Genomic DNA, 144,179 nt, shown 5'->3' on the forward strand with positions numbered 1-144,179 from the left:
TAGAGAAGGCTTAGAACGGAGCATCCCAGACCTACGGGGCCATAGGTATTCTGTTTCTGCTGTCTAGCCATGGGGCAATAAGTGCAAGTAGCATTTTGCTATATCAATTTTTTTTCCAGATCTGGTAATTCTGCCCACATGTGCTATTTTGGGTATCCTTGAAGCTCCCCAATGCAATTTACCTCATCAAACCATATATTTTTGAAGACTAGACACCAAAGGGTATTTCAAATGGTAGTATTTTAATTCTTTCCATGCACTAATTCTACCATCAGTCTTTGTCAAACTTTATGGTAGTCATTTTTTGTGGGTGTTTTTCCCCACACACATTTTACTAACTGAGTACAGTGGTACCACCCATGCCTGGCTGTTTGTGGGCAAAAGGGCCACATTTGGGGCATGCACATTTTTCAATGTTGAACTTTGACATTTGGTGATCCTGTGTCCATCCTCTATTTGGTACATCTTTGAGCCTGGCCAAGTCAATGCGTCCAGTAAAATAATATATTTTTGAAAGCTAGACACTGCTGTTTTTTTTTTAACTCTTTCCATGCACACATTTTACCACCAGTCTTTGTCAAAATTTGCAGTAGAATTTTTTGGTATTTTTCCCACACATACTTTAGGTATGAATTTACAGCTCCTGGTATATGTCACTGTCACACAACACTGTATGTTGGTCAGCAACATCTCCTGATGTGGGTTAATTCAGGGGCAGTTATGGTTAATGGGGTCTTTCGGGTTAATTTCATGGGCCGTTATGGTTAATGGGATATTTAGGGTTAATTTTACGGGCAGTTATGGTTGATGGGGTGTTAAGGGTTAATTTGGGGGCAGTTATGGTTAATGGGGTGTTTAGGGTTAATTTCAGGGGCCGTTATGGTTAATGGGGTGTTTAGGGTTAATTTAGGGGCAGTTATGGTTGATGGGGTATTTAGGGTTAATATAGGGGCAGTTGTGGTTAATGAGGTGTTTAGGGTTAATTTAATTAATTTAATAAAGTTAACTGAAGGTGCAGTTAGAGGTAAAGGGGGGCAAACTAGGAGGAATCTAAATCCTGGGGACAGTGAAGATTATTAATGTATTTATTTATAAAAGTATGGTATCAGTTATATTCTCTGAATGATTCGAATCTCTGTAAGATCCGGATCCCTGTAAGATTCGAATCATTGAATCATATGAGGGGGCGTGGCTAGCCGCGGGACAAGATGGTCATGTAGTCTCTCTGCTCTCCCAACAAGCCCTAAATAAGCGTCTGTTTCAGCGACTTCACCTACCTACCTCTTCACCCATACTCGGAAAAGTGCCACAGTATGCCCGGGGGCACTCGCAAATCTTCCAAAAAGTCGTCGGTGCCGGACATTTTCAACTAAAAACCGCTACTACATGTCACGCACGCCGCGGTACCTACCTCTGACGCCAGGGCTGCCTCGCCTGGTCCCGACTCCTCCGGCGCTGCGGTCCCCACTGTACGCACACGGCAGTGTCGCGGTCCCGCCTCCTCCACCTCGGCTGGGACCGCGTCTACCTGCCGTGAACGCGCCGGTACGTCCCCCACGCGTATCGAGGGGGACGCGGTTATGACGCGGCGTAGGTCCGCATCGAGCGTACCGCTGCGTATACAGCGTACGCAGCGTACGCAATCTACACAGCGTACGCGGCGTACGCAATCTACGCAGCGTACGCAATCTACGCAGAATACTCAGCCTGTAGCGTACGCTGCACAGCTGTTTGCAATCACTCACCTATTTAAACGCCACTTTTCTATCCTATCTTCACCCGTTCAAAGTGTAATACTTTTTGGGTGTGCTGATTGTTATATATATTCTCGATTTTCTTGTGTACCGACCTTTGCCTGTTTTTGACTACGATTCTCGCTACCTGCCTACGACCTCGGATCTGTTTACCCGTTTTGCTCCTATTCTGCCTGCCTCGACCTCGGATACGTTTGACCTCGCTGCCTGCCTTTGCCCTTTTGATTACGGACTGTATACTGGACTTCTCTACCGTGCTTATCTGCATAGTAGGATCCTTCCTCTCTCCCTGATCCCGTGACAGTTTTGAACGGGTCCTAAACATGGATCTCGCGGATATGGCGCGGTTGCAAGCCCGCCAAGACCTACAGGACCAGCGTCTGGCGGCGCAGGCCACCCAGCTACAGTCCCTGGAACAGAAGGTGGATGCCATGACGGACTTGTTACGTTCTTTGACGTCTCTCCCAACTGTGGGAACACCCCATCACAGAGACGTTCATCACGAGGACACAGGTGCTGTTGCCAGGCTCCCTCTGCCAGACAAATATTCTGGAGATCCGAAGGAATGCCGTGGCTTCCTTAATCAATGCATGCTCCACTTCCGAAACCACCCCCAGGCGTTCCAGACATCCTCCAAGAGAGTCTCGTTCATCATTTCGCTGCTCAAAGGTGATGCCTTACTGTGGGCTTCTCCCCTCGTGGAGCAAGATTCATATCTCCTCGAGGACTGTCTCGCTTTCATGGAAGCCGTACGGACTGTTTTCGATGCGCCAGGTCGTAAAGAAACAGCGGAGTCTTCACTACTTGACATCCAGCAAGGCCGCAAAACCTTGGCTCAGTATACGGTGGAATTCCGCACCCTGGCCCATGAGACCAACTGGGAAGAGGGCGCTCTCAAAGCCGCCTTCCGACGAGGCCTCAATGAGAAAATCAAAGACGCCCTCGTCTTCCATGATACCCCTGCGGATCTTGAGGATCTCATAGCCCTATGTCTCAGAGTGGATAAACGTATCCAAGAAAGGGCGAACGAACACTCCCGTGGGAAAAGACCAGGACCGCTCACCTCCGGCTACACAAGGCCTCCGGCTGCCACATCTTCCTCCTTCGTGGTCGACGAACCCATGGAAATAGGGACAGTGCGCCACCTCACTGAGGCCGAAAAGAAACACAGACGGACACAGGGGCTCTGTCTATACTGCGGCCGAGCTGATCACCTGTTGTCCTCCTGTCCCAGCAAACCAGTAAAAGACAACGCTTAGGTTGCACCGGAGAAGGCAGCCTAAGCACACGTCCTTTTTCTTCTCCTCCCACTACACGCCTGACGGTGCCCGTCTCCATCCGTTGGGAGGAACACGTTGTAGCCACCCGCGCCTTCATAGATTCCGGGGCTGCGGGCATATTCATGGATCACCAGTGGGCGAAGGAGCAGCACATACCGCTTCGTACCAAGACAGCTCCCTCTCTGGTTGCTTCCGTTGATGGCTCACTTCTGGGATCAGGACTCGTGACACAGGAAACCGTACCTCTGACCTTACTGGTAGGGATAACCCACCAGGAACAGCTCACGTTTGAGATAATCAAGTCTCCTCATGCCCCTCTAATCTTGGGACATCCCTGGCTGCGACAGCACAACCCACACATCGATTGGGTAAAAGGAGACATACTAGCGTGGAGCAATTACTGTCAAGAGTCCTGTGTCATGCCTTGTCGACGACTCAATCTCGTCCTCGAGATCACACCCACAGATCCCAAAACCATAGTACCTAGACACTACTGGGATTATCTGGATGTATTCTCCAAAAAAGATGCAGAGAGGCTACCACCACACCGTTCCTACGATTGTGCTATCGATCTGTTGCCTGGAACCGATCCGCCACGGGGACGTACTTATCCCCTCTCCGAACCAGAGAACAAAGCTCTGGAACGATATATCCAAGAAAGCCTGGACAAAGGCTTCATCCGCCCATCCTCTTCTCCTGCTGGAGCTGGATTTTTCTTTGTGGCCAAGAAAGAGGGTTCACTACGGCCATGCATCGATTATAGGGGGCTAAACCGTATCACCATAAAGAACCGGTACCCCCTTCCTCTCATCACAGAGATCTACGACCTCCTGAAAGGAGCCAAATACTTCACAAAGCTAGACCTCAGGGGTGCTTACAATCTGATCCGTATCAAGTCCGGGGATGAATGGAAAACGGCCTTCAACACCCGCTTCGGGCACTATGAATATAAAGTCATGCCCTTCGGGTTATGCAATGCTCCTGCAGTATTCCAGTCCTTCATAAATGACGTCTTCAGGGACATGCTCTTATCTCATGTCATCGTGTATTTGGACGATATTCTCGTTTATTCTCCAACACTCGAAAAACATCGACACCACCTACGAGCTGTTCTACAAAGGCTAAGGGAGAACGGGTTGTATGCCAAGGCTGAAAAATGCATATTCGAGAAGACACGTCTACCCTTCCTTGGCTATATCGTCTCCTCCGAAGGGCTTCACATGGATCCTGCCAAACTCGAGGCCATCACAGCCTGGCCCCTCCCTAGAACACTCAAAGCCGTCCAAAGGTTCCTGGGCTTTGCTAATTATTACAGGCGATTCATCAGAAACTACGCTACCATAGCAGCCCCTATTACCGCCTTGACGAAAAAAGGAGCCGATCCGTCTCAGTGGTCCACACACGCCCGACAGGCGTTCGAACGGCTAAAACAAGCCTTTGTCTCAGCTCCCCTGTTACGTCGGCCGGATCCTACCAAACAGTTTCTCCTGGAAGTAGATGCATCCGAAACCGGAGCAGGGGCTGTCCTATCGCAACGCCATGATCAAACCACAAAATATCATCCATGTGCCTTCTTTTCTAAGGGTTTCTCCGCAGCCGAACGGAATTACGACGTCGGTAACCGTGAACTCCTAGCCATCAAAATGGCACTTGAGGAGTGGCGCCATCTTCTAGAGGGTACAGAACAACCCGTGATCATTCTAACAGACCACAAGAACCTGCTGTATATCGAGAACGCCAAGAGATTAAGCCCTCGACAAGCACGGTGGTCGCTATTTTTCAACCGGTTCAATTACTATATCACCTACCGACCAGGCTCCAAAAACATCAAAGCTGATGCCCTCTCTAGACAACACGATAACCACAGGGATCAGCACATCAACGAACCCATCATTCCATCCACACGTCTTGTTGCCAGTCTGTCCATACGCACGATGAGCAGGATCCGTATGTCCCAAAGGGCCAGCCCGCCTTCTGAACGTCCTCCTCCGGGACGTCTCTACGTTCCTCCCGGTCTTCGTACGGATGTTCTTCACTGGGGACATAAGTCCTTCCTCGCTGGTCATTCTGGGTTCCGGAAGACAGAATACCGCATCCGCAGGTCATTCTGGTGGCCATCACTCACCAGAGACGTCCGAACATATCTGGCCGCCTGTCACACCTGTGCATGCCAGAAGACCTCTCGGAGTCGACCTCAAGGTCTCCTGCATCCTCTTCCCGTTCCCACGGCTCCCTGGACACACGTGTCGATGGACTTCATCGTGGATCTCCCCAAATCACAGGGTAACACGGCTGTCTTGGTGGTCGTCGACCGTTTTTCTAAGCAAGCTCATTTCGTCGCCTTACCACGCCTGCCATCCTCTTCACAACTTGCCGATGTTTTTATCAATCACATCGTCCGTCTTCACGGTCTTCCGCTCCACATGGTGTCCGATCGCGGTACACAATTCATATCCCGCTATTGGAGACACCTCTGCCAGAGACTCGGAATACAACTCCACTTATCGACTGCTTATCATCCGCAGACCAATGGACAAACCGAAAAGACTAACCAAACACTCAAACAATACTTGCGAATGTTCAGCAACGATAGCCAGGACAATTGGTCGTCTCTCCTGCCGCTCACAGAGATGACATATAATGGCTCTCTGCATGAGTCCATTGGATGTACCCCATTTTTTGCTGCCCTGGGCTATCACCCTGTCATACTGCCTCCTCCGTCTTCTCGTTCCTCCTCCATGGTACCCGCGGTAGACAAACGTGTATCTGACATGGACGCTCACTGGAAGAAACTCCGGGAGGTTCTCCTGAAAGCCCAACTTCGCTATAAACGCTTTGCTGACGCCAAGAGGACTCCACCTCCGGACTATCAAGTGGGCGACCGTGTCTGGTTATCTACGCGACACATCCGTTTGCGGCAACCTTCCCGGACCCTGGGACCTCGTTTTATTGGTCCTTTCCGCGTTCGTGCCAAGCTCAACGACGTGACGGTGTCCCTTGCCTTGCCACCTACTATGCGGATTCCGCGGTCCTTCCATGTCTCCCTGCTGAAACCCTATGTATCCAATCAGTTTACCGTTCCATTCAAGCCTCCAGCCCCGCTTGCCGTCCATGGTCATGAGGAATACGTCGTCGACAGAATCCTTGATTCACGTAGGGTTCGTAACGGCCTTCAGTATCTCGTGGCTTGGAAGGGGTACGGTCCTGAGGAACGGACGTGGGTGCCTGCTCGCTTCGTTCATGCTCCCCTTCGTGTCGCTCGGTTTCACGCGCTCCACCCTCTTCGTCCGGCTCCGTCTCGCTCGGGACGCGCTCCTGGAGGGGGGGGTACTGTCACGCACGCCGCGGTACCTACCTCTGACGCCAGGGCTGCCTCGCCTGGTCCCGACTCCTCCGGCGCTGCGGTCCCCGCTGTACGCACACGGCAGTGTCGCGGTCCCGCCTCCTCCACCTCGGCTGGGACCGCGTCTACCTGCCGTGAACGCGCCGGTACGTCCCCCACGCGTATCGGGGGGGACGCGGTTATGACGCGGCGTAGGTCCGCATCGAGCGTACCGCTGCGTATACAGCGTACGCAGCGTACGCAATCTACACAGCGTACGCGGCGTACGCAATCTACGCAGCGTACGCAATCTACGCAGAATACTCAGCCTGTGCAGCGTACGTAGCGTACGCTGCACAGCTGTTTGCAATCACTCACCTATTTAAACGCCACTTTTCTATCCTATCTTCACCCGTTCAAAGTGTAATACTTTTTGGGTGTGCTGATTGTTATATATATTCTCGATTTTCTTGTGTACCGACCTTTGCCTGTTTTTGACTACGATTCTCGCTACCTGCCTACGACCTCGGATCTGTTTACCCGTTTTGCTCCTATTCTGCCTGCCTCGACCTCGGATACGTTTGACCTCGCTGCCTGCCTTTGCCCTTTTGATTACGGACTGTATACTGGACTTCTCTACCGTGCTTATCTGCATAGTAGGATCCTTCCTCTCTCCCTGATCCCGTGACACTACAGCACTTCCCACGCTCTCGCCATCTGCGCATTCAGGCCTACTTGAAGACATGGCTGCAAAGACAGCATGCTCCAAACAAGATATTGCCGACATTAAGAACTTAGTTCTCACGGTAAAACAAGATAATATAGACCAACTACGGAGTGAGCTGAAAGACCTGTGAAGGTGTCCGTATAGGACACCGAACGGACACTCTCGAACGCACACACACATCAATGCTACAAGAGCAACGCACGTTGAAGTCAGACATCACATCACTACAGCAGGAGTTACAACTTCTACACGACGCCCAAGAGGATCTCAAACATTGATGAAGTGCTGACTAGCCTGTTTCAACAGCTTCTTCCTGCAACACCGATGGAACAGATCTCGGTTAAGCGAGCTGATAGAGCTCTACGTCCTAAACTCACTAATCGAAATAGACCGAGGGACATTATTGTCAAGTTTCGGGACTACCCCATCAAGGAAGCGCTCATGAAAGAAGCACGATTGACAACTCCTAGCATTGGTAATGTGGAGGTGCAGTTCTTTTCAGACCTGTCTCCCAAAACTCTGCAACATCGCAGGGAATTCAAGCCACTCACCGACCACCTCCGATCCCGGGGAATTCCATACAGATGGAGGTTTTTATTTGCCCTCCAGGCCACTAATGATGGCAGAAGCATCACCATCAAGTCAATGTCTGCTGCCGACACACTACTACGGGAACTGGACCTGCCACCTCTGCTCCTCGGCCGTAAGAGACACAGACAAGAGGCAACTCCTGACACCCCGGAGGTTTGGACGGAGATCCCTGACCCACGCACCATGCGAGACACTCTCAACACGGTTACCGGGACTGGAGACATCATGGCCTGAATTGGATCGCTTCATCCGGACCCGAGCCACTTGACTACGACGTGGAACACTTAGAGACTGATTCTCTACAACTCCTAGTCCCCTCTGCTTCCTCTTCGCCGTAGAACACGGCAGCCACTATTCGGCGGGACTTTACCTGTTATTGGCGGTGACTGAAGCCCAGGACAGTTAAGTTCATCACTATGCTCTACACCTCCGTTAATTTCTGTTGACACGTTTTATTATTGTTTAAACCACGCTGCGTTTCATACAAGTGTTATGCTCCGAGTTGTGATCTACCACTACAATACATTGATACCGGGGGGGCACACCTTTCCACGCTATGATGCTAATTGCTAGTAAGGAAAGGTAGTAGTTTTTCTTTCTTAGCTTGGGCTGTTGAGAGGCCGTCGAGTTCCAGCGGATAGTTAATTCCCCCTATTGACCTGTGAGGTCATTCTATTACCCGACAGTTGCTCTTCCCGACATTCAGTTGGGGCTAGTCGACACCCATTGTCAGGTGGTAGCCAGGATATACAAATGCAGGTTTTTTTTTTGTATTTTGTTCTTCTCTTCTTTCCTCTCTCTTCCAAATTTCACTTCCTATTCTCCAACCCTCTCCCCTCCTTACCTCTTCTATTGGGTGATGCCGACAACACTTACTGTGGCCACCCCGCTCAGCTATTTTGGCTCCTCGCCGTCAGCGCCAATCCACCTTTCATGATGCTTTACTGCATTGCTACAGCTGATATTATATTACCAATCAACACATTTAAATAATTATGTCCAACATCAAGTCCTACAATACAGGCAAAGAGGGCAAACCGCATCAACAATGAGAGCTCCCCACTGCGCGAGCATGATTCCACCAAATCCCCACAAACGGTTAAACAAATTCTAAAGACCCTCAGCAATGGGATATATTGGTGCAGTTTTTGCATCTTTTTAATTTGTTTAACCAAAAGGTGTTTGGACTTCAGCTGCTTTTTAGTAATAGTGATTTTACTACACCTGTGCTGTGTGTTCTTCTGGTACAGCTGTAAATGCCCCATGCAACAAATGTAAGACACAGGGAAATAATACTCATTTTAAAATACCATTTCTTTTATTATGAAGAGAATACAGCAAAAGTTAGTTAATATTAGGAATTGACTGGCATGACAGAATTGTTACTTTGAAGCTAATACTGATAGTAACTGTCAAACCAGTCTGAAAAGAAAATAAGTTACACCAACACAAATACTGATGCTCATTGTGACCAGTTTAATTGGGTGGTCTTGTCACCCTGACCTGAGAATGCTGCACGTTTAGATTTTTCTGCACAGTCATCTACACACATTACATACAGCACATTGACTTCAGGTATAAAACTAATGCTAGATACCTGAGAGCAATTATATTACTTGCAGCTTGTAGGGGAGCACATGCACTTGGCTCCTGCATTGAGCAGTTAAAAAGTTAAACTTGAAGGGTGATAATATATGGCTTTTATCTCTCCAATGTTCAAGGGATGTATAATTAGGTAGTAGTACCGTAATTGTTTTTAGTAGGGGATTAGGAAGGAGCTAATGGATGTTTCTGACCAGTTTACCACTAAAAACATTAAATGATACTTCAAGGTAACTATTCTGAAAATACTTCCTTTTATATACTGGTAGATAATTATTTTCAGTAAAAAAAAGTTTAATGCCACTTCTAGGATATGGTTCCATCTAGACAAAACAGTTTAAACAAATGCACCTGACAAACATGATATTATTTCATTTTCGTAATAGTTTTAAATGCATAAGGGTACAATTTTTGTTTCTGCTGCTGCTGTAGCAACAAACCTCACCCTGCCAAATACCAATTGTATTATAGGACTACAGGTTGAATAAATCATGACAATATAATTAAATGCGGGTAGAGTCTCCTATGCTATATTTAGTTGTAAAAGTTATAGAGTTGACAAAACATAAAATAAAGTTTAGATGAAACCATTATATTTTACATTATATCCAAGAAAGAGATTAAAAACAAACCAATCTGGGCTTTTACGTGTTGTATGTATTTGAAAACATAACTAGATGATTTTGCAAAGTTGCAATGCTGTGTATATTAGGATAATACTGTAAGTGTTAAAGGCAAAATATGTGTGCATTTATCTGGTGCTGGTGTTACCATATCAAATATAATGAAAACATACATGTTTAGAAAACACTGAATGACTCTCATGGAACATGCTATCATCCACATCTACACTACCATTCAAAAGTTTAGGGTCACTTAGCTGTTTTCTTAGAAAACAAGGACATTTCTCGCCGTGCTAACATAAGTGCAAAAGTTTTTTTAGCGATCAATTAGCTTTTTAAACGTGCCATCAGAACACGAGTGATGGTTGCTGATGTCATTTAAAACATTAACAATGTCTACAGTGTATTTCTGATCCATTTAATGTAATTGTAATGGACAAAATTTGCTTTTCTTTTAAAAACAAATATAGTAACCCAAAACTTTTGAACAGTAGTGTATATGCAAACATCTATAGATAATGTGTAGAGTGAATGTGGAGCAATGAATTTCAGAGTTTTTTGCTTTGTTTTTGTCCGATTCGTGGGGGGTTTGGCATTGTTTTCGGGGCTTCATACGAATCGCCGTCTTCATCAAAACAATTTGCAATTCGTACAAATCCAAATGCACAAGTCTACTACATACCACTGGTCATCCAGCAGAAAAGATAGATGTCTACATATAGGAATGCTCCGATTAGTCTAGCCAGAAATGGATAGAAATAGTCAGTCACAGTGGCAGGTCCTGAATGTAAAATTATTCTCTCACTAGATTTGCTTACCTCTGGCTTATTTATCTTTTATTTCAAATACTGTGTCCCACCAAGCATGAGTTTCCAGTTTTTGCATCTAGCTCTTCTTTTCAGCAGCTTTCCATATGTGTAATTATCCCCAATGTGGTATTCAAGGCTCTCATGTTTCTCTCTCTCTCTCTCTCTATATATATATATATATATGTACTATATCTAGTACATGCTTCTTTCCTGAATTTTGTTATGTCAAAGTCCATATCTGGGGTCACTTGAGTGAGATATATTATCATGCTTGCAATTATCTTTCAGGACAGTGCCCTTTAAATATTTAAGATTTACTAAACTTGGATATTGGCCCTAAAATGCCATCTGGGGATCTACAGCACCAATAGTGTATAGCAATCTTTGCAAATTAATGTTGCTATTAGTGTTTGATAAATATGTATTTGTGATGTACATTGGATTAAATTGGTTAGTACATAAGCATAAATAGAGTATTGGTTAGTAGGAATGGGTCAGTGTGCAGTAGAGCTGCTGAACAGATTGGGAAGGATGGTCAAGTTATTGGCCAATTATTTCCCCCCTGGCCCCTTGCCAGCACTAACATCTTGCTTGGTTCTCTGGATGCGGTTAAATATTTCTTTGAATAGTGCCTTGTATTCTGGCTGACTCTGCTCAAGCCTACGGTCTGCAGCCTCCAACTGCATGGTCAGTGCTCGCTCAGGCTCTCCCTCCTCAGCAGGGAGATCTCGGCTAGAACTGTCTCGTGATACTGGACGGGAAGTCTGCACTCCCGCGTGGCACAAATTGTCCTCATGCCGTCTGCACTTGGTCAGAAGCTCCTCATAACGCTCCAACAGAGCATGATATTGCTCATCCACTTCCCGCAGTATAGACATGCCACGTCTTCTAGTGCTGTTAGCGTGGAGAGTATAATTGCCTTCATGTCGGCTTGCAGCATCCCTCCCTACAATAGCACTAAGGGCTGTGTCACTGCAGCTTTTCCTGACAGCTGAATTTGGGAGTGTATGACCTCTGTTCGCATCCCCTTCTTCCGAAGGCTCTGGGTCATCTGTCTCAGGAGTCTTGTTAAGAGGTTCTAACAATGTCTGAGAAAGGCTGTCACCCCTTCCCAGGAGGTAACGTTTTACCTGTAACAACAACCGAACAATAATTAATACATTTACCGCCAGGTGTAAGTAAACATGTAATAAACAGGTGTGTCAGAAATCTTATATTTCTCCTCCCAAATTACAAACAGTTTAAAATGATTCAGGAATCGTGGATTGCCTTGAACTGTTGTGAGCATTTTTTTCCTTTAAGCCCTTAAGGACCGGGCTTATTTTTCTTTTTGTACCATTTGGGAACGAGGCTGTTTTAACACTTTTGCAGTGCTCGTGTTTTAAATATAATTTTCTCCTCACCCATGTAGTGTACCCACACAAGTTATATGTTGTTTTTTTCAGGACACGATGGGCTTTCTTCAAGGTCCCTATACTAACAAGTTGTCGTGCAGCAAGGGTGCCATGACAACAGGGGCGCCTGCCTGGGACTTAAATTAAAACATCGTTTTTTTTTGTTTTGTTTTTAACTTCATTTAACATCCTCCATGTTAAATAAAGGTTTTTTTTACTTTATTTAACATGGAGGATGTTAAATAAAGTTAAAACAAACAAAAAACCCGATGTTTTCAGTTAAGTCCCGGGCAGGTGCGCCGAAGTTTTCAGCAACCGCTTGGCGCCCCTCACTCTCCGTGACTCCATCGCGGTGCCGGCGTTTCGTGCTGAGCGTGCAATGCAGGAAGACGGACGCCTCCCGGTCCCACCGCAGGACTCAACAAGGTAAGTAAGGATAATGAGAAGTAGGGAGAGGGGGTAGTTAGTGAGAAGGGGCAGAGGGGGAGGGGAAGGCAGTGAGAAGGGACAGAGGGGGGAAGCAGTGGGAAGGGGCAGAAGCGGTAGATAGTGAGAAGGGGCAGAGGTGGTACATAGTGATAAAGGGGGATAGATAGTGAGAAAGGGGAGTTTTGTTACAAGATTTTTTTCCTTTCTTTTTTTTTGGATGGGGGGGCGCCAGAGGAGTAGTCCGCACAGGGCGCCAGAACACCTAAGGCCGGCTCTTACCAGAACATTACCCTGTTGTGCAGCTTTTTCAATTTGTAGAGAAAGCTGATCTTCCATATCCTGGCCGCTGTTTGGAGGTTTGTAGCAAACTCCCAAAATTAATGAATTACCCCTTTTACTTCAAGTGGATATTTGGACCCACAATGCTTCCACATTGTCAGTAACCTGATTTACGGAATCCTTAATAGGAGGCTTTAACTCTGGATTAGCATAAAGGCACACACCTCCCACATTTCCAATTCCTCTGTCCCTCCTGAACAGTGTATAGCCTTTTAAATTAACTGCCCAGTCATGGGATTGCTCCCACCAAGTTTCCATAATGCCAGTTATGTCAAAATGTCCCTCATATGCAAGTATCTCTAGTTCTCCCATTTCGCTAGCCAGGCTTCTGTTTTAGTATATCAACATGGGCAGATTTGTTACATGAAAAGAGTAGGGTGAAATTAAAAGAAAGGTCTAGGGCTGCAACTAACTATTATCTTCATAATCAATTAGTTGGCCGATAATTTTTTAGAATTAATCGATTAATCGGAAAAAAAAATAAATGTACATTTTTCATTTATTTAAAATAATTTAATAAACAAACAGGATGTTAAAAACAAAAGGCAGAATAAAAAAACTTTGATAAAATGAATTTCTTGTTTTTATTTCCCAACCTGCCCCCCCCCAGTTATGCACATTTGAGCCCAGGCTTGCCAAACTGCATCCCAGATATGCCACATTAATCTTCACTGCCCCAGGGATTTTAGATTCCCCTTAGTTATGCCATATACTCCTATATGCCACTCTGCCTCCCTGATATGCCTTATTCCCCCACTATTTTCCAATCAGCCCCCATGTAAGCCTTATACCCCTCTATATGCCCCCCCCCGATTTACCAATGCATCCCCAGACTTGCCCCCCCGTGCTCCAGATTCCCTGGTGTCAAGTGGGGGCAGCCGGTGGACGTCTGCGTGTTGCGCACAGACAACCTCCGCTGCTTCCCGGTATTTCCGCCCAGGCTTCTATGACGGAGCACCAGCATGACGTGACCTTGCGGTTAACGTCTGCGCGATGCGCGTAGACAACCTCCCCTGCAGCAGCACTGGCGTGACATAACCTTCCGGTGCTCCACCATAGAAGCCCCGGCGGAAGTACCGGCCAGCTGCAGTGGAGGTTGTCTACGCGCTTCGCGCAGATGGTCTACTTGAGGTCTGATTATAAGACGAACTTGAATATAAGATGAGGGGTATTTTCTGAAAGAACCTCAAAACCTCGAGCAAATACGGTAATACACTTACACAGGGAGCATTTTCCAGTGATCTTACATACTCCAAATATGATGACAGGTATCATTTATTCATGTCATGTATCCATTTGGGGTTTATATAATATAATAAAAACTGAGCATGTAGCATGGTTATTCTGTCAACTAGTGTCTCCATATGTGTAAAACTGATCAGAATAAAAATACATGTTACTTGTTGAAGTAAAACTATCTACAGCGCTACGGAATTTGATGGCACTATATAAAACAATAAATAATAATAATAATAATTAAAATAATGTGACAGTAAAGAGCCATCTCTGTGGATTCTACCTTAACCCTTGAAGGTTTCTACTAACTTTTTCTATAGCAAAACGCGGTGTTTGTCCACAGTTGAACCCAGCAGCAAGGGAGAAATAAAAATACATGCAGAAGCTAGGAAGGGCCAGTATCAGACAAGGAATTAAATCCAGCCCTGGAAATAACTGAATACCAACCCCATAGTTCAGGATGCCATTTTTGGACACACTGTACATGTCTGGTTCTGGACCCAATATTTTTTGTTCAGAACATGTACAAAAACTGCATTTTAAAGTATTTTTTGAAAACACATTAGTCTTAAACAAGACACATATGAAAACACATAGTTCCTAATATCACTGTGGCCTGTGACATCATGGAATGGGTCGGGACCAACCGAGAGAGCACTGGTATAGTTTGTATAATGCAAAAAAGCATCTTAAGTATTTTCAGATTTATTTAACTAAAATAAATAACGTTTTAATTAAAACAGAGAAATTACTTTCACAGTAGGTAATAAGCAGTACAAATAAATGCGTAGCTTTCCTAAGAAATGTTTAGAGCTAAGCGATGGGGACATGTGTGAGCTGCATGGATTATCAGAGAATGTGTGTATGTAGATATGCGCAAGTCTATGGTTTAACCCAAACAGTTGAGTGCCACCTTTGCTCCCCAAACTACATGTCAGTGCCCCCAGATTCTCTGTGCAATCTTTACCAACAAACAACTTGTCAGTGCCTCCAAACAGCCCTTTGTGAACAAATTTGGACTGCCCAATGGAAGCAGGAACGCGGGTCATATCCTGTGCAGTATACATGCGTACACACCTTCCAATGCAGCTGTGGGGGCATAATCTATTTTGCTCCTGCAGCTTAACTGGCAGCCGTGGCCACATGTATTATTAGATTGGGGGCATCAAGGCTGGCCCCTGGGTAGGGCTGTTTGTCTCCAAGAGGAAGTAGCCAAATATATAACTCTCAGTGAAATGGTGCTGGGATTAATGGGCTGCATCTATTTTAATAAAAAAGAAACTGGTACTTAGGCTTCATTATAAAGCAGTCCTTATACATTCATTCAGATTCACATAAGATGAAACTGTAAACCTTACAGACATGGCAGCAATCGGGCAGGTATGCCTGACACTGGTTGCAGATAAACTTGAAAAATTAATTTGGTGAATAAACTCAAAATCATTACAATGTAGCAATGAATTTTGACTCACTTTTTCATGACATCACATTTTTTAAAGTAAAATTGTTAGTGACAGTGGAATCAAATTGCACTCAACTATAAACTGTCTGTTAGCACTTTGAGGCTATGTATGCATCTCAGCAACTTAACTATGAATTACTTATTTGTAAAGCAGGGGAAAGTCTTTTTACCATTTTTCTCATTGAAATTTCACGCAATTCTCTCTGCTTGCTGATCACACAGAAATCAGGCAGCAGTGCTGAGAAGCCCTGGTTTCCTGATCACATTCTATGTGATGAGCTGCAAGGCAATCATCAGAAACCTGTAGGGTCTATCACATGTTGAGGCATCCCTCTAGTATATTGTGGGGCCTATACAACTGAGTAAAAAAACTATTATCCCCTTATGAGAATAGCCTATTTCCTTCCATGCACAAACAAGACCTCCCACCTGCTTCATTTGCTGCAGTTCTTGTAGTTCTGTCTCTAACTCCTGCACACGTAATCTGCAGTTCTCTAGTTCACAGGCTCTCTGCTCCAGCTCAGAGTATTCCTGTACCACGGCTTGATATTCTCTTTCTGCCCTTTCCTTGCGTTGACGTTCTTCAGCCACCTGAGCTCGAAGGGCAATCACAGCACTGTGCAGGCACTCGTTTTCTCTCTGTATAGGCTTTTGGGACAGGTCTAGACAAGAACTGTGCATTTGGACTGTGTCTTCATACCTACATACAGGACAAGGGTATGAAATTTATGATGATACGTAAATTACATTTAATTTACTTTTATCTTAATATAATTGCATGTAGCATCATTACTTTTTTTAGAGTGGAGCTAAATATTTCAGTGTTAGTAGATAATAATCTAATGTGGTAGGCTCTTTTAGGTCTATTCACTAAGAAGTGGAGTGGTCAGTCGAGTTAAGGGTTGAAGATACCGACCAGACTCAACCCCAGTCTTGCATGCTAACACTCACTAAACAAATCATAGTTTCGCTAATATGTCACTTCTTTGAGAGGACATGCAAATTTAAATTATGAGAGTTACGGGTAAGGTCATTCAAGGTCAATGCGCACTAGCAGGTCCTTGTTTAAAACTGGCAAAATCACTACCTATTAAATGAAAATAATTCATCTAAAAGGGGTGACACTTTCCTTCTCTTTCCCTACCCTCTGTTTCGTGGAATGTACTTAAAGAATCTAGGAGAAAAAACCACCACCACCATTATCCCCTGGTAAGGGGAGATGGGGTCCATCCAGGAAGACTTTAGGGTGCCATCCAATGAAAGTTCTCACAATTTGCAAAGTCTGTAATCTCACATGCACCTTAACTCACATACATTCAGAACTCCTGCATGTGGAAGTATGCAAGTTGTTTTTAATTTTATGTAAGCTGCCTTTAGTCAATTTGTGAGTCAACTTGGACAAGTTTGCTGCTGCAAAATCGCATGCGCTCATCGTTTATCGAAAAGACCTGCATGTTTTCTGTTTTGCGCACTGCGGATTACGGCACTAACCTGGTACTGACACACAACTCCCGCATGCAGGGGAAGGTGTGAATAGTACGACGTCTTTCCCTTTTTTCTCTCCGGACCCGAACCTGCTCCAGACCACGTAGTTCTTCTACTTGTCTCTGCAGATCTTCAACCTGTCTCTGAAGACCATCTATAGTTCCTGTCAGACTGCAAGAGATTCGAATCTCAATTGGTTACCTACCTCAAGAACATCTGAGACCAACATGGCTGATATTTAACCAGAAGTAACTAATATTACTTGTTTTATAAGGGCTGAATCTAAACCTGCTGCCTCCCAAATTGATATCTGAGTAGTAGTTTCATGAAAACCTTTCTTCTTTACTAATTTTTTGGCAACCTTCAAACAATTTATAGAAAGTGTCAAATCAGGAACGCCAGGCATATACACTGTGTGCGCAATTATTAGGCAAGCGAGTTTTTTTGACCATATCATCACTTTTATGCATATTTTCCAACTCCAAGTTGTATAAACTTGAATGCTTATTGGATTAACGCATATCAGGTGATGTATATTTGTGTAATGAGGAGATGAACACCCTATGTCAAGGTGTGCATAATTATTAGCCAGCTTCATTTTCTCTGGCAAAATGGGCAGAAAAAGAGATTTAGTTGACTCTGAAAGGTCAAAAATTGTAAAAAGTCTTTAAGAGGGAAGCAGCACTTTTGAAATTGCTAAGATATTGGGGCGTGATCAAAGAGCCATCAAACGTTATTTTTGCAAATAGTCAACAGGGTTGCAAGAAACTTGTTGAGAATAAAAGACGCAAATCAACTGCCAGAGATTTGAGACAAATCAAACATGAAGCTACCAGGAAGTCATTATCCTCCAGTGCTGTCATATTCCAGAACTGCAACCTACCTGGAGTGTACAAGGTGTTCAGTGCTCAGACACATGGCCACGGTACGGAAGACTGAAAACCGACCACCACTGAACAGGACACATAAGTTGAAATGTCAAGACTGGGCCAAGAAATATATGAAGACAGATTTTTCAAAGGTTTTATGGACTTGTGAGACAGTCCAGATGGCCTGTGGCTGGATCAGTAACGGGCACAGAGCTCCACTTCAACTCAGATGCCAGGTGGAGGAGGGATACTGGTATGGGCTGGTATTATCAAAGATGAGCTAGTTGGACTTTTTTGCGTTGCAGATGGACTCAAACTTAACTCTCAAATGTACTGCCAGTTTTTAGAAGACACTTTCTTCAACCAGTCGTACAGGCAAAAGTCTGCATCTTTCAAGAAGACCATGATTTTTATGCAGGACAATGCTCCATCACATGCATCAAAGTACTCCATTGCATGGCTAGCCAGTAAAGGCCTTAAAGATGAAAACATAATGACATGGCCACCTTCCTCACCCGATCTAAACCCTATTGAGAACTTGCGGGCCCTTCTTAAATGGCAGATTTACGCTGAAGGAAGACAGCACAACTCTCTGAACGGTGTCTGGGAGGCTGTGGTTGCTGCTGCACAAAAAGTTGATTGTCAACAGATCAAGAAACTAACATAAATGGAACGCTTATGAAGGGTGACTATATTGGTCACTGATTTTTTTTTGGAAATGTCACAAATATTTATTTGTACATTTTGAGTTTGTTTAGTATTCTCACTTTAATAGATGAAAAAAAAAATTCTCCTAAGAAAGCCAAAACCTCACATTTACCTACTTAAATGATCAGGTTTAAGGTTTCTTTACATTTTTGGATTGACGGAGGACAATGTGGTTGTTCAATAATAAAATGAATCCTCGAAAATACAACTTGCCTAATAATTGTGCACACAGTGTATGCCCTTTGTCCCCTTAATACCTGCTGATCTCTTCTAGATGTAGCACTAAACCCAGAAGCACCTTTTTATGCTATCAGCATGAAATCCTGTTAACGTCTAGACGGTTTGCTTTAGGAAAGGGGAGGATATTAGGCCTTTGCATAATCTCTCAGACAGTAAAAATATGCTGGTAGAGGGAAGACAGCAATGAAAAAAGGAGACTGTGTATACATGTTCCTTTCTGCCCTTTTCTTGGCTCCTGATTCTGACCTTGTTATCTTTTGCTGGGCCACTTTGTTTTCCTGAATCAGCTTTAAGTTAGTCACTTCTAGTTCTCTTGCCACTGTGTCCAGCTGCTCATAGACCTTTGCATGCTGCTCATTCACCTGCCGCAGCATCTCCAGCTGTTTGCTCAGGTACTGGAAATACAGAATCAGACCAGACAACTAACATTAAGGCTGTTTAATATGTTACAAAGGTACATATTAGGTATAATGTGCTTTGATGGTATCATCAGATTGCATCTTGGTTGCAAACTACTATCCTAATTGACTAAAAAGCAATACTACAACGGTGCTACCCCAATGAACTTATTAGTATCAGTAAAAAAATAGTATGTCATTGATCTGCTAATCCTGTACCTCAATTTCCTGTACCTGATCTTCATTGCTCAAGTACATTTGCTGCAACGACACCTCCAGTTCCTTATTTCGCTCTAAGAGTGTCTTCCCCAGCTCTGCTGCTAGATGCAAATCTATAAAACAAAAAACAACAAACAAACAAACAAAAACAACACCACGTCAGTTGTACCGGATACACAGTGGCTGCTCCAACTCTACACATTCCCAATGTACTTACCCGAAACTAACTATGTTTGAAGAAATAACAAAATACTGGACAATGGGCAATTTCTATGTTAACCGTATGATGTCACTTGATGCCAAAGTGCACATACCACCACCAAATAAGAGAAAACTACAAATATAAACCCTAAAGGATTAAAATAATTAACAGAGAGGATTCTCTAGATGTAACTTATAAGGTAATTAAGCTGCTAGTATCTGGGCTGCAGTTATACCACACAAGGAATCAAATAAACGAAAAGAAATAGCGCTAAAATTACTCAATGCTATAATATATATAAAAATAGATTTTATTCAATAAATTAATAGCAAATAAATCAATATGATTAAATAATGTGGATACAATATATAATGCTACTTATAAATAGAAAATCAATGAAAAACACGAAAAGACAAACCTCTTTCTCTGGTGTTGTCCAACCGGTCAGGATATACGTACAAAATGAAGACGCTACATATAAATTCTTACAATATATATATATATATATATATATATATATATATATATATATATATATATATATTGTATCACTTTATCAGCCAAATACTGCTACCTATGCGCTAAGAACACTTAAGTAGCATTATATATTGTTTTTGCTTCCATTGTATTTAATGATATTGATTTATTTATATTGATATTTATCAAATACAATTATTTGTATATATATATTGTGGCATTGAGTAATTTTAGTGTTGTCTTTTTCATTGTGTATATATAATAAATAACCCTAGGTAACATTTCAGTATATTTTTTTAGAACTACTAAAGAGCTACTTACTTACATTAACCATATAGAGTTTTTATAATACTCACAATCATCCCTTAAACTACCCTGTAACAGGAGTTTGAAATGATTCAAAATAGTGATATATTGGACATTTCTCTTCAGCGTAATTGTTTCAAGAAATAGTTGGTATAGAATTAAGGGTAACATTAACATATGGCAGAGGAAATGTGTGGTAAAAAGTGCCCTGAAACTCCCACTTTGCTCCATCATCTTCACAAGGGCATCTTGAACCATCAAAGAGAGATAAAGTAACAGATATATTTTAGTGTTTATTATTAATACTTCTAGCCTTGTAAATAGTGGTTTAAACAGATGTTGTATTCACATGTATTTAACCATTACATATACTACTTTAAAATGTATTATTTGTGACATATGCACATCATTAATATACATTGATTACAAATTAAGCTATACCTTCATTAAACATACATAGAATCCATCTTACTCCATGTCCTGCTACACGTACAGATTTGTGCTCTGTTTCCAAACAGCACCTAATGAGTAGTGATCCCTGCTCCTCACCTTGCTCTAGATCATGCTGGTCATACCAGGGCTCCTCTTCCTCACTGTGAAACTCCTCCATCCTCCCTGCTCCCAGCATCTGGCTCAGTATCCAGGTGACACAATGTTTCTCTTGGAGGAATGATGATAGATATTTGTGTATATTGATACAATGGAAAATATATATGTACTGGTTGTAGATTATGGTTTTAGATTATCCAAGCAAGTGGCTGCAGGGGTAAGGTTTTCAATGTATGAGTTTTAGCCCTAAAGCTCACTGTCTACGGTTCGTCCTATCATTTTGCCCACCTTCTGACCTCCTGTCACCATCCTCTCAATCCACGTGTTTATTCCTGGTCCTGTTGTCCCCGAGGTTTTGGTTTTCTACTCTAATGAGATTTACGGTTCCCTTGCCATTGTGTTTCGATTACTAAAACGCCTATTACGTTGTCTATTTCAATGCGGTATACCAGGTTTGATGCAGTTCTAATGTCCTTTAGGCATCTCCATCATTATTCTTCACTTTGGCACCGGCATGCACATGCCTTGACTATATCTGCCTCGAAATACAGCATCCTCCTTCTCTTAACCTTCTATTATTGGTATTCGCACAACTGCACTAGGCCCCCTAGTAATGTTTACCTACTGTCCTTCTGGTACTTCAGTACAGCTGTTCGCGTCAGTGCCGCTGTTTTCGGGACACTGGCCTGTTCGTCAATATAACCAACACGTCTGGTTCAGACGTTTTAATTATAAGCGGTTCGTTTCTAAATGCACCGGAATATCGGATCTTCTAGCATCTGTAGCATTGCTGCCACAAATATTGTTGTAACCCTATTCCTTAATTCTTAGTCAGTATAGACATTTAACCCAAACCATCAGCCCCCTATATGCCCCCTTACTGTGTCTGCGTTCTAAATAAACCCCGGTTCTTATTGCACTGTATTAGCAGCATCCCGTTGCATCCACGGGACTGGACCGGTCGAGCCCCTCCTCTTCATCGAAACAGTATCCAGTGAGCTGCAAGCTGGTTGGTTGCCGCTCACACCACGTCCCCAAACATCATCATAGCGCTGGATATTTTAACCTATTATATGCCAGATTCATTTAGCCGCTATCATTGTTTTTGAGGATCGTGTATTATATTTACTGCTATGTAGAAATACATATACTGCATGTGTTTATAATTATTTGTGACTCCAGTTTAACTTACACATAGCGAATAGGAAAGGTGTTTATTGCCTTAGGCGAGGCCTAGCCACAATGAGACGAGTAGGCCTTAATGCACTGATGTCGGGGAGGTGGGACCTGAACTAGTTTGGCTGGATTGGTGACGCAAAGAGGCGTGGTCAAATTCGATGATTGACGGATCCGGTTTGCCAGCTGTTGTAGGCGGTTTTGATCCGGGTCGGAACGGGCAAAGAGGCCAAGGAAACGCAGGGAGATATTCTTTGGTTTATTCTGGGATGGGAAATACGGACACCAAATTAAACTTTAGGAAAGCAGTCATCCAACTGACAACCAAGACGCAGGTAACGTGAAACGGGGAGGGGTTGAACCGGAGCTCATACCTTTAGGTGATGGGGACAGAGACGCATGTCTGATTTTAACGGGTATACAAGCTTCATGTTATGGAGTGTTTTCTTCTTTGATTGGGTTTATAGGAATATAATACACGATACACTATTAGTGTAGCCTATTAGTGTACCCGAGCATGACGCACCTGTTCGTGAGTGGGCAGTATAAACGCATTACATTATTATACGAATTTGTTGTCGCAGCATGTGTTACATAACATTCGAATATTACTTACAGTAAAAAGCATGCCACTAAAATATTTTCTATTGGTGAAAATAGAAGTCAGCTTTCCCCTTATGATCGATGAACTTTTGGGCTACAGACGAGCTACGCTATGGCTACATGTACCTCTTGCTCTCCTATGATTTATAGACCCTTCCCTGAAATAGTGTGACATAAGACTGTGAACGAATTTTGAGTAATTTATTTTTCAAGACAGAAGCCTCCCCAAAATACATGGTTCCCTCTGTAGGCTTGTTTTATCTTTTAAGGGGATTTCTTCCTGTTACACCTGTAGTGTGACGTAGATGATACTAGGTCTCTCTTCACGCAACACCTGCTCTAGCGATCTGTTTTGTGAAGGGGCAGATTATGTCAAGACACTTGTGTATATAATCGGCTGATTACGTGCTGGGGTGTGTGTATAAACGTATATAACATATTATTTTAGTTAAACGTGTATATGATATTAAAACAAAATAATCGGGAAAAAACACGTGCTTCTAAAGTAGTTGAATTGACCCAGAAAACATTGTACATGTGTATATAATATATATATATATATATATATATATATATTATATAATGTCTGTATGTATACAATTGCCAATATAATTCTAGCAATTATTGGTCAGGTATTAAAATGTATGTGTTCCTGTTTGAAAGCCTTGCATTTTTTTAATAGTTAATATCCTTATTTAGTGAACAAAACTATGAATAAACCACAAAAGTATGTGTTTATCTTAAGCAGATAACCCAGGGTATTTCAGTAGGAGAATATGGACACTTGGCATTCATCAATTTGGCTGAAGTTGTTGTTATTACCCTAGCAGGGATAAAAAAAAACTTTTCCAGCATGCCAGCCGATCTAAATGGAGGTTAGGGGCAACATGCAGGTACAGTTTTTTTTTTTTTTTTTTTTTTAGTTTGTTTGTTTATAGGGGCGGGTACTATTTGCTAAAACATTGTGAAGCTGCTCATTGGCCACTGATCTACGGTCAAAGCCTTGTGTTTTAGTTTAAATGCAGCACTTTCATACTTAACCCCTTAACGACCAATGACCTGGCACGTCATGCTATTAAACAAGCTTAAAAAGCGATTTACAATTACTTTCTTACGCTTAAATGGTGTTGCTGTAATGCCTCAACGTCAAGGCATTCAGCAACACTGAGATCAGCACCATGTCTGGCCCCTATAGCAGCGGACACCTGTTTTAAACGACCGCTTCCTAGGCTTCAATGGTGTCGCTAAAATGCCTTGATACAGAGGCATTCAGCGACACGGAACACCCACCCCAGGACGCACTGTGACCGATCCCAAGAGTGGTCACAAGCGCCACTGCAAGAGATTTTGTCACTTGCAAGATGACAAGCCTCCTTTAAAAAAATAAATAAACAAGTTATATCAGGAGTGGTAAACGCATACCTGAAGTACAATGTGTGTGTGGGGAAAAGAACACACAAAAAATACCACCACAAATTTTGACAAAGGCTGGTGGTAAAAATAGTGCATGGAAAGGGTTAAAATACTGGCATTTGAAATACCCTGTGACATCTATATAAAATATATGATCTGATGGGGTAAATTGACTGGCTTCAAAGATGTCCTAAATCAGGGCTCGACAAATCCCAGGCGCCATGGCGACAGAGAATTTTGTCCTGGCGCCTAGGTGTTTGTCAGCCTCTTACATCTACAAAAAATTGCCCCCGTGTCACCACGCGGGGGCGCTGCTGCTGCTGTCTGCCCAGGAGTCTGGGGTGACAGCACAGCCACTCAGAGCCCGCCCCCGAGCCTGAGATCACTCCCACGTAGTGATCCTGTAGGCTGAAAACGCGGTTGCAGGAAAACCTGCAATCGCGTTTCCGGCTGCCACAGGCAGCTTCAGGGAAGGGGGTTGTGTGTTGATTGGGACCTGACACAACACCCCCCTGCTGCCTGATCGCTCCATGAGAGTGACAGTGCAGCGTTAACCCCTTCAATGCCACGATCGTGGCATTTAGGGGTTAATTCCCGTTTTGTAAGGGGCTCTGCTGCTGGTGGTCTGCCTGGAAGCCCTCCTGCTAAAAACTCAAAGCTTTAAACCACAATATATACATCGTAGTATATGTATATGTAAAAAAATAATTGAACATATAACATCAGTATAACCAAATGCAGACAAAATGTAATATCTTTTCATTATATAGCACCATCAATTTACACAGCATTTCTTACAGTACATACGTTCAACGGGTATGGCAAAACTAGAATTGTTGACAAACCAATACATTAGGTAAAAAGGGCTGCGCTGGCAAACTTTACAATCAAGAGTGGATTTTTTTCTTTCCAATCCTTTATAGTCATAGTGTATCCTTGATATGTGTACAGATTCAATCAACCCTCCCTCACTTATTTTTCCCCCTCCTTGTCCTTAATACTTTTGTTTGTGTGATGCCATTCTTACAGCCAGTGGAAGCTACTGATGATGCATTCTGGGATCAGTTTTGGTCAGATTCAGCCACTTCTGTGCAAGATGTCTTTGCTTTGATCCCAGCTGCGGAGATTCGTGCAGTTCGGGAAGAGTCTCCATCAAACTTGGCAACTCTGTGCTACAAGGTAAGGAGCCTGATGAAACATATTGAGACAAATAAGTGTTGACACTAATAGATGCAAATAAGAATACACATGTAGAAAAAACATGTTGCGCTAAATACTTTTTTTCTTCGTCATCCCTGGCAACAGTAACATTGAAAGCAAAGGACTTTGGCGCATGTGCGTATTTGCTGGGTTAGAATCCGTATGTGTGCTATGGCATGTGCGACAAGTGGTGCCAGATGTAAAAAAACATGCAAGGGTAAGGACACTCCATTACAGTACAGATGTTTAGAGTATTTTTCCCCTACGTATAGTGGCAGTACGTGTGGGCTTAATCTTTTCCCAGGACAAGAGCTATGAAAAGATAGTGAAAGGGTTAAAAAGCCCCCCCTTACCTATATAACGAGTGCCGTAAGGAGCTTAGTCAGTTCTTTCTTGTCCCTTGTGGGGACGAGTAGCTCTGGTGCAACACGGGTTGTTGTCCCCCACACCCCCCCCCGGTTGTTGTCAAGAGGCTCCCCGGGTAGGAGCAGAGTAGACGCACGCTTCGTACCTTAGTTACAGAGGTGAAGACTGGCGCGGTTTTGTGTTATGCGGAGGAGGAGCATGCACAGTACGGTGGAACGCACGCCCCGGGTGGCTATGCGTTCAACTCACGATCCGATCATGCTATTACACATGCGCAGAACGGATCATGGTTTTGGTGCCAAATTTGAAAAATGGGCTGCCTATTTAAGCTGTGCAAACCTGACTTACCACAAGAGTGTGTGTCAGATCAGGTTGCCGTGTCCCCTAACCCCAACACGGACTGGATGGGCCTACTGGTTCTTATCTGCCGTCACTTTCTATATTACTAATCTTTAGGGATTCTTTCGGCTCGGGCATAGTTCCATTAGATTGGCGCAAGGCAGATGTTGTGCCCATATTTAAAAAGGATTAAAATCTCAACCGGGCAATTACAGGCCAGTAAACTTAACATCCATAGTATGGAAATTATTTGAAGGGTTGCTAAAAGTATACATTCAAGATCATATCTTGATCCATAATCCAATCAGTAAAAGTCAACATTTGTGAAAGACCGGTCTTGTCAAACCAACCTATTGGCATTCTATGAAGAGGTTAGTAAAAATATAGACCTGGGGGTGGCTGTAGATGTGATTTATCTGGACTTTGCTAAGGCATTTGATACGGTCCCGCATAAAAGGCTACTCTATAAATTAACAGAAATAGGCTTAGGGGCAAATGTCTGTATGTGGATCAGAAATTGGCTAAAAGATAGAATGCAGAGGGTTGTTGTGAATGGATGTTTCTCAGCCTGTACGCAGGTATTATGTGGAGTGCCTCAGTGGTCTGTCCTCAGTCCTCTTCTTTTTAATTTATTTATAAATGATCTCCCAAGCTGCATTGAGAGCCATGATACAGTTTTTGCTGATGACACAAAATTAGGCCGGGTAATTCAGACTAATCTTGATGTTTCTTCTTTGCAGGAAGATTTAGACAGAGTTGGGGACTGGGCGTACAAGTGGCAGATGAGGTTCAATATAGAGAAATGCAAAGTTATGCATTATGGTAAAAATAGTAAAAATACGACCTATTCTTTAGATGGAATATCCTTGGGGGAAACCACCAGTGAGAAGGATTTAGGAATAACGATTGACAACAGACTTGACAACAGTGCGCAATGCCAGCAAGCAGCTGTGAGGGCCAACAAGGTTTTGGCATGCATAAAAAGAGGTATTGATTCAAGGGAGGAGGATATTATCTTGCCTCTTTACAGGTCATTGGTAAGACCTCACCTTGAATATGCGGTACAATTCTGGGCACCGGTCCTCAAAACGGACATTATGGAATTAGAAAAAGTGCAAAGGAGGGCTACGAAATTAATAAGGGGATTGAGTGATACTTATATACATACATATATAGATACATAGTTATGAAGAGAGACTAAAAAAGTTAAAATTATATACGCTAGAAAAACGGCATCTCAGAGGGGATATGATAACATTGTATAAATATATGCAGGGCCAATATAAAGAGCTCTTCAGTAACATAGTAACATAGTAACATAGTAACATAGTTCATAAGGATGAAAAAAGACCAAAGTCCATCAAGTTCAACCTATATACATATTGTGTCCCTACCGTGTTGATCCAGAGGAAGGCAAAAAACCCTTATGAAGCAGATGCCAATTGCCCCATACCAGGGGGAAAATTCCTTCCCGACTCCAAATATGGCAATCAGAATAAATCCCTGGATCAACGTTCTGTCCCTATTAATCTACTATCCATAACTTGTGATATTATTGCTTTCAAGAAACACGTCCAGGCTCCTTTTAAACTCTTTTATTGAGTTTACCATTACCACTTCCTCTGGCAGAGAGTTCCATAGTCTCACCGCTCTTACTGTAAAGAACCCCCGTCTGTGCTGGTGTAGAAACCTTCTTTCCTCCAGCCGTAGAGGATGTCCCCTTGTTATAGATACAGTCCTGGGTATAAATAGGTCCTGGGAGTGATCTGTACTGCCCCCTTATATATTTATACATAGTTATTAAGTCCCCCCTAAGCCGTCTTTTCTCCAAACTAAATAACCCTAATTCTGATAATCTTTCTGTGTACTGCAGTCCTTCCATTCCCCTTATTACTCTGGTTGCCCGTCTTTGAACCCTCTCCAGTTCCACTATATCTTTCTTGTACACTGGTGCCCAGTACTGTACACAGTATTCCTTGTGTGGTCTGACTAGTGACTTGTACAATGGTAGAATTATTTCCTTGTCATGGGCATCCATGCCCCTTTTGATGCACCCCATGATTTTATTTGCCTTAGCAGCAGCTGCCCGACACTGGTCGCTACAGGTAAATTTACTGTTAACCAAGACTCCTAAGTCCTTTTCCATGTCAGTCGTCCCCAGTGTTTTCCCATTTAATACATATTCCCAGCCTGGATTTTTCTTCCCCATGTGCATAACCTTACATTTATCCGTGTTGAACCTCATCTGCCACATCCCAGCCCAAGCCTCCAACCTATGCAGATCCATTTGTAATCGTGCACTGTCCTCTATTGTGTTAACCACGCTACAGAGCTTAGTATCGTCTGCAAAGATTGATACTTTACTATACAATCCCTCTACAAGGTCATTAATAAATATATTAAAAAGAATAGGACCCAAAACTGACCCCTGTGGTACCCCACTAGTAACAGTCACCCACTCAGAGTATGTACCATTAATAACCACCCTCTGTTTCCTATCACTGAGCCAGTTACTTACCCACATACACACATTCTCCCCCAGCCCAAGCATTCTCATTTTATGTACCAGCCTTTTATGTGGCACCGTATCAAATGCTTTGGAAAAATCAAGATATACGACATCCAGCGATTCTCCCCGATCCAGTCTTGAGCTCACCTCCTCATAAAAGCTGATCAGGTTAGTTTGACAGGACCGATCCCTTGTAAACCCATGCTGATATGGAGTCATACATTTATTTTCATTGAGATACTCCAAAATAGCATCTCTTAGGAAACCCTCAAACAGTTTACATACAACAGAAGTTAAACTAACAGGCCTATAATTCCCCGGGTCACTTTTTGTCCCCTTTTTGAATATTGGCACAACATTTGCAATGCGCCAGTCCTGGGGAACAGACCCGGTCACTATAGAGTCCTTGAATATTAGAAATAGGGGTCTGTCTATTACATTACTTAACTCCCTTAGAACGCGGGGGTGAATGCCATCTGGACCCGGTGATTTGTCTATTTTGATTTTTTTTAGGCGGCACTGCACTTCTTCCTGGGTTAGACAGGCGACATGTACTGGGGCATTTATCTCATCCTGCTGTATATTACCTGGCATTTCATTTTCCTCTGTGAATACAGCAGAGAAGAATATATTTAATAGATTCGCTTTTTCCTGATCCCCGTCTATAACGTCTCCCTCATTACTTTTTAAGGCGCCGACACTTTCATTTTTAACCTTTTTACTATTTATATAGTTAAAGAACATTTTGGGGTTTGTTTTACTCTCTTTGGCAATGAGTCTTTCTGTCTCCACTTTTGCTGCTTTTATCTGATTTTTACATATTTTATTTTTTTCCCAGATAGCTTCTTAGTGCTTCCTCACTACCTTCCTGTTTTAGTAGCTTAAATGCCTTTTTTTTGCCATTTATTGCCACCTTTACATTTTTATTTATCCACATTGGTTTTCTCTTGCTCCTGACACTTTTATTCCCATACGGTATGTACTTTTCACAGTGAGAATTTAAGATATTTTGGAAAATCTCCCATTTAGTATATGTGCTTTTGTTTTTGAGGACATTTTCCCAATTTACAGTGTTAAGGGCTTCTCTTAGTTGATCAAACTTTGCCTTCCTAAAGTTCATAGTTCTTGTGGCTCCTCTAAGAGTTCCCTTATTGAACGACAAGTTATAATGTATTATATTGTGATCACTATTTCCTAGGTGCCCTCTGACCTGCACATTAGTTACTCTGTCAGGTCTGTTGGTTAATATTAAGTCCAGTAGAGCGCCCCCTCTGGTTGGGTCCTGTACCATTTGGGACAGATAATTATCTTTACTTATAGTCAGAAAGCGGTTTCCTTTATGAGATTCACAGGTCTCGGTTTCCCAGTTTATGTCGGGATAGTTAAAGTCCCCCATAATAACCACCTCATTGTGATTTGCTGCCTTGTTTATTTGCTTTAATAATTGATCTTCTGCTGCTTCAATTATATTTGGTGGCTTATAGCAAACCCCGATCAGTATTTTATTATTTTTCTTTCCATATATTTCTACCCATAATGACTCCACATCATCATTTCCCTCACATATATTCTCCCGCAGTGTGGCCTTTAGGCTGGACTTTACATAAAGGCAAACTCCTCCCCCTTTTCGTTTTTTTCGATCCTTCCTGAATAGACTATAACCCTGTATATTAACCGCCCAGTCATAGCTATCATCCAACCATGTCTCTGTTATACCCACTATGTCATAATTTTCTGCAGACATTATTAACTCCAGTTCGCCAGTTTTATTGGTCAGACTTCTGGCATTAGTAAGCATACAATTTAGAGGTGTATGGTTTTTTTCTCCTATCAAGCCTATCCCTATTAACTATTCTAACCCCTCCCTCCGCTCCACCCCCAGGTACATTTATATGCCCCAGCTCTCTATCTATACTATCTTCCCCTTCTATATTGTAGTTTCCCCCCCCCCTTTCCCTAGTTTAAACACTCCTCCACCCTTCTGGCCATCTTCTCCCCGAGTACAGCTGCACCCTCCCCATTGAGGTGCAGCCCGTCCCTACCGTAGAGCCTGTATCCGACAGAGAAGTCGGCCCAGTTCTCCATGAACCCAAACCCCTCCTTCCTACACCAGCTTCTGAGCCACTTGTTTAGCTCCCTAATCTCCCGCTGCCTCTCTGGTGTGGCACGTGGTACAGGTGACCTGTTCATTAACAGAAATATACAAAGAACAAGAGGTCACCCTCTGAGACTGGAAGAGCGCAGGTTTCATAGACGACAAAGGAAGGGATTCTTTACAGTGAGGACAATAAAGGTATGGAATTCACTTCCAAGGGAGGTGGTGTTATCCAATACATTAGATACCTTCAAAAGGGGCCTCAATATTTTCTTAGAAAGGCATGACATACAGGGATATAAATAGAATAACATTAATATTTAAGAGCTTCTTGATCCAAGGAGAAATCCGATTGCCTCTTGGAGTCAAGAAGGAATTTTTCCCCCTGATGGCAGAATTCGAAGTAGCTTAATTAGGGTTTTGGATCAAGAATAGGAAGGTTAGGTAGAAGGGTTGAACTTGATGGACTTAGGTCTTTTTTCAACCTTACAAACTATGTATTATTCCAGCGGTAAGATGGGCATGAGCAAGAATGAGACCACTTCGGTGGGAGATTCTCTCCAACTGGTCTAAGACAGAAGAGGATCTGGACACAAGCATTCTAATTCCAATGGAGGTTTTGCAACAGTTGAATTGGTGGAAGATAAGAGCAAATCTTTCCATGGGGCTCTCTTTTCAGCCAGTAGATTGGACCATCATTACAACCGATGCGTCAGAAACAGGATGGGGAGCTCACCTCCAGTTCCGGATGGCCCAGGGGAAGTGGACACGACAGGAGTCGGTACAATCCTCCAAATGCAGGGAACTAAATGTGGTATTCCTGGCCCTATAAGCATTCAAGCCATGGATAGCAAACATGTCGGTAAGGATTCAGTCAGACAATGCCACCACAGTAGCCTGTCTCAACAGACAAGGGGGTACAAAGGTCTGGAAACTTCAGTATCTCTGTTCAAAAATTATGTCATGGGCACAACTGAATCTGAAAGCTCTCTCAGCATGCCACATCAGGGGTCTATACAATGCAGGTGACCTAAGCAGAAGAAGGTGTTCCCAGGCAGAACGGTCACTGGATCCCGGTATGTTCAATATTAGTCAAGAAGTTCGGTCTCCCGGACGTGAATTTAATGGCAACGAGAGTGAACCTCTCTGTTTGCCTCCCTGTATAAGATGGACCACCCTCGTTTTCTGGACGGGCTGGCTCTGAAGTTGACAGTTCAGAATGGCTTACGGTTTTCCCCCTGTGGCCCTAATTCCTTGTGTTCTTCAAAAAATCAAAGAGGACAGAGCATGAGTTTTAGCGATCCTTCCGTTCTGGCCAAACAGGGTTTGGTTTACAGATCTCCGTCAGCTAGCCTTGGCTCATTGGGAGCTTCCAGTGTCCACAACTCTGCTAGAAAACAACAATATTCATCCAGATGTTCCGATTGACGGTGTGGCTACTGCAAGGCTGATTTTAAAGGAAAAGGGTGTCCTCGGTGATATGGCCAGTCTCCCCTTAGGGTCAGTTAGAAACTCCACAGCCAGGATATACCTAAGAACTTGGCGAAAATTTCTTGAATGGTATCATTCTCAAGGATTCCAGAGTTCTACATCTATTCTGGTTATTTTACGATTTCAATGCTGGTCTCCAGGTGTCCACCCTTTAAAGGCCAAGTTTCTGCGCTTAGCCATTTTCTTCTTTCCGATTTTGGCTTCAGATCTCTTCATAAGACATTTGTTTCTGGTCAGCATCAACCAGCCAATAGTGTTACCCTCCTTTTATCCGAATCCTACATGACACACCTTGGATGTCAAACAAGCTCTAAGCATTTATTTACAACGTACAACTTATTTTCGCTCATCCGATCATCTTTTTCTTCTACTTCAGGGCAAATCGTCAGGGCAAGTGGTTTCTAAGTCTACCAGATGGCTTACAGAGGCTATACAATTGGCCTACGAAGCCTGTGAAACAGTTCTTCCGTCACCTGTTAAGGCCCATTCTACAAGGTCCGTTTCGGTTTCTTGGGTGGCAAAGGCTTCAGCATCTCCAGAGGACAATTGCAAGGCAACCACCTGATCCTCCTGGAATACATTCATTAAGCATTACAGGCTGGACATCACTTCCTCGGCAGAAGCCTCATTTGGGTGTTGGGTTCTGCATGCTGTTACTCCTGAGGCCCTCCCATGTAAGGGATCTTGTTATATCCCACACGTACTGCTACTATACGTAGGGAAAACAGAAATTTTTACTCACTGTAAATTCTCTTTTCCCCAGTATAGTGGCAGAACATACTTCCCTGCCTTCTTCTGGGTATATAGTATTTAGTTATTAATTTTAAACCCTTTAACTATCTTTTCAGAGCGCTTGTCCTGGGGAAAGAACAAGCCCACACGTACTGCCACTATAGACAGACAGAGTTGGGCACTGGGCGTGCAAGTGGCAGATGAGGTTCAATATAGAGAAATGCAAAGTTATGCATTATGGTAAAAATAATAAAAATGCAACCTATTCTTTAAATGGAATATCCTTGGGGGAAACTACCAATGAGAAGGATTTAGGAATAACGGTTGACAACAGACTCGACAACTGTGTGCAATGCCAGAAAGCAGCTGCAAGGGCCAATAAGGTTTTGGCATGCATAAAAAGGGGTATTGATTCAAGGGAGGAGGATAATATCTTATCTCTACAGGTCATTGGTAAGACCTCACCTTGACTACGCGGTAAAATTCTGGGCACCGGTCCTTAAAAAGGACATTATGAATTTAGAAGGAGGGCTACAAAATTAATAAGGGGATTGGGAGATTCTAGTTATGAAGAGACTAAAAAAGTTAAAATTATATACGCTAGAAAAACAGCACTCATAGATGACAAAGGAAGGGATTCTTTACAGTGAGGACAATAAAGGTATGGAATTCACTGCCAAGGGAGGTGGTGTTATCAAATACACTAGATTCCTTCAAAAGGGGTCTGGATATTTTTTTAGAAAAGCATGACATACAGAGCTATAAATAGAATAACATTAATAGTTTAGAGCTTCTTGATCCAAGGAGAAATCCGATTGCCTCTTGCAGTCAAGAAGGAATTTTTTTCCCCTGACGGCAGAATTCGAAGTAGCTTAATTAGGGTGTTTTTTTTGCCTTCTTTTGGATCAAGAATAGGAAGGTTAGGTAGAAGGGTTGAACTTGATGGACTTAGTTCTTTTTGTCAACCTTATTTACTATGTTACTATATATACCGGGGAAAAGAGAATGTACGGTTAGTAATAATTTCTGTTTCTTCAGTGTCTGATGTTGGTTTGCTTCCTAGGTCTATGTTTTGCCTTTCCTTTCTACAGGTGTGCAAGTAGGTCTGCTTTATTTATGCGGTCTCTTGATTTGCTTAATTCTTATTTTAGTTATTTTGTTAAGGCTATTTGCTCAGTAGAGGTTCTGCAGAGGGGAAATAGGAGTATATGAACTGGATGAAGTCTGAGATACAGGCAATATTCCTGCAGCGTCAATGTTTACTTCAATACTATAATGTTAATAGAGGGGAGCCGTTCTCTGCTTTTGTACATGATGTTCATCTTCAAAATTGACGGGGATTAAGACAGAAGACCCCCTTCCATAGTTATTCTAGGAAGATTAAAATCCATGCAACCTTAGCTTAGTGTCCAGAAAGAAGGCTAAGTATCTTCAAGAGGGCTCAAAGTGTATTTTCCATTTCATAAAGAAGATGCAGCTTCTCCCAAATGTAGATTGTGCTGCTGTAAAAGAGACAAATATTGCTTCAACTTTTAAGCCCTGCGGGAGACCTGAAGAAGACCATTTAATGTATCTTGAGCAAAGGCTCTTTTCCTTGAGGGGATGTTCATTGTGGGACAGACAGAGAAGTGGTAATAGGACCAATTTCTGATTCTGGATTAAGGTTGGGGATTAAGGTTGGGGACCATCTGTGTTCCTTCCTTATAGTTTGGGTATAGAGTTTTTCAGATCATAAGATACCACATAGAATTCCATGCAAGGCCTCTTCCTCCTTTTATAGTTTCCAATCTTACGATCTCCGGGGCCAGAATAAGATTTTATAGTAGTTTATGGTTGAGAAAAGATTTGCGTCCATCAAGCTCAACCCTTTTCCTATTCCTTGTTTAGCGCTGTTGAGTCAAGAGTTGGAAAACAAATCAGTTATCTTGGTGGTCCCTGGAGAACAGGTAGAAGGGATGTACTCTTTAGTCTTTGCAGAGTAAAGAGAAGTTACTGCTTATTTTAGAGCTGAAACAACGAATCGATAAAATCGATAATAATCGATAACGGAAATCATCGATAACGATTTCCGTTATCGATTAATCGAGTGATCAATTCGTTGTTGGAGCACTCGGCTCCTTTTACTTACCTCCGCGAGCGTTCCCCGCTTCTGCTACACGCTCTGCAGTCTCCGCCTTCTAGCTACGTGACGGATGTGACGCGTTCCGGAGGTAAGTATTCTTCGTGTCTATGTGCACGGATCGCACAGAGCCACTCGCACAGAGCGAATCGCTCTGTGCGAATGGAGCCACTCGCACAGAGCGGTTCGCTCTGTGCGAGTGGCTCCACTCGCACAGAGCGGTTCGCTCTGTGCGAGTGGCTCCATTCGCACAGAGCGGTTCGCTCTGTGCGAGTGGCTCCACTCGCACAGAGCGGTTCGCTCTGTGCGAGTGGCTCCATTCGCACAGAGCGGTTCGCTCTGTGCGAGTGGCTCCATTCGCACAGAGCGGTTCGCTCTGTGCGAGTGGCTCCATTCGCACAGAGCGGTTCGCTCTGTGCGAGTGGCTCCATTCGCACAGAGCGGTTCGCTCTGTGCGAGTGGCTCCATTCGCACAGAGCGGTTCGCTCTGTGCGAGTGGCTCCATTCGCACAGAGCGGTTCGCTCTGTGCGAGTGGCTCCATTCGCACAGAGCGGTTCGCTCTGTGCGAGTGGCTCCATTCGCACAGAGCGGTTCGCTCTGTGCGAGTGGCTCCATTCGCACAGAGCGGTTCGCTCTGTGCGAGTGGCTCCATTCGCACAGAGCGGTTCGTGAGTGTGGGTGCAGGGCAGAGTGGGGGTGGGGGTGCAGGGCAGAGTGGGGGTGGGGGTGCAGGGCAGAGTGGGGGTGGGGGGTGCAGGGCAAGAGACTGGGTGCAGGGCAGAGTGGGGGTGGGGATGCAGGGTGTGAGTGTGGGTGCAGAGCAGAGTGGGAGACTGGGTGCAGGGCAGAGTGGGGGTGGGGATGCAGGGCAGGGTGTGAGTGTGGGTGCAGGGCAGAGTGGGTGCAGGGCAGAGTGTGAGTGTGGGGGCAGGGCAGAATGTGGGGGCAGGGCTGGGTGCAGGGCAGAGTTAGAGACTGGGTGCAGGGGCACAGTGCAAAGTGCTGGGTGCAAAGTGCCAGTGCTGGGTGCAAAGTGCCAGGGCTGGGTGCAAAGTGCTGGGTGCAAAGTGCCAGGGCTGGGTGCAAAGTGCAAAGTGCTGGTGCAAAGTGCTGAATGCTGGGTGCAAAGTGCTGGATGCAAAGTGCCAGGGCTGGGGCAAAGTGCTGGGTGCAAAGTGCTGGGTGCAAAGTGCCAGGGCTGGGTGCAAAGTGCTGGGTGCAAAGTGCTGGGTGCAAAGTGCAAAGTGCTGGGGCAAAGTTTCTTGAACAGTAATAGTCCACCTCTTTTCAGAATGTTTGGGGTTATTTTGTTTCATAAATATTGTGTTTGGGTTCTTGTACTTTGAAAATATTGTTTTTTATTACATCATAACAAAATAAGAATGTTAATGTAAATTTTAAGTTGTTTTTTAACATCCAGTTCATTAAATTCTTTTAAATAAACGAAAAATTTGCATATTGTTTTTTTTATCCGATTAATCGATTAATCGAAAAAATAATCGGCCGATTAATCGATTATTAAAATAATCGTTAGTTGCAGCCCTAGCTTATTTATAATGTGTCTGTGTGTGCTCACTGTGCTTGCAATGGGCGCTTATGCACTTATGTAAAACACTTGCCCTGATGCAATCCACATAGTGAAATCCATAAAAAAAAATCTTAAAAAATCTTCTGTATGTGAACCTCTTATTAAAGTAAGTTTTTGTATATACAAGACTTGTGTGTGTCTACGTTTTTAAAGATATATACATGTCCTGTTTGCTCAGATAGCTAAACTAGATCTTTCAGATGCCTGCCAACATATTCTCATTTACCCAGAACATCAACATTTCCTGAGTGGCTATTCAAGGCCACAAGGAGGCGAAACAGTTCAGGGCCCTGCTGCTTAGACTAGCCTCAGTGCCTCTTCATGAAGGTGGTGACTGTAGCTGTGGCTTATGAGACATCTAGGGGTTGCAGTAGTGCCCTGCTGGGTAATTACCGTATTGGCTCGGATATAGGCCGCCCCCGTATATAGGCCGCACCCTAAAAGTTTGGTGCTTTTTTAAAGAAAACGTTTTTTTCTTTAAAAAAGCACCAAAAAAACATCCTGCCACTCTGTCCCCCCCCCGAGATATGCTGCCACTCTGTCCCTCCCCCCCCGAGATATGCTGCCACTCTGTCCTCCCCAACCTATGCTGCCACTCTGTACCCCCCCCGAGATATGCTGACACTCTGTACCCCCCCACTTACCAGAGCAGACTCCCGGGTGTCTTGCGGGGCCGGAGGGGGACATCTATGCACATCGTGCATACAACTCCTGGTGCCAGCACTCAGCGGAAGTGCCGGCACCGGAAGTTGTATACGCGTATTGCGTAGATGTCTTCCGCCGGCCCTGCAAGACACCCGGGAGTCTGCTCTGGTAAGTCAGGAGGGGGGATGTAAAATGCATCATGCGGACGTTCACCGGCAGCGGCGCATCGCTGCTGCCGGTAAACGTCCACGCGATGCGCTTAGACAACCTCCCGTGCCGGTACTCCCCCCGTGGAAAGTGCTGGCACGGGAGGCTGTCTGAGCGTATCAGACAGTAGGATGCAGGTCCCCTGCACCGCTGCGGGGGATCTGTATCCTGACCCCGCTGCCTGCCCGGCGCCCGGGACTGCATGTCCCGGGCGTCGGGCGCTAGACCCCCGAATATAGGCCGCACCCCCACTTTAAAGACTTAAAGTGGGGGAAAAAAGTGCGGCCTATATTCGGGCCAATACGGTAGTTGTTGGTGGCCTCATTAGCTCATCTCTTGGAAAGTCATGTGGCATTGGCACTGACAACATTAGGACATCTGGATTGACTTTTGGACTCTATGGAAGGTTTTCTTTTGTCTCCAGGAATTCAGCAGTCCTCGAAGGACAGTGTTGGCTTCCTTTTTTCTTTATGAAGATAAAAAGGTATAATTATGTCAGATAACTGTTCTGCTTCTGAGAATCATAAGATCGGAACAGATATGGAGGTTAAAGGAGAAGAATCTATCTATTTCCTTTCCTGGAGTATTTTAGTAGATTGGGCTTTCACCGCCAGTCTGACAAATGTATTTGTTCTTGCCCTAGAGGAGTCAATAGAATGAGTCTCTGTGTAACTACAGCTAGAAGTATAATTCTAACTTTCCATTTTATTATCTGATCTGCAGGCAGTAGAAAAGCTTGTGGCAGGTGCAGACAGCGGATGTCACTCGGAAACTGAGAAGCAGATGGTTTTGAATTGTGCTCGACTACTTACCCGTGTCCTGCCATATATCTTTGAGGACCCAGATTGGAGAGGTTTTTTCTGGTCTTCTGTACCTGGAGCTGGACGAGGCCAGGCAAGTGTGAAAAAAAAAATCAAACTACAAAAAATGTGTAGGAGAGAAAATATTTTCACGTGTAATGTAAATTACTGTTGGGTGCAATAAAGTGTAATTTCAGGAAAAATGAGAGAAGTTGATTAAAAATGCTTTGTTTAAGCAAGGCCTTATACATAAAGATGCATTTACGAATCACTTCATCTTCTAGAATTACAAATTAATTTAAATGGGCTAATCAAATCATATATGCTGGTGGATTAGGGCTGTCATTGATGATAAGTGGATACAACATTTAAAAGACTCATGGATAATGATGGTGGGTAGTTTGGATGATATCACAAAGGGATTTATTCACTAAAGTAAGAGTTACAGTGTTTGCACAAAAGTTATGTTTCAGCTGCATGCCATCATTATACATTATGAAGGTTGAACACCAGTGAGTTTCTGCTGCAGGAAGAGCTTTTTTTTTTTTTCCCTTCTAATTTGTAGTTAAATCAGTAAGATTTCTTTACTCTCCTAGCCCATTAAACTAAGCATTTTCTGGGGCCACCCCAGCGCTTCTTTGGATAAATCCCAAAATATGAATGTGCTAAAATCATAAGGGAAAAACAATACAAAAAAGGTATATGGGAATCCTCATAAAATATGAAGTGTGTGTGTGTGTGTGTGTGTGTGTGTGTGTATATATATATATATATATATTATATATAATTATACACACACGGCTGGTGTAAGGGTTTTTGCCATCCTTTTTATGCTGCCCCCTTTGTGCCCTGCCCTTGGGGTGGGGTCATGTGAGCAGATCATACACATGCTATGCCCCCCCCCGCATTGACAGCACCCTTTGTCCTTTCATTCACTGTGCTACACCTCTCCCCCCCCGACGTAGTTCAGGTATATATCAAATAAACCCCACATGGAAACACAGCGTTGCATGTATAGATCAACTGAAAATCACAAGCAAACTCGTCACGTATAGATCAAAAAATAATGCATAGAAACCCTAAACTGCAGGCATAGATAAAAAGAGTTGAATAAATGCAAAAGCCAGCTCACCTCCCTATATATTCGTCTACACGGATCTGCACGGACTCGATGCGTGGAATAAACACAAAGAAAAAGAAGGGGTCGATCCAGCACTTGAATGAAAAAACTTCCAGCTTTTATTTTACTTCAATATTAAAAAAACATAGTTCACACCTGAGTGATAGAGAGCGGGGTGCTGTTCGAAACGCGTCCAAATTTCCTGTGCACGTAGGTGCACGTAGGTGCACTCAGGTGTGAACTATGTCTTTTAATAAATAAAAATAAAAGCTGGAAGTTTTTTCATTCAAGTGCTGGATCGACCCCTTCTTTTTCTTTATAGATAACCAGAGGCCAGCTCTGGCACCCACATTGCACACATGGACTTGCTGCAGAACCCGGATTACACACAGACACAGGACTTGCCCAGATTGCACCCACAGTGGCCTCCTCTGAGTCCCAGGTCTCCTGTCAGTCTCTGGCTCATGTGCACTCTTTATTAATTCTATACCTTTTAGGCCCAACAGGGACAGTAATGGATAGACTGTCAGAATACACACATATATATACACTACTTTACTTTCATATTTTTATTTTTAATTTAATTTGTGTTCAGTGAGCGGTACACAATGTATAGATATTAATTTAGCATCTTTTATGATCCCAGGGATTTCTAGTAGCATAGGATTAACCACCATGATGTCACTTATGACATCACCAGTTTTTGTCTGCAGTCCTGCAACAACACTGTCAATGAGGCTGCAGCGTACTCGCGCACAAGCTGACTGATCTCATATTGTACACGGTGATGTATTATGGTAGGAGACCCCTATGTCAGTGAGTCATGGTTAAGGGGTTGATGGCAAGTTGGAGTCGTCTTGGTTTAATTGCAACTGGTCATGTTAACATGGTAAACAAAATGAAAATATGAAATGAGGCATATGATGCTTTACAGATGGCACAAAATGATGTAAACTCTGTGTGTTTCAGGATGATGATGAGGAGGAAGAGGATGGCTCGCGTCCTCTAGCTGAATCCCTTCTCCTGGCTGTAGCTAATCTTCTATTCTGTCCAGACTTCACAGTGCAAAGTCATAGGAGAAGTGGAACGGTAAGAATGCCTTGACCTATAGCCATTCTTTGGGATATACTCTGGGATGGCTTCTATACTATGCACTGTATGTCTTTGTAATAATGGTAACCATTATGCTCCATAACACACCTTGCTAATCTGTCTGTAATCACCAGATTTTCTGTTTAAAGTTGTCCATAACTTCTTTTACACCAGGATTCAGCTGAAGACATTCACACTCTTGACAGTTGTGAGTATATCTGGGAATCTGGTGTTGGATTTGCTCACTCCCCAACCCCAAACCATACCCATGACCTCAACAGGTGAGTGGATAAAGATATATAGGCTTAACATTGAGACGTTGAGATGATATAACAGCAGTGTCTTTAGGACATTCATACGTTGCACATTGTTTAATAATACGAAATGTGGAAAGAGGGTATTGATTCAACACAGCCATTTATTTGATCCATTTCATAACAGAATGTAATTTATTCACAGGACTGAACTTCTAAAACTACTACTGACATGTTTCTCAGAAGCTATGTACCTCCCACCTTCATCAGACAGCAGCAGTACAGTCAACCCCTGGGTGCAATTCTTCTGCTCTACAGAAAATAGGTAAGATCCCTGAAAATCATGTGATCTTTCCCCCAACAGCTACATCTTGTACATCTTTTTCTTTATCACATTCTTGTCTCTTGATCACTGGTGTTACTACCGGGGTTGCAGTGGCCTGGGGCCCAGTGCCACCCCTTATTCCTGGTTCCCTGGTCCGGTACAAAATTGTTTAAAAAGAGCCCTTTCGACCTTAACCGTACCACCCCAGGAGCGGTGAGCGGGAGGAGCATATACCAGATCACAAGCCGGGGCAGGAACCAGAGCCTGTAGTCGGACAAGCCGGAGTCAGGAGTATGGAGATCAGCCAAGTCAGGGTATGAATGCCAGGAATCAGAAGCCAGGAGAGTAGTCAGACGAAGCCAGGTCATACACAGGAACTCTGGAAAAAAGAAATGCATTTAGTAGCAGGAGGCAAGGCTCAAGGGGAAATTAATCCTGTATTCTTATACACTCACTGGCCACTTTCTTAGGTACACCTTGCTAGTGCCGGGTTTGACCCCCTTTTGACTTCAGAACTGCCTTCATTCTTCATGGAATATTTTCTACAAGGTGCTGGAAACATTCCTCAGAGATTTTGGTCCATATGGACACGATAGCATCACGCAGTTGCTGCAGATTTGTCGACTGCATATCCATGATGCGAATCCCTGTTCCGCCACATCCCAAAGGTGCTCTATTTGATTGAGATCTGGTGACTGTGGAGGCCATTGGAGTACAGTGAACTCATTGTCATGCATGAAGAAACCAGTTTGAGATGATGTGAACTTTGTGACATGGTGCATTATCCTGCTGGAAGTATCCATCAAAAGATGGGTACACTGTGGTCATAAAAGGATAGACAGCAACAATACTCCGATGCTCAGTTGGTACTAAGGGGCCCAAAATGTGCCAAGAAAATGCCCCCCCCCACCATTACACCACCAGCCTAAATTGTTAATACAAGACAGGATTGATCTGTGCTTTTTTTTGTTTACGCCAAAGTCTGACCCTGCCATCTGAATGTCGCAGCTGGAATCGAGACTCCTCAGACCAGACAACGGTCTTCCAGTTTTCCATTCCTAGCTGACAGGAGTTACACCTGGTGTGGTCTTCTGTTGCTGTAGCCCATCTGCTTCAAGGTTCGACGTGTTGTGCGTTCAGATATGGTATTCTGCATACCTTGGTTGTAACGATTGGTTATTTGAGTTACTGTTGCCTTTCTGTCATCTCGAACCAGTCTGCCCATTCTCCTCTGACCTCAACAACAAGGCATTTTCATCCACACAACTGCCGCTCACTGGGTATTTTCTCTTTTTCGTACCGTTCTTTGTAAACCCTAGAGATGGTTGAAAATCCCAGAAGATCAGCAGTTTCTGAAATACTCAGACCATGCCACTTTGAAAGTCAATTAAATCCATTTTCTTCCCCATTCTGATGCTCGGTTTGTACTTCAGCAAGTTGCCTTGACTGCGTCTACGTGCCTAAATGCATTGAGTTGCTGCCATGTGATTGGCTGATTAGCTATTTGTGTTAACAAGCAATTGAACAGGTGTACCTAATAGTGGCCAGTGAGTGTACACACCAGAGCAAGGTGGAGCCTCAAAGAAAAGCCTACAGTGATAAGGCAGAGAGCTCACAACACGAAATCTGCTGTGAAACCATGACAATGTGTTTGTTAGCACGTATGTGTCAGTGGGGTGAGATGGAGTGTGTGTTAGAATGAATGTGTATGTGTGTTAGAGAGTATGAGGTTGTGTGTGTTGGAAGGGGGGGCAAGGGGCAAAGGAGGCACTGACAGGTTGCTTGGTGGCAATGTTGGCACAGACCAGCTGTAGAAGTTGGGGGGGGGGCAGGGCAATTTTTGTACTAGGGCCTTGTGGTTTCTAGTTATGCCCTTGCTCTTGATGTTTCTTGGTATAATTTTTAATAAGATTTATTGGAAGTAGTGTTTCTAAAAATAACAGAAACGGGCAGAAATTTACCATACTATCATTAGCCACTCAAATACATATACATGTTGAGTGGGCGTATCTCATAATCACAGTGCAACGTTGATTGATTTCTCAAATAAACTAATGCATGTAAAATAAGATCAAAGAAACCCTACTGTCCCTCCCAATGAGATAAAAGCACTTATGAAATGAAGGTCAGGTCTGTTAAATGAGTCATGTATGTGGAAGAGCTTGTCATTGGTCTAGACTTGTTAACTAACAAGTTAGTCCTCCTAGAATTGAACTGATTAAGGTCTGAGTCTTTGCAAGAAAAAAAATGTGCAGACTGCCCGAATGGTTGTTATTAAAGCGAGTCTTGTCAGTGCTAACCTACATTTCAATTGGTGAAATCTGTGAAAGCCACCCACTAATAGAAATATGTGTAACACAGGGCTATCTAGCTACTCCTGCTTTCTATGTGTCTCTCTCTCAAAGTAATAACTGTGCTAAAAATATATACTTCCATAAAATATTTGGAAATCCTATCAGAACTAGCCCATATCCTTTATTTAAAATATATTGTTCGTATAGTCTCTTAGATATTTCAGCAATGGTATCTTTGTAACTGCAAATTTATTCTCCTTTATGTTCCAAAGTGTACTAATCTTGATATAATATGTATACATTGAAAGTGGTCACAAGCACCATATCGAGGGATTTTGCCTCCCATAAGATGGCTGCTACCATTAAAAAATAAAGTTCCTAAGAGGGCCTCTCCAGACCATCCTGAGAACTCTGCATTCAACCAAGCAAGTCAGTGGAGCCCAGCTTACTAATCACAACATGATTAGTAAAATAAATAAAGAGCTATAAAAACATTAGTGTGGTAACATTTAAAATAATTTCAGTTCCAATAAAATGAAAAAAAAATAAAAAATATAAAAAGGAAAAAGGTTATTTAAGTCTTAAAATTATTGCTGTATCTTTCAAAAAATCCTAACATGGAAAGAGTTGGAATACCCATGGAATTTTTTTAAAAATGTATGGTTTTAAGGAGTAAAATTAATTGGCCGGTTTCAAATTAGGACATGGGGGTAGACTGACCATAAACTTAATTTTGCCCACTTAAATGTCCCAAATGTAAACCTTTTAGCCCTAAACATCCCGACAAACCTATGCATGGGTGTTATCATTGTACTCTGGAGATGTTGCTGGACACATATTGGGGTGTTGTTTGACAGTGACATATACCAGGAGCTGTAAATTTATACCTGAAGTACAGTTTGTATGGCAAAAAATTACTACCACAATTTGTGGTAAAGGCTGGTAAAATGTAGTGCATTGAACAAGTTAAAATACCAGCATTGAAAACACCCAGGAGTGTCTAGCTTTCAAAAATGTATGGTTTGAGCTGGGTAAATTGAATTGGCCTGCTTCAAAGATGTCCCAAATAGGACATGGGGGCATGATTACAAAGCTTGAAAAATGGTTTTGAAATAGCAATACAAAAAGTATTCTTGTTACAAAAAGGTTTTTCATTAGTCTTCGTAGATGAGTAAAATATTTTTCAAATACATGAGTGCTTATTTTCACCATTTATTTTTTTCAGTAAAATAGATATCAAAATAATGGTATCTAAAGAAATCTCTGTGGGTAAAGGAGAGAAGAAAATTTCAGCTAAACGAGCACTGCAAACATGTTGAAATAGTCTTGGTCACAAAGAGTACCAATTGAAAAAACAGCTTGGTTAACAAAGCACTTTTCTTGGGCACCACATACAGGACAGAAGCCCCAGCTTTCAAATGGTAGGACAGAAAGTGCAATCCCTTTAAATAGCTAATTGTCAAGCAGGCTGCTCTTATTTAATGCTTTTTATTATGCAGCACCTTAGTCTAGTGGGTAGTTGTCCTCCCCCTGTTTTTCTAATGGTACTGCTCTTCTTGGGGCCTTGCGGAGTATAATAATGGATCGCTTTCTAACATCCAAAGAGCTCTTTTGCAGTCCCTTGAAACTGTCAATGTAGCAGTGGTGTCTTTGGTAGGACTCCTTCTCTTTAGATCCCAGTTGTGACAGTGCTTTGTGACATTTCTTGCCCCCCCCCCAAAAAAAAAACAGTGCTATTTATTGGGTTCAAGTCATCAACTACATAGAAACGTAGAAAATGATGGCAGATAAGTCATTCGGCCCATCTAGTCTGCCCAACCTCTGAATGCTTTCCTTAGTCCCTGGCCTTATCTTATATCTAGCCCATACTTGCTTAAACGCCTTTAGTCTACCACTTCTGCTGAAAGGCTATTCCATGCATCCAATACTCTTGCAGTAAAGTCATATTTCCAGATGTTATTTTTAAACCTTTGACCATCTGGCTTAAGTCTGTCATCTTGTTGTGGTAGTGTTTCTTTTAAATAAACTCTCTTTATCGTGTTGAATCCCTTTAGGTATTTAAATGTTTCTGTCATATCCAACCCCCCTGCTTTCTTCCAGGCTATATATGTTAAGATTCTTTTAACCTTTTTTTTATACTGCAATGAACCATTTTAGTAGCCCTTCTCTTATATCCTTCTGTAGATACGATCTCCAGTACTGTACACGATACTCCAAATGAGGTCTCACCAGTGCTCTGTACAACGACATAAGCACTCTTTCCACTGCTAATACCTCTCCCTTTACAACCACACATTCTTCTAGTGCAGGGGTGTCCAACATGCAGCCCGCTAACAGCAATCACAGTCCTATCATGCCCAGGTTCCAGCATTTACTGGTTGCCTTGGCATGATAGGAGTGTGATTGCTGTTAGCAATTATATTTATATTGTTACTGTATTTTATTGTCCAATTTTGGACAAAAAATATCATATATATATATATATATATATATATATATATATATATATATATATATATATATATATGATTGTGAACAGTAATCACACTCCTATCAGGCCAAGGCAACCAGTACATGCTGGAATTTGCGTGTGCTGTTAACAATTGTGTGTGCTGTTAAAAATTATATATATATATTGTTTGTACAATTTTGGTGTGTTACTTTTATTAATGTGTGTGGGGTTTTTTTATTATTTATTTTATTTTTAAAGATGGGGTGTGGGTCATTTTCTGTTTCGGTTTTGATCCAGAATTTTCATTTTGGTGCATCCCTAGAATAAATAGAACTATTTAAGTTTTAGAGAGATAAAACGCCCTCCTGAATTTGTAGTCACGTCACAGGACAAAACCTTCTAGGCCCAGAAATCAGCGAGAGGCATTGTAAAGGATTTTGTGTCATTTACTTTATTTTGATCTGCATGTCCTATTAAAGGTCGTTTTATTTCTCTCTGTGAAAAATGAGATGCAGCCCCAGAACATGTACATTTCTGATGAAGTGGCCTGCTGCAGGAAAAACTTGGACACCCTTGTTCTAGTGTTTCCTGCTGCTCTATTACATTGTCTACCTACCCTTAAGTCCTCTGAAATAATTACGCATAATGTTGAGGTAAGGACTGTATCAAATATTCTATACTGTGCTACTTAAGCATGCAGTCTGCCTAACCTTTTCTACTTTAGCGTGCAGTCTACCTGAACTATTCTACTTTAGAATGCGGTCTCCCTGAACTTTATCATAAAAAACAATGAACAATATTGCTTTATATTTCATTTTATGTCATACAAATATAATGTATTTACTTTACAAGGTGTGATTGAAACAGCTCATTGGGAACACCTCTTATTTTCTTAAAAATTTGTATTTTGGTATCCAGCCATGACTGTTTGAGTGTTTGCATGTTTACTCCTTTCACTGGATCCACATCATTTTCTTGATCGGAATGACTCACTGAACCTGAGTGTTTCTGTCACGCCGTTGCACTTAAAAAAAATATAAAAATATCAACATCCATAGTTCCTGTGTTTTTTTTTTTAACAAAGAGGAAAGTTATCGCCATTTACAATTCTTCTATGATTATATTTTCGGCAACCAGCAAATCTCGCCTTATCAATTTGGATTAATGTCTGCGCCAACCGACTTACCTTGTGTACAATGGGAGACGATGGCTCCACACACCTGTCGACACATGTTAAACCAGTCAGTTATAGTACTACTCGACTTTCCTGTAAGAGTCACTGTTGTGTTCATGGGTATTTCAATTACAAAAAAAAGAACACCAGTTCTAAAATTTCACACAATTTGATGTTGCAATGTAATTGTTTATATCCATATAATAGAAAAATGTTTCCTTTTCGGACAGAATGGGAAGTTTGGCACCCTTTACGACCACATATCACTGCCACATCGATGACAAGGCTCTGTATTTTGTGGTGCATCCAAAATATTGTATTTATGTAAAAATGCAATTGTGTTCTCTTCTGTGCAGATTTTTATAGAAATCTTTAAACAACTGGCACTTGTGCTAGACAGAATGCACAGCAGTTTAACAGTAGACTGCAGATTAACAGTAGACTGCACTCTGAAGTAGCACCCTATACTCTGCCTTTGGGTTTTCATGCTATAGGTGCATTATCTTGCACTTATGCACATTAAATGTCAGTTGCCACAGCTTAAACCATCATTTGCCATTTGACTTATCTATCCAGGAACATCATCCCTGCTGCAAATCTTTGTAAGGTGTCCATGTGGGACAGTGCCAAAAGCCTTACTGAAATCTAGATACACAATGTCTACTGTACCACCTTGATCAATTACCGTATTTGCTCGATTATAAGACGACCCCCAAATCTGAAAATTAATTTAGGAAAAAAAGAAAAAGCCTGAATATAGGACGACCCTATAGGAAAAAAGTTTTACCAGTAAATGTTAATTCATCTAAACTATATTTTGGTTTTATTTCCTTCTATTTTCCAACCTGCCCCCCAGTTATGCACATCTGCCCCAGAAATGCCTTATACCCCCTATATGCCACTGTGCCCCATGATATGCCTTTTAACCCCATATGCCACTGTGCCCCATGATATGCCTTTTGACCCCCTATGTGCCACTCTGCCTCCAGAAACGCCTTATACCCCTATATGCCACTCTGGCATTTAGAGGGTTAAAAGGCGTATTATAGGGAAGAGTGGCATATAGGGAGGTTTAAGGCATTCAGGAGGCAGAGTGGCTTATAGAGGGTTAAAAAGGCATTTCTGGAGGCAGAGTGGCATTAAGGAGGTTAAAAGGCATTTCACAGAGCACTCTGCCTCCAGAAATGCCTTATGCCCCCCATTTAACACCCCCTTCCCCTGCCCCCCCAACTTACCGGTGCTTCTGAGTCCCCTGTCATGTAGCCGGGGCAGCGTGTAGATCCCACGCACTTACGCTGCAGCCGGAAGGAGGCGGGGGTTGTCTGCGGCACCGGCACCGGTGCGGGGAACTCTGATCTCTGACACCCGGGGAAGGTCTGCGCGATGGACGCAGACAACCCCCGCTGCTAGCCACACCTCCTTCCTGCTGCAGCGCAAGTTGTCTACGCGTATCGCGTAGACATCTACACGCTGCCCCAGCTACACACCGGGGACTCAGAAGTACCGGTAAGTGGGGCGGGGAGGGTGGGACAGGAGGATCCAGGTCCCCTGCAGCTGCGGGGGATCTGGATCTTAGTCGTCTCATAGGCCTATTTGAGGTCTGATTATAAGATGACCCCGATTATAAGACGAGGGGAATTTTTCAGAGCATTTGCTCTGAAAAAAAACTCGTCTTATAATCGAGCAAATACGGTATTTTAGTCAAGCAGTCAAAAAAATCAATAAGATTAGCTGAAGTAAACCCATGTTGTTTTTAATCTTGAAACCAGTGTGACTCTAGATGTTTAACAATGCTATCCTTTAACATAGTTTCCATTACTTTCCCCACTACTGATAGAGGACTCACAGCCCTGTAGTTGCCAGACTCCTCCCTACCGCCTTTCTTGTGAATAGGCACAACATTTGCTAATTTCCAATCTTCTTGGACTACTCTTGTTAACAATGATTGGTTTAATAAATCTGTTAATGGCTTTGCTAGTACCCAACTAAGCTCTTTTAATAGCATGAGGTGTATCCCATCAGGCCCCATTGACTGGTATGCTCGCCACAGCACACCGTTTAAATGCTTACCAGATCACTTTTTGCTGTACCTACATTTTTTTTTGTTGTCTGCTCAAGCTCTTAATTTTGCTCCTACACAAGTAAGAAAGTTACATGACTCACAAGCAGCTTAAAACTTAATCTTTGCTCTGGTTATAATAAGACCCTTCACAACCCTTCAGAAAACTCCATCATTTAATGAGTTTGCCACTTGCCCCTCAGTGGTCTCCACAACTTTCTAGGCCTTCTGTTGATGGAGGCAGTATGGCTCTCCAGGCGTTGGTATCAGAATTTACCCTACAGAAGCTGTCTTCTTTTTCAGCCCCTATCCCTGATGATATTTGCCAAGAAGCGTTGTCATTGGAGACAGGAGGGTAATGAATGATCTTACTTTTCCATGTTGAAGATGCCAGCAAGTAAGTCATGGCTGTGAAAACAGCTTTATGAATGGAACAGCCTGATTCAGAGAAAGCCAGAAGGAAGACCATTTTGTCCCTAGAAGATGAATCTCACTTTCAGATTCAATGGATTATGAAGCTGACAGCTCCTAGCCATTACTGAAATCCTCTTCAGACACCGCTTCCATCGCTGCTCTCACATATGGTGGCCTCCACTTTAGCCGCACTCCTAGGCCTGCTCTCCCCCTCCTGTTCCTATCAACACCTGCCTCCCCTCCCCTCTCTGTCATTCTCCTCCTTTTGAAGTTCACTCATTACGCCTGTTTTCCCCTCTCTCTCTCTGAGTGGCAGTCATATATCGCCCTCCTGGACCTACCTCACAGTTCCTGGATAACTTTGCTGCCTGGCTGTCCCGCTTTCTCTCTCCTAACATCCCAACCATAATCCTCTGTGATTTCAATATCCCCATTGATAACCCACCATCCACTGCTGCCACTAAACTTCTTTCTCTCACATCCTTCTTTGGTCTCCTACAATCTTCTCTATCCCCTACTCGCCGTGACTGACACTGTATTGACCTGGTATTTTCTAATCTCTGCTCAATATCAGAGTTCACCTGTCTCCCCTTTCCCCATTTCCGATCACCATCTCCTCACCTACAATCTCACACTAACACCTAAACCTACTTCCCCTCCTACTCGCCTCCGCACCTGTAAAAATCTGCGCTATGTTGATCCTCTCCAATTTTCTAATCTAATTCAACTTAGCATTTCCCAGACTTCTACTGTAACCTGCCCTGACCTTGTCACAGCACACAATATCAACATTCTGTCAACTGCACTTGACACACTTGCTCCCGCTCAACTTCGCAAAGCTCCACATCATCAACTTCAGCCCTGGCACTCAAGGCAGATGCGATATTTACAAAAATCCTTCTGCACTGCTGAGCGTGTCTGGCTCCGAAACTGACTAAAACCACAAGAAGTTCATCCTCCTCGCTTACACATCTGCCCTTCAGCTAGCTAAACAAACATACTTTTCTTCTCTCATTTCATCTCTTTCCTCCAACCCCAAACAACTTTTCTCCACCTTCCACTCTCTCCTCACACCACCCACACCATCTCCATCATCTGCCTTTAGTGCCCAAGATCTTGCAGACTATTTCCGAAACAAACCCACAATCCATCCGCAACAACATTACAGTGCATGTTGTCCATGTCCTCCTTCTTCCACGATCAACCCCTCTGCCTCTCTCAGCTTCCTCCCCCAACCACAGTGAACGAAGTTCACACTCTATTGTCTTCCTCACACCTCACTACATGCCCTCTCGACCCCATCCCCTCATACCTTATTCCATCACTCTCCTGTAGCCTTACTCCTGCCTTCACTCACATCTTCAACTCCTCACTCTCTATTGGCATATCTCCATCCCCATTCAAACTTGCACAGGTCACTCCCATCCTCAAGAAACCCTGCCTTGACCCAAATTCCCCTGCTAACTACCGCCCCGTATCACTACTTCCAATAACATCTAAACTCTTAGAAAAAACTAATCTACAACCGTCTAACCCACTTTCTGTCCTCAAACTCCCTGCTCGACCCCCTGCAATCTGGTTTCCGTCCACAGCACTCGGCTGAAACTGGTCTCACCAAGGTCACAAATGACCTTCTATCTGCTAGAAACAATGGCCTCTACTCTATCCTAATCTTACTCGACTTCTTTGCTGCTTTTGACACAGTCGACCACCCCCTCCTCTTACAGACCCTCAGCTTTCTTGGACTCCATGACACTGATCTCTCCTGGATTAACTCATATCTTTCCAACAGATCCTTTCTGCGTCTTTTGCTGGCGACTACTCCTCTTCAATGCCTCTGTCTGTTGGGAGTACCTCAGGGTTCTGTCCTGGGTCCTCTACTATTGTCCATTTGTACTTCCTCACTTGGAAAACTTATCAACAGCTTTGGCTTCAAATACCACCTCTATGCAGATGACACACAAATCTATCTCTCCACCCCCAATCTCTCTGCATCTGTCCTCTCTCAGATCAGCAGCTGCTTATCTGGCATCTCTTCCTGGATGGCCTTTTACCACCTCAAGATAAACATGTCTAATATCCTCCCTCATCAGCAAATATACTCCAGCCTGCACTCTAAGATCCAACAATGACCTGCTCCTTGCATCTTCACTTATCACCTCCTCTCATGCCCGCCTACAGGACTTCTCTAGCGCAGCACCAACCCTCTGGAACTCTCTTCCCCATGCTGTCCGACTCTCACCAAACGCTCCCTAAAAACTTTTCTCTTCAGAGAAGCCTACCACTGACACAAGCATCACAACTTCTCTCTCACCCACTTACAACCCTTATCTCGCCTTACATTAATATCATTCACTACCACCTAGACTGTAAATTCCCACAGGAACAGGGCCCTCCATTCCTCTTGTATCTGTATGTCAATTGCTGTATTGTACTTGTCGTTATCTGTAAAAATTTCATCTTGTACAGTGCTGTGGGATCTATTGGCGCTTTATAAATAAAGGATATTAATAATAAAAATGGATCACGAAGCTGACGGCTCCTTGAAAAAGGGCTTTTGAGTTGGGAACAAGTAGCCTCAGACCAGGATTAGCTTCTGCGGTCTGGTAAATCATGGCTGCACAAGGTGAATGAAGACATTGATGAAATCAGGGTGATTTTGTTGAATAATATTGCTGCTGTAAGATGGTGGGGGTTTATTTGCAACCCAGCAAGAAAGAACTGGCAGTAAGCATTGAAGTTCGAGAGGGTGCTGTTTGAGTGTTTTGGCACAAGGGAAGTCAGTGCATCTAGAAAGCTACTGTGGAGAAGTCATAGAACCTTTGAAAGAAAGTCCTTTGTCTTGGGTCTTCTCTAATTTAAAGAAAGGTGTTTTGCCAGAAGACACAATTAAGAAGATCAGAGCTGTGCTTCTTATTAAAAGGAACTAAGCTGTGTATTTTTGTCTGATAACTGTCTGGAGAGTAATGCCCTTTTCCTATAATGCAGGATCTTGGGCCCTAGCACATATGACACAGACTTAGTGATTTATGCTCACTATCTTGGAGAGACCTCTCCTATTCCTATACAGCGATATCTGTCTCCCATTGCTGGTCTGCACCTAGTTGGCTCAAGGAACGCCTTGGCAGGCTTCAGTCGCTTCAGATACAAGCTGTTATAACTGGGGAGCTCAAGGGTCTCTGAATCTAGGACAAAACCTTCCTGTTAATTACTATAACATCCTGCATGCTCTAGGGGGAGCTCTCTCACCTCTGCTATTGCTCAGACAATATTTTAACTTGTGTACTGGTTTTAAATATGTGTTTGTTTGGATATCACATGTGAACTACCATTCAAAAGTTTGGGCCGTTTAGCTTTTTTTGTGGAAAACACGGACCTTTCTGTAAAAAAAAGTTTTCTAATGATCAGTTAGGCTTTTATAGGTGCCGTTGGGACACAAGAGTGATGGTTGCTGATAAAGGGCCTCTGTACGCCTTGAATATATTACATCAAAAGACAGCAGTTTCCAGCTACAACATTAACTGTAACTGTAATGCCTACGCTGTATTTGCTTTTCTTTCATATACAAGGCCCCAAACTTTTTAACTATATTTTTGACTCTTCAAAAGTTCTTTTCATGACAATATTAAGTTAAATTTGCAATTTATTTTCCCCACTTTTTATTTTGTGTTTCAAATTTGTTTTATTTGTTGCAATACATTAGATGTTTTATATCTCTAAGTGGACTGACCATTAACTTGATTATGGGCCTATAATGTGTAGAAAATAACGTTAGCCAGTTTCAAAGGCTAGCTTCACGAAGAGGCAGAACAATGATTGTTTTATGAAGAGGAACTATGCTACATTAAACAGGAAGTTCAGATCAAAATAATAAAACTTAATGTAACACTAGACTATACAGGCACCATAAATGTTTGCATACAAAACGCAAAAATTCAATTGTTTACGTTTTAATAGTATCCGAGTTAAGGGTTCTGTAGCTCACATGACGTTTGGGCCACAACCTGTTAACTCTCTGTATCGTATGGCTCCCAGAGCCAATCACATGCGCAGTTAACGACAAACTGACAAAGGCATACGTTGAGGTAAAGGGTGTTGGTAGTTGCTAGTCGACCTGAGTGGGAAACACCCCCATTTCAAGGAAAAAATGGGCGGTGAGCGGGGCGTGTCAAGACCCCACTCCCGCGTCCCGGAGGATTTGGGTCTTGACCCGGAGAACCGGAGGAGCAGGGCTCACCCGGCAATCTCCGGGTCAAACCCGGAGAGTTCCCAGGTATGATTATACATGAGTATTTTATTTTTTTCCCCACTCCCCACATAATTGAGCATAAATGTATACCTGTGTAATATTATAAAGATACGCTAGGTCCTCTGCTGAAACAAGGAAGCATTAGAATGTAAACTTCTTGTAGATGCTCAGTATCACTGAACTCATTGAAGCAGCAGTCAATCCCATGTATGCTAGCAAAACATTAACCAGAATGGGAGTTCTGCTGAGCATGTGTAAGAAGCACACGGGTATTAACTCCCTGCATTCAGTTGAGGATTAGGGCTGCAACTTATGCTTATTTTCGTAATTTTCATAGTTGGCTGATTTTTCGATTAATCGGATAAAAAAACAATATGCAAATGTTTTGTTTATTTAAAATTAATTTTTTGAGTGTTGGGTGTAAAAAACTTAAAATTGACATTAACGTGTCATTTGTGCACACTTTATCAGAATGGCATTTCTCTAATCGCCTTCTTATTTTACTATGACATAATAATAAAAGCTATGTTTTAAAGGTACAAGAACCCAAACACAATATTTCTCAAACTAGGTTTTAATACTTAAAGTTTTACTAGTAAATATTCACATGTAAACTATTTTTTCATTTTTAATAAAAACTTTGAGAAAAATGCATTTCTTGTATGTATTTCCTTTTACTTGCCAACCTGCCTCCTAGTTATGCCAATCTGACCCCAGGCTTGTTGATATGCCACTTTGCCCCTCCCCCTCGACTTACCAATGCATCCCCAGACTTGCCCCCCATGCTCCAGACTCCCTGGTGTCTAGTGGGGGCAGCCGGTAGACGTATGCGCAATGAGCATAGACAACCTCCGCTGCAGCCCGCCACTTCTGCCGGGGCTTCTATGATGGAGCACCAGAGGGTAATGTCAGGCCTTCACTAGAAACCCTGGCGGAAGTGGCGGGCAGCAGCGGGGACGTCTACCGGCTACCACAGAGGCGGATCCAGGTCCCTTGTAGCTCTGTGGGGGATCTGGATCTTAGTCTTATAGTCCAACCTCCGTTTGATGTCAGGTAATAAGACGCAAGGTATTTCTCAGAGCGTTTGCGAGCAAATCGAATTTCATTATCGGTTTTATCGATTAGTTGTTGCAGCCCTACTGAGGACTTCTGTTAGATTGAAGAACTCCAACAACTAAAGAATGCCTCCACTGACTTGCATCCAATGGAGTTCTTGATCAATGTACTTGACAGGGTTGATTTTATATAAAGAAAGGGGTTTTTATGGGTATGCATCGTTATTTACCTACACAAAAAAATTTTTTTAAGACAATTATGAAGCTTTGAAGAAAAAACAAAACAAAACATAGAAACACAAACATAATGAGTTTTAAAAAAGAACCTATACTAAAAAACAATTGGCTTATGATTTCTTCTACAAAGTAGTTCCCTTAGCAACTGATTACTGTTAATGTTTTAGAGGGCTACGTCCATCCCTTACATATTCCCCTATATTTATAACTCCAAAAGACACTGCATGGACCAAATGCTACATTTCACACTAACACTCCAAAGAAGTCATACATTTCCATTTCTCTTTCACATTACTATGCCAATGCAATCTCGATTTACAATCTCTGTATCGTGCTGCGACTGCCTATATCATGGGTGTCCAAGTTTTTTCTACAGTGGGCCACTTCATCAGAATTGTATACATGCGTGGGCAGCACTCCTTTGTCACTGAAAAATATAGCCTTTAATAAGATATGCAGATTAAAATAATGTAAATGACACAAAACCTTTACTTTTCCTCTCACTGATTTCTGGGCCTAGAAAGTTTTGTGACTACAAATTCTGGATAAGTAAAAATGAAATAGTTCTATTTATTCTAGGGATGCACCGAAATGAAAGTTCTGGACCAAAACCGAAAAATTTGGGTTCACTTAGCCAAAACCGAATATGACCCCCCACCTTTAAAAATAATAAAAAATCCCACACTTTTAAGTTACACACCAAAATCGTACAAAACATTTAATAATGATGTTATTTATATAATATATATATATATATATATATATATATATATATATATATATAAATTGTATTTGCTCGATTATAAGGCGAGGTTTTTTTCAGAGCAAATGCTCTGAAAAATACCCCTCGTCTTCTAATCGGGGTCTTCTTCTAATCAGACCTCAAATAGAGGTCTGATTATGAGACTAAGATCCAGATCCCCCGCACCGCTGCAGGGGACCTGGATCCTCCTGTCCCCCCCCCACCACTTACCGGTGCTTCCTGCTGTATTGCCGGGGCAGCGGGTTGATGTCTACGCGATCCGCGTAGACAACGTCCGCTGCAGCCGGAAGGAGGTGTGGCTAGCAGCGGGGGTTGTCTGCGTCCGTCGCGCATACCTTCCCCGACTGTCAGAGATCAGAGTTCGGACAAAGACAAACCCCCGCTGCCAACTCCACCTCCTTCCGGCTGAAGCGGAAGGTGACGTCAACCCGCTGCACCCGGCAATACAGCAGGAATTTGGAAGCACCGGTAAGTGTGTGTGTGTGTGTGTGTTAAGTGGGGGCATAGGGCATTTCTGGAATGCCTTATACCCCTATATGCCACTCTGGCACTTAGGGGGTTAAAAGGCATATTATGGGGCAGAGTGGCATATAGGGAGGTAGAAGGCATTTCAGGAGGCAGAGTGGCGTTAAGGGGGCATTTAATAGAGCACTCTGCCTCCTGAAATGCCTTATACCTCCCTATATGCCACTCTGCCCCATAATATGCCTTTTAACCCCCTAAATGCCAGAGTGGCAAATAGGGGTATAAGGCATTTCTGGAGGCAGAGTGCTCTATACAATGCCTTTTAACTCCCTTAATGCCACTCTGCCTCCTGGAATGCCTTATACCTTCCTTAATGCCACTCTGCCCCATAATATGCATTTTAACCCCCTAAATGCCCGAATGGGATATAGGGGATAAGGCATTTCTGGAGGCAGAGTGGCACATAGGGGGTCAAAATGCATACCATGGGGCACAGTGGCATATAGAGGGTTAAAAGGCATATCATGGGCCACAGTACCATATTGGTGTAGCAAGCCTGGGGGCAGATGTGCGTAACTGGGGGACAGGTTGGAAAATACAAGGAAATAAAAACAAAAAAAATATTTTTCTCAATCATAGCTTTTATTAAAAAAAATAGTTTACATGAATTAACATTTACTGGTAAAACTTTTTTCCTTTAGGGTCATCTTATATTCAGGCTTTTTCTTTTTTTCCTAAGTTAATATTCAGATTTTGGGGGGTTGTCTTATAATCAGGGTCGTCTTTTAATCGAGCAAATACGGTATATAATTATGATTGTTAACAGCAATCTCAGGCATACCAAGATTCCAGCATGTACTGGTTGGCTAGGCATGATAGGAGTGTGATTGCTGTCAACAATCATATATAAATTAATATTGTTGTTGTATTTTTTTGTCCAATTTTGGTGTGTTAACCACACTTTTATTAAAAGTAAGTACCATACCAAAATTTGACAAAAAAATCCACAATATGACTTGGCATGATAGGAGTGTGATTGCTAACAGCAATCACACCTATCATACCCAGGCAACCAGTAAATGCTGGAACCTAGGCATGATGGGACTGTGATTGCGGTTAGCAATCGCACTCCTATCATGCCAAGTCAGCCAGTACATGCTGAAACCTGGCTAGCTGCCCCCCTTGTGTATTGATGCTGCCAGCAGTATGGGGTCTGCACATCACTTACAGCCACCCTGTGCCATGCCCCCCACTTTCACATCCATGCTATCATACACACCCACTCATTCATTAATTCACAGATTAATTCCCTCAATCACACATACTCATTCAAGCTATGACTAATCATTTCCTCACAGTCGAAAACAAAAACATATTTAACCCCTAATACATGCTCTGGTTGACAGATGATGTAATAGTACATGCTATGATTTTTACTCCGACAGGGATGTTTCCCTGCCAGTACACAGGTAATCTGAATGTCATTAGTCAGCTGGCTCCTGCCCCAGGCTAGAGATTGACACATGCGCCGGTTACAGCAGAGTAACACAAAATACCCAAACAGAGATTCTGGAATTTTCTGCAAGCTGTGTCAGTACTGACACCACCAGAATCAATATTAAATGAAAAAAGGTTCAGAGAGGGTCTATCCAGACCCCCCTGAAACCTCTGATGGTACTTCAATTAAAGCAGATCCCGTTCTATAGAAGTAAGGTTTAGTCCAGACTATATTACCGTACCTAATTTTGTGTCATTGGCAAACACTGACCCATGGCTTTCAATCGTTTAATAAATACATTAAACAACAGTGGGCATAGGACAAAATCCTGAGGAATTTTCCTTTACCAACACCTCTCAGAACTCTAGCTTGAAGTCAGTTTTCAACCCAGGTGCAAAAAATTTATCCTAACCCCTACTTCTTGTAATGTATGCAGTAACCATTTATGAGGGACTGTATTGAATCCTTTCGCAAATTCAAATAAATCACGTCTAGTAAAAGTTGTTGTTTGTCGGTAGGGGGCAGAAGATCCTTGCACTCGCACAGCTCTTCTACAAAACCACTCTGGTAATCCATGCTTATGGCTATTCAGACTGCAATGATGCAACAACTGTGCTATTGTGGGGTTTGTTTGAGGTAAAGGTCATTTTGGGTTCCCAACTTTTTAATAGTGTACCCATCAAAACCGGTTTGCTAGTCAAAATAAATATATTCCATCACCTGTCACGCTAGAGAAGGAACAAACAAAATGCAGAGAAATTAGTCACATAAGGAGGTAAGTATCATTCTCCTGTTGCAATTTTTGTCATGTCGTATATGTTCTGCAAAATAACTAGTAGCATACCTCTAATTTGACTGAAGATAATATTGACAGTTGGCTCTCTGGTCATCCATAGCATTATGTATTTTCTTTTTCTGCAGACATGCTCTCCCTCTCTTCACATCCCTCCTAAATGTGGTGTGCGCATACGACCCAGTTGGTTATGGGATTCCGTATAATCACCTGCTGTTTTGGGATTCCCGTGAGCCATTGGTTGAGGTGTCTGCCCAACTTCTTATAGTCACCCTCGATTCTGACCCCAGTGCAAACTCTGGCCCCAGTATGGACGGGACCACCACTAGCACTGCAATGGATGAAGGCGAGGCAAGTTACTACTTGACCTTATGAATTAAAATGCTTGATGCCTGTTTTTTTTTTGTTTAGTTTTTTTTAATCTTTGTTACATGTCTTTCTTGTATTTTTCTGTAGAGCCTTGCACCAGACAATCTGTTTGTAAATTACCTGTCCCGAATCCACAGAGAGGAGGTGAGAACAACATTATATGAGATGAAGCATAGCTTTGACTGGGCATGCCTAGTATTGTGTTTGTTTTGACCATACATTTCCAGAATGTTGCATTTTTTTGCGATTTGACTTGGATATGTTACAGGTGAATTATTTTTCAGTCTTAGAGATATTTACTGTGTTGTCATGATTGTCCTGCACCCTTGGTTTAAGGGATTGTATTCAGGGTAAGCGTCCTGTAAGCAGGACAATAGAAGAGAATGGAAACCTATATTAAATGCTTATCTGTTTTGCATTTTTTGTTGATCTAGCATCTCTTCAATGCAAAGCATATTTGCGTTGCCTTCGATTGTGTGAGAGCCACCTGAAATACAAGAACGCGTCAGCTCCTTTGAAACATAATCGCCATCATTGAAACAAAAACTAATTACCGTGTATCTTGACTGTTTCAATTCAGAGGAAAATTTACAGACTGACACATTTTTTTGTTCTATTGTGCAACCATCGGTTGTGTGTTTTTTGTTTTCTACACAAATTAGTAAAAAGTTATCGCAACTTAACAAGTTTTGAAGTGGTTGAATCACAAACCAATTCCATGGTGCTAGAGGTTTAACTGCTTAGTGCTGTGTACATCTAAATCATTCATTTTGGACAAGTCTCTCTTGGAATCCAAATCTTCTATCGCCTGATGTACCACTCTTCTAGAAACCAGGAGATGGATATTAGGGTATATAAAATATTTTACTAATTCAGTTGTAATTTGTATGTATAAACAGAACATGGCTAGGCTGTAAAACAGGCATTTTGGTGGATCACTAAATGTATCATATATTAATATTATTATTTATTGTTGTATAAAGCGCCATTAAATTCCGTAGCACTGTACAATGGGTAGACAGGACAAAACAAGTAGTATGTAACATAACAAATTGACTAACAGAGACAACAGGTGAGGAGGGCCCTGCTCAAAAGAGCTTACAGTCTAGTGGGAGTAGGGTGTATTACACAATAGGTAAAAGTGCCGTCGTTAGGGATAGACCAGCCACACTAGTAAAAGTATTGCAGGAGAGGAACTAGAAAGGGTAAGCTAAAGGAATATGGGAGTATGTGAGGGCGTTAGTGTGCTATGTTGTAAGCATCCTTAAAGAAGTGGGTTTTGAGGGATTTTTTGAAGGAATAAAGGTAGGGGGAGAGACGGATAGGCCGGGGGAGGGCATTCCAGAGGATAGGGGCAGCCCTTGAGAAATCTTGTAAGCGGGCATGAGAGCTAGAAATCAGAGGAGAGGATAGAAGGAGATCAGTGGATGAGCAGAGAGACCGATTAGGAGTGTATTTAGAGATGAGAGAGGAGATGTAGGGAGGGGAACCGCTGTGAAGGGCTTTGAAAGTAAGAGTGAGGATTTTGAAATGAATCCTGAAGCGCACAGGCAGTCAGTGAAGAGACTGACAGAGGGGAGAGATGTTAGTAAAGCGATGTGAGAGGAAGATAAGTCTGGCAGCAGCGGAGACCGGCTAAGACAGAGTTACAGTAGTCAAGACGGGAGATAATCAGGGCATGGACAAGAGCCTTAGTGGCATGCTGTGTTAGGAAGGGACGGATGCGGGCAATGTTTTTAAGATGAAGGCAACAGTTTTTAAGAGACAGACTGAATATGGGGTGTGAATGAAAGGTTGGAGTCAAGGGTGACACCAAGACAGCGTGCATGAGTAGACGGGGAGATGATGGCACCATTAACATTGAGGGAGATAGATGGGGGAATCTTCCCTTACGAAAAATTACTGCAGTTTTTCTGAAGTAATACTGCAGTTTTTTGGACATGGAAAAAACTGCAATACTGCACTTTTAGTGCAGTATTACTGCACATTTACTGCAGTTTTACTGCTTTTGTACTTCACTGTACTGCAGTTTTACTGCAGTTATTTTTGTACGGAAATACAAATGCAATAAAGCTGTAGTATATTGAAGTACAACTGTAGGTTTGCAATATAAAAAAAAAAGTGCAGTAAATGTGCAGTAATACTGCAGTACAGTGAAGTACAAATGCAGTAAAACTGCAGTAATACTGCAGTAAAAGTGCAGTATTGCAGTTTTTTCATGTCCAAAAAACCGCAGTATTACTTCAGAAAAACTGCAGTAATTTTTTGTAAAGGTTAGCATTGGAGGGAGGGAAGATGAGGAGTTCAGTTTTGGAGAGGTTGAGTTTCAAGAAACATCCAGGTAGAGACAGATGCAAGGCAGTTAGTTACACAATCTAAGACCGAGGGAGAGCGATCAGGGGAGGATAGATAGATCTGGGTGTCATCAGCGTATAGGTGGTATTGAAAGCCAAAGGATGAGATCAGTTTGCCAAGGGAGGATGTGTAAAGAGAGAACAGAAGGGGTCCTAAAACTGAGCCTTGGGGTACCCCAACTGAGAGAGGGAGGGGAGGGGAAGTGTTATTGGAGACAGAGACACTGAAGGTACGATCAGAGAGGTAGGAAGTGAGCCATGAGCGAGCAGTATCACAGAGGCCAAGATCATAAAGCTTTTGAAGGAGAAGAGGGTGGTCCACCTTGTCAAAAGCAGCAGAAAGGTCCAGTAGGATTAGCATGGAGTAGTGGCCCTTGGATCATACACTCTAGTGCCTCCACTACCATGAGAAGTTTATACATGATTAGCTTTGATCATAATTTAAAAAATCTATATTCCTGCTTGAAGATAATGGATGAACTACGTAGTTAATCTCAATTAATTTAACTATTGATCTGGAAATATTGTTCAATCTTGAGTGATAATTTATAATAAATTACTTATTCTATGTGTAGTGTAAACCATCATTTGTAAATGGCAGAATAAATCAATACCAAGATGTAATATAACACATATCTTCAGTACTGACCTTTTCCTATGGCAAGAAAATCAATGATTCTGGTTTACATAGTGTGTAATGGATATAGTACATAGTAAGTGATTAAGGTGTCTTAAAGTTGGCTATACAACAAATGTCAAAAAGGAAGGTGAGTTGTATAGCTGGAGGCATTACATTATATTAACATCGCGCCATCAGATTCTGTAGCGCTGTTACAATCAGAGTCAGTAAACATAAATAATATAGGGTGAGCAATATACAGTGGGGCAAAAAAGTATTCAGTCACCAATTGTGCAAGTTCTCCGACTTAAAAAGATGAGAGAGGCCTGTAATTTTCACAATAGGTACACTTCAACTATGAGAGACAGAATGGGGGGAAAGAATACAGGAAATCGCATTGTAGGATTTCTAATGAATTCCTCGGTAAAATAAGTATTTGGTCACCTACAAACAAGCAAGATATCTGGCTCTCACAGACCTGTAACATCTTCTTTAAGAGTCTCCTCTGTCCTCCACTCGTTACCTGTATTAATGGCACCAGTTTGAACTTGTTATCAGTATAAAAGACACCTGCCCACAACCTCAAAGAGTCACACTCCAAACCCCACTATGGCCAAGACCAAAAGCTGTCGAAGGACACCAGAAACAAAAATGTAGACCTGCACCAGGCCGGGAAGACTGAATCTGCAATAGGCAAGCAGCTTGGTGTGAAGAAATCAACTGTGGGTGCAATTATTCGAAAATGGAAGACATACAAAGTGTTGATATGAACTTTTGTTATTGACCAAATACTTATTTTCCACCATAATTTGCAAATTCTTTAAAAATCAGACAATATGGACTTTGTTGTCTCATTCTGTCTCTCATAGTTGAAGTGTACCTATGGTGAAAATTACAGGCCTCTCTCATCTTTGTAAGTGGGAGAACTTGCACAATTGGTGGCTGACAAAATACTTTTTTTGCCCCACTGTACATAAATACAATGATCCCAACGCCAAACATAAAATAGTGGAATACTTGTACGTTAAAAATCCTTGGCACCTAATCCACTCAAGCTGTTGCATCTAATATTGCTTTATAAGTTATTGCTATGTTAGGAGAGATAGTAATCGTACACAAGATGGCATCATTTTACATATAAAGTAAATTAATATATTTGTTAATGCATATGGTATAATCCAGACGGCGCTTTGATAGGGACAGCAATTTGCCGCCCCAAGGCCATTGTTGGATCTTTGGGGAGGGGCAGCAAGGCAACCAAAAATAGTCCCAACACCCATATTTACTTTTTTTTTTCATGAGGTAACAGGGGGGAATGGGGAGTGGTGTTTGTGTACTGTGGTGTAGTGTTAGAATGAGTATGTATAGTGCCAGAGTCCATGTGTGTGTGTATAGTGTTGTTATGGGGTGGGGCACCAAAGAAATAGTGCACCCAGGCTCCACTAACCAAAAGACTGCCCTTGTTCTCATAAAATTTATTTTTGGGACACTCATAATGCGGGGTGATTCAGTTCCCAGAAAAGTGGACCAGCTTCAAATTAATGTCTGTGTATTTAGAATGCATTGTCATCAAAGCCCCTGTTGGTGAAATGGTCAAAATACTTTTGTCCGTATAGTGTATAACAGAAACATTTAAATATATAAAGGCTTTAACAAAGTTTTTAAAGGAGGAGTAAACAAGAGGTCATAATTTAGAAACTAGAGGTTCAGAGGCTTAGATGTAATGTTTACTGAGAGGGTGGTGTTTCTAGTTTCATCACCAGATGACACGTCACCTGAGAAATGAGGGAGTAAGCATTCCAGTACTGTAGTTTTTTTTATTAGTATGTTAATGTACAATAAATAAATATAAGACGCTAGGCAGAGACAAGTTTAACATTGCAATTAAGATGTATAAAAGTCAATCAATCATTCACACAACGTACCAAAAAGAGTTGTCGTCAAGCCATAATAAAATTGATCTTAGACTTATGGACTATAAGTGAGGGGGTGGATATAGGTCTAATTATGTAGGTTCATACTCAGAAGCAAAGATCAGAATAGCAATTTAACATTTGATTCCCAAGGTATCCATACTTTTGTATATAGTTTTAGACCAGCTGAGTTGTTATCGTAGAAATATTTGTGTTTTTATTTCGATCCAAGAGTCTCAAGTCTTGCCAAACATATTTTAAACGCGAGCATTAAATTAACAGTTACAATTTTGGTATGTTCGTCCATTAAAGGATGATCTAGATGAAATAAGAAGTTCTGTGAATGTACCATAGTTTATTGATCCATTAGAAGACTAAACATTTGGTCGAATGTATGTATAAATTACTACAACCAGCCTATTCCTGCTAACATTTGACACCTTATGTATCTGGCATGTTTCAAATGGTTTTATGGCCCTTCTAACCAGGTAGTAAACGGATCAAAGATGCTCTGATGGAACTGTATCTATCTATTAGATCTCTGTTAGTCCAGCTAATTTACTGCTGATGAAATTCCCCAATACCTCTGTGTTTATTTACCTTTTAATAAACCTGTGAACTGTGCTTTTGTATTTAGAAAAGGTTGTTTTAGCTTGTTGTCTGAGGAAGGGACCTATGAACTTGGAAGTTTGCAATTAAACTCGTGTTAGCCAATAAATAGTATCATTTTAACTCTCCTCTTTTAATTTATTACAATTGCCATTCATCATCACTCTGGTCAGATCAAGTTTTTTTTAGAATATATGTCTTTACTATTATTATCAGAGGCGTAACTAGAAACCTCAGGGCCCCGGTGCGAGAATCTGTTAAGGGCCCAACCACCCTCCCACCCCCAACCCATCTATGCCTTTCTCACTATCTACCCTCTCCCTCCCTACCCCCCCTTCTCACGATCTCCCTCCCTAACCCCCCTTCTCACAATCTACCCTCTCCCTCCCTACCCCCCTTCTCACAATCTACCCCCCCTTTCTCACGATGTACCCACTCCCTCCCTACCCCCCCCTTTGTAGGTCACTTACCGTCAACTCCTGTGTTGGGAGCGTGAGGCATTTGTCTCAGGTGCCGGCGCTTCACTGCTGAGTGCCGGCATATGACGCTCAGTGTGAAGCGCCGGTACCCGAGACAAACGCCTCACGCTCCCAACACTGCACTCTGAGCAGCGCTGAGGCAGGCGGCGACAGGGGCGGCAGCGGCGGGGAGCAGAGGCATCCTGGATTTTTGTCAGTCAGGGGGGCCCAAGAGTTGCCGAGCGGTCGTTTTCAGCAACCGCTCGGCACCCCTTGGGCCCCCCTGACTGGCAGAACTCCAGGGCCCGATCGCAGTCGCGACCCCGGTAGTTCCGCCACTGATTATTATATTATAGTGTGTGTATATATGTATGTATGTATATATATATATATATATATATATATATATATATATATATATATATATATATATATATATATATATATATATATATATATATATTTCTTTCCAGATTAGCTAAAGAAATATACAGATATTTAAGGTATTTATATACATGTTTTAGGAGCATATATCTTTAAGGTAATAAAATGGGGAATACAGCAAACACCCAATTCTGTGTCATTCCCCTCATTCCATCATACATATTATATATATTTAGTAATCTTTTTATCACACACACGATTTTACATTTAAAGCTTTTACACATTTTTTCCACATTCTTTCACTTTTTTTCAGTGCAATGGTTCAGACCATTTACGTTTTTTCTAGTAGTTTTTTGTGAATATTGCCACACTGGCAAGGAACTTCTAGCAGCACACCCTTTTGATACCACACGGCTCGCGTTTTTCCTTTTTTGGAGATCAATATCAAGGACCTGCGTACCTCCTCCTTTTTGTGATGAATATATTTGAAATGTAATCTTTGCTGAAATTATTAATGAAACCCCCTTTTTCATCCCATGTAGACAAGATGAATATATACGATTAAAGTTATGGAACCTCCATAAACTATGATCCTCTTGCTTCCAATGAGTTTCTTGTACAAAGGAGATCTCTATCTGTTCTTGAGTTAAAAGAGCATAGCATTCCAGTACCGTTCTGAATAATGCATTACATGCTGAATTAACTATTTAATTTAATGATGAAGAAGCAAAGTTTAGTACAATAAACAAAGTTTTAAGTGAATTAGTAGTGGGGAGGGTAAAAAAGAAATGTAGGATATGAAGGATGTATTGGAAAATTGACACTTACAAACCAATACCTGTATCAGGTGAAATGAACACAGTTTGTAATCATTAGCCTAGAGTGTTTTCTGATCTCTTTGTGGCCATGTTCAGATTGTGTATGTGTTCGCTGATATTTGTGATTATCCCCCAGGACTTCCAGTTTATCCTGAAAGGTCTGGCACGGCTGTTGCTTAATCCCCTTACTCAAACATACTTGCCGAATTCTACAAAAAAAATTCAGTTTCACCAAGAATTGCTGGTCTTGTTTTGGAAATTATGTGACTTCAACAAGGTCAGTGGATTTCTGGGTAGTCACAGTTATAACTATCTACGCACACACGGGTGACCTCTCATTCCATAATGTTGTTTGCCTCCCCAATCTTGTAGAAGTTCCTATTCTTTGTCTTGAAGAGCAGTGATGTCCTGGATGTGCTGGTCCCAATACTGTATTTCCTGAATGACGCACGAGCGGATCAGTGTAAGTTTCCACAAACCCACATTGAAGGAAAAAAATATTTCATCCCCTGCTGATTTTGCACGTTTGCCCACTGACAAAGATATGGTCAGTCTATCAATTTAATGGTAGGTTTATTGGAACAGTGAGAGACAGAATAACAAAAAAAATCCAGAATAACACATTTCAAATAAGTTATAAATTGATTTGCATTTTACTCCATGAAATAAGTATTTGACCCCTTTGCAAAACATGACTTAGTACTTGACGGAACAACCCTTGTTGGCAATCATAGAGATCAGACATTTCTTGTAGTTGGCCACCGGGTTTGCACACATCTCAAGAGAGATTTTGTCCCACTCCTCTTTGCAGATCCTCTCCAAGTCATTAAGGTTTTGAGGCTGACATTTGGCAACTTAAACCTTCAGCTCCCTGCACAGATTTTCTATGTGATTAAGGTCTGGAGACTGGCTAGGCCACTCCAGGGCCCTAATGTGCTCCTTCTTGAGCCACTCCTTTGTTGCCTTGGCCGTGTTTTTTGGGTCATTGTCATTCTGGAATACCCATCCATGACCCATTTTCAATGCCCTGGCTAAGTGAAGGAGGTTCTCACCCAAGGTTTGACGGTACATGGCTCCATCCATCGCCCCTTTGATGCTTGTCCTCTTAGCAGAAAAACACCTCAAAGCATAATGTTTCCACCTCCATGTTTGATGATGGGGATGGTGTTCTTGGGGTCATAGGCAGCATCCCCTCTCCTCCAAGCACTGCGAGTTGAGTTGATGCAAAATAGCTCGATTTTGGTCTCATCTGACCACAACACTTTCACCCGGTTCTCCCCTGAATCATTCAGATGTTCATTGGCAAACTTCAGACGGGCCTGTGCATGTGCTTTCTTGAGCAGGGGGGCCTTGTGGGCGCTGCAGGAATTCACGCCTTAGTGTGTTACCAGTTGGTTTCTTGGTGACTATGGTCCCAGCTGCCTTGAGATCATTGACAAGATCCTCTCGTGTAGTTCTGGGCTGATTCCTCACCGTTCTTATGATCATTGAAACACCACAATGTGAGATATTCCATGGAGCCCCAGACTGAGGGAGATTGACAGTTATTTTGGGTTTCTTCCATTTGCAAATAATTGCACCAACTGTTGTCACCTTCTCACCAAGCTGCTTGGTGATGTTCTTGTAGCCCATTTCAGCCTTGTGTAGGTGTACAGTCTTGCCCCTGACATCCTTGGCCATATAAACTGTTCATGTCTTTGTGAGTGGCAACCATCTAAAATCAGCAGGGGATCAAATAATTTTTCTTTCGCTGTAATTCTTGTAACTTTTTGGTCACTATTCAAGCCACTTTATTTTCCACCTTTTAAGCTCACCAATATTTTCATTTTTGTTTTGTCTTTGTCTTACAGCCCGTGTAGGTCTCATGCACATTGGCGTTTTTATCCTTCTGCTGCTTAGTGGAGAGAGGAATTTTGGCGTCCGTTTGAACAAACCCTATTCAGTGCGAGTTCCAATGGATATCCCAGTGTTTACAGGCACTCACGCTGATCTTCTTATTGTGGTGAGTGTGCTCCCTCTTAGCTAGGCTCAGGGAACAAATATGTATTGTTTTAGCAGAACTACAGAGAGCTTGTGTACAAATTCAACATGTAATGTCTGAGTTATGCCATATGAATGATACATTTATATTTATTATTTTCACCAGATCCTTGTATTTCACTGTGTGTTTCTTGTCTATTCCTAGGTGTTTCACAAGATTATTACTAGTGGACATCAGCGTTTGCAGCCTCTGTATGACTGTCTCCTCACCATCGTGGTTAATGGTACCTGCATGGGAAAAATAGTGGTGGGCTAGTATGATGTTACATAAATCTGCATTGGGGTCTGCTTCCTTCTGAATACTGAAAGAAAAAAAAATACTTGTTGCAATTCTGATGTGTGTACATGCTAGATTAGTACAGATGGCACATTCTGTCTTGTGGTGACAAGAGTATGGCTATGATCGCCTTATTGTTTTCAGATTTTTTTTTTATACAGACCTTTTATACCCCTCATGCAGTTAGGCATTGGCTTTTTTGTAATATGAAGCAGTCTCTATATTGTTCTATGTCCTTTTTTCTGTAGTTTACTATAATTCTGTATTCTTGCAGTGTCTCCATACCTGAAGTCCCTTTCCATGGTGGCCTCTAACAAGCTCCTTCACTTGCTTGAAGCTTTTTCCAGCCCTTGGTTCCTTTTCTCCTCTCCACAGAACCATCATCTAGTCTTCTTTTTGCTTGAAGTTTTCAACAACATTATCCAGTACCAATTTGATGGTGAGTTTCCCAAAGTAAAGTGTTATTCCCCTTTCAATCCCTTAAAGCTGGCAGCTACTTTTGTCATAATTTACCTTTCCTAGTCCCATCATTATTTTACCTCCTCTACACACCTTCAGCTTGCTTTTTTCCTGGGAACCCACCACATCCTCTCAACCTATTTTCACAGGTAATTCTAGTCTGGTGTATGCCATTATTCGTAAGCGTAATGTGTTTCATCAGTTGGCGAACCTCCCTTCAGATAATTCTAACATACAGCGTGCCCTCCAGCGAAAGAAAAAACCATCAGAGCCAATTTCACGCACAAACTCTCAAGATGGGGCATCTATGGAAGGCTCACGTCCTGCTGCCCCAGCAGAGCCAGGCACACTCAAGACCAGCCTAATAGCCACTCCAGGTAAGAAGCAATGGTCATTTCCTGTATGAGAAAGACCTGTGTGTCGAAACGTTACCTGCTTGAAATAAACTCACCTTACTGTTTGAGTGCTGAGCCTCTGCTTCTTTATTTTGGATATCCTGTATGTAAACACAAATATTCCTGTAAATCCTTTCTCATCATATTGCATATTATCTGTTACCATCTCATATGCATGTTTAGCTTATATATCACAAGGATTCAGGTGCCTTTTGACACACTGTATATGATTTCTATGTCTTGTTTTTAAAATTCATTGTGTACTAGGTTTGCATTGTTGTTTAACGATTTGCTTCTTTAACCGTTTTTTTGTTGTTTTTACTTCTGCTTTATGCTAGTATGTGTATATAACCTCCATAATTGTAGCACTAGCAAGGTGAAGTTAAAGATTGGCAGGCCCACTGTATAGAAATATTTATTTCTTGTACCTGCAGCTATAGAGAAGCTGACTGAGAAATCACAAGTTTCTGAGGATGGTACTTTGCGAGCTGTGGATCCAGATGTCACCCAGTCTCCTAAAGAGGTTAGCCATCTAGAGGTAAGTTGTGCAAAAATTTCCCAGCAATAAATATATAATTTGGTTAAGTAATTGCCCCTTTCCGTATTTCTTTGTAGCATTTATTTGTGACATGGTATTTCTAATAGATTTGTGTAATCTAAAACATTTATCATTTAACAAAATATTTTAGCTTTTTGGTGGCATTTGACTGATTTTACATGTTGTTAACCTTTGTGATTGTCTTCTGCAGGATGTTTCTGAAAGTAGGCAGAGCAGACGCTTCTCTAACTCGTCATCGCAATGGAATCCAACTACAGACTGGGTGAGAATGAGCAGTCACATAACCAAGTTGACTGGTGATAAACGGGCCAAGGTGGAGGATGATGTGGAGATTGTAGATTAATAAAGATGTAATCCTAGGTTAGGTATACAGTAAACGGCATGCTTATTGTCTACAATTGTTTTTCTCTCCACAGGTCATGTCTTGGAAGGTAAAGCTGCCACTTCAAACAATAATGCGGTTACTACAAGTCTTGGTGCCCCAGGTGGAGAAGATCTGCATTGATAAGTAAGAATTAGTCAAGTACTTAGCAGTGATTTTATTTTTTAAGAATTTAGTGAATGCAATAGACTGTTTATGGTTAGATTGGTCTGTCTACTGAATACTCCTTATACAATGCATTTGCTTGTGTGTTTTGCATACCTGTATAGGGCATATACATTGTGTATATATATATATATATATATATATATATATATATATATATATATATATATATATATATATATATATGTGTATGTAATTAGAAGAAAATACTATTTGTGCAAAAGGTACAAATGTACTTGCTCGCTTAGTGTTATATCTATGCAAAAAGCTTAATTATTCAAAATCTGTTTTATGTTTCATATTATATTTATTAATTCATGTATGTGATGAGAAATGTATTGTAAATGCATGCATATACTATATATTTTTAACTGTATGTACTGCACATATGGAACATGAATGACTAATTATATTACAGGGGATTGACTGATGAATCTGAGATCCTGAAATTCCTGCAGCATGGAACATTAGTGGGTCTGCTACCTGTCCCGCATCCTATTTTAATCCGTAAATACCAGGCCAATGCCGGCACTGCCATGTGGTTCCGCACATACATGTGGGGAGTTATCTACTTAAGGTGAGAAAGCTTAGTGGTCAAGAAAGAATATTAAACATATTCATCTTGTGTGTTTGTGACTACAAAACAGAGAACGACTGGCAAGGGGACAATGGCCCATCAGGCTGCACTGATTTAAAGATTTGGGGATACCACCTATGGCTTTTTGACATGTTTTACTTCTAATGTGTTGCCTAGATTAACAAGAACTTTATGCAGCATTGACGGTTATACGTCCCAGTTTCAGACGGTTATGTAGTCCCAGTTTCTGTAAATCTGGTTTGTACAGAAACTGATGCATGTACATGGGCCACAATTGAGCTTCTTGTATGTTTTATGCTCTTTATTGCTATGCCAGCATTACCCCTCTCAGCTGGATCACAGAACAAACGGGACAATGACATCCTCTGATGGAACCCCTTGCATGATGCTGTTTACTACCACAATTCGTGTCTCTTTCACTAATACGTGGCTTCCATGTAGGATGGCGAACAGCATTTGTGTCCTCTGTACTTACCCGATGACTTGTACACTACCATGTATGCAATGTCATCGCTGCAATGTTCCAAGCTCCAGGAGGCTTCCAGGTTGAAGGGAGGAGACTGTAGTGTGCTAGAGGGTTTTGACCAGGTGATGGCAGATAAGAACCATTCTGCATCCAGTCTTCCTGTTTTGTTTTTCTTACTGCTGTGGAAACCAAGTCTTTTTTAGTCATTGGTCTTATTCAGGATAGCCATATGATACATCTCATGCATGTTTAAAGTGGCAGTAACCTTTATTTTTCACACTGAAGAACACAATTAAGCAAACCTTACTTAAATGAAAACCAGGATATGCACAATTGTTATCTTAATCATTTGAGGGGGGGGACTATTTACCTCACTGTTGGATCCAACTGTGGGCACTGACGGAAGAACAGTTGTTCCACTTAAACCCTTAATGATTGTGTAAACATTACTTTTTCTTTGAGAGGTTTGTTTTCTTATGCATTTTCTTGTTTGAACGTTAAAGTTTACTGCTGTATTAGTCTTTACCAATTCTGCTGTAAGAATGTTTCACTTCTCTAACACAATCTCTGTAAAGTAAAACTTCCTTACATTCTACCTCCCTCAGTTTCTTTCACCTTCACTGGTATTTTCTAATTTTCTTTCTTCCATGTCTTGCCCAGCCTTCCTCCTAATCCATATACTTCTCTCTCGTATTCTCTGTCATAACTGTCCCTCCCTGTACCTGCCCCAAGTCAATCTCTTGCTTCCATCTTTTTTCTTGTCTTCTTTTTGCTGATTATCTCCCCTAAGTTAGCTTTTGGTCCGGTTTCTCACCAGTGTCTTTACTGTTCCCACATTTCTGTCCCATTTACTCTTTCCCCTTAGTAGTCCACTTGTTTGCCACTGTGCTATTATTGCACCATACCTCCTCCTCACTGTTTTTCTTCCCCATTGTAATGGGAGCCAGGGGGTCTACCAGAACCATTGTTGCTTTGTTCCTTATAGCAAAAGCCAGCTACAAGATACAAAGGTAGCCAGTCTTGTTCTTGGAGTAAAGGTGCTCCTCCAGGGAAAACGGGTCTCCCAAAGAACCCTACCAGCAGTCACAACACACCAATCAGGATGCAAGAGAACTTTATTGGGACTGAGCATGGTTTATAGAACCATTTTAGCAGGGGTAAGGGAGTTTATTTAGACAGGAAACCGGAAGGGATTAATATAATTAACATATAACATACTAGCAAAGAATTATGCAGACAACACCGGCACCAGACTAATCACCTTACATATTTGATGATGGCACATACACAATAGAAGTGAAGGGATTACAAAAGTAAAAAACACAGAATAGACATGAAGTCAATTTGGATACACATAGAAATGGAAACAATGGAAAATACAAAATATTACAATTTAACCTCTATAAATTTAAAATTACAGTTCCAAAATTCTTCCTAGGATGGGGGTTGAAGCGTTACACCCATTTCTCTGTCCAAACATTAAAATAAAAAATAATCAAGGTCCTCTTCTTTTCATCTACCATATTTGGCATTGGATGTGACAATCCATCCAAGTCTTTATTGTTAATATAGAGTGTATACATGGCAGTCTATGTCTCCATGGAATGAAGCAGTGTGTGCATGGAAGTGCACTAGAATGATGTAATAGAACGGGCTTATGGTGTGAGAGTAAAATAAGGGTGATGATGTAAGAAAATAAAGAGTGGACTAATTGGGGCAGTACAGGAGCAATATAATGTTTGTAAACTGTCCACTAAACAAAATCATTGTATAACGGTATCTACAGTGAAATTCATGTGAAAATAGAAAACGAATTGCGTCAGTTTGGTGTAAGATCATTTGTAGTGTATTTATTCAATTTGCCAATTTGAAAACAAGTAGGTGGCTAATCTTGCATTATATCCACTAAAGTCCAGACTTGAGTCTGTGGGAATAGGTGGGAATTTGCATGTTAGCTTTTTATCAACGTGGATTTCCACAGCCAGGTCCCTACGGAATAAATAAGGTCTCCACTCCCAACAACTCAGAAATGTTCTATAAAAAAATATTTGACTAGCACTCACTTAGTATGACAAGCCTTAGCAAGTAAGAGTCCAGGTAAAGTAAAACTGTGTGTGAATTATGGCTTGTAAATTATCTTGTTTTAAATGACTTGTATGTTTTTCTTATAGGAACATGGATCCTCCTGTTTGGTATGACACGGATGTGAAATTGTTTGAAATCCAGCGGGTTTAGCCCCAACATCGTTCATGTAATATGTGCCAGACATCTTGTGTCACTGTGCACACATACACTCCTTAGATCTCAACCCAGCTCCATCCCCTGGATGCTTAGTCCAACATCATGTTTTTCTCTATGACGGGGTGGATTTCTGCGTTGGTCATTTTGATTGTGTGTTTCCTTTTTCCACCCTCTTGTGAAATCAGATGTAAGCTATTAAAGTTGCTATTAAATATGTCTAACCAATTATTAAGTGTGTAAGTGGGGTTGATGACCATTGTTATACAAAGTTTGTTGATCTATCAAGTCTGTATGTTGAAAGATTACGCTGATTATCTTGACTAAGAGCTTTGTCATTTATATACATGCAAATGTATATTTATATAGTGTTGTACATGTTTCTGAATGCAAATGCACACATTTTTTTAACCCTGAAGAGAACCCAATTAAACCACCCCCTTCTACCAGTATTTTATTATTTCTGAAAAGCATAGTTATGTCTCCAAATCCAGTGATCAATAGGACACAGCTGAAAATGCAGCATGTTATGTTTTTTTTCTTTTCTCATTCCTGACAATCTGTACCAAGACACTGTCCTTTATTATTATTTATATGTGGACACGGCTGTTTTTATAAGCCTTCACACTGTTTGCTAGTGACCAAAATGTTAATAAGCTCATGTTCTTATTTTTATCTTTATTGCATAAAAGGTGTGATAGGAGGGGAGCAAAGTTTCTTAATCTAGCCAGTCTCTGTTCTAAATATATTATACTGATTATGCTAATTATCTGTGGCATTTAAATGCAGACATAGGTCTCATGTGTGTGCCTTACAAAAGTATTCCCCCTTTCCCTTGGCACTTTTCCTACTTTGTTGCATTACAACTTGGAATTAACCCCTTAAGGACCAGGCTGATTTTTTTTATTTTTGTACCCTTTGTGACCAAGGCTGTTTTAACACTTTTGCAGTGCTCATGTTTAGCTGTAATTTTCTCCTCTCCCATTTAGTGTACCCACACAAGTTATATATTGTTTTTTCAGGACAATATACCAGATACCATCTAATGTCCTATAAAAAATAATAAAATGATGAAGAAAAATGCTAAATAGATTCTATTATTTGTTTAGAAATACCCAATGTTTTTATGTCTTTTTTTCTGCAAGTTATAGGGCAGTAAGTACAAGCAGCGTTTTGCTATTTGAAAACAATTTTTCCCCAAAATCTGGTCTCGAGAGACCCTTTAGGAAACTTGACATCGGCGTTACAGCAACAACGTTTAATCTTAGATCGCTTTCTAAGCTTGTTTAATGCCATGAAGTGCCAGGTCGTTTGCCTGGCACACCACTGGCCGTTAAGGGGTTAAAGTAGATTTGTTGGGGGTTTGTATCGTTTGATTTACACAACGTGGCTACCCCTTTGAATTTGCTAAATATTTTCATAATGATGTCTACAATTAGACAGCTCTAGATAGCTGGGAAGTTAAATTATGGTACATAAAGTATACATTTGCAGAAACTACACCCCTTGGCGCATCAAATGAGGGGCTGCGTGTATTAGTAGCACAAGACTGGAGTGCGCAAGACATAAATGAACTTGTTGCTTTTATTTTTTTTTATTCACTTATTTGTTGTGCACGTCAGATTTGTGATACAAATACAAATAAGACCTCATTTGCTGCAGCTGGGAGTGTAGTTTCTAAAAATATATAGTTTTGTTGGCATATTTTAACATCCCAGGCAGCTAGAGCTGTTTAATTGACGGCAGCCATGCATTATATTTAAAGATGTCTTTTGTGATAGTCTAGAGTAGAGGTTGTAGTCGTAAAACGTTTTTGAGCAAAACGACACTTAGTGATAGTCTAGTAAATTGAACTTTTAGCAATAAAATATTAGAAAAACACAGTCTACTGTTCTCAATTTCTGTTTATTTTAGACTGGTTACCTACTACAAATATTTAGCAATACAGGTTTTGATATTAGAGTTTAGAAAAATAAAATTACAAACTAGTTTTTCCCATTTTTGGCTTTATTTTGCAAACCTAACACATATAAAAATGGTATATTTGGAATTTGCTGGGTGTGCTGAAAAAAACTATATATGGTTTATATAGTTTATTCCCAAGAAATTTACTTCTAAATGCGTTTAAACGTGAGCTGCAGCAAAATGCTAGAAGCATTTTAACACTTTTGATTTAACCATTTTAGTGCCAGTCTGTCCTAAACATCAGCGGGCAGTCCTGTGACAGTATGGAGTACTGGCCACCATACTTACCAGCATAGCATCTCCCCTCAGGGAGAGAATATGGAGCCCCTCAAGTAGATGCACCTACTGAAACTGCCTCAGGGTGTTGTTTCATACAGTAACTGTGAACGTGTGAATCAAGGTACTCTCTACCTATCATGATGCTAAGTAAGCAGGGCATCCCAGGAAGAACTTAACTGGTCGGTTTCCCGCCTATTTTGGTGGCCAGGATTTAACAAAGATATTGTTGCCTTTGTTGCTGCCTGTCCAGTCTGCAGACAGACTAAATCACTCCCCTCACCTTCCACTGGGCCTTCTCCAACCTATACCCAATAATGAGAGAAGCCATGGTCACACCTTGCCATGGACCTTATAGTTGACCTTCCACAGTCCAAGGTTAACATGGTATGATCCACTGCATACCATTCAAAAAGCTCCCATCCGCTAAAGAGTTGGCGCACCCTCCTACCAGGTCAAGAAGAGGGTCTAGTTGTCCTCCAGAAATCTCTACCTCCGGGTGCCCTCCCAAAAACCGGCTCCCTGTTATGTCGGGCCATTCCGTATCCTCTGACGGTAAATCCTGTGGCATATGTCCTCGAATTTTCTTCCAATATGCACATCCACAATGTGTTCCATGTCTTGCAGCTGAAACCTCTGGTTTTCAATCCTTTCACTATGGTTGCTCCTCAACCCCATCCATTGTCCGTTGAGGGCTCTGAGATCTGCTCCATCGACTCTGGTTTGTTCGGTGAGAATCTTTAATATTTGGTCCTTTGGAAGGGGTATGGTCCGGAGGAGAGATCTTCGGTACCAGCCCAAGATGCCCATGCACCTGCCCCCTTCTGTGCCTTTCACACATGTTTTCCCTGCAAACCCGGCCTGGCCCGGCCCTGCGCTGCGGAGGGGGGGGATTGTTGAGGAGGGGATAATGTCATGGTTTCACAGCCACACTTGAGATTTCTCTAGTGTTGTGAGCTCAATGTCTTTTCACTGCCCGAAGCCTGCAGGATTGGCCTTGTGTTTTGCTCTGGGTACCAAGTGCGTTCCCGTTTTTTTTTCCTGTGTATGACCTGGTTTCGTATGACCACCCTTCGGGCTCGAGATTCCTAGCTTTTGTACCCTACCCTGACCCCGCTGATATCCGTATTCCTGACTCTGGCTCGTCAGACTACCTGTTCTGGTTCCTGACCCTGGCTTGTTTATCGGAAAGTTGCTACTTTATTGTTTATTCAATAAACATTTTTTTCATTTTAGTTTTTTGTGTCAGTCTGATTCCTGGTCACTAACAATAACTTGCAAAAAAAAACATTTGGTATTTCTAAACTCAGGACCAATATTAGAATCTATTTGTTTTTTTTCAGTAGCTTTTGTAGATAAAATATTTTTCAAATAAAAGTGGGAAATTAGATAATATGATCAAAATTGTATAAAATCAAAAATTGTATCTAAAGAAAGCCCTTATTGTTCTGAAAAGAACAATGTGTAATGTGTGTGTGTGTACACTAAACAAGAGAAAAAGAAATTACAGCTAAACACGGGCACCAAAAAAATGTTAAAATAGTCTTGGTCACAAAGGTCCTTAAGGGGTTAAAGTACTAGACCTAGTTTATCTCTGGGATTTGGGGAGCATATATTGGTAAAGAAAATAACTCAACAAATAGATATGTGATTAAAGTTTTACTATATAAGAGCCAAAGTGTGTATCACTGAGAAGAAACCAAATCTCATGGGTTTCCACGATACCTAAGAGACAATTGAGTCCAAATTAAAACATTTACAAAACTAAACAAAATAAAAAACAGAGCCTACGTGCACTACAATAAAGCAATGGGGGAGGAAACAAATGGTTGAACAACAAAAAACTTGGATTCCCTCACAGTCTCCAAATTTTAAGTGGTTTAATGAATGCATGATCACAGTGCTCATGTAAGCGAACATTAGGGTTAAGTAATTACAAAGTCAGGTGGTCAGTCAAGTTAACTTGGGTGACCAAAATTGAGTGAGGTCACACTAACACTGCCATGGCAACTTGAACATTTACAGTACCTTATACAGGCCTAGTCAGGCTCACTGGGCAAATGCCTGGTGGACTGGTGGCTGTTGTCCCTCTCACCCCCTTTTATCGATGCTTGAGAGGCTGATTCAGTGTGCAGCCACCTACGGCATACATGTGGCGGTACGCACAAATAGTCTTACCTCTGGGAGATGCAAGACTATAGCATGCAACCATGTCCATCTAGTGAACAGTCAAATGCTGCTGGCGTTAAAGTGTCAGGGCTGATTTAATCCAGTCCATTGTGACCTTACACATAAACTCAGTGAATCCAAGCAGGGTACACTGATAGGATGCTACCTTTTCAATAAGACAGTTCATGAAAATTCCATCCCTGCTAGTTATTCCATGGTCATTTGTAAATGGTGTTATTGGAAATTGGAAGCCTTTAGGAACAGTTGCAACAAAGCTCCACAAAGCGCAAGACAGCCACAGGCCGAGATCCCCGAGAGCTGAGATGCATGTGTGAAGAACCATGTCTGATCTTCACTGTTATTATTATTATTATATTTATGTGTACCCTGTTTGAATGTGGCTGCAGCTCCGGCCTTCAAAGAGACGATCCTATAATCTGGCTGGGGCTCTTAATCAGCCAGCACAGCCCTGTCTGCCCAGACGGCACCCGCACTACAGGGGGGGTAACACAGGTGGGGGAACCCATTGTATCCCTTAATCCCCTCACCTGATACATCCCCTGTATACCGATGGGATTTGTGAGGGGATGTGGCTGATGGGATTTGTGATGGGATGTGGCTGATAGGATTGGGGGTTGGGTTCGGTGCACAGTGAATGGAGATTGTATATAAGTTCTGTGTGTTTGTAATAAAGAGAGTTCTGTTTTAACCTCACAGCATGAAGTCCTGTCTCATGATTGAGGGAAGTGCTGGTCTGTGACTGCTTTCTTCAGACAGCCACAGCGTGTCCGCTTACTGGGAGAGGGAAGGAGCTGACGGGCGGATGTGTCCAGTCTGGGGCACAGTACGATCCGTCACAGCATGGTGTGTGAAAGTCGCTGTCACAGGAGCCTCCGTGCCCTGTGCTCCTGGAGGGGCCTGATGGCCAGCTTCCTATCTACACACTATGGGCCCTGGTCTTGGAAGGGGTTCTGTTTTGGGGAGGTGTGTACAAGTTCATTGAGACTACTTCATGTCCCCAATTGCCAGAGACTCTAAAATATGTGCAAAGACTGGTAAAGGGTGGGCACTATGGTTCACCTGAAGGTGGTGTGACAGGGGAGGTAGTAGTGGGGAGCAAGGGCCTCTGGCATTTGCCTGAAAGTCTCCTCTTCAATCATGCAGAAAGAAGCACCTTCGACAGCAAAAAGCCATCCAAGTAGTCGTGTCAGTTTATTTCACTGCTGCTTTGTCATGCCCCTTGAATGGAAAGCCCCAAATTGCTCTAGAGTAGGTTGTTGCAGTGAATGTGCCTACTCCACATGGATCTGGGAACCAGTCACACGCCCCTTACTCTGGCTGCTGCAGATGGTGGTGGGTGCTGTGGGTTTGCTGTTGGCACCAATGCTGCACCAATCCCCCCTGAAGTAAAGCTACACTGTGTACATAGGGGTTGATTCATGCTAGAATTGATGAGATGTCCTCACACATTAGCCCCGCTCACTTATTTATGTCACAACTTGCACATTGCAGCGCGCCCATCTTCCACACTTTCAAAATGGTCCCACACATTACTACAGAATTGCCCATAAGGCAAGGTAGCAGCGGTACTATTGTTTTTTCCATGACAGTATTAGTAATGGTTGTGATGGTGGTGGTGCTAGTGGTGCCAGTGCAAGTAGTCGAACCTGTGACATAGCTGCTACTTCTGCAGAGTGGAAGGAGCAACACATCTAACAGAGAAATTAGTGATTTCTAAAATGTGTCAGTTGACTTCTCCCCCCTCTTGCTCATAACCTAAAATGGCCCATATTCTAAATCTAGGTCACAGTCGTCATCAACATTGTCGATTTCCACTTGGGCAGAAGATGGAATAAGGCCGATACCTGTTGCATTTGTATACCTTTCCTCATCTTCCTTACTTTTTTCTGGACCAAAAATAGATCTGCTAGATCTACTAGATGTTCGGTATTGCTGCTGCTGCATGCAGCCTGTGATAGTTCTGATTCCGAGCTACAGCCTACTTGAGGCCGGTATACCAGTCACCTTACTGTTGCCAGTTCTCCCTGACGTACGAAAACTGGAATCTCTCCTTCTAAAATGTATAAGGAACAATATTCCAATGCCCAATTTTGTCACCCATATGTATTGTTTTGTGTTTTCCACAAACAGTTTTTTTTTTGATGTGCAATTGTCTTTACCACCTAAAGGACCGAGCGTTTTTGTTTTTTTAATTGATTCTAATAGATTTCAATATTTGTCTGAATTTAGAGCTATGCAATATTATATATGTTGTTTTTGCAAGTTGTAGGGCAATAACTACAAGTAGTATATTGCTATTTCAAAACCTTTTTTTTTTTTTTTTAAAACTAGTCATTACGCACCCTATATCCTATATCGGACATCTTTGAAGCTAGTCAGTTCAATTTACCCCATCAAACTATATATTGAAAACTAGACACCTCAGGGTATTTCAAATGCAAGTATTTCAACTCTTTCCATGCACTACCAGCCTTTGCAAAACTTTGTGGTACTTCAGCAACAATGTTTAAACTGAGGAGTTGATCGTTGGTAGCCCCCTAACTTTTTTAAATCAGGCGGCCGGCGCCATATTTAATATGGTGCACGTTGATGCTCAGGGAGGGACCAGACGCAGTCTCTGCTGCAGCTTTTGGTGTTGAATGCCTCAACATCTTAGATCACTTTCTAAGCAAGTTAAACCTCATGACCTGCCAGGCACGTTAATTGTCATCAACAGGATGGTTTTCGGTAACATGCCTGGTCGTCAACTGTTGTCGAGGGGTTAAACTGCAGGAACAATATATATTAAGAATTAAAACACACTTTGCATATGCACATTCCAATGCCTAAGTTTGTTCCCCATATTTATAAATGATTTATTGTTTTGTGTTTTCCACAAGCTAGAGGTTTTGCTGGTAGCGTAAATGTTAAACTCAGGAACACTATTTAAACACCTAAAACACATTGCATGTATGTACAGTCCAATGCCTTATTTGCTCACTAGTATTCATTAAATATTTCTTGTTTTGCGATGTCCAGAAACGACAAGTATTATCTAAGTTATTTTTTACATTGAAAAATCAGTCATAAAATAAATGGCACACTTGTATCTATATTTGTCCCTTCCCCTTGTAAATGCTGATTGGCCAGAATAAAAAAGTAAGGAAAAAACCCCCACAGGCTGCTGGACCCACCAATCACAGCCATAACTATTAAGGAGACCCCGCCATTTTCTTTTGCTACTTCTACCAATTAATCATTTATATGTACTCTCCTACATGCAATTCCTTTCCATTTTACCTCATCAAGGGTTATAATGGCCATACCTGGGAACTCTCTGGGCTTGCCCCGCCCATTTCCCCTTTAAATGGGGGTGTTTCCCACTGTCGTCAGCAGGAACTCCCACTGATGTCAGGGGGACCTCCCACCGACGTCACAGGATTGCGTCCCGCCCCAGAGCCCAGAACTGCCCAGGTATGGTAATCGCGTTAAAACATGGAAAACAACCGAAGGAATCTTAACAAAATTTGAGAGATTTGGCCGTTCGTTTTTTCTTTGTATCAGGCTCATTATATTGCAGCCCTTAACTGGATGTTGGAGTCCAGAGCGCAGGAGTGTAAGAACGCAGTGATTGAAACAAACTTCACAAAGGACACAAGCAGAATGTTTGGTTATAGGTTATATTCAGTGGCGACTCTAGAAACAATATATAGGGGGTGCACACAAGATGCCACAGTCAAACTGGGGGGGCATTAATAATTTCCACCATTAAATCATACCACTGAAAAAACACACACACATATATATATATATATATATATATATATATATATATTGCCAAAAGTAATGTGCTAGGGAATGATACTTTTGTTTTTGGACAATACAATACTTGATCATTCAACATGGGAAGCCTGAAGCCACAATTTAGTACGACTAATCCTTGAAATCCTTTAAACAACACAATACCTTAACTTTTCCACTAAATGATTTCAGGGCCTAATATTAGTCCCTGTTGCCGATATATATATAAATATTACACCCTGCTGCCGATAGCTGGTATAGATCAACACATTAACACACAAACCCAGCTTTGCATGTATAGATCAATTGAAATTCACTTGTGATCTCAGCACTGAAGGTATATATCAAATAAACAGAATCAGACATACAAATCCTGTATTTGCAGGTATACAATAATAATATATGAAATGTAGCTTTGCAGGTATAGATCAAATCAATACATGGAAACAGCATTGCAGGTATTAATCAACTGAACAAGACATACAAACCCTGTATTTGCAGGTATACATAAATAATGTATGGAAACATAGCATAGCAGATATGGATCTACAGAAGAACACACAAACCAAGCTTTGCAGGTACAGATCAATTGGAATTCACATAAAAACACGGCATTAAAGGTATATTTAAAACCCCCTAAATTACAGGCATAGATCACAGGTTGCACACCCCAAAGTCAGCCCTGGCGTCCACACTGCACACATAGAACCTGGCCAGCACCCAGATAACATACATAAGATTTGCCATCTTTGTCCCATATACACCCTGCCTGTGCCATCTTGTTCCCCAAGGCTCAAACATCCTGCTAGTGCCATCTTTGCCCTTCCACAATTATACATATTTGATACAAATGAGGGGCTACATGTATTTCTAGGACAAAAGTTGAGTGCGCAAATAATGATGGAATATGTCGCTTTGGCTTGAAAATATGTTTTATCTAACCATAACGACATGTTCATTTGTGTCTTGCGCACTCCAGGTTTGTACTAGAAACACATGCAGCCCCTCATTTGATGCGCCAAGGGGTGTAGTTTTTGCACTTTTTGTGCCATAATTTTAATTCCTACGTGAGCAGTAATGCCACGTCAAGGCTTCAACCCTAATTACTGACCATTCACACGCCTTTCATATCTCCATTCACTCGCAGAACCACACACCATACTTTCCATACATTCACTCGCAGAAGCACACACCATTCTTTCCCCTTACAATCCCAAAGAAATGATGGTAAAGGGAGAAAGAAAAAATCACTTTTACAGCAAAAATAAGTTTTGCAGTAAAAATGCAAGGCGCTCCAGGGATGAGATGGTTACTCACGTACCGCACAGGCTAAATGGCTGATTTTAATAATATTTGCAGTTCATCAGGATTTCAAAAATTGCCTCCCTCTACCGTTGGCTAAATTTAACCCCATGATCAAAGGGATCATGGGATTAAAAATTAGTATCGGCCATTTTTAAAAAGGGAATGTGACTTTTTATAGCTATATGATCGCTGTGGTAACATTGGCTACCACAGTGATCATTTAGCTAGAATACTTAAACTTTTTTTTTTTTTTAAAGTTAAACTACTTTATGTTTAAATAATTTAATTTGGGGGTCTCTAGGCAATTTTGATCTTTTTTTATCTGCCTTTAGAGACCCCAAATCATTTTTTTTACATTTTTATTTTTTTTAACTTAATATTTTTTATTCTTTTTGTACAATCTATATACCGTTGGAAAGGTGAGGCGATTACCTTTCCAACGGTATATGTTGGGGGTATGTAGCTGCTTAGGTGCCTGAGATACGGGCATCTAAGCAGCATGCCCCCATACCTCTTTAACTGACAATTGTCAGTTGTTAATAAAGTTGCGCGGTGACGTCATTGCGCGAGACGTCACCGGGCAGATCGGGTGGCCCCGGTGATGCCCTTCAGTGTGAGGGGCAGATCACCGGGGTAGGTGGTGATGGAGGTCCACAGACCTCCATCAAGGTAAGATAGTGCTAGTGACGGCATGGTTATGCACATGGGGAAGAAAAATCCAGGCTGGGAATATGTATTAAATGGGAAAACACTGGGGACGACTGACATGGAAAAGGACTTAGGAGTCTTGGTTAACACTGAATTTACCTGTAGCGACCAGTGTCGGGCAGCTGCTGCTAAGGCAAATAAAATCATGGGGTGCATCAAAAGGGGCATAGATGCCCACGACAAGGAAATAATTCTACCATTGTAGTCAGACCACACATGGAATACAGTGTACAGTACTGGGCACCAGTGTACAAGAAAGATATAGTGGAGCTGGAGAGGGTTCAAAGACGGGCAACCAGAGTAATAAGGGGAAAGGAAGGACTACAGTACCCAGAAAGATTATCAGAATTAGGGTTATTTAGTTTGGAAAAAAGACGGCTTAGGGGGGACTTAATAACGATGTATAAATATATAAGGGGGCAGTACAGAGATCACTCCCAGGACCTATTTATACCCAGGACTGTATCTATGACAAGGGGACATCCTCTACGGCTGGAGGAAAGAAGGTTTCTACACCAGCACAGACGGTGGTTCTTTACAGTAAGAGTGGTGAGACTATGGAACTCTCTGCCAGAGGAAGTGGTAATGGTAAACTCAATAAAAGAGTTCAAAAGGAGCCTGGACGTGTTTCTTGAAAGCAATAATACTACAAGTTATGGATATTAGATTAATAGGGACAGAATGTTGATCCAGGGATTTATTCTGATTGCCAAATTTGGAGTCGGGAAGGAATTTTCCCCCTGGTATGGGGCAATTGGCATCTGCTTCATAAGGGTTTTTTGCCTTCCTCTGGATCAACACAGTAGGGACACAATATGTATATAGGTTGAACTTGATGGACTTTGGTCTTTTTTCAACCTTATGAACTATGTTACTATGTTACTATGTTACTCGCGCCATTAGATTTGGTTTTCATTCTGCCGTCAGTAGTTTTTTCCCCTAGCTTTCGACGTCCATTACAAAGAGCTTTTTCCTATTCTGTACTTCCCTCTCCTGCCTGCCCATCGTTCCCATGAATGTGGTGGCTCCGCCAAAACGTTGGTTCTCAGTTTTTTTCCTGCCCAACTACCTCACAGTCACTACAGTTCTGTTATTTTGTTGCTACATTTCTCTGAGGCATTTTTTTTCATCAGACTTCCAGTTAATCATTGTTACTTTGTCTCCTACTGCAATTTAACTTATTTCCACAATGTCCAAAGAGACAAAGAACCTTCCTGTTGAAATGTCCACATCTGGACAACAGCCTGAATGTGAGTTTCTCAGCAAGGAACATTTCCATCGTATCCTTGATTCCTCTGTCCGCGCCATAGTGTCTGTAAGGGCTCCTTCAGACCTTATCCTTCAGACCTTATCAGGACACCACTCAATCCTCCCTGCGGAATGTATCGTTCCCGAGGATACTGTGGAAGCTATCGTTCCAAAACCTCCTCAGGTAAGTCACCTTCTACCTCACCCTTCTTCCCTAGCAAACATAGGAGGCAGACTGGGTCATTTTTTTCTATATTTGGGCTCAGATCTTAAACGACATCTGGGTGTTAAACACGATGTTTAACAGGTTACATGATAGAGTTCGTGACTGCCTCAGTACAAATAACAACTCCATACCCCCTTCACTTTTCTTCCGAAGACCAAAGTTTGGTTCAACAAGAAATCTCCAAACTAGTACACAAAAAAGTCATTATACAAGTACCCCTAGATACACCAGGTTTTGTCAGCAATCTATTCCTGGTCAAAAAGAAAGATGCAGGTTACCGGCCAGTAATAAATTTGAAACATTTAAACAACCATGTCAAATACCAACATTTCAAAATGGAAGGAATTAACTTCCTTCGCAATTTCTTAATTTTAAACGATTGGTTCATAAAAATCGATCTGAAGGATGCTTACCTTTCAGTCCCCATCCATCCTTCCCAGCAACAATACCTGTAATTTTTTATGGAACAGCCAGAAGTGACAATTTACTTGCTTACCATTTGGTCTATCTTCAGCACCATGGTTCTTTACAAAGTTGCTCAAACCAGTAATATCCCTCCTAATAATGTCCCAAGATTGTCACACACTACACACCCGTATGGTTTGGACCATCATACTCCTTACTGATCTGGGGTTTATCATCAACGAGAGAAAATCTGTTCTGATTCCCTCTCAGAAGATGGAATTCCTTCCCTCAAACTAAAGACTATGCAAAAAGGAAATCAATTTAGTCTTAAACAAACACCTAGTCTGACTCAGATTACTAGCTCGCATCATTGGACTCCTTCCTGAGTCTATCCAAGCGATATTCCCAGCTCCGCTGCACCATCGGGCACTTCAGAGGCTGAAGGCTCAACATCTGTAGAATGGTCTAAGCTATTCAGACAAAGTTCCTTTGACGCAGGAAACACAGGAAGAATTAGTCTGGTGGCTCCAGAGCCGGCCTTAAGTGTTCTGGCGCCCTGTGCGGACTACTCCTCTGGCGCCCCCCATCCCAAAAAAGAAGAAAGGAATAAAATCTCGCACCTCTGCCCCTTCTCACTGCCTTCCCCCCCTGCCCCTTCTCACTGCCTTCCCCCCCTGCCCCTTCTCACTGCCTCCCCCCACCCGTTCTCACTGCCTTCCCCCTCCCCTGCCCCTTATCACTGCCTCCCCACTGCCCCTTATCACTATCTACCCCCCTCCCTATCCTTACCTCGTTGCTGGAGTCCTGCGGTGGGAGCGGGAGGCGTCCATCTTCTCGCTCTGCCGCGGTGCGCGCTTCACAGCTGAGCGTCAGAATAATTCCGGCGCTCAGCACGAAACGCCGGCACTGCGACGGAGTCACGGAGAGTGAGGGGTGCCGAGCGGTTGCTGAAAACTTCACAAGCACCCCTGCCAAGGACTTAAATGAAAACACCGGGGTTTTTTTTGTTTAACTTTATTTAACATCCTCCATGTTAAAGTTAAAAAAACATCCTCCATGTTAAATAAAGTTACAAAAAAAACAAACGATGTTTTAATTTAAGTCCCGGACGGCGCCCCTGTTGCCATGGCACCCTGTGCGGCCGCACAGGTCGCACACCCCTAAGGCCGGCCCTGGGTGGCTCCACTGCATCCGCAAATGGAAGGGGAAAGCGATTTTCAGTTCCTTTTCCGGATCTGACAGTGGAATCCGATGCCAGCCGTCTGGGTTGGGGAGCCCGTTTAGGTTCGGTTTCAACTTGGAGTTATTAACTGGACTTTTCGCTATAAAAAGTTTTGTGAAAGACAAAACTCATTGTTGCATTCTTCTCAAATTAGACAATGTATCTGTGGTGCAGTACATAAATCATTTGGGAGGTACCAAGTTCAAAGCTCTAACAGACATCGCCAAGGAGTTCTGCCTAGACAGGGACAGTCACCTTCAGGAGTTTTCCTTCACCTGTCATCCCTGTGGGGCCCTCTATTAATAGACCTATTCGCATTGCGACTGAATCATCAACTTCCTCAATTTTTCAGTTGGAGACCGGATCCCAAAGCGATGGGTCAGGGCTTAATTAGATACATTTTACTTGATAAAAGAATATAGGACATCAAGAGTTTCTGGTCTTATTTATTTATTGACTTCAATAAAAAATAATCAAAGATTATCATGGTACCACCCTGGGAATAGATTTCATTCAAAGTGCTAGCTCTCAGGTTTCCATATAGACCCCTAGTAAAGCACCCACACTGTGCATCCTGTAGAAAACCGATAGAGGCAACCCAAAATTGAGGATGGAAAACCAGGCAGAAAATCCATAGAACTGCTTCTCCAACCCATTTGTATACTGCGGATGATTTCCAAAAGCTGACATGATCCAAAACTACAAGAGAGAGTGAAATGTTTAATTAATATTAATAAAATATGTTTTCTTGTTGTGAACCCTTCTTCTCCTATCAGGACTTTTGCAAACATGACTATGTTTGGTAACATGACAATCTGTTTTTTGCTTCAAAAATACATAGATTGCATCTGCTATATATTATTAACATGCCCTTAAAATTGTAAACCTAGCTAAAGTTTAGAGAAGGACAAAAACTGAATAGACTGTTCAATTATATAATACATACAGTATTTTAAGACAACTAATTTTAGAGACCTAAATGAATTGACGCTCTGTCGGTTTTCCTCTGACATAAATTTATGTTCATATATGTTCTTATGACTCTGGAACATTGTAGGAGAAATTGGGAAAACAACACATTTTTGTTTCTGGGTAAATCAAATGCAGCTTAATACTGTTTGTTTGTCAGTGGCACAGTGGTTAAGCTTGCTGCGGTAAAGATTAATCTTGATAAAGTTTTATTGCAAAGTAGTTCATTTAGACCAACAGCTGACTCACCATGACATTACATAAGACGAGGAAAACAGCAATCTCCTTGACAGATCTTCGGCTGACACTCAAACGACCAACACTTTGTAAATAAGCAAGGGACACTCTGCGCATTTCCAATAGAGACATCCTGCGAGGAGGTTCTATTTCATCTTCTGAATCATCATTTGGCATCATTTGATGGGCAGCTTCTCCATGTTGTCCTCTCAAACCTTCAATAATGAATATATTCTGGAATATGTGCTGCAGGATCATAAGGACAGAATATGCGAGGCTAAGACTGTTCATTAGGTTCCACAAATTAGTTGCCAGTAGGGCTACAATGGAAAAATATGATATGGAAAACTGACCCAGGGCAGCACCCAACAACAAGACAATTTCAAGGCTTTGAGTGTAGTTCTTACTTGAACTGTTGCGTGTGTGGTCTCCTGAGTCTTTGTAATGTCGTTTAGGAGGTTGCTGCTTTTTCCTGTGACTGAGCCCGGAACCTCTCTGTTCCATGTCATGCTCCTCATCTACTCCAATTCTGTTTTCCTCTCTACCACCACCACAATCACTTTTCACATTACAATCCTGTTGTTCTGGCTCCATTTCTGCAATTTCATTCATTTCAGCATTATCCTGTTCATGTTTTCCAACTTTTGTACCTTGCCTGTGCTCTTTGCTCTTTTCTTGCCCTTGTCGGATTTCCTTAAATTTCTCTCTTGTGCCATCCAGTTTGTCATCATGTTTGTGTTGGTTGAAGTGACCTCTGATGTCCTTCTCCCCAAGACTGTGGGTAAGTATCCCTATAGCACAACAAATTATCATGACAGCTAGTAGGGTGATGTTGTATATGTAATAGAGTAGAAAGGATGCTGGGGCTACTGTCCCAGTTGAGGCCTGAACTTGATATTGGATGAAGACACATATTCCTATAACCAAAGCAGCACCCCCCAAAAGGGGACCATACACCACCCCTCTCAGACGGAATTCAGATTTGGGTGACCCAGAAAAAGGATGATCAATTCTTCCAACATTCTTCCACATGATGAAGAGCATAGAAGCACAAATAAGACTGTACTCAGAATTGAAGGGGTACAGGGTCACATACCCCTGCTGGAAAGTCCAGCACAAGGAAAATTCTGGACATGAGCAAGTAATATTGACATCTGAAGAGAAGAATGGGAAACTGTCAGACTTGTGAAAATGTTTTGTGCTTTTTGAATTCCTAATTAACTATGTTCATTCACAGTGATTAGAAGAAATATGGATGTTGTGAGCTGCTTAATTAATTGTAATATGATACAAAGATCTGGCACTTGTGTGGTACAGTTGTAAAAATTTCAAAAGCAGGCCAAAAAACCTTATAGACAGATAAATAAAATCTATGCATGAGTGAGTGTGAAAGTTCTAATAAATAAAGCATAGGCTTAGAGATTGCGTCACCATGTATTTCCAATATGCAACATTCTAAATGCATGAACCCACCTAACGTGATATTTAATTGTAAGTCTTCTTGTTCTCGATGCACAGAGTCATTAACTACTGCTAAAAACCAAAGCAACAGATTGGTGGCCAAAGTCAGCATGATCCCACATCTAGAAATAAAGAAAAAATGTGACTAAATTAAGAAATAGTGAACATTTTCTGCCAGTCTGTCTCATGGTGCTCTAGGGTTGATCTCCTTTATATAAATTTCTATTTCTTTTTACTATGTACTGCATTCTTAGTTGAGAAGTGCATAGGATCTCCTATCCTATACGTGTACAAACAGTTTTACCAGAAATAAATAAATGGGTGAAAATAAAAATGCAAAATGTGAAATGCTCAACTGGTTCATGACAGCACCCAAGTACAACCTTTCAAGGCTTTTAGGCGAGTTCTTTCTTGATCTGTCTAAGTTTTCCTTGTGGTCTAGTGGCTTGCTGCCTCACAATACTATATTTACATTTCTACAACTCCAGTTTATCAACTTCTCCAATATACAATTAAGCTATATAATATTGACTGTTCATGCAATTTCCTTTAAACGTGTTTCATTCATCTCACCTAGTTGCATTGTGCTGCATCTGAATACAGTCTTTGCAGGAAATCCACAGCAGAGATGTCTGTAAGAAACAGTATATGTAATTATATGCTGACCATAGCTTATCTACGTATTAGTTTATCTACTTATTGGTTTATCTATGTTATTCTTGCACTCTTTAATTTTAGAAAAGAGGAGACAAGGGGGTCTATTCACTAACATTTCATTTACTTTTATTATTGGGCTAAAATAATACTTGATCATTCAACATGGGAAGCCTGAAGCCACAATTGAGTGCGACTAATCCTTGAAATAAATATTATAACACAATTAATAACTTTTCCACTAAATGATTTCAGGGCCTTGAACGTTTTCTACAACTTCAGGAGGGCGTTTTATCTCTGGATAAATATAAATTAAATAATTCCTACTGTTAAGTGCCAGGAAACAGATGACCAAACACACACACCAACACAGGCTCTGTCACACCGACACCCAGACACACACACCAGGACAGGCTCTGCCACACCAACAACCAAACACACACACCAGGACAGGCTCTGCCACACAGACACCCACACACATCATTACAGGCTCTGCCACACCCACATCCAAACACACACACACCAGGACAGGCTCTGACACACTGACAACCGAACACACACACCAGGACAGGCTCTGCCACACCAACACCCAAACACACACCAGGACAGGCTCTGCCACACCAACACCTATACACACACACCCGAGGACAGGCTCTGCTACACTCATAACCAACGACACACAAACCGCAGGACACAATCTACGTCACAGACGTCTACATCAGGATGGATTTTTCACACTGCATTGTCGTTTATACCCCCCTTAGTGTTTTTGCCCCTTGTGTATTGATGCCCCTGCTGCCCATGTATATTAATATTAGCCCCAGTTGCCGATAGCAGGTATAGATCAACACATTAACACACAAACCAAGCTTTGCATGTATAGATCAACTGAAATTCACTTGTGATCTCAGCACTGAAGGTATATATGAAATAAACAGAATCAGACATACAAATCCTGTATTTGCAGGTATACAATAGTATATGAAACGTAGCATTGCAGGTATAGATCAAATAAATACATGGAAACAGCATTGCAGGTATTAATAAACTGAATAAGACACAAAAACCCAGCTTTGCAGGTATAGATCAATTGGAATTCACATAAAAACACGTCATTAAAAGGTATATTTAAAACCCCCTAAATTACAGGCATAGATCACAGGTTGCACACCCCAAAGCCAGCCCTGGCATCCATACTGCCCACACAGCAATCACACTCCTATCATGCCAGGTCAGCCAGTACATGCTGGTACAGGGTGGCTGTAAGTGATGTGCAGACCCCATACTGCTGGCAGCATCAATACACAAGGGGACAGCTAGCTAGGTTTCAGCATGTACTGGCTGACTTGGCATGATAGAAGTGTGATTGCTAACAGGGGGTGGGGAAGGTGTTTGAATGAGTATGCGTGATTGAGGGAATTAATATGTGAATGAATGAGTATATGAGTGAATGAGTGTGTGATAGCATGGATGTGTAAGTGCTGGAACCTAGGCATGATGGGACTGTGATTGCTGTTAGCAATCACACTCCTATCATGCCAAGTCAGCCAGTACATGCTGAAACCTAGCTAGCTGTCCCCCTTGTGTATTGATGCTGCCAGCAGTATGGGGTCTGCACATCACTTACAGCCACCCTGTACCAGCATGTACTGGCTGACTTGGCATGATAGGAGTGTAATTGCTAACAGCAATCACAGTCCCATCATGCATAGGTTCCAGCATTTACTGGCTGGATGTGTAAGTGCTGGAACCTAGGCATGATGGGACTTTGATTGCTGTTAGTAATCACACTCCTAACATGCCAAGTCAGGCAGTACATGCTGAAAAATAGAAAAAAAAACATGCTGAAAAAAAAATAGAAAAGCTGCCCCCCTTGTGTATTGATGCTGCCAGCAGTATGGGGTCTACACATCACTTACAGTCACCCTGTACCAGCATGTACTGGCTGACCTGGCATGATAGGAGTGTGATTGCTAACAGCATTCACAGCAAGCACAGTCCCATCATGCCTAGGTACCAGCATTTACTGGTTGCCTGGGTATGATAGGAGTATGATTGCTGTGTGGGCAGTATGGATGCCAGGGCTGGCTTTGGGGTGTGCAACCTGTGATCTATGCCTGTAATTTAGGGGGTTTTAAATATACCTTTTAATGACGTGTTTTTATGTGAATTCCAATTGATCTATACCTGCAAAGCTGGGTTTTTGCGTTATTCTGTAGATCCATATCTATATATTTCCATACATTATTTATGTATACCTGTAAATACAGTGTTTGTATGCCTTATTCAGTTGATTAATACCTGCAATGCTGTTTCCATGTATTTATTTGATCTATACCTGCAATGCTACATTTCATATACTATTACCGGCAAAAACACTAAGGGGGGTATAAACGACAATGCAGTGTGAAAAATCCATCCTGATGTAGACGTCTGTGACGTAGATTGTGCCCTGCTGTTTGTGTGTTTTTGGTTATCAGTGTAGCAGAGCCTGTCCTCGGGTGTGTGTGTATAGGTGTTGGTGTGACAGAGCCTGTCCTGGTGTGTGTTTGGGTGTTGGTGTGGCAGAGCCTGTCCTGGTGAGTGTGTTCGGTTGTCGGTGTGGCAAAGCCTGTCCTAGGGTGTGTGTTTGGGTGTCAGTATGTCAGAGCCTGTCCTGGTGTGTGTGTGTTTGGGTGTGGGTGTGGCAGAGCCTGTCCTGATGTGTGTGGGTGTCTGTGTGGCAGAGCCTGTCCTGGTGGGTGTGTCTGGGTGTCGGTGTGACAGAGCCTGTGTTGGTGTGTGTGTTTGGTCATCTGTTTCCTGGCACTTAACTTAGAGTAGGAATTATTTAATTTATATTTATCCAGAGATAAAATACCCTCCTGAAGTTTTAGTGACTTCAGTGGACAAAACGTTCAAGGCCCTGAAATCATTTAGTAGAAAAGTTATTTATTGTGTTATAACAGGGCTCGACAAATCCCAGGCGCCAGATCGCCATGGCGACTGATAATTTTGTCCTGGCGCCTAGGTGTTTGTGAGCCAAACCTATAATTGTGTTTAGGATCCAGATCCCCCGCGGCGTTGCAGGGGACTTGGATCCTCCTTTCCGGCAGCAGCGGGCGTCTGCGCGATGCAGACAACCCCGCTGCTGCCGGCGGCTCCGCCCACCCTCCTCACTGAACGGGGCTGTCACCGCCCACGAAGGTCACTGAGTCAATTCTATTTCGGATCAACAGGGACGGCTTCTTAAAACGCCACCCCTGTCGATTCAAAATAGAAGTGAGTCAGACGGCGCCGCTCAATAACTTTCGCGGGCGTCACCAGCGCTGCTCAATGAGCTTTGTGGAAGGTGCCAGCCCCGTTCAGTGAGGAGGGTGGAGACGCCGGCAGCAGCAGCGGGAATCCAACAGAGTGCACATCGGGTCAGGTAAGTGGAAGTAACTGGGGGCATGCTTGGCAGTGGGAGGCTGGGACAAAGATGGCTATGGGAGACTGGGGGCAAAGACAAACTCTGTCCCCAGTTTCCTATAGACATCTTTGTCACTAAATAGCTTCCCATAATCTCATGTTTAGTGACAAGGATGCCTATGGGAGACTGGGGGCAAAGGCAAATTCTGTCCCCAATCGCCTATAGGCATCTTTGTCACTAAATAGCTTCCCATAGTCCCACTTTTAGTGACAAAGATGCCTATGGGAAACTGGGGACAGAGTTAATTAATGGGATTAATTAATGGTGGTTTTTATTTTAGTGTGGGCAAAGTGCTAGGGCAAAGTGTAAGTGCAGGGGCAAAGTGTGGGCTAGGGTAAAGTGTAAGACTGTGAGTGCTGGGGCAAAGTGTGAGTGTAGGGCAAAAAAAAAGTCCTGTCTCCTAACTTTTTTAGCTGGCTCCTAGATTTAACCCCTTAACGTCCATTGCCGGGTCAGGCACGTCATGCAAAACGGTCACTTAACGACCTATGACGTGCCTGACACGTCATGAGACTTAAACAAGCTTAGAAAGTGATCAACAATCACTTCCTAAGCTTAAACGGTGTTGCTGTAATGCCTCAATGCCGAGGCATTCAGCAACACCGAGATCGGCATGATGGGCCATGTCTGGCCCCTCCCCGGGGCGTCAACACGTTTTAAAAGCGTTTAGGAGGCGTTTAACGATCACCTCCTAAACCTCAATGATGTCGCTGGAATGTCTCGATCAGGAGGCATCCAGCGACACCAAATACTTACCCCAGGGCGGGCTGTGACCGCTCCGGAGAGCGGTCGCAGCCGCAGCTGCACGCTGTCTTCGCCATTCGCAAGATGGCGGCGGCCCGGGAAAAAGAATAATAAAGTTGAAAAAGTTAGCTAGACGGTCTCCAGACCCTCTAGAGAACTCTGGCTCCACTTGCAGGTTGAATACAGGTACTGAATTCAACCATACAAGTCAATGGAGCCCAGCTTTCTAATCACTATGTGATTAGTAAAATATTTTTAAAAAATGAAAAAATGAAAAAAAAGGAAAAAAAGAAAAAGCTTAAAAAAAACATGGTAACATTTAAAAATTATTATGCTTTAGAGGAACTATCCAGTTCCAGCAAAATGTTAAAAAAAAGTCCAAAAAGAGTAAAATAAATAAAATAAAAAATAAAGTTTATTATTATGAGCAAGTGCTAAAATTAGCGCTGTATCTTCCCAAAAATCCTGACATGGAAAAATTGAAATAAAAGCATTTCAAATACCCAAGAGGTGTCTAATTTAAAAAAAATGAATGGTTTGATGGGGTAAGTTGGAGTGGCCGGGCTCAAAGATAGGGCATAGGCACAGACTGACCGAAATGGGGGGAAAAAAAAGCGCACTTCCAAAATGTGGCATTTAACCCCAAACACCAGACAAACCCATACATGTGGGGTTTGACTGAACTCAGGAGATGTACCTGAACACATATTAGGGTGTTGTTTGATAGTGACGTATCCCTGGAGCTATAAATTTATACCCAAAGTACAATTTGTGTGAAAAAAATACAAAAAAAAATACTACCACAAAGTGTGGCAAAGGCTGGTGGTAGAATCTGATGCATGGAAAGGGTTAAATACTACCATTTTAAGTACCTTGGGGTGTCTAGTTTTCAAAAATATATGGTTTTATGAGGTAAATTGTAGTGGCCAGGCTCAAAGATAGGGCATATGGAACAGACTGACCAAAATAGGGAAAAAAAAGTGCACTTCCCAAATGTGGCCTTTTAACCCCAAACAGCAGTCAAACCCATGCATGGGTGGTATCACTGTACTCGGGAGATGTTGTTGAACACATATTAGGGTGTTGTTTGATAGTGACGTATACCTGGAGCTATAAATTTATACCCAAAGTACTATTTGTGTGAAAAAAATACAAAAAAAAATACTACCACAAAGTGTGGCAAAGGCTGGTGGTAGAATCTCATGCATGGAAAGGGTTAAAATACTAGCATTTGAAATACCTTGGGGTGTCTAGTTTTCAAAAATATATGGTTTGATGGGGTAAATTGAATTAGCCGGCTTCAAAGATGGTCCTATTAGGACATGGGGGCAGAATGACCAGATGTAAAAGTTCCAAGTTAAAAAATGTGCACTTCCTAAATGTGGCGTTTTACCTCCCAAACAACCCGACAAACCCATGCATGGGGGTATGACTGTACTCGGGAGATGTTGCTGAACACATATTGGGTTGTTGTTTGAAAGTGATGTATACCAGGAGCTGTTAATCCATACCTGAAGAGCATTTTTTGCGATAAAAAACACAAAATAAATAACTACCACAAAGTTTGACAAAGACTGGTGGTAGAATTAGTGCATGGAAAGAGTTAAAATTCTAGCATTTGAAATACCTTGGGGTGTCTAGTTTTCAAAAATATATGATTTGATGGGGTAAATTGCATTGGCCGGCTTCAAAGATACCCGAAATGGCACATGGGGGGAAGAATTACCAGATTTGGAAAAAATGGTTTTGAAATAGCAAAATGCTACTTGTACTTAATGCTCCATAATGTGCAGAAAAAAGCAAAAAAACATAAAAACATTGGGTATTTCTAAACTCAGGACAAATAGTAGAATATATTTAGTAGGTTTTTTCATTAGCTTTTTTGGATGAGTAAAAGATTTTTGGGGTAAAAGTAAAATGTGGGGTTTTTTTCCATTTTTCATCATATTTTATTATTTTTTTATGGGAAATTAGATAATATGATTAAAACAATGGTATCTGAAGAAAGCCCTTCTTGTCCTGAAAAAAACAACATATAATTTGTGTGGGTTCACTAAATGAGTGAAGAGAAAATTATATCTAAACACGAACACCGCAAAAGTGTTAAAACAGCCTCGGTCCCAATGGTACAAAAGGTAAAACACAGCCTGGTCCTTGAGGGGTTAAAAAAAATTGTCAAGCCCTGTGTTATAATATTTATTTCAAGGATTAGTCGCACTCAATTGTGGCTTCAGTTTCCCATGTTGAATGATCAAGTATTATTTTAGCCCAATAACAAAAGTATAATTCCATAGCACACTACTTTTGGAAATTATGAATGCCCCCCAGTTTGACTGTGGTATCTTGTGTGCCCCCCCTATATATTGTTTCTAGAGTCGCCACTGCTGGCAGCATAGGCAGTGTCCATGTTTTATGCATCCCTCCACAATGTTTTTATGTTTGCTGGACAATTTTTACATCTTCATAGCGTGGGTGTCATTAAAATCATCAGCAATATATGATAACTGAAAATTACCTTAAAAATGTGCTAGAAATATCCCCATACTGAAAACTATTAGTGTTTGACCGTGAGTTTCAGGGTTTGCACTTCAACTTTAGGTACCCAGAGTGAAACTGCTTATACCACTTCTCACATGCAAACTTTTTTTTAGGCGCAACATGCAATTTACCCTTCTTATAAGAGGCAGGAAGGACGTGCTTTCACGATAAGAAGGCCATGCATCCACAGAGTTTTTGGTATGATAATGTGAGAGTTTGTAAAATTCTGGTTTCACATAGTTTTGTTTATAAATAATTAAATGACGTGTATGGTATGTAAACGATTATGATGGATAGAGGAGGCGTGATTGGAGTGGGACTGCTGTGCCCTACAGGGTAAGAGTTGGCCCAGGATTAGCATTGGTTGGATCCTATTGATCCTTCCTCCTCACTGGGGGGGGGGGCAATTCGCCGGTGAGCCACCTTATGCCCACCACAAAGGTGTGCCATAATCTTAGGCTTATGTTTATTCCAAAGCCTAATTTAAATTGTTATCCACTATTTAATCACCTTCTTACCGTTCTACTATGTATAAACGACCTGGCGTTCTACACAATTAACTACCGTATTTCCCCAAGTATAAGACGCTCCCATGTATAAGACGCATCTTAATTTTGGGGCCCGAAATTTGAAAAAAATATATTACACAAAAGTTATTGAACTGGCTTCCTGGGCATGATATGAGTGTGAGTTAGCTGCTAGCAATTGTTAGCAATTACACTCCTATCATGCTCAGGCAGCCAGTACATGCACATCACATTCAGCCTCCCTGTGCCCCCTACACACGCATCCATGCTATCGTACACATACACACACATATATTCATTCATTTACTCCCCCACCCTTGCTTGAACTGCAGATCTTCTGGTGCGGCTCGCAGACACCTCCCCCGGGTTAGCCCCCCCATTAAGAATTTTTAGCAAAAGATCATTGCATTTGTTAGATCCGGTTTGATCAACTGTTTTTTTTCGTTAGATCTACTCTAAAATGGGCAATATTAACAATCTTTTTCAGGGGGACTGGCTACGGGTTAACAAAAACTTCAACAAAATCTTACTGACTTTGAAAGCTCTACGTTAGATCAGGTTTGATCAGACACATTTTTTGTTAGATCTAGTCTAATTACTGAGATATTGCATATTTAATGCAAATATGCTGGCCCTCTCAACTGAAATTTGGATTTTTTTAATGGATTTTAGTAGAAATTTGTTAATAGTTAAAAGTTAGTTAAAAGTTAATAGCCCTAGTGTGGCCTTTGGAGGTACACTTGCTTTGCAAGGTATGAAGCACTGTATATTAAGGGTTTGGGGTTGAGGGGAGAGATGAGGCAATCCTGAGACCCTGCGAAAGGTATGGTCTCTAAAAACTATAGTGTGGAACTGTTATGTTTGATTTTGTTCAGGGAGACAAATTAGTAGATGGCTTTTGAGAAGGGTGCTGTTAAGTCAGTCTTTAGACGGGAGTAGGCTATATTTTCTCATGTGGTTGTTAGCTGCCTTAAATTAATCTTAAATAGCTATTTTCTGATGGCTATTTATTTTATATTGCACAGTGGGTACTTGCCGTTTCTGACACTATAGATGATGAGACAGCGCTGGTACTCTAAGGGCAGTGGCCCCCAAAAGGATGTAAGTGTGCTGCTAGCTGGGTATAAACAAGCACACATTCGTTTTTAATACTCAGGGCAGCATGCGACTAAGCATTTCCACAGACTGCAACACACAATCTGCCTCTGGAGTATCAGAACGTGTGAGTATGGAGCCTGGTGTTCCAGAGGACCACCAGGCATTTGCCCAATGTGCCAGTTTGGGGTCGAACAGCAGAGGTGTGTCCAGGGTATAATTAGCCCTGATTTAACTATAATATGTATGTGATCTGGATGTTACCTGAACGCTTATGAAGAGAATTTCTGTGCAGGAGAAGAGGATTCCAAATGGTGATTTACATGGCAGCAAAACAACATCATATCCAATCTTAAAGATGGACAGAAGAACACTGCATACTCCAAAAAGAGAGAGTGAAGCTGTAAAAAAAGTTTCAATAGAGCACAAAGTAAGTGTGGAAATAAGACAAATGTACAGGGTGATTATGACGAATCCTTCCATGCAGCTACAAGGTAAAAATGTTTAAAAGAGACCCTGAGCTATCATTTGTGTTAAGTACATATGATGGCAGGGCGGGTCTGTTCGTTTACCAATAGGACTAATAATAATCATACAGATTGAATGTTACATAGTTACATAGTTCGTAATGTTGAAAAAAGACCTAAGTCCATCAAGTTCAACCCTTCTACCTTCCTATTCTTGATCCAAAAGGCGACAAAAAAACCATAATTAAGCTACTTCGAATTGTGCCATCAGGGGGATAAAATTCCTTCTTGACTCCAAGAGGCAATCGGATTTCTCCTTGGATCAAAAAGCTCTAAAATATTAATGTTATTCTGTTTATATCCCTGTATGTCATGCCTTTCTAAGAAAATATCCAGACCCCTTTTGAAGGTATCTAATGTATTGGATAACACCACCTCCCTTGGAAGTGAATTCCATACCTTTATTGTCCTCACTGTAAAGAATCCCTCCCTTTGTCGTCTATGAAACCTGCGCTCTTCCAGTCTCAGAGGGTGACCTCTTGTTCTTTGTATATTTCTGTTAATGAACAGGTCACTGAAGAGCTCTTTATATTGGCCCTGCATATATTTATATAATGTTATCATATCCCCTCTGAGACGCCGTTTTTCTAGCGTATATAATTTTAACTTTTTTAGTCTCTCTTCATAATGTTGATACCTATCCTCCTGATATACAAATAAGGTGAGATTATTATTAAGATTAAGTAAAGAGTTGTTAAAGGATTTGGTAAAAGTTAAAGATTTGCTTTAAGGACAAAGACCACTTTATGACATCTCTGCAGTAAATACTAAACTCAGACACTCACTGTAAATACTAAAACTAAAAAAATTGCTTTTTCCCTTTCTTCCAGTATCTAGTATTTTTGCATGCATTTTTTTAAGTTACTTTTTTTTAATTACACTAGGGGATAAGGATAATCTTCATGTCTAGCCTTAAGGTGGCAGAGTTTATCACATGTATGCTGCCTAAAGGAGATTGGAATCCCCCCCCCAATGCTAATAGTTATTGGGGACGCATCCTACAGGTTTGCATTGGGCCAATGATTAACTAAATTGTGCTCTATTTATTTGTGAAAAAATAATATAACTGACCTCGTAACCAATGTGACCCTGCGTGATGGTCTTGGTGCATTACCGCATGTGGTTTCTTCCGGGTACACAGGAGATGGTAGAGACCCCATGCTAAGGCGAGGAGCATAAGAACCGTGAGGAAGATATATGAATCCTGAGTAGGCACAGCACCCTCACTCAGGACCACACTGCTGATGAGTGCAGCACCTAAAAACACCACATTAATGGCTAAGAGTCCTGAGAAGAGTCGGCCAGACCCTTGGGCCCTTCGATGATGAGTCTCAGGAGAAAAACAGTATCGATGAAGCCAAGAATGCTCATATTTTATTGGTGGGCCTTCAGTAACCATAGTATGGCCTGACTCTGGTCACTGTGTCTAGAAGTGCAAAACAAAGCAGTGTTACGTATGTTCATTTTTAAAGTGCAGAATGTAAAACAAATCCTGACACAGACCAACTTATATTTGTGCAGAATGTGTAAACAATATGTTGTTATTGTTCAGAACTGACTAAAATAACAATGTGTAGCATACATAACAAAAATATTGTATACTATAACTTGCAGAAAAATATAAAGTAAGATTGTAATGACTATGAATTTGAAATGTACAAACCAGTATGCAAAATGTGTTGTTGCAGTGCTTAGTGAACATGAAGTTATATTGATTTATAGCATGTACAGTGCCATTATGTGACCTGTGGATCAGTATGTATACACATTTGAAATATGCAATGTTTTGAAATAGAATGGCTGTTTCTAGCCAGTAGCGAGTGTGCATATAAATTGACATACCTATACAGTGAAAAGAAAAAAACTCTGGTGAGGGGTAATTCTAAAGCTGTTCAACATTACATTTTAAGCACATAAACTTTAATAAATGATCATTTTATTATTTGAGTTAAAGCTTATCAGTCCCAGAGGAGTTGAACTGTGAAATAAATGGTCTGGCCATTTAAAGCTATACAGGCCACAACTTAAAGCATATGTTCTCTGCAACTGAAAAAATACACCTACTGTTACACCAGTCTAGTCAATGTATCCTTCAACCACTTGGGGCCACTGTTGCATGGAGGTAGTTATACACGCTCCAGCGCACTCCACTGCAACCATTCCTGTTGGCCACGGGTAGAAAATTGTTGGTTAATGAATCCTTGAGTTGCTTACTCTTGTAGTCATGTTTATGTGAGTAGAGACATTTTTTTCTCAGTGCAAATCCATATTCACTCACATGTATGAAGAGAACCTCATATCTTGACTGTTCTAACATAAATAGGTAGTCCTTTTGGCTTTAATTTACTTGACTTGTCTTTTTGTATTCCATTTTCCATAAACCATTGATACTTATACCAAGGTTTGGCATGGTTAACCCTGTCCTATTTTTCTTTACATACGTGCCAGCATACTCTGCAATGGTTCAAAATGGGCCACCTTTGTTGGGGGCATGGTTAGAGGTGGCTCAGGAATGCAAGTTTTCGCTTTACTTGAAATAGTGCAGAACTATGTTTACTGCATATTTTTGTGATACGTCTTGATAAAATACTGAGATAGTTCTGTTAATTATATTCATTACTATAGAAATATTGCCCATAAACATCAAATCTTCAGTCGATAAAGACACAATAAATAGATCTTGAAGACAAAAAAACATAAGTCTGTCAAATCTACAATATCCAAAATCTCATAGATCCAGATAAAGTCAAACGAATATCTCTCTTATATGTTAGGTTTTAGCAAACCCTGATTACCTGATGGAAGCTGAGATCAGACACTAACAGTATTTAATGAATTCCCTGTCCTGATATCATTTTCCTGTGCTTGCGAATTATACCTTAACCAAACAACATCAATGAGCAATTCAACATGGCAAAGATTGTCACACAACTCCTATGATCAGGAACACCCCATCTCCCTTTTTCTTTCTTTTTAACAACAGAAAACTTAAATCATAAATAAAGTCTGTTTTCTGTTTAAAAGGGCTACAGTCTCTTTTAAAATTGTTCAAAGAAATAATTTGGTTTCTTTACATTTTGTTCTGAATTTTTGGTGATGGTGTGTTCATTGAACAGATGACTGAAGTAATGACCAATAAATGTCTATGATTCTTATGTAACCATAACCCCTCATTGGGTTGAACTTTTTGGAGAATATTGCTGGATACGTTCCCATCAGAATTCCAGTTGTTTGAATGTTGTAAAGGAGTTCGACCATAGGCTTTGGAGCTCTGGTATTGAATTCATTCATTGTCTCTCTGAGTTTAGCTTATTTTCAGTTCCATTTTTCAAGAACAGCCCCGTAGGGAAAGAATTGGACGAAGGGGCCCCATGAATGAAGTGCCGGACGAGGTACCCCATTGAATGCCTAGTGTTAAGGGTTAAGGCATGACTAGGCAAAATTTTAGCACCTAAGGTGTTAAGCCTTTGAGGCACGTGCAAGACCAGAAGGGAGGGGGTAATTGCCCTCCCTGAGGGGATATATAAAGGGGGGTTGATGCTATAGGGTCAGAATTTAAAAAAAATATTTTCCCGCCCATCCCTCCCTGATTTTTGCATTAGCCGGGGGCTCAGGTTTTAAGCTGGTACGGTGCAGGAGTTAACCATCTAGGTGTGGTTACTTGTGGTGCACAGAGGTATAAGTGCAGGACACTCCAGGGGCATCTGCCCCTGTGAATCGTATGGTCATGTGACTGCCGCGCTGGGGGACGCCGGCAGTTCCAGCAGGGATACAGGTGGATACGCCCATACTAGCAGGTTAATTCATGGTTATGATTGGTTATCATTGTTGTTATTTTGAAGGTAAAATGTTTATATACTGGGCCAAAATATGTTTGGCTAATAAATGGTTATAAAGTTATCAATGATGTAAACATTTAATAAAGGTTGAGTGTCGCGGTGCTGTGTTATACGCGGCAAATTAAAATCCATAGTTGACAATTAATAAAGTTTTGAAATAAACAATTGTCTCTTGTTTTATTTGAAGGGGGGGGGGGCGAAACTGGACGCTACTTCATTCAAGGTTTTAAAACTGGTATTTGTTACCAGTTGTCTGCAAACAAAATCTGCTGGTGACTTCTCACAGTTCAAGTGAGTAGCTCTGTAGCTAGACATGGCCAAACATGGATTCTCTAATGCTTTGTTCACTTTTACTATTTTTTTCTAAAGCTTTTGCTAATCCATTGGCTTTTGGATATCCTGGAATGGGCTTTCAATGTTCAAATTCATAGGCACTGGCAAATACCATAACTCTTTCATTACCAAGGTTTTTTTTCTGCCTTAATTCCTGTAGCTTTTTTTTTTTTGCCATATGTCAGTTTAACCATTATGCCCCTTTCCTGTGAATAGTTTACCCATGTAAACTATATATTTTTTTTTAGAGATAGATTTCTTTTGATACCATAATTACATTATTAGCCGAATATTTTGTATGAGTAAGTAAAACGTCACAATTAAATTGTCCATTTATAAATTATTTCCCAGCAGTTATAAAAGACACAAATTCTAAAGTATAGATTATGGTTTCTAATGGATGAATTTTTACGCTTGGTATGGTAAGTGTACAACTCTAATTTTGAACAGAAACTAAAAACTACAGGGCACAAGGTGGAACATGCCTGCTTAGTGGCCCAATGTCTCATTTGGCCCTGTTTAGCGACCCCCATGAAAAGTACCGTATTTGCTCGATTATAAGACGACCCCGATTATAAGACGACCCCCCAAAATCAAAATATTAATTTAGGAAAAAAACAAAAAGCCTGAATATAAGACTACCCTATAGGGAAAAAGTTTTACCAGTAAATATTAATTAATGTAAATTATTTTCATGTTTAATAAAAGCTATGATTGAGAAAAATATATTTTTTAAATTTCCTTTTATTTGCCAACCTGCCCCCCCCAGTTATGCCACTCTGCCCCCAGAAATGCTTTATACCCCCCTATTTGCCACTCTGCCCCATGATATGCCTTATACCCCTGTATGCCACTCTGGCATATAGGGGGTTAAAAGGCATATCATGGGGCTGAGTGGCATATAGGGGGGTATAAAGCATTTCTGGAGGTATATAGGCATATCATGGGGCTGAGTGGCATATAGGGGGTTAAAATGCATTTCTGGAGGTCCAGAAATGCATTTTAACCCCCTATATGCCACTCAGCCCCATGATATGCCTTTTAACCCAGCATGTACTGGCTGCCTTGGCTTGATAGGAGTGTGATTGCTGTTAGCAGTTTGATATATATATATATATATATCAAACTGCTAACAGCAATCACACTCCTATCAAGCCAAGGCAGCCAGTACATGCTGGAACCTGGGGATGATAGCAGTGGGATTACAGCCTCCATATGCCATGCTACAACCCCCACCCCCCTTACACATCCATGCTATCACACACACACTCACACTCATTCACAAACATTTAAATACTCATTCATTCCCTTAATCACACACACTTCACACATACTCAAAAACCCTCCCCCACCCCCTCACCTGAACTGCAGATCTCCCACTCGCAGACTTCTGCAGGGGACCGGCTGTAGCAACTTCTCTGGCCCCGCCCTCAGAGGAGGGAGGGGGGAGATAGAGTTCTGTGAGGACGCTGCAAGCTTCCTGCCCTGCTTCTAACAGAAGAGACGCTGCTCGCGACCGGTAAGCAGCATGGCGCCAGCATTTTTTTGGGGTCTGATTAGAAGACGACCCCGATTATAAGACGAGGGGTATTTTTCAGAGCATTTGCTCTGGAAAAAACCTCGTCTTATAATCGAGCAAATACGGTATATATTTCCGTAAAGCAGACAACCAAGAGTATTTCATTAGGAGCCTCGAGACACTTGTCATAGCAATAATTAGCCGTAGCAATAATTTCCTGCACTTTTTTTACCTACACTTCTGTGCTGCTTAGGATTTTTTGCAAAAGTACAAGCAAGAGGAGACGGGGAGATGATTGCCCCATTAACATTAAAGAAAACTGATGAGGAAATGTTAACATTGGAGGGAGGGAAGATCAGAAGTTTGGTTTTGGAGAGATTGAGTTTTAGGAAACGTGCAGACATCAAGGTAGAGACAGATTTAGGACTTCAAATGGCTAAATGGGATACAGTAGACAAGACAGAAAATGGTTTCCTTATTATCTACAGCCAATGTGGCTTTGAAGGTGACAGGCGTGTTTCCCTTCAAAGTGGCCAATACATTCAAACCCGGACAGGTAAGACACAGGGAACCAATCCAGAAAGTGCTTATTTTTCTGAGAATGTGGTTGGTCATGTAGGCACCAAGGGATTCACTGGAGTGTGGCTAACAGTTACTGGGTTTGGGACAAAACTACAACCAACTAACATGGTAACCTACACATACAAATTAATAAGAATAACCCAAACAAAACAGAGCAAATCTACTATATTATCAGGGGTAACATGTCCTGTTACATATGTCTATACATTAGTGACTTTGAAATTTGCAACTGGTAAGTGATTTCTTCACATCACTTAGAAGTGCATCTGTTGCTGTAGCTTGTTTTATTCCTGTTCAGATTCACAATGTGAACTGTCACCTTCTTCTGTAAATGCATGTTCTCCTTGCGATAGAGTAAGTAAGAATGTGACATCAGATACCACTAATTTCTTGTCAGGTTTAAAGAGTTAAATCATACTGTTCATTTGGAGTCAGAGCAATAGGCATTGAATTCTTGGAGGTGCATCTATCAAGCCCTATTGGTAGATGTGAATTAGATGTATGTTATCAGTTTCTGTTGAGAATGGTCTTGCATATAAATAAAAATGAAATCTTTCACAAATATAATCCAGTCCAGTTTTTTATTTTTCTATTAGTGCAATATGTTTTAGTATCTATTAATTCTCTAGCTGCATAAGCCACAGGCAACCAACATGAGCCTTGATTTTGAAACAGAACCGCTCCTAATACATTATATGATACATTGTCACGAACTGGGTAAACAGATCTGGTAGGAGCCCAGGTGCAGGGGATACCAGGGGTTCTGTTTGTACCCCACAATGCATGATGACTTGGGGGTTGTTACAGACAAGTGCAAGAAACCACAGGCAGAATACGGTGATATGATCTGTATTGCAGATGATGATATAAACAACAAATACAGGTATTAAGTATCTAGGCTGGAAGCCCGCACAGCAGGTGGCCCTCTGAGTGGGGTGCACGGCAAGTAGCCCTCTGAGTGGAGCGCACGGCAGGTAGCCCTCTGAGTGGGGCGCAAAGCGGGAACAAGTCAGGATCAGGTACACAAGGCCAGAGCCAAACGGTCCACCAACTTCAATGGAAAGGCCCTGACTTAAGGGCTGGGCAGGTTTAAATAGGCAGGCTTGATCCAGGTAACAGGGTTCAGCTGAACATGGTAATCAGGTCTGGGTGCTTCAGAGTGGGAAGGGCGGCCACTAGTGGTTGCTGAAGGCAAAGAGCAGCACAGAGGTTTGAGTATTCCAGGCTGCAACCGGTGGAACATGACATACATCTGTTGACAAATTGGTTTAGCTTTTGAAAAAAAAACCTTCCATTCTTTCTGGTGTTTCTCTGGCCATTACCAGATGTAGTTTTTTTCTGAGTAGTTCTTGCATTAGAGCAGTTTTTGTGGCAGGTTAGCTATGAACTTGACCATGGAATTCATCATACCGAGTAGACATACCTAGTAGGCATAACTTGTTTATTTTCTAGCTATGGCATTTTGATAAATGCCTTAATCTTGTTCATGTCTGGTAAAACACCACATCCCAAAAATGAAATTGAGGTTTTCCTGATTTGTCACTTTGTCTTAGGGAACTATTATTTTCCTTAGCATCTGAGACTATCTTCATTTTTGTTCTTGATTTGTTTTGCCTTAGATCAGAATGTTGCTGATGAATACAGTTATGCCCGATGTTACAGTACCTCCCATATGGAGTATTAAAAGTGCAAAGCTCCATGCTTTCTTCCTCCAGTGGGATCTTCCAAAATCCAGATCAAGTTTACAGTCTAGTTATGTTGGTAGATGTAAGTGTTCTCTTAAAATGTTTTAATTCAGTTATTTGGGATCAATACAGATTCTAAGATTGCTTTTTCCCCCAAACAACTCTGAAGGAACTCATTCAGTAGGTTTCTTTATTCTCTTAATAATATATTTTTGCTCAATTCTGTCAAGTTCGTGTTTAGACTACACCCATACAACATAACTGAACTCCTGCCATTAAAACTTAACTTTTAGGCTTGGTTTCCATTTGGGTTTTTTTTGCTAAAAACGCCCATAAAAACGCCAATAGCGCCACCTGGCTTTTTTTATTGAAAAACGGCTGCAGCCAGATGTTAGCTGTTCTTCAATAGGAAATCGCAAAATGCCATTTCCACTTGGCGTTTTTCTGTTTGGCGTTTTTTCAGTCCTCTTTGGCGTTTTTCTGCTTTTTTGGGCTCTGTGGCAGTTTTTCAAAATTGCAGCATGTTGACACTGGCGTTTTTTGCAAGAAATCTTGGCTTTTTTTCTCCAATAGAAGTCTATGGGAGAGAAAAAACGCCATGAAAAAGCCATGTGGGTTTATTGCCTTGGCGTTTTTTATGGCGTTTTTTCCACAGTTACAATGCAGAGGATGGACCCAGTATCTGTGTGTCCTACGAGAAATAGGCTGAAAACAAACAGTTTCACACAAAACAAAGTCCTGGACTGGTTCATATTGAATTTTACACCATTTGGAACAAACATGCCATTACAAACAAACATACGCGACCGGATCCTGCGTGCCAAAAGCAACAGCAAACAATTTGCACCATCATTTGGGGCCAATCTTCCCAGAGGAGCAGACATTCGAAATAAAGCATGCCTTACAAACCACAGAAAAGAGACAAAAGGGTCTACCAAGTAAATGACATCAGGAGAGGGCAGATACTTGCCATTTATCCTAATCCCTTTTAGCTGGGTGAAACTTCTAACTTGTAAAGGCTGGAAAAACTGCCTAAGGTCAAAAAAAGCAATTTCCACAGAAAGGCTAAAACGCCAGAAAAAAGTGCAGAAAAAACGCCAAAACGCAGGTAAATGCAGTGGCAGTTTTCTTGGCAGTTTTCCTGGCGTTTTTCATCAAGAAAAAAACGCCGGACAAAAACCCAAGTGGAAACCTAGCCTAAATGTAAAACTCCTCCTCCTTATTCTGCAGGTCTGTATCACACCTAGTCCAAATAAAAAATTCTCCCCCAAAATGGGGACTAGCCAGCAACCAACAGAAAGTGAAGGACTCTAATCTAATGATGTGCCTTGCCAGTGAAAGATTCTAAGATTGCCTAATAACAGAAAAGGAAATAAGTAAAATAAATAAACCCGCCGCGCGTTTCTACATAGTGTTCACTACATTTTCGTCAGGGGAAGGGGACACAGGGCCTCCGAACAGCTTTAAATAACCAGTGCGAATCGTTGATTGGACGGCCGCACCACACCCTCATTTGTTAATTTATTAACTCCTAACCTCCCAGTGGAGCCACCAGCAAGGGGCTAAGCATCATCCTGCTTTACAACAGGTAGTTTTAATGTTACTTAATTAAGACTCGAGATCACATTCCCATTATTAATATTGAACCTGAGCATTAACCACATCAATTTTCCGTTGTTCATTGATGGAAATACCTAAATACAACAGATCAGATTAATTTAATACAGACCATCAGATTAATTTAATACAGACAGAAGGAATGCACGCAATAGTATTTATATCAACACCCCAAAGGTATAAAGAGGCTCATTAACTTATTCATTTTAATAATAATAAACTTGAGGGGAGGTGGGAAAAAAAAATCAAAGACTGTCATATTGTCTTATCCTATTCAATCATTATTCAATGAATAGAGTAAAAGAAAAGCCCTCATTCAACCCATTGGGGGAGAGGGTCTGTAACTTATAAATCCAAAAACACTCTCTCCTCAGTAGTTTCACATTTATATTACCTTTTCTAGGGGATTGTTTGATCTTTTCAATTGCCACAAACCTCAGACAAGATACATTACTATTATGGTATTGTCTTACATGATGGGAAACTGGGGTATCCCTCGTGTATCTGACAGAATTAATATGCTCAAGGACCCTCGTCCTAAATTCTCTAAATGTATCTTTTTCCGCAGGTACATTCGATCATATACACAACGCCTGTACTGCGACAATTTATGAAGCACAAGATGTGAAATGTTGTGTAACCTGTTGAATCCTTGAAATAATGGCTAGATGTCATATATTGACAGGCCCTGCACCTCCCACATTTATACATGCCTTCAGGTTTCTTTCTGAGCCAAGTAGAAGGCTCACTGGTTGGTGGTGGGAGATAACTATGAACTAATATATCTCTGAGGTTCTTAGACCATCTCGTGATGATTGTTGGATATGGTAGTAGTGCCTTTGATAAATGAGGATCATTGTATAAAATCAGCCAGTAGATCTTGAATATCCTCTGAATATCCCTCCATGACGCATCATAGGTGCCAAGTTCGTGTTTAGGACAAAATCTTAGAATAGGGCTTTTCAATCATGGCCCACCTTGCCGGGAAAGTGATAATTCTTCAGCATTTCAGTACTTTTAGTGATGTGAGGCCTTTTTAACCATCCTTGTACTTGGCTACGGAGGTTAAGACAATTGTGCACATTGGGTTTTTGCCAAAAGAGAATAGGTAGATTCCGACAAGCTTCTATTGCGCTAGTAGAACATCTAGACCATCACGTAAAGTTTGGTTAGGCACAAAAAACAAATATAGAGAAATGTTGCTATTAATTACCCCTCAGAATAAAAAAGGTATGTATAAAATCATTTCATGAGTCGTATGTAGGGACTGAAACATCACAAGTAATAAGCCTAGCCAAAACCCTAATTTTAGCAATGAAGTGTGTCCTAATACTTTTGTTCATATAATGGTGCACAAAACATGGTTGGATGAAGCAGTAGAGCATTAGGGGAACCTAATCTAGCCATGTTTATCCAGAAGTGGTCCTGCCACTTTCTAGGACCAACTGAACTAGGCCTATGCTGACTAGAATACAACACTTGCTCCTGTCACCTGCCTGTGCTATTTACTAAGGCAACTTGTATAAAACAGGAGTTCATATACCTAAAAGCCTATGTCAGAAAACAGAACATGGCATAGGAAGGCTCTAGGAAAAAAGAAAATGTTTTGGTAATAAGAAAGCCTTTTAAATGGATTTGGCACCCTAAGGTGAGGAGCTAGGGTTTTGTTTTGATATGTAGGGTCTGTCTTTCTGCAAACAAAGGCTACACTGCTAGATATAACAACTTTTGGAATCTCAGATAATACGTGTATAATTTGTTAAAATTCAGAGCAGGGTATATTTTCCCATTTAATATTTTACAATAAAATCTCAATGTGTAATACTGTAGCAAAACTTAGACTGAAGTTGTGGGAAACCTTTTTTTTATACACATATATTTAATTTGTACTTAATATACACAGATTCTCTAAATACCTCAAAATAGGGCAAAAAGTTGCAGTAAATAATGAATATAAACACCATGGCAAGCTACACAGAGCAGTGTGTACCTATAGTATGTATAAGATCTGGAACACAAAAATCTGTGTGTTAAATAGGAATACTTTGCTTGTAGAGACATGCATATGTTACACAACAGTAATTATAAAGGTTCACATATAAGCTGTCTGCCAGTATGTGTGTTTCAAACATGAACAATAATGTCTGACACAAAAAAACGTCTGACACAAAAAAACTATATATTTTTTTCAAATTCTAAAATATACATGCATTCTTGTACAGGTCATTTAATAAAACCGACACACAATAAATAATGATAGTTGAAAAGCTTACAATGTACTTTTTTCTTTTCTCCCAAATTTATAACATGAAAACACATGTACTTACAGACGATCTTTGGCTGCTCGTTAAATCTTCCACTGCAGTGAAGCTGACTTTGCTTTTGTATTGATTTTTCTCTTGTTTGCTTTCAGAATTATCCTCCCATTTTATTAATTGCTCCAACAAACGGCTCATTAATTCCATAACATGAAAGAGCCGCTAGCTGTCACTTTTGCGTAGCCTTCGTTCCTTGTGCAGGAAGTTGAGACACTTGTAAACAATTACAGGATATATAACCATGCCCATTTCAGTAACATACTTTGATTAAAAATTGCCTAAAATGTAAAATTTGGTGAATGTATGCCTATTAGTGTATGGTGTTAGAGAGTGTGTGTTAGCACATCATAGAGTCCAGGTGTTAGAGTGAGTTTGCATTTTAGTGTCTGTATGTGTATTAGGAATCCTGTACCCAGGTGCTTGGGCAGATCCGGGAGGGGTAATTACCCTCTCTGAGAGTTGTGAGAGTCCTGGAATAAAGAGGTGAGCCCCAACCTCTTTATGTTCCTAGTTTCCATAAGGAGACCGGGTCATGTAACATCACGTGACCCTACATGACCCCCAGTAGTAGTGTAGCAGCTCGCACAATGTGCGAACTGCATTGACAATAGGCCGAGGGTGTAGTAGGGTAACTTAGTTCTGTGTTTGTGTGCACCTGGATACTGCGGTCTTGGTTATGCTAGTGTATGTGCCTGGGTATGTTAATGTGCGTGGGTGTTTGGGTTTGTTATCATGTATATGTGTGTATGTATGTTACCCATACATAACATATGTATGGGGGTACATGGATATGTTAGTCTGTTTTTCGGTAGGTGTGTTAGTGTATGTGAGTGTTGGGGTATGTTGCAAGGTGTGAATGGGTACATATGTGTGCATGGGTATGTTAGTCTATGGTTGTGTGTGTTAGTGTGATTGTCTGGTTGTGCGTGTTAGCTTGAGTGTCTTGGTGTATGTGTTAATATCTATGTCATGCCAAGGCATGCGTTGGACTGTCCAGGCCTCTGACAAAGAAAGTCTTAAGCGCAATTTGTGTAGGCTTTTATATTAGTCTTTGATTCAGGGGCATACAAGATATTTCTTAATCATTGTTCCTTAACAAACTGTTAGCACCAGCCCTGGCCCATAAATCAAATGAGTAGATAACATCAGAGTGGAATAAGGGCATAACATACAGGTAAATTTATGTAGGGATTTCTTGTGTTTCTCTTGTTATATTTTATGGACTATTTTGCCAAAATGTAACCTATATTTCAGCATAACCTCTATTTCTGTATTTATTTTACACAGCAATGTGAAGCCTTTTTCAGATTAAATGTTCAATTAATCAACTCTGGTCATTGTTCTCTAATATGAACTCACTAGTCTGACGAAAGCTCAGGTAGAACACGTTACAAAAGGGTGAATTATAGACTTTTACAAATTTACCAAAAATAATTCAGGCAATTTTTTCTTACTTTTAGGTCTATTTGTTTTCAGACACTGAATTTTGTTTCCTGCCCTTTTAGTAAGGATGGCATTTTCCATTCGGGAAAAAAATAATTGTCGCTGATTCTCATTCACTCTATCATGTTCTTTCATACTCTCTTTCATTGTCTCACACTCTCATTCATGTTCTCTTATACTCTCATTGACTCTCTCTGAATGTCTCCCTACCTTCTCCGCCGAATGGTTATGTGCCCCGTCTCCTTTCCACAAAGTTTAGCTTCTTCATCTCCCCGTCTTGTTTCTTCTTCAGCTTTTCCGTAGACATGGCCTCCAGGTGAACTTCTGCAAAAGGACTCTGAGCACACCTTCTCCCCTGGATGGCGGAATGGGGAATAGCTTGTACCTGTGGCTCTGTCCTATTTCAGGCGTGAATGGAGAGGCAAGAATAATGCAGATAGATCCGTGGAAAGATGTGCAGACATGCTTCTCTTTCTCAGGGAATCTGTCTTCATTACTATGGCCTCCTGGTGAACTTCCGAAAAAGGGGGAGCCTCCAGGCACACCCTGTCTCTAATTTCTCCAATCGGGGGGAGAGGTGTGCCCAGAAGCTCCACCATTTTGCAGAAGTTCACCCGGAGGCCCGAATAATGAAGACAGTTTCGCTGAGCAAGAGAAGCATTTCTGCACCTCTCTTTCCCCACAAACGAGAGTGTGAGAGTAAGTGTGGCAGAGTGTAAGTGAGAACAAAAGAACCAACAAAATTCAGCTCCTTGCCTTGTTTTTTTTTGTTTGGGGTCCCTCCTTGTTTTTTCACTAAATTGAAATGTGTATGAATCTAATGGCACAAGTCTAGTTATTTTGTATAGGTCTGATTATTATTAAGGTGATTACATTTATACTGTAATTTATTTGTGTTTGGGGTAACCTTAGCCACCTGGAAATAAAGTACAGGTAGTGGCAGCAAATTGCAGCACTAGGGTGATTGTATAGGAAGGATTTCAAGGGTTAGGGCGCTTGTGTAGGACGGATTTCAAGGGTTTATATTGGTGGCTGCTGGGAATAGTGACATGTAACCAAGAATCTGTTGCCATTAACCCTCTCATACTCTCCCCACTGTCTCAGCGGAACCCATAGCCCTCACATGTAACAGTCTGTGTGTTACTGTGAATATCTGTCTGTTAACATGAGTGTCTGTGTCAGGATTCCACTCTGTTAGCCTGGACTTTGTATTTAGTTATAGGTCTCATCTGTGGCAGCCCCTAGAGGCCGCCTGTTTGATCACAGCACTGTGTGGACTAACCACCTGACCAGCTGTATCTCCTTACCTGGGTGCAGTCCTCCCCTTAAATACCTGCTTACTCCTCCATTCAGGGCGTTTGCATTGCAGTTTATCTGGCCCTGTTCTTCTGCTAGCAGCATTTTGTTATCGATTAACCTGTTGTTCTGACTTTGTCCCTTGGTTTCTGATTTGGCTCTTCCACTGCCCGTGCTGACCCGGCTTGTTCTGACTCTCCTCCTGGATTCTGATTTGGCTTTGATACTCTCCTTCTGGTTCTGACCCGGCCTGCCTGACTACATCTGCTCTGCCTGAGGGCTCCCTGTGGTGTGTCCAGTTCCCTGCCTGAGGACCTTCCAGCCGTGTCCGGTTCCCTGACTGAGGACCTTCCAGCCGAGTCCCCGAGGCGCCTGTCCCCTATCTGAGCCCCCAAGGCGCCTGTCCCCTATCCGTGTTCCTACCGTGTTAACATTCCAGCCACAGCACCTTGTCAAGAGACTTACAGCCTGTACTTGCCTGTCTTGTCAGCTTCTCCAATACAAACTATATTGTATTACTATTCAGCCTGCGGTGTGTTTCATTTTGCATGTCTGTACCTTTCTTCTGGTAATGATGCATCGTGGGGTACAAATTGAACCTCTGATATCCCCTGCAACTGGGCTCCTACCTGACCTGCTTACCTGAGCCCTGACAGTCTGTGTGTGTATGAGTGCATGAGTGAATATCTGGATGTGTTAGTGAAAGTGAGTGTGTGTGTGTTAGTATCTGGATGTGTTAATGTGAGTTTCTGGATGTGTGCAAGCTAGTGCCTAGGAGTGTTATTGCGTGTGTCTGGTTATGTTATGGTAAGTTTCTGGAAGTGTAAGTATCTGTGTAAGTTTGTGCTAGTGTGAGTGGTTTGGTATGTTATTGTGAGTGCTCCTCAATGTGCTCTGCATCTACCACTGTCCAGGTGAAAGTGTTCCTAGACTCACCTATATTCACAAAGTCTTTGTGAACTATAGAACTTAGTTACATAGTTATACATGCTGAAAAAAGACATGCATCTACCAAGTTCAGCCTTTCCTAAATCTGTTAATATGTTGCTGTCGATGCAAAAGAAGGCAAGAAAAACCTGGTTTGGCTCTTTCCGATTATGCACTAACCAGGGGAAAAAATCCTTCTTGACCCCAAAATGATCAATTGGACCAATAAGTTGTTTCCCCATAATTAAAGATTATATCCCTGAATATTATGTTTTTCCAATATTCATCCAGTCTGTACAGACTCCGATTAAACTACCTCTGCAGGCAAAGAATTCCACATCCTTATTGTCCTAACTGTAAAAACCCTTTCCTCAGCCTTAGACGAAATCTCCTTATGTGACAATCCTTACAGTGTGTCACAAAGAAGAGGAAAGAGGGGGTTTCTGAGTCTGAGTGAAATAAGTTAAAAGGTCTTTACCTCCCTAATTTTGAGTCCAGTGTCATGAGATTGAAAGAAAAAAATAGTTTTATTTAACTTTAATATGCTAACTGCAGATAAAAGAGGGTAAGATCACTACATCCATTGGGTGGGTCTCCTGAGAGATTTATTGCTTGTGAGGTTTGCACTGTGTAGTGTTTGGCTTTCAGGCTTTCTTAAGGCAAACAAAGGGGGGGGGCATTTTAACAGTTGTAGAAATACACATGTTTATGTAGGTCAGTTTGTTACAAAATCCATTGCACCAAACCTGCAATCAGATGTAGAGTTCTGGAAGGCAGTATTACATATAAAGTAAAAAATAACCAATATCAGTAGTTGTGAAACAGAGATTTACAGGTATGAGGCCAACCTAATGTCTTGATATGCGTAGGGGGAGAAATTATGTTCTTTCTGCCAATCTAAATAACAGTCAAGATGACAGAGGGGGCTAGCAACGAGGACCCCACAGGGAAATGAACCAGCAATCTTGCCTCTGATAGGTACTATACCTAATCAATAGGCCCAGCAGGTGGCTTTAGGATTGTTGGTCTCTGCCTCCTCATTATTTCAGGCTTGCCTATGCCACACCTGTGGCTCATTGGCTTTAGGCCTGCCTATGCCACACATGTGGCTCATTGGGGTAAAGCCTGCCTAAGCCACACCTGTGGCTTATTGGTGTCAAGCCTGCCTAAGCCACACCTGTGGCTTATTGGTGTCAAGCCTGCCTATGCTTCACCTGCTGCTTGCTAGGTGATCATGGGCTATTTCTTTATGGGCATCTGGGATGTACAAGTATGCCCTGATGGGACTGAAAGACATATGCTTGGTATCTGTCTCTTAAATAGATGCAAGGTGCACAATTTGCCCCGTGGCAGTGTGGTTCAACTTTAAACCATGTCTACTACCTTGAGGCAAAATGAATGGCTAACCTGGTAAGCATACCAATGGACTGTAAAGGCAAACAGTAAGCCATGTCCTACTCTATAGCTAGTGTCTCCAGTGACCCAGAGATTTAGCTTGTCCCATTCGCTGTAACTTTTTTAGCAGGCCTGTGCCCATGACATGTATTAAATAATTTCACAATTAAACATTCTGCATTCTCCTTTTATTTACTGTACTTCTTCATTTTGTGTTGTCTATGCTGTTAATTGGTTATTATAATTCCGAGAATGTATAGGTACACTGAGGCTGATGTACTTTGAACTATATGGACTACTTTATCTAACATGAGATTTCTTCTTGTGAATGTGTACTTGAAAACAAACCAGTTGTATTGCTCATTGTGGGCAGTATTTTTCATCTATGGCAAATTGATTACTGCTTTTAATCTTTGGATAACCCCATCCTAACCCTCTCTGGCTACAATAAACATATTTTGAGATAACGCATACTGATAACCAACCTTTTATCTCTAGAGTTCTGATTAGATAATTGCCTTTAGATTTATGAATGACATTGTCTGATTTACTACTTTTTATTTTTAGGTTTATTTGCCATGTTCCTTCCCTAAATAGAGTATTTCAGTATCTATACTTGTAACTTTTTAAAACTGTCTCTCTGTGGCTTATCTGATAAGAGGTAAATTAAACCTACACATGCCATGGGAACTAAAAACTGCATGGAATTCTAAATTAATAATGTAGGATTTAAAAGAATAGTAAATTAGCATCAACACTGCATTCTTCTAGCCTGCCCTTTCCTTGCTTTGTATCTCCTGGTACCTCAGCACGTGTAGCAGTCTACTATGCCATGGCACAGGGCGCCATGGCAACAGGGGCGCCTGCCCGGGACTTAAATTAAAACATCTGTTTTTTTTGTTGTTTTTTTTTAAACTTTATTTAACATCCTTCATGTTAAATAAAGTAAAAAACAAAAAAAACCGATGTTTTAATTTAAGTCCCAGGCAGGGGCGCGAGCAGTTGCTTGTGAAGTTTTTAGCAACCGCTCGGCGCCCCTCACTCTCCGTGACTCCGTCGCGGTGCCGGCATTTCATGTTGATATTCTGGCGCTCAACATGAAATGCCGGCACTGCGGCAGAGCAAGAAGATGGATGCCTCCCGCTCCCACCGCAGGACTCTGGCAACAAGGGAAGTGAGGATAATGAGAAGTAGGGAGAGGGAGTAGATAGTTTGAAGGGGCGGGGGGTAGTGAGAAGGGGCAGAGGGGGTATAGTGAGAAGGGGCGGGGGGTAGTGAAAAGGGGCGCCAGAGGAGTAGTCCGCACAGGGCGCCAGAACACTTAAGGCCGGCTCTGGGAATAGCACTATGTGCATTCCCAGTGACCGGTATATTTAGGGAACCACTTTAGGAGCTACCTAAGTGTCTTCCAAATGTCTCTATTTAGGTGGAGTAGTCTGTCTCTGGAGCCAGATGTCCCTGATATCCTTTTTGTTCTGTTTTTTTTAGTGCAGAGTGTTTGAAAGGTAGGAGTGTTTAACATTGTTGTATAGCCCTAAATGTCACAATACTGTGAATATTATTAGAAGATAATATTATCATTGTGTTTTATAGATTTAGTTGTGTAATTAAAACATCTATAAATTCTGGTGTATGCGCTACCTCCAAAACAAACAAACAGGTTACAGAGTATAAAAATATATTTAATAGATGCTTATTGCATCAATATTTAAAATACATTGGACATACAAAAACAATTGATATAATATACAATTTGCAAAACAATTGCACAAATGCCAGTGACCATGATATGCCTTTTAACCCCTATATGCCAGAGTGGCATTTAAGAGTATAAGGCATTTCTGGAGGCAGAGTGGCATGTAGGGGTATAAGGCATTTCTGGAGGCAGAGTGGCATATAGGGGTATAAGGCATTTCTGGAGGCAGAGTGGCATATAGGGTGTTAAAAGGTATATTATGGGGCAGAGTGGCATATAGGAGCATATAAGGCATATCAGGGAGGCAGAGTGGCATATAGGGAGTATAAGGCATTTCTGGGGGCAGAGTGGCAAGCCTGGGGGCAGATGTGCTGTCAGGGTCGTGGTAGTGCTCAGTGCTCAGTGCTCAGTTATTGTGCTTCCCTGCTACATCCTGAGTGTGCTTGCCATATTGATTTTTCGTGTACCTACCTAGCTTCCCTCTGACTTCGCTACTGCCTGACCCTTATCTGCTAAACGGCTTGTGGATTCCTCGTGTACTGACCTCGGCTTCTCTATTTTACTACGCTGCCCTCTCGTGTACCGTACCTGTCGTGTGTCCTGACTCTGCATGGGCCTTATCTACTAAGTGCCTCTTCCTGTATCCTGTATACTGAGCTCCGTTACCCCTCATTATCATCCCACCTGACATAATAACTGAGCCCTATGGAGCCCGCAGGACTCACAGATGCCATCACTGCCCTGATCCAGCAAATGGCGGCTATGACACAGTCCCTTCAAGAGATGCAAACTAGCCAACATCACCTTAAGCAACAGGTGCACCAACTTCAGCTCCATCAAGTCGCTGCATCTGAAGCTGCTGCTGCCCCTCCTGCTCCACCCCGGGAGGGAGCAGCTGCGTTGGAGCCATCTATTCCTCTGCCTGAGAGGTTTGCCGGAGATCGTACTAAGTACCGTTCATTCATCACTTCCGGCCAGATCATGTTTAATCTGAAGCCCAGAACCTATGCTACCGACTATGTTAAGGTTCACACTGTCATCTCTCTGCTGGCGGAGGAACCTCATTGTGGGGACACAATTTGATCCATAATCATAACTCGGTCCTGGACTCTTGGCCTTCCTTCCGGCAAGCTCTTGACACACTCTACGACGATCCCTTCAGAGCATCATCTGCCACTTCTACTCTAAGAACTCTTAAACAAGGGAAAAGACCAGTGGAGGAGTATATAACCGAGTTCCGTCGCCTTGCTCTTGACTCTTCTTGGAACGATATGTCTGTCCAAGTTTAGTGGGAACTGGAAGAGGGTGTAACAGACCCGCCGGACTTTTAGGAGCATCCTTGGCACGAGCACAGGAGTTGCATGAAGATACGTATTTTCGGATGTCCTTATGAAGAGCTGGCCACCAAAACATCCGCTGAATGAGGTCTATGGTCTGGTGAATACCCCGTGTCCAGCGAGAGGAGAGTCATGATGTGCCTGTAATATTTGCAGATGGGCGTCAGGAGGTACGTAGATGTGACCTTGGTGATCGTACAATCCTTGATGTTTTTGTAAAGTGGACGTCTCAGAGTTGTTAGCAACCCCCGAGTGTTCACGTACGGAGTCCCAAAGGTTGCATGTAAGAGAAATGAAGTGGGTGGGTGACAGTACTGTATCCTGTTGTGCGGGATCTCTGATGGGTGCTCTCTTACATGTAACCGCTTGTCATATTAATTTTTCGTGTACCTACCTGGCTTCCCTCTGACTTCGCTACTGCCTGACCCTTATCTGCTAAAAGGCTTGTGGATTCCTCGTGTACTGACCTCGGCTTCTCTATTTTACTACGCTGCCCTCTCGTGTACCTCGGCTTGTGTCCTGACTCTGTGTGGGCCTTATCTACTAAGTGCCTCTTCCTGTATTCTGCATACTGAACTCCGTTACCCCTCATTATCATCCCACCTGACATGTGCATAACTGGGGGGGGGCAGGTTGGCAAATAAAAGGAAATAAAAACAAACATTTCTCAATCATAGCTTTTATTAAATAAAAAAAATAGCTTACATGAATTAATAAAGAAATAAAAGTTTCTTACAAGAATATCGTGAAGATTAAAGTGAGCACTGTTTTGTTCCACTGAATTAAATGGAACTTTTTAATCTAAAAATGTTTGCAGTTGCAAATGTACGTGTATATGTGTGTGTAAGGGCAGTGTACGTGTATATGTGTGTGTAAGGGCAGTGTACGTGTATATGTGTGCCTGTAAGGGCAGTGTATGTGTGTGTGTAAGGGCAGTGTATGTGTATATGTGTGTTTATGGGCAGGTGTGTGTAAAGGCAGTGTGTAGGGGTCCTGGGAGGGAGGCTAACATTAGCCTTTTTTAATTAAAAAAAATCTCTGCTGCTGTGGACTACTCTTCAAATGATGCTCAGCCGGCATTATGGTGGACACCTGGCAGGCTGAGACTCATAGGAATTTTAGTTCACAGCTAGCATCTGCAGCTTTACTGTTGCTGCACTTCCCAGGAGGCTCAGCCAGCGTCATGGAAGTAGTATGTCTGGCTGAGCCTCATGGGAATTCAATTCAATGTGTTGGTTATTTTAAATATGCAGGACTGTGCTGACAAAAATGAAGTGTGTTTTAAGTGGAGATGCAAGCGCAACATTGTAAAGTGCAATTGCTTGTATTGGTGAGTTCCACGAGATTTTTTTAAAAAAAGTATCCCTCTTTCACATTTTGAAACGTAAGGTATGCAGAGGTGAGGTTGATCAGGAAAACTATGATAGAAAACAAATATACGAGAAAAGTCTTAGTTGGTCATTAAATAAAGAATGTTACACCAGAAGGAATAAAAGATTTATTATTGAAATCAAGAGCCTTGACATCAGATACTCTCTTACACGAAATTAAACAAAGTTTTGCTGACAATTGCTTTAGAGAAAGAGAATCATTTGCAGGGCATGAGGAAAGCAATTGGAGAACTAAGGTAACATCCCATGTTTCCATATATCTTGGAACCGGAGGATTTTGAATCTTACTACCTTTTAAGACCATACATATCAAAGGATCTGGCTATAGGTACATTATTAACCAAAATATGTTCTGCTGAAATCGGAGAGCGATATAACTTGATAGTTCTGTAACCCTTACCACTGTCAAACAAAGAGGCCAAAAAATTTACAATATGAGTTACATCTGCTCGAACGGGATCCAAACCCCGTTCCAAACACCAGCAAGACCATACTTTCCTGGCGGATGTGTACGCCTTCCTGGTGCTCGAGCATTGGAAAGGATGTCTGTAGCTGATTCTGAAAGTTCCTCGATAAAGGGAGTCTCGAAATCAGCCAAGCCACTAGGGTAAGTGATCCGTCTAGAATCAACTGATGAGATTCTCTCTCTGAAGGTTGAACAGAACACCCAGAAAGGATGGAAGTTATCGTGGGGCATCCAGAAGCGTTGGGTACCAACGGGGTGATGAGGATTATGGTCACCTCCTATATGTCACTGTGCCCCCCCGATATGCCTTATACCCCCTATATACCACTGTGCCCCGATATGCCTTATACCCCACTGATAGGCCTAATACAGTGCCTACTGTAGTGTATTAATTATTGCAATGAAGTTTTCCCAGCACCCATATTTGTACTCAGGAACACTTGCATATTTGCACTCTGGCCCCAGCACTTTGCACTGCTCTCACACTCTGGCCCCAGCACTCACAGTCTAACACTCTTTGCCCTGCACTCACACTGTGCCCCAGCACTTTGCCCTGCACTCACACTTTGCCCAGCACCCATACTTTGCCCCAGCACTTTCCTCTACACCCACACTTTGCCCCAGCACTTTGCTCTGCACCCACACTTTCCCCAGCACTCAGTCTCACACTTTGCCCCAGCACTCAGTCTCACACTTTGCCCCAGCACTTTGCCCCAGCACTCACACTTTGCCCTGCACTCACACTTTGCCCCAGCACTCAGTCTCACACTTTGCGCTGCACTGAGCAGCAACGTAAGTTGCACTCGCACATTGCACTCGCACATTGCACTCACACATTGCACTCACTTACCTCAGATATAAACTGGTTCCAAGTAGCAGAAAAGTTTCTTCCGGCAGCAGACCTTTCTTTATGTAAAGCGGAGACTGCAGAGCGCGTTGAAGAAGCGGAGAAAAGATCGCAGAGGAGGTGAAGCCAGACGTTGCTTCCTTCTTCCCATGGCCACCAGGAACACGAAACTTCAACCGTCAGGCAGGACTAGCGTAGGACACAGCAGGAATCATAGCTCTTCGGGAACCTCGGCTGCGCTGTAGTATACAGAAGTATAGCAATATAGCCCTTTACTGCCCTGATAAGGACAGGACCGAGGCTTACCCCAATAACAAGACAAGACTCGTATTGAGGTAAAACAGGAACTACCTTGTTCGTTGCTTCCTCCCGGAATTGCAAGGGTTAACCGCTTCCAGCGCCAGACGATACTGTGAGGAAGGGATCAGGAACTGGCTCGGTATCCTCGATGTAGTAGCACCGTAGCCAAATACGGTGCTGTAATTGTCCTGATATAGCGATCCCCTGAAGCATTAGACGAGACTAATGTCCAGGTGAACAACAACAGTTTATTGGGAAAAAACACAGCCTTATATACAGTCCAACAATGAAAGGGCCATAAATTAACATATCCTTCGCCCTACCCAGACAGCCCGGTACCATACTCAGGCCACCAAGCCTCGCAATGTCTGTATAATGATCCAGAGGGAGCGGCGGCGATCCCGGGGTACCGATGGATAGCAGTTTGAAGTTTCCCCGGGACAGACCACGTGTGTTCCGTAACCGCGCCGGCTGACCCCTGCTCTCCTGGAGTCACAGCGACTGGGGATCCATAGGAGGCTCCCTCTCCGAACCACCCCTGGTCTGTACCCCACCACCTGTGGGCTAACTTCACGAAAGAGCACTCTGGTGGGGTCAATGGTGTCCGGGTTATGAGGGATTAAAGCCTGCGGGCAATTGCTCGGGTCCTAGCCGAGAAACAGTTCGAGAGGATTATGGCCATGACCCGGTCAGGCAAAATGGCATGTGATACACTGGGGATACAACAGGGAAAACAAGAACCACACATAAACCCCCCTCCCAAAATGCAGGAACCACAAATCTGTCCATGCTCCACTGTCTTTAGAGTCTCTGGTACATTGGGAAACGTGGCACTCCATACCAGGGCCCATAGTCTGTAGGAAGGAGGCTGGCACTCTGTCCCCTCCAGGGGCCCAAAGCCTGGGGGCTTCCATGACAGAGTTCTTTACAGATGCGGCTGGAGCCATAAGTTTCTGTATTCTTTGGAGGGGTAGATGGGCGGCATTGAAATGGCCGCAGTGATGGGTTTGGGCTGGTTGGACAAAAAATGTGGTTCTGTTGGAACTATTTCCAGTAGCAGTAGCTTTGTAGGTTTGGGGAAAGGAGTGTGTTAATAGAAGGCTTCTGCTTAACTGTGATAACATAGGTGTGGCATGGGTAATTAATACTTTGAGAGCTAAATCAATCTCTGTAATCAATGTTTTAAGGAGGCTGTTTTTTCTGTCTCAGGCATAACATTTGGATTAAGGCAAAGCATATTCCTGGAAAAAATAGGATTGCTGATGCTCATTCCCATTTGGATTTCAAGCTTTTCAGGATGTCAGACGAAGGCAGAAGGACTCAAAGTTCCTCAGAGCATTTGGGAGTTACTTTCACCCACTTAAGTAGTTTAGTTTAAAAAAAAAAATCATTGTCTGCAGGTTCTTGGAAAGCTTACACTAAGGCCTGGAGTGCATGGTTTAAGTTTATGAAAGTTAGATGCCTGGATGCCTTTGAAATAGGTATTGAATGAACTTTATCACTTATATTGGATTTGATGAGTAAAGGCTTATCAAGTTCGCTAATTGTAAGGTATAAATCCAGTGTTTCATTTTGTTATAAAGATGGCAGAGAAATTGGTTGATGCCAGAGGAGGTCCCTGCAGGCGACCAATAGGCTCACTCGCACTGCCTGTAACCCCTGACGGTAAAACTACGGATTTCCGCTTCCGTCAACTCCTGCGATGCCGCGAAGATAAGGTAGGTTAGATGGGGAAGGGACCAGGGAGATTAGTAGACGAAGACGATCACGAAGATTCTTCGTGTTGTGTGTCTTCGTCTTCATCTACGTTATACAGCCGCTATCTTCTCTTCTTCATGTCTTCAGAACGAACACGAAATTGTACTCTTCGTGTTCGTTTTCATGTTCGCCCGAAGATGAATGCACAAGTCGTTTTTATATATATGCTTATTTTGTTAGTTTTTTTTACTTGTTGTTGTTAATGTTATTTGTAAACTAAATAAGACCACAGTCTGTTTCATAAAATTACTGTGTCTTGTGTTTTTATCTAAATGTTGCAATCAGTTCATTTGGTTATTGTTATGAGGTTATTAAGTATCCCTTACAACCACATGCAAGCCCAGTTTGCCCAGTATGATTGGGGGGCGTGGCTAGCACTCAATGGAGATGCACGTGTAGCTGCTGAACTCTGAGGCTTTCTTACTATTTCGCTACCGAAAGGGTGTTAAACTTGAGCATGGGCAAGCACTTGAGGGCTGTGAATACTCCTAAACCCTCAGGGGTTAAGGAGAAATACTCCAGCACCTCTGTCCGGTCCTTTTTTCAAACTTTTTCCGATGTGGAACAACGGGGCCTACCTGACAGGATGGCGTCGCTGCCTCCGAGTCCACAAAGCACTTGCTCTGGATCTCCTTCAATTGCCGATTCCGACAACCTGCTACCTTCTCAGGCGAACCCGGCGTGGCGGGAAGCAATGAAAGACTTGCCTACCAAGGCAGAGATGTCAGACCTATTCCGCTCGGCACTATCGGGGGTCCGTGAAGACCTACAAGAGATAAAAGAAAATCTTTCGCAACTTGGTGACCGCGTGGTGGCATTGGAGGAGGAGAAAGAGAAGGTACAAGATACACTTGACGACATTACTACAACGGTCTCACACCAACAAGATACGATCACACGACTACTCAGACAGATAATAGGGGACGGAGGTCTAACCTTCGCATCCGGGGCCTTCCAGAGTCTATCCCTACTGCGGACATAATGTCCACTCTCACGTCCATCTTCAACAAGATCCTGGACAGAGCAGAGGATACCCCGATTGCTCTCGATCGTGCTCATCGAGCGGTTAGACCCAGAGGTCCCGACACACAACCTCCATGCGATATAGTCTGCTGCCTTCACGAATACCGCACAAAGGAACTAATTTTACAAAAATGCAGATCGAAATTACCTATCCTGTATGAGGAACACACCATCTCCATTTTTCAAGATCTCTCGCCCATCACACTTCAGACCAGACAGATGCTGCGCCCACTCACCTTCATGCTTTGTGAAGCTTCCATTCCCTATCAGTGGGGATTTCCTTTCCTCAAGCAGTGATATTGTGCCATCCTACCGACCTACCTGACTTCCTGAGCTCCCTGGATCTTCCTCCTCTGTACCTGCTGGAGTGGTCGTCTTCCTTATGCAAGTCCTCCATTACAACGTTGCCGAATACCGGCTTGACATCTCTACCTCAACGTCGCCAACATCGCAGACGGACCACTCAAGCAGATACGGGAAACAGCTGAGTACTTTCGCCTTCTATGGCAGCCTCCATCACCTTTTTGTGGCACACGGACTGGCCCACTGATGTTCCTCCATGCGGGCCGTTAAGTATCCCTCGTCTGACTCTCTCTCATATATGTTTTTATTTTTGTTTTATATTACACTCGATGTGATACTTCTTGCACACACACTCATATATCCATGTTCCTGCCCATGTATACATGCACACTGCTACACATTCACCCTTGGGCTGAATGTGCCCTTCTACTGCACACCCTTTACACATACTTCCACACTTGAAAGCCTCCCACTGGGTGCACATCACTCCCTACATTTACACATTTTTTTTTTACTTTTTGATCCCGGTCTTGAGCATACCCCCCTTCTTTTTTGTTTTTCTTTTACTTTACTGACACTTCATTTACACTACCCATGTGCTCGTCCTACTACTATGGACCCCCCCCAGAGCCTACCACTCAGAGCTCCATCGGTCTCTGTTTTGTGGTCTATGTCCATCTTCTTGGTCATAATGCTCACTTGTTGATGCCACGGCATCCAGCTATTATGATTTTAATGAGAGTATGTTTTTGGTTTTTTTTGTTATTCTGTTTACTGCTCCGATACCGTTGTTTGCTCCAGCTCTTACCGATAATTGTACTACCTTGCTGTTGCGCCCACATGGTCCTGCCAGACACCATCCAAATGATGCTTGATCCTATAAAGTTGATCTCCCTAAATATTAGGGGCCTTAATAAACACGAACAGAGATCCAAACTATTTGCTGAACTCTGTCGCACTAAATCCAAAATAGCTTTTATTCAAGAAACACATTTTAAAGCCACTAAGGAACCCAAATTAACTAATAAACACTTTACCTCCTCTTTTACGTCTAGTAACCCAGACACTAAATCTAAAGGAGTGGCTGTTCTTGTCCACAGACACATGCCCTTTCGTAAATTGGATAGCTGGCAGGACAAAGAGGGCAGGTGCATTTTTATTAAAGGGTTTTTAGGCACCCATAAGGTCACCTTGGCGAATATTTATGCTCCCAACCGTCATCAATCTAAATTTCTCACCGTGGTTTTGAAAAAATTAATGGAATTCCAAGAGGGTATGACTATTTTAGGGGGTGACTTTAACATGACTTTACACACCATGCTTGACAATTCCTCTAGTACTTCTTCTGTCCCCCATACCCAAATAAACCGAGTTAAGAGGCTGCTACATTTGGCGCAGCTTATAGACGTTTGGAGAACGCAACACCCTACCACTAGGGATTACACATATTATTCTGCCTTACACGACTGCCATACCCATATAGATTCCTTTTTCCTCACTCACCACCACCTCCCCACTCTTCACACTTCTTCCATTGGCCCTAGCATTCTGAGTGATCATGCACCGGTCTTTATGACCATCAAACCATCAAACCATCAGACCATCTTCGTTTCCAGTCAGACCCTGGATATGGCGTCTGAATGAAAACATTCTCTCAGACCCCACACTCTCCTCAGATGTTGCTGAGAATTTACGTTTATACTATACTATACTATACTATACAGAAAATACTACCCCTGGGATACCCTTGCCCACCGTTTGGGAGGCCCATAAGGCGGTTGTGCAAGGAAATTTATACAAATTGGTTCTCAGCTTAAGAGGCTAGCATTGGCCGCTACTCTTGATTTAATCAGGAAAATAACGGAACTGGAGAGGCTCCATAAATTCCAACGTGATCCCTCTATTTTGACTCAACTAGATTCCCTCCGATCCCAATTGGCCTCTTTCACAAATAGATGCCTTAAATGCCAATATCTTTTGACCAAACGGCATTTCTATGAATACGGGGATAAACCCGGTAAACTACTGGCTAGGGCCCACAGACTGCCAAACATTTTATAGCGCGAAACCGCACCGATAGGGGCAACCATGTCTCCTCCACTCCTGATATCACGGAATGCTTCCGCAAATATTATCAGGGACTATACAATTTACCTCCAGTCCAAGAGACGCTTCCCAACTATATGTCGGTATTAGACGCTAACTTGGATAAGCATTTTCCGTGCCCTTTGAGACTGGATTAATCGGAACTCCATAATTCTCCCATTACGCTCGAAGAGGTTAGGGTCGCCGTTAAACCCACTAAACAAGGCAAATGTCCAGGTCCGGATGGCCTTCCCATTTCGTATTACAAAAAGTTTTTCCCCGTCCTGGGCCCACATCTAGTGAATGTGTTTAACTCCCTTACATCGGGTTCCTATTTTGACCCACAGTCCAACGCGACCCATATTTCCTTAATTTTGAAACCAGACAAACCTTCTGATGTATGCGGCAGCTACCGCCCTATTTCTTTACTTAACTCAGATATTAAATTACTAGCCAAAATTCTTGCCTTACGGCTATCGTATATATACGATACGATACGGCCTTATATCCCCAATTTATCCACAGAGGTCAGGTGGGCTTTGTCCCTGGCAGGGAGGCTAGGGACAATACCACCAAGGTCATTGACCTTATTAATCTTTCTACTCATAAACGGATCCCTCTTACCCTGACCTCTCTGGACGCGGAAAAGGCCTTCGACAGGGTGGCCTGGCCTTATGTCATTCGAGTACTGGAGAGACTGAGGCTTGGTCATCACTTTTGCCTCTCCTTTTCTTGCTGGGGATGGAGCCCTTGGCAAATGCTATCCGTGCTAACGCCTCTATTGCGGGCATTCCTATATCTGGGGTCCAACATAAATTGGCGATTTACACTGATGATTTGCTTTGTATTAATTCAAATCCACTGGACTCCCTCTCCCACATGCTACATGAGTTTCAAACCTTTGGCATACTCTCCAACTATAAGATAAATCTTTCTAAAGCTGAATTAATATGCTGTAACGTCCATGCAGAGGTATTGACGGACATAACCCGTAAATTCCCGTTCAGTGTCTGCGACCAAGCCATCACTTACCTGGATCTGCGAATTCCCATGGACCTCTCCCTTCTCTATACATTGAAGTTTGCCCCCTTACTTGCTACCATATCTGCTGACCTACGGAGGTGGGAGTATACCCATGTTTCCTGGTTCGGTAATGAAAATGAACATTCTCCCCAGATTTTTATACCTGTTCCAGACCCTACCCATTTTTATTCCTTGCTCATTTTTCAAGAAATGTCATCGGTTATTTAGATCTTATGTTTGGTGCTGTAAGTCTCCTAGGTTATCCCACACACATTTAATTAGACCTAAACTCAAGGGTGGACTGGGGTTACCGGATCTGGAAAAATATTGGCAGGCGGCCCACCTCCGTAGAGTTACGGAATGGTCTATTTCGGTCCCCAAGCAGTGGTTGGAAATCTAGGGGTCGTTTGTACGCGTTCCTCTTTATTGTCTTCCTTGGCTGCCGGACTCCAAGAAACACTTCACCACTAAGATTTTGCTCACTATTTCCTCTACATTAAGGGTTTTTGGGTGGATTGTGAGGGAAGGTGTATTGACCTCCAGCCTGTGCCCCCTCTATCCAATTGTTCCCAATCCTAATTTCCCCCTCAGTATGACTGTTCACCGATCCCTGCTGAAGCCCTCACTTCTGTGGCAGATGGTCCGCTTTCATTCCATGTTTGTGGGCGACAACTTTGTGTCGGCCGAGACCTTTTATGGCAAGCAGTCCTTGACTTCTGCCGAACTCCTTTTCTATTTACAAACTCAACACTTTATAACATCAATTCCCAGAACTCCCCTCCTGTTTCGACCATTATCCAATTTTGAATCTCTATGCTCCTCCAGCTCAGAGACTCCGCATTTACTCTTGGTCCTATATGCTCTCCTACATGACTCTGCCTCCAGGTCAAAACCCTATTTCATGAGCATGTGGGAGGGGGATCTATCTATTTCACCGTCCCCCCAGGACTGGGATAACATTTTGTTTGCTATTCATAGGGTCTCCATCTCCAGTAGAATCCAGGAGTGCTCATACAAACTCTTGACGAGGTGGTACAAAACACCAGTAGATCTCCATAGGTTCTTTCCCTCTGTCCCTGATGTCTGTTGGAGATGCGAGACAGTCAGGGGGACTTTATACCACATTTGGTGGCAGTGTCCGGTGGTTAAATCTTTCTGGCAGGCAGTCTTGAGGGTGGTGGAGTGTGTAGGTGGCATGGACTTATCATGCAAGCCAGAGGCGGTTTTATTACACCTTAATTCACGCCAGCAACAGGCTTATAAGCGATCACTCACTAGCCACCTTTTAAATGCTGCCAAAGCTGTGATCGAAAAAATCGAACAAATGGAGATGGTGTGGATGTCCAGGGGAAAGGGATACTAACATACTAGGCGATGGCTCTGGTGGCATGAATTTGTCTCCTCCACCTCCCAGATACCCCCCTTTCCATGTCCTCCCGGTGACTGTCCTACACACTACTTTTGAGACTGGTAGGGGTGACCGAGAGTTCACATTTTGGATCTCTGTTTTTTCTTTTATTGATATGTTTTCTTTTCCATGTATGGCTTTTTCTTTTTTATGTACTTTGTATCAGCAAGGTAATTCTGCCATATGGCTCTCCACTTTATACATAATCGATTTGGCATTTCACTACTTCACCGTATTGGCGCTCGCCTGGAGCAACCACTAGAGGAGCTATTTATTTGTTTATTGGTTTATGGTTTATGTTGTTTATTTTTGGCTCCACTTGTTCTATATGATCAAGTCCTACCGCCACCTTACACATGTTCACTTCTGCGCTACTCTCTGATTGTCACCGTTGCGCTGGGCTTGCCAGGTGGCACCTTTTTTTTAATATACGCTCTTGGAGCTTAATGTAACAATATCTGGTTCGACATTTCTGTAACATCTGGATGTCTTTATTGTCCACTTTCCGTAATACACTGCTTGTATATACCCTATGTGTATTTTCTTACTGGCGGTTATTCTGCTGGATCTACCGTCTGGATTTTTTGTTTATGTACTTTCCGCCCTCTTAATGGGCTGTGGTCGGCACACTACTCACCGACATCTGGTCTTTATGCATGTATATTGTTCATGATCTCTGTATTTTACGCTGCTCAATAAACGGAGAATTATAAAAAAAGATAACATGCTCAATATGTGCTATCCAGTCCTGTCCAAAACACATTTACAGAAAGGGAGTGCATCGAAAGCCAATAAAAGGAGCAAAGAAAATCCAGTCATGGTTTAAAATGCTGCATTAAGCTGTTCTTACACCCCAGTGGATACATGTGAAATTGCAAGAACACAAGAAGCTTCAGCTTGTGACCAATATTTTTAAATCAGAGCAGTGCAGGGACATGTGGTTGTAAAGGCTAAATTAATTACATCCAATACAACTTTAAATTAAAACACAAAAACCAAATATTCAGAATAAACAGGCCATGGTCTTTTATTTAACATAAACATAATAATTACAAACAAACCAATTTGAAACATAACATATACCACAAAACTCTTGGCCCAAACCCAGAGTTTCAAACAACTTTATGACTTAAACCATGCCAACCGCCCTTAAGCCAGAAGGACAACTAACTGGTTACCAGTTCATCCCAAACGCCACAAATGGATATAATATACTCCATTTGTGGCCCTACCCCATAAAAACCATTGCCTGTCCAACCAAATTGAAAATATCACATCCAATATCTGACAGATATGCACCATCTTTCTTATGTAAACCATTACAATTCCCTTCCAGATCCACATGTCTAAAACCGAGCAGACCATACATTAACATAACCTTCTCCATAGATCTATTCAGCTTACGCCTACTCTTTCTAGTGCTTTAAATTCAGGTGTTTTGATCCAGATAGACCTAGGTAACATTTCAGACCGCACTAAAACCGCATTATTAAAAAATCTTTTCAGGTTTATCATATACCCTGCAGTGAATAACAACATTCGGCCAAGGTAACATATCTACACATTGAAAGAGAACACTTTCCAACAGACAAATTCACAAACCTCTCACTGCTACCCAAAATATAGGATCTTTGTTAAAATTGAAACCCAGATTATCTCCATAACTTCTTTGTGCTGCTCTTTTCTGTGCCCAGAAAACGAAAGAATGTCTCACGATCCATATTATCTTAGGATGTTGACATGAAAGAAACTTAAGTTGGCATCTTATAAAAGGTTAGGTCTAACGTAACTCAAGAAACGGTTTGAATCCCATCTCCCAATTATTTTGATATTCTGATTTTTCTAAACCTAATAAAGCAGCTTCTATTACTGCCCCAATTCTAAAAGAATGTGTTGAATACTTTTCTTTTTTTAAACCTAATGCAATAGAACCTTTCTAAAGAACTTTTCTAAATTGAAAGTTTGTTAATGGCAAACCAGACTTATGTATCAACCAATTTCCTCGCTCCTTTGGGTGGTCGTACAAAATAATTCCTCAGTTTTTGATTAGCATATCCCCACATATAACATCCTCCAATTGTAAGCCTGAACCACCCCGCTTATTAGCCTCCACAAATTGTGAAAGCTGTTACGAAGTGACAATTCAAAATCAATCCAAACTTTATACAGTGTTGTAAAAATCTCAAATTAAAATTGCTTTCTTGTGTCCAAACACTGCCATAACCTGTCTAAATCTGTTTGATCAAAAATTCTTTAAACATTGTTTGCTTTCCCCATAATTTAAAGAAAAAAGAAAGCCCTAATAAACACCTATCTCTAAAAGCCCTTGAACAAAATCTTTTCCTTACAAAACCTGACCAACATTTCCACGCTTTCGTATAAGCATTCCAAGTACCCCTCCGAGCTAAAGACTCAATACACTTTTCTGGATGATGTCAATTCCAAAACAAAAACAACCCTTTTTTTTGCTCCTGTGGCGACAGCATTCTGAAATATGGAATATGTTTAGGCATGTCACTAAATTGGATGCGTTAATTGGATGCATTATCCAATCAACGACAATTGACAGGAAATAAAGGCACCCCAACTGGTGCAAAACAGCAATATATGTATATGGCTGGAAACTTATAAACTCATAATAGTACCCAGTCTGTCAGTGGGACCGCCACGAGTCCAAAAAGTGAAGATTATTCCTTCAAGTGTGGTATAAATGAGCTTCCTCAACACGTTTAAACAGCTATGGGCTTGCTTCCTCAGGAGTAATAAATAAAAATCACTAGTTAGAGTGCCTTTATTTCCCGTAAGTGGTTTTAACCATATATATTCTATACAACTTTTGGATATTGCAATGTGCTTTCACTCTTTGTTTTATAGTAATTAAAAGAAGATGTTTTCTACATGATTTTGATGGGCTCATTTACCATGGAGGCTTTGTGAGTGCAATATTTCACCTTTACTCACACTGCTTTATATTTTTTTGCAATATTACACAATTGTGTTTCTATTTTTGTTTCCCACATGTTCTGCACTCCCATCCGGTCCACATCTAGTGAGACAGAATGACAGTAGGTTTGTAGCACTAACAAAAAGGTCCTGGCGGTGTCCTAAAGCACAGCAAGTTAATGGACTTTGCACACTCAGTAACATTAGAAGTAGACTTGTGCATTCATTTTTGTATGAATTTCAGTTTTAACGAAAATTGCCTGTTTTGTGCATTCGTACAAATCAACAAAAAACAAGGGGACTCTCCAACTAAACTGATGGGAACAAAACGTACTACAAAAGTGCTGAAAATTATTATTCATGAATTCGTCACAACATGTAGCAGCCCCCATTACAAGAGGTTTTGGCACTCTTTGATGAGGTAAAGTGTGAGGGACTCTGTATAGAAGGGTACATAAGAAGAAGTAGCTAAAAAAATGGGGGAGGGTGGTCTCATTGATGATAATGGCTGTTATTGATGAGTCCAGCAACCTGTGGGAGTTTTTCCTTACTTTCTGTTTACTCTGGCCAATCAGCATTTACAAGGGGTGGGACAATCGTTAGATGTGTGTACTGACGCCATTTTAACTGAGAGTTGGATTGTGAGGAAGTGATATTTAGCTTAGCAGAGGCTGTTATTGATGCTCATTGCTCACCTACCAAACTGCAAGTTAATAGTTTATTTTGGTGCAGACAAATGACTGTTGTAGGGTTTATTGGAGAAGCTGTAGTGTACCACTGCAGTGTATTACAGTGACTGCAGCAGACATTTTTCCCCTGCACCTGAGTGGAGTTTAGTTAATTAAGAAAGTTGTCTATTAGCCAAACCTGTAATTTGTGAACAAGTTCTTTTTTTTATAATCGTTCTATTATGATCTATTATTCTTCATTGATAAATAAATATTGGTGACAATATAATATGTGTAATTCAGTCCTGCTTCATGGGGGTGCATTTTCCTATCATCTTCCAGTGTTTAGGGCCCAGGGCCCTACTACTGCTGTTGTTGCTGCACCTCTTCGACCGTCATTACTCTGGGTGAACCTTTTAAAACAAAAAACAAATCTATAATATTCTGGAAATTTAGTCCTGCTCCCCAGGGCTGCATCTGTCAGTGTCTGCATGCCCAGTGCTCTACTACTTCTACTCCTGCTGCACCTCTTTGACCATCTTAACACTTGGAGAACCTTTTTTAAGTAACTTCTGTAATGAAAGGTGTGTGCAGAAGGTGTCAGCCCCCCCCCCTGGAAACACCCCTAATGTTGTTCTTAATCAAAATAGGCTCTTGAATTTCTTCCAAGCTGAACGGTTGAGAAATGAAATTTCTTGCCCGATAACAAACACATAAAAAAACAAAAAAGAAAAATTGTCTTTAGCGATTTTGCTCTCCGTCCACAAGTCTAATCACAATTTCCTCTCCATTAGCCCCTTGCAAGTTGCATTGAAAGTCCCCTTCCGACGTATGTATCCTGTTTTGGATCTCAATGGCTATGTTATTGAATATACACTGCTCAAAATAATAAAGGGAACACTTAAACAACACAATGTAACTCGAGGTCAATCACACTTCTGTGAAATCACACTGTCCAGCAACACTGATGGACAATCAATTTCACATGCTGTTGTGCAAATGGAACAGACAAGAGGTGGAAATTATAGGCAATTAGCAAGACACCCCAATAAAGGAATGGTTCTGCAGGTGGTGACCACAGACCACTTCTCAGTTTCTATGCTTCCTGGCTGATGTTTTGGTCACTTTTGAATGCTGGCGGTGCTTTCACTCTAGTGGTAGCATGAGATGGAGTCTACAACCCACACAAGTGGCTCAGGTAGTGCAGCTCATCCAGGATGGCACATCAATGCGAGCTGTGGCAAGAAGGTTTGCTGTGTCTGTCAGCGTAGTGTCCAGAGCATGGAGGCTCTACCAGGAGACAGGCCAGTACATCAGGAGACGTGGAGGAGGCCGTAGGAGGGCAACAACCCAGCAGCAGGACCGCTACCTCCGCCTTTGTGCAAGGAGGAGCACTGCCAGAGCCCTGCAAAATGACCTCCAGCAGGCCACAAATGTGCATGTGTCCACTCAAATGGTCAGAAACAGACTCCATGAGGGTGGTATGAGGGCCCGACGTCCACAGGTGGGGGTTGTGCTTACAGCCCAACACCGTGCAGGATGTTTGGCATTTGCCAGAGAACACCAGGATTGGCATATTCGCCACTGGCGCCCTGTGCTCTTCACAGATGAAAACAGGTTCACACTGAGCACATGTGACAGACGTGACAGAGTCTGAAGACGCCATGGAGAATGTTCTGCTGCCTGCAACATCCTCCAGCATGACCGGTTTGGCGGTGGGTTAGTATTGGTGTGGGGTGGCATTTCTTCCCTGCCTAACAACCATATGCCTAACCAGCAAGGAAGTTTCAGGTGTTCAAATCGGGACACCTGTGAAGGTGTCAGGATTCGAACCAGCAACGTTGCAGATTCCAGATGAATCACGTGTCCGCTACTCCACTTGGGTTGCATACCCTTGGTACAACACTTGTGATATTCTGGTTTCTGACCTTCTGTGACTATTCTTGGGATCATCCTTTGAACCATGCATTGGACAGCATCCCGAGGAACATGATGTGGTCGACGAGAGGGTGAAAATTAGGCTAGCCAACTATGAGGCTAACCCTCCCTTCGAGGTGGTGGATCACATCACGCAAGCAGCAGAAAGGGAAAGAGTAGAGGAATTGCGGGTCCAACCCAGCGGGAGCAGCTGTGGTGACGCTCCATAATTTCAGAGCACAAGCACCAAGAACAGACTAAAGGTCACTCATCAGTCCTTCCAGACATTCAACGACCTGAAGGGTCCCAAGCCGAGCAGTCCACAGCTGGCTGCAGGGATGCGAGACAGTCACAGCCAGAGAAGTGATCCAGCAATTTTTAATGGAAGAATTATTTCAACTGGCAGCCGGAGACATCAATACTGGGTAAGAAGCAGATTGTTTAACAGACAAATATGTGGGCATCCACCGCCCTCTGACCCATACTCACTACCCTTGCCCTGCTACCCAGCCAAACCCTACCATGGCACAACCCCTGCCCCAGGACCCCAGAGACTGTTTTCCACCACCGTCCCACGTTCTTATGCGTGGACCCCACGGATCCTTAAGCCCGCCACTAGATGCTTTCAGTGAGGGCAGTAGGAGTGCATCAAGCGGAATTGCCCCAACCTACAACCTGGAGTACTGGAAAACATCAAGCCCCTGGCTTACAAAATCGATGTTCGAGTAGCAGGGGGACAAGTTGATGAAACTCCCATGGCACGGGTCCACTTGGACTGAGGTGTGGAAAATGGATCCCGGGATGTGGGCATTATGCACAGACTCCCCATCGACGTGCTCCTGGGCAATGACTTGGGACTGCTAGAAAGCTGCTTTGTGCCTTGCAATCTGGATCTCACTACCACAGGCGCCTGCTTTGCTGTAACCCGAGCCCAAGCACGTACCAAAAGGACCTCAGTAAGTCCTGACCCTGACCCCCACCCCTGACTGACTCCCTGACAAGCAGGCATTCCTGTCCGACTCCATGCTACAACGGTACCGTACTAGGGCTGACATGGGGGAAATAAGCAAGCACAAGGACCACATTCTATGGAAAAATGGGCTCCTGTACCGGTCCCCCTTAGAAGACACCTCTGATCCCCACATTGTTACACCCCTACAGTTAGTTGTCCCTGCTCTTTACAGAGCTCCCCTCCTCGCCCTAGCTCATGCTGCCCCCCTAGCTGGTCAGTTAGGTAGTACCAAGACCTGTCACCGGCCTTGCGAAAACATTTTTCTGGATGAAATTGTCTCGGGATGCTGCCCAATATTGCCGCACCTGTAATCTATGCCAACGGGTAGGCAAGTGAGGAGACTCTTCCTGGGTGCCCCTAAATCCCCTACCCCTGATCAGCAAACCTATTCAGAGGGTGGCGATTGACCTCATATGACCACCAGCCAAACCAAACAGGTCTGGGAAGAGGTATATCCTCACAGTGGTCGACTGCTACCCGCTACCCCGAGGCAGTAGCCCTTCCCAACATCACCACTGAAATGGTGGCTGATGCCTTGATAGGAATCTTCACCCGGGTAGGGTTCCCCCGAGAGGTCCGACCAAGGCACCCAGTTCCTCTCAGAATTGCTACAGCAGGTGTGGACCCTCTGCAGCATTAAAGCCCTCCACACCACTCCATATCATCCCCAGGGTAACGGACTCTGTGAGCCCTTTAATGGGATGCTCAAACAGATGATCCCAGAACACAGATTGGGAAAGGCTTCTTCCCCATCTCCTCTTTGCCTACAGCGAAGTTTCATAGGAATCAACAGGGTTCTCACCATTTGACTTAGTGTATGGTAGTCCGGGGCCAAATGGGTATCCACCCTTGACCTAAGCCGGGGAACTGGCTAATTCCTCTGCCCGAAGATGCTGCCCCTAAGTCAGCGTTCATCACCCCGTTCGGACTGTACCAGTTTAATGTCATGCCGTTCGGGATGAAGAATGCCTTTATCCAGGAGCAGTCTTCAGCAGCTCCTGGAGGGAACATCTCCAGCACTTGGACCAAGTATTAGACCGTATCCAGCAGACAGGGATGACCGGACAAATGTCAGCTAGGTATGGGGGAGGTACAGTACCTAGGACACCGAGTGTGGGGGGGAGCAACCCGACCCTACCGAGATAGACAGTATAGTCCACTGGCCGGTGCCAGAGACCAAAAAGCAAGTCTTGGCGTTCTTAGGAGCGGCGGGGTATTACAGAACGTTGGTACCTCACTACAGCTCCATAGCTAAGCCCCTGACAGACCTCAGCAAGAAAGCCCGGCCCAAGACAGTATTGTGGTCCCCCAAGTACAACCAATCTTTCAACCAACTAAAGTCTTCACTGGGAGAAGCCCCAGTCTTAGCAGCTCCTGGCTTTAACTGTCGCTTTCTGGTCTACACAGATGCCTCCATGTTCGGGCTCAGAGCTGTATTGAGCCAGGTCAACGACCAGGGGGAAGAGCACCCAGTAGCATACCAAAGTCGCAAGCTTTTGGACCGAGAGGTAGGGTATGCAGCCATTGAAAAAGAGTGCCTTGCACCTACCTGTACGGAAGGGAATTCACCGTTCTTACAGACCACAACCCCCTGGTCTGGCTCAACCGGGTGAGCGGAGACAATGGACGTTTGTTACGGTGGAGTCTCTCACTCCAACCCTTCAACTTTACTGTACAATACCGCTCTGGGAGGCAAAACCAGAATGCAGACAGACCATCCCGACAACTGGATGTATAATGTTTACCCTGAAAGTTCCATTCTTGTTGATTACTTGTTTAAGTTGTAAGCCACCCCCTAATTTACTTGTGTGAGTAACACCGGTCGGGCTCTCCCAAAAGGGGAAGTGATTTGACAGAATAACCTGTCATACAGGGCCCGATGTCTCCAGCCTGCCTGCCAAACAAAGATAGCACAGGCAGGAACTCCATTGTGTAAACTAATCCCATTAAAAGGATTGTTGCCAGGGGGAGATTCAGTAGTTAAAGGGGATTAAAGGTTGGGTTGTCTACATATACCTGTTTATCAATATTAATGCAATTATGTCCATTGAAGCATCTTTAGCAAATATTGCTTCACTACTAATTACTTTCTCTCTTATAGCTTTCTCTTTTTGAAAAAAACATTGTTTTTTTGTAATCACATCTCTAAGGAGCAACCCCCTCAGGAATGCTTTTAATGCGTCCCAAACCACACATAAAGTGGCAGATGCTTTATTAATCTCCCAAAACTCTTTGAGCAATTGCATATTATTTTCTTTAGTATCAAGTAGTGTCAGCCAATGGGGATTGAACCTAAAGGGTTTCCCTTCATTCTTTCCCTCGTCCCCCAGTGACAAATCCACCATTAGTGGTGCGTGGTCTGAAATTGACCTCGGCTCATACACAATTTTATGAATAAACCTGGTCCCCAAATCATTGCATAAAAACAAATCGATCCTAGATGCGGTTTGATACGTGGCAGAATAACATGAGTATCTTTGTGTAACAGGATACATTAACCGTCATGGATCATTCAAACCCAGTTCTTCCATTATTCTTGCTAATGGGGTCTGAGTATTTAAATTAGTATGCCGTTTATTGACCACTCGCACCACATCTTTCTCAGAATCCAATATACAATTGAAATCCCCAAACAAATATAGTGTGAGATGTTCCTTACCTCCAATAAATTGAACTAATTTATTTATTGGCTGTGGGAAAAAAGGGGGAGGGACATAAAAGAAAGCCATAATCATCTCCTGGTTATAAATAGTTAAATGTACAAAAGTAAATCTACCTCTCTCGTCAATTTTTTTGCTCTTAATCACTAACGGAATATTTCGATGGAAAAGTAGAGAGACTCCGGCCGAATAATTTAAGGAGGAGGAGTGCAATTCCACCTGTGCCCATCTTCTCGATCGTCTCCTGTGTGTCTCTCCTATCGTATGTGTTTCCACTAAACAAATAATAACCGGAAGATGTTTCTGAACCCGATCGAATATGGCCACCCTCTTTCGGCGATCTCCCGTTCCCCTCACATTCCAAAACAAAACTTTAATTTGCATTCAAAAAGAAGAAGAAAAAAAACCCCAAACTAACCCTGCAGACACATAACCAGGGCCGGCCCAAGGCAAAATGCCGCCTGGGGCGAATTTTAAAATGCCACCCCCCCCCTTATCTACCCTTCCTCTCCCTCCGTCCATGCCGGCCCCCATTATCTACCCTTCCCCCCCCCCTTGTACTTACCTTTCAGCAGTCCTGCGGCGAGTCTCCCTGTTCGGTCTCGGTGCCGGCTTGTAATGCTGAGCGCCAGAAATCTTCCGGCACTCAGCATTACAAGCCGGCACCGAGACCGAACAGGGAGACTCGCCGCAGAGGAGAGAGGGGCGCCGAGCGGGTACTGACAGCTTGGTAAGCGAAAACCACTCGGCGCCCCTTTCTCTCTCTTTCGCTTTAAAAAAAAAAAAAAGGGCTTGGGGTGGCGAAGTGTCGCCCCTTCAAAAGTGCCGCCTGGAGCGGTTGCCCCACTCGGCTCCATTGTCGGGCCGGCCTTGCACATAACCCATCCCCCCAATCTCGTGATTTTCCACACGTGTCTCTTCACACCGTCATAATAGCTCCCCCCTATTCCCACAACAAAATAAATTAAACATTTAAGCATTACAACCCTACTCCTTCCAACCACCTAGACACCTCCTGAGGACTAAAAATAAAGTGCCTGACTTGTATTGCACTCGGAGCTTTGTGGGGAACAACAAAAAATAAGGGATATTAGCCAGTTTGAGACTTTTTTAATTTCACCAAAGGCCACACGTTGCATTTGTGTTCCCCTGGAGAAATCTGGATACATGGCAATCTTTGCCGAATTGTATGTAATTGTACCCATTTCCCTGGCACGTCTAAGAATTACATCACGATCAAATGAATTTAACAATCTAATTATAATTGTTCTCGCTGGAGCCCCCGGTGGAGGGGTTTTTGCCGGAACCCTATGGGCCCTTTTCACACAGAATAACGGGGAGAGTATTTGTACCCCAACGGTCTCACCAATCCATTTCTGACAAAAATTCTGGGATCTAATCCCTCCACCCCCTCTGGTAAACCCAGCATACGAATATTATTCATCCAGGATCTATCTTCCATGTCTCTCATTTTATTTTTCAGTTTCCCCATATCCATACTCAGGGAAGTTGTACTGCTCCTTATCTCCACCATTTCTTTGTCCAAGGAGGAGACCATTGTTTCCAGCTTAACAATCCTTTCCCTATCTTCTTTAAGAATGGTGCTAAGGAGTCCAGGTTCAATTGGCCGACCACACTCCTCCCCCAAATCCCCCATTTCTTGGGGAGTTGCAGATCTTAACCCCTCCATATCTTCTCCTCCTTTCACTGAGGGCACATTTTTAGCCGAACGGCTTTTCGTCACAACAGGAGAGGCTTTCAAAAATTTGTCAATTTTAACTGCAGCAATATTCCCTTTGGGGGAACTACCTGCGGACTTCCGGTGTGAATTTTTGGGGGGCATCTTCTTCCTCTGAACACTGTCCTACTAATATATCACAAACGTGCAAGCACATACCACACTGTTTTTTTTTGTTTTTTTGGGGTTTTTTTTTGTACTTTCAGGTATATGAGCTTCCAATGCTAGAATAATCTAACATAAACAGTGTCCAGACCTCCTCCTGCAGCCAAACCAGCGTTTCCTTTACTTTTTTTCCCCTTCCCTCTTTCTTTCTTTTCTATTACTTTCAAGTATATAAACTTCCAATGCTAGCCTAATCTAGCATAACAGTGCATAACAATAACAATGTCCAGACCTCCTCCTGCAGCTAAACCAGCATTTTATCACTAGACCCCAGCAAACACTCCATCAGCCTTCAAACTTTAGTCCAGTTACAGGAACTACAAGTGCCATCCAACCAACTAACTCATATATGGTGGTACCAGTTCTCGGTTCGGGACACGCAGTGCAGTAGCGGCTCTGCATAAGCCCAAAGAAGCCCAGGGAAGCTGTCGTGCTGCCGTTCTGCCGTGCCGCCGTACCGCCGTGCCAAATCGTCCCAGCAAGTTCCAGGCGGAGGAGAGGGAGAAGGGAGAGGGGGGAGGAGGAAGCACGCAGGAACGTACCTACGCCATGACGCCCTCGTTTCGAGCTCATTATTAGAATAAATTATTCTTCAATTTACTAGATTTTTTTTAATCAGTGCAATTGTTCTGGAAATATTTGGTTCAACAAGGAGGAACTATTTTCTCTTCTAGAAGCAGTGGCGTCTCCAGCTTTCATATTTAGGGGGGCACATAGGGGGGGGACAGGGACCAAAGTAGGGGGGGCAATTATAAAACGCTACATATACACGTACTCGCTTCTGCTTCTGCCCTATCTACCCCTGCGTACTCCCTTCTGCCTTATCTACCCCTTCTCCCTCACTTCTGCTCTATCTACCACTTCTCACTCCATTCTGCCCTATCTTCCCCTTCTCACTCCCTTCTGCCCTATCTACCCCTTATCACCCCTTCTGTCCTATCTACTCCCTTCTCCCTAACTTCTTCCTTTTGCCCATGTACCCCTTCCTCACTATCTACCCCTTCTCCCTCTCCTCTCCCTAACTTCCCCTTCACCATCCCTTCATCCTATCTACCCTTTCTCACTCCTGTATGCCCTATCCACCCCTTCTTACTCCCTTCTGCCCTATCTACCCCTTCCCACTCCCTTCTGTCCTATCTTCCCCTTCCCCTTACTTTTGAGTTTTATAGTTATACATATTCTCTTCTTAATTGTGTGATACTTAATAAATGATCATAGCCTCCTAAGCCACTTATTTTATGTGTTCAGAAATTTACTGTAACAGGTTGCTTAGTTAGGGCTATAGATACCATATGAAACCCTTCGTCTGTCCCTCAGGATAGTCTCCAGCCTCAGGAGGCTAAGGAGGCTAATAGATGGATCTTTGTCTTAGATCACAAAAGTAGTCACGACCACCATGATTGTGAAGAACAAATCGAACATTTTATTGTTGTAAAACATAGCCTTATGGAAAAGAAAATCAATTGAAGTATCTTTAGCAAATATTGCTTCACTACTGATTACTTTCTCTCTTATAGCTTTCTCTTTTTGAAAAAAACATTGTTTTTTTTGTAATCACATCTCTAAGGAGCAACCCCCGCAGGAATGCTTTTAATGCGTCCCAAACCACACATAAAGTGGCAGATGCTTTATTAATCTCCCAAAACTCTTTGAGCAATTGCATATTATTTTCTTTCCATAAGCAAATGAAAAAATTACAAGACCAACTTGCAGCTCTGATGATAGATAAGGCACAACATAAGCTATTTTTCAGAGGCCAAAGGAACTTTGTTGAAGGGGTTCGGCCAGGGAAATTACTAGCGAATTTGGTAAAGTCTCAGAAAGATAAAAGTGATATCCTGGCAATTGAAGACAAAGATGGTAGGGTAGTAAACGAGCCAAGTAAGGAGCAGGCCGCAGTGGTTAATTTTTTCTATAATCTATATCAAGCAGACCCAGCAGCAAATGAGGGAGATATAGTGGATTATTTAAAGAAGTGTGCTCTACCTACGATCTCGGATGAACAGAAGGATGCACTAGAGAGGGAAATTACGGTGGAGGAGATAAGGGAGGCTCTTCTTTCTTGTGCAGCTTCATCTGCCCCAGGAGGGGATGGACTCCCTTTTGGGGTTTATCAGGAATATGCGGGTGTTCTTTTACCTATGCTATGTTTAGTTTTCTCTGAAGGTCTGAAAGGAAAGCAGCTACCAAGGTCTATGCTGGAAGCAACAATTATTCTCATACTTAAAAAAAGAAACAAATCCAGTAAAAGTGGAATCATACCGGCCGATTTCCTTAATTTTACACTGATGCGAAAATTTTAGCCAAAGTGTTGGCTAGAAGATTAGCAAGTTGTGTGCCTGATTTGATTGGAGAAGACCAGACGGGTTTTGTACCAGGATGGTTATTACACTCCAATCTTGAAAGAGTTTTTGCCAATCTCCAGCTAGGCGGGAACCTTTCCCACTTCATTCTGTCTGGAGTTTTTTATGGCATACATTAGTAGCTTTTGGTTTTGGGGAGGGTTTTTTTGAGTTGGGTACAACTCTTGTATAGATCTCCAGTAGCAAGGATTAACTTAAATGGTAAGCTTTCAGACATCTTTCAGTTAAGTCGAGGAACCCGGCAGGGGTGTCCACTTTCGCCCCTTTTATTTATATTATATATTGAACCATTAGCTTTAAGTATCAGGAAAAATTATGAAATAAGAGGGTTTGGTCTAAAAGGAAGTGAAGATAAAGTGTTATTATATGCGGATGATTTGTTATTATTTTTGGAAGATACTGAAAAAATGCTCCCAATAGTGATAGACATGGTTGAGAATTTTTGTAGATTGTCAGGTCTTCAAATTAATTGGGATAAATCAACACTTCTACCGATGAACCCAGTAGGTATCCCCAAGGTAGTGGGGGTTAAGATCTTGGGACAGGGAGATTCTTTGGAATATTTGGGGATTAAAATCTCGAGCAAAGTGAAGATGATTGTTCTCCCGCAGGTTTTGTTTGTTTTGTCTGCCTCACCAGTGTGGATTCCGGATAAATGGTTTAGAGGCTTAGAAGCTACACTGAGCAAACTTTTGTGGGGAAGAGGTAGAGTACGTATGAAATCTGCCAAGCTTACATCACCGGAGGGCGAGGGGGGTTGGGCATTACACCATTTCAAATTTTATTTCTTGGCAAAGAAGACCCAGAACCTGAAATTAAATGGGTATGGGGGGCTAATTCAGTTTCTCTTAGAAATAAGTGGGACGTCTAACCCCACTGAGAGGCAGGTCTACAGCTGGAAGGGAAATTTGATAATACCTCTTTGACGAAGTTATATAGAAA

The 144,179-nt window shown here is 42.3% G+C and overlaps 3 protein-coding genes across 3 annotated transcripts; 1 reads left to right on the forward strand and 2 right to left on the reverse strand.

Annotated features, from left to right (window-relative positions):
- Positions 1-10,923: 10,923 nt before the first annotated feature.
- Positions 10,924-21,244, reverse strand: CDR2L (cerebellar degeneration related protein 2 like). The gene is made up of 6 exons (XM_053453611.1): positions 21,022-21,244; positions 19,488-19,600; positions 19,117-19,265; positions 17,060-17,224; positions 15,998-16,268; positions 10,924-11,838 (listed from the first exon to the last, which is right to left on the reverse strand). Exons 1-6 carry the CDS (start codon positions 21,098-21,100, stop codon positions 11,260-11,262), a joined length of 1,356 nt encoding a protein of 451 aa, XP_053309586.1. The 5' UTR covers positions 21,101-21,244; the 3' UTR covers positions 10,924-11,259.
- Positions 21,245-22,342: 1,098 nt separating this feature from the next.
- On the forward strand, positions 22,343-73,883 carry HID1 (HID1 domain containing). Its single transcript, XM_053453045.1, has 19 exons — positions 22,343-22,532; positions 25,243-25,392; positions 38,229-38,399; positions 40,395-40,514; positions 40,692-40,798; positions 40,977-41,096; positions 58,678-58,900; positions 59,006-59,062; positions 66,210-66,350; positions 66,446-66,536; positions 67,924-68,075; positions 68,259-68,337; positions 68,665-68,829; positions 68,999-69,226; positions 69,679-69,782; positions 69,994-70,065; positions 70,220-70,311; positions 70,769-70,927; positions 73,586-73,883. The coding sequence occupies exons 1-19, from the start codon at positions 22,359-22,361 to the stop codon at positions 73,647-73,649; spliced, it is 2,469 nt and encodes an 822-aa protein (XP_053309020.1). The 5' UTR covers positions 22,343-22,358; the 3' UTR covers positions 73,650-73,883.
- A 13,533-nt stretch (positions 73,884-87,416) lies between these two features.
- Positions 87,417-100,579, reverse strand: OTOP3 (otopetrin 3). Its single transcript, XM_053453787.1, has 6 exons — positions 100,252-100,579; positions 98,918-99,054; positions 90,218-90,276; positions 89,657-89,766; positions 88,196-89,337; positions 87,417-87,676 (listed from the first exon to the last, which is right to left on the reverse strand). Exons 1-6 carry the CDS (start codon positions 100,577-100,579, stop codon positions 87,506-87,508), a joined length of 1,947 nt encoding a protein of 648 aa, XP_053309762.1. The 3' UTR covers positions 87,417-87,505.
- Between the last annotated feature and the right edge of the window lie 43,600 nt (positions 100,580-144,179).

The sequence above is a fragment of the Spea bombifrons genome, chromosome 13, assembly GCF_027358695.1.
Source record: "Spea bombifrons isolate aSpeBom1 chromosome 13, aSpeBom1.2.pri, whole genome shotgun sequence".
NCBI classification, from domain to species: domain Eukaryota; kingdom Metazoa; phylum Chordata; class Amphibia; order Anura; family Pelobatidae; genus Spea; species Spea bombifrons.

Coding starts and splice junctions, on each gene's coding strand:
- CDR2L (XM_053453611.1), bottom strand. CDS start 21,100: ATGCTGGGAGCAGGGAGGATGGAGGAGTTTCACAGTGAGGAAGAGGAG. Junction 19,601..21,021: donor CCAGCATGATCTAGAGCAAG/GTGAGGAGCAGG, acceptor TTTGTTTTATAG/ATTTGCATCTAGCAGCAGAG. Junction 19,266..19,487: donor ATCAGGTACAGGAAATTGAG/GTACAGGATTAG, acceptor CTGTATTTCCAG/TACCTGAGCAAACAGCTGGA.
- HID1 (XM_053453045.1), top strand. CDS start 22,359: ATGATTGACGGATCCGGTTTGCCAGCTGTTGTAGGCGGTTTTGATCCG. Junction 68,338..68,664: donor CCTCACCATCGTGGTTAATG/GTACCTGCATGG, acceptor GTATTCTTGCAG/TGTCTCCATACCTGAAGTCC. Junction 68,830..68,998: donor TATCCAGTACCAATTTGATG/GTGAGTTTCCCA, acceptor CTATTTTCACAG/GTAATTCTAGTCTGGTGTAT.
- OTOP3 (XM_053453787.1), bottom strand. CDS start 100,579: ATGGTTACTGAAGGCCCACCAATAAAATATGAGCATTCTTGGCTTCAT. Junction 99,055..100,251: donor AGGGTCACATTGGTTACGAG/GTCAGTTATATT, acceptor CTTTTTTTACAG/CTTCACTCTCTCTTTTTGGA. Junction 90,277..98,917: donor TTCTCTTCATAAGCGTTCAG/GTAACATCCAGA, acceptor TGTTTCTTACAG/ACATCTCTGCTGTGGATTTC.